This window comes from Papio anubis, chromosome 4 (genome assembly GCF_008728515.1).
Source record: "Papio anubis isolate 15944 chromosome 4, Panubis1.0, whole genome shotgun sequence".
NCBI lineage: Eukaryota > Metazoa > Chordata > Mammalia > Primates > Cercopithecidae > Papio > Papio anubis.
Genome location: NC_044979.1, coordinates 82,656,150 through 82,800,328, shown reverse-complemented (window position 1 = coordinate 82,800,328; position 144,179 = coordinate 82,656,150). Strand labels below are relative to the sequence as shown.

At 38.4% G+C, this 144,179-nt stretch overlaps 1 protein-coding gene and 1 long non-coding RNA gene across 2 annotated transcripts; one reads left to right on the top strand and one right to left on the bottom strand.

Annotated features, from left to right (window-relative positions):
- Positions 1–33,727: 33,727 nt before the first annotated feature.
- Positions 33,728–75,666, top strand: LOC103883038. Its single transcript, XR_002521055.1, has 5 exons — positions 33,728–34,309; positions 38,826–38,927; positions 60,355–60,470; positions 63,839–63,922; positions 75,590–75,666. It is a non-coding gene; the product is annotated as an uncharacterized LOC103883038 (long non-coding RNA).
- SCIN (scinderin) lies at positions 46,711–132,578 on the bottom strand. The gene is made up of 16 exons (XM_003896258.5): positions 130,954–132,578; positions 123,433–123,587; positions 120,389–120,550; positions 96,533–96,682; positions 77,805–77,897; positions 75,563–75,695; positions 74,758–74,846; positions 73,806–74,021; positions 71,458–71,579; positions 64,223–64,313; positions 59,979–60,149; positions 56,168–56,345; positions 55,778–55,899; positions 50,923–51,000; positions 48,573–48,633; positions 46,711–47,878 (listed from the first exon to the last, which is right to left on the bottom strand). Exons 1-16 carry the CDS (start codon positions 131,150–131,152, stop codon positions 47,751–47,753), a joined length of 2,148 nt encoding a protein of 715 aa, XP_003896307.1. The 5' UTR covers positions 131,153–132,578; the 3' UTR covers positions 46,711–47,750.
- Between the last annotated feature and the right edge of the window lie 11,601 nt (positions 132,579–144,179).

The window sequence follows — 144,179 nt, the reverse complement described above, 5'->3', positions numbered from 1 at the left end:
CATAGTCTTCCCTGGAGCAAAAAGGGAAAAAAGGAAAACAAAAACACTGAGGGCTTCCAATCGTGCAGAATCACCCTCAGTGAATTGCACTTTCATGTTATACTCTAGGTTTTAAAACTACAGTAGTCATTGGCAAACTGCAGCCTGTAGGTCAAATTCAGGAGATAAGAATGGTTTTTACATGTTTAAAGGCTGCAAGAGAATGAATAAGAAAATAATGTGCAATCAAGATAATCTATGCCCCCTCCCCCCCACAACACACACATACAAAATAAATGTGCTCTCTGCTTCTGTAGAAAAATGTTTGGTATGCCTGTTCTCTCTCTCTCTCTCTCTCTCTCTCTCTCTCTCTCTCTCTCTATATATATATATATATACATACACCATATGAAAACAACAAATGATACTAAAAGCAATGGAATTTGTGGAACACAAAGTTCACTTTGTTTCATGATCTTATAGAAGACCCATTCAGAGATTTTACTTATATTCTATGCCAGAAAAAAATCCCTTTAGGCTGTAGCTTGTAAACAGTGCTTCAGTGCCCTGGGGTGCCTCGGAATTCCTAGGGGTTCTGTGGGATAGTTTAACTTTTTGAGGGAAACACAGTGACATCTGTTGGACCATATTAATAACTACAAATATCAAGTTTGGATCTATCAATTTCATAAATAGAAAGGTTGGGTATTTATTTTGGCCTGAGGTACCATTAAAAAATTACTGAGGCACTAGGGCTTCTGGGAACCTCGCCTTTAATTATGGTTTTCCAAACTTGGCTAATGATGAGAAAGAATCACCTGTTAATGCTTGTAAATGTATAGATTCCTGGTTCCTCCTGTTCAGACCCCCCAAATCAGAATCATCAGGAGAGGAGTCAGTGATCTGTATTTTAAGTATTTCAGATAATTAATGATTAGACACTTAGAAGAAATACTAATCATAAGAAATGGGTAAGTTTTCTCCTTTTAAATAACTACAACTAAGTAATTTACTTTGATTCTCTTTTTGAATTAAATATCAGGACCCATATCAAATCTGATGCCTGTGTTCTCACTTTTAAGTAGAAGCTAAACAATGGATACACATAGACATATAGAGTGGAATCATAGACATTGGTGACTTCAAAAGGTGAAACGGTGGGAGACGGGTGAGGTGGGAGAAGGGTGAGGGATGGGTACACTAAATGCCCAGACTTCACCACTACACGATATATCCATGTAACACAACTGCACTTATACTCCCCGAATCTATGAAAATAATAATTAAAAATCAGATGCATGTGGCATTCTTCTTCTCTTCCATAGCCTGATTTTTTATGATACACATAAGTTAAGCATGCACATACTGAAATAGTGTCTTTCCTTACCTTTGTCACAGCATGTGTATGTGTGTGTATGTGTATAGATAATATAGATGTATATGTTTAGGGTACCTCACTTTAGTTGTTTCCATGCATATTTATTATGAGAATAATAGAGAATTTATTAGAGAATTATTGAGAGGGATATAAACATTGATTCCCTTGTATCACTTTATTATCATCCTTGCTAAACACATGGCCTTCCTCTTTTAGTTCCTGTTTTGGTTGATGGCAATTTATTCAGTAGTCCCAAGTGGAAATTTCAGGGCCATTTAAAAAATTCTCCTATATCCCACTTATGATTAGCTATCAAGCTCCCTTTAGTTCATGTTTTTCCGTTCCTATTTCCACTACTTGCATCTAGTTTTTGTGACCTCTCACCTATACTAATTTACCTCCTAACTGATTTTTCAGCTAAAAAGCAGTGGAGCAGGAGTTTGTTTCCTGTGTCTGGCTCCAAGTCTCTTAACAACTGTATTCTAGGGAGTTCACATTTAGGTTAATTCATTTTGATCCATGGCAGCATAGAGCCAGGGTACGATTTTTGATAAAACTTTAAAAAGAGGATGTCAGAAGGGAAGTACAACCCAAAATTCACTTGAAATGGGTCCTAGATAAGAGTTTTCAGAGTCCACAAGTCTAAACCCTCCTCCTGAACTTCTCTTATGGACAGCTTCAAGGCCTAGCTCCAGCCAGTTCCAAGTCACAGGACAGTTTGCCCCTTCCTCTGGAAAAGCCTTCACATGCCTCTCCATACCTGAGTGCAGGTCCAACTGCCAAGAAGCCCAGTGGTAAAAAGGCATCATGCCACACTACAAGAGGCAGATCCAAAGTTAAGAAATAGGGACCTAGAAAGTGAGTCTTGTGTAGTGTGGCATGATGCTTTTTTACCACTGGGCCTCATAAGTCAAAGCATAAGAAGTGAGATGTGAAAGGAAAGCAGCTTTTTTTCAAATGCTGACAGGTGGAAGAATAGCTGGGCTCAGGCCTCAAAGGAACCATCTCTAGCTTTAGGCTGGGGAAAGGAGTTTTAAAAGGGGAACTTGGAATGGAGGCATGTGGGAGTGGTGCTGGGTACAAGGTCTATGTGTCTTGTTCTGGTGGCTATCTTGAGTCATGGTCTGCCTGGAGTGCAGGTTGGCATCAGAGTCTCAACAATGGCCAGGTTGTAGATTAACCACCTTGAGGTGATCTCTGGAATTTCACAACTGGGTCTTTGTGTCTAGTTTGTTTTAAGATTAGGCCCTGGGGCTGGGGTTGGTGGCTCACACCTGTAATCCCAGCACTTTGGGAGGCCAAGGCGGACAGATCATTTGAGGTCAGGAGTTCGAGACTAGCCTGGCCAACATGGTGAAACCTCGTCTCTAATAAAAATACAAAAATTAGCCAGGTGAGGTGGTGGGCACCTACAATTCCAGCTACTCAAGAGGCTCAGGTGGCAGAATCCCTTGAACTCTGGAGGTGGAGGCTGCAGTGAGTTGAGACCATGCCACTGCACTCCAGCCTGGGCAACAGAGTGAGACTGTCTCAAAACAAACAACAACAAAAAACTTTAGCCTCTGCAACTTCTAAGTAAGCACATAATTAGATAAGTGTCTGGTGGGAAGGGCCCAGAGACAGAGTTTTAAAGTATGTTTTAAGGCTAAAAGCAAGAAAGGAAAAAAGTTTCAATATGCATTTTGAAGCTAAACAACTTGGTTACACTGGGATGATTGACAGAACATCCAGTCCAACAGGGCCTCAATAGGGGCCACATCAGAACAAATGAGTCCTAATTCTTTCCAGCTTTAACTAATATTGTGTGTTATATTTTATTTCTACAATCCAGATCTGTGCACACTTTTGTACATTTCTGTCTTCTTCCACTAACATTTTAATCCTCTCTGTCACAAGTTTCCATGGCCTCTTGTTGGAGTACTCCAAGGCTCCTTAGGTCTTTATACTTTTTTCTTATGTAATTTTATCCAATAACAGGGATTTAAACAATCTGTATTCTCCCAAATTTTTCTCAACATAGACATCTTTCTTGAACTCTACAAATGAATGGCAGATAAGCATCTCAGCCCCTAAACCTGTTCTTTTCACTCAATATTTATCTCATTCATTAGAACCCAATATATCTACATCCTCATACATCACACATGACCCCTCAGCAAGTCCTCTTGACACACATATTCAAACCTGACCACTTCTCACCACCACCACTGCTCTGTCTCTGCTGCCCATCAAATTCCAGAGCCTCTCATGTAGTCTCTGTGCTTCTGAGGGTAAGCTCTTTCTGAGGCTTCAATAGCACCTCCTCAGAGAGGCCTTCCCTGAACACCTTATTTAAGGTATCTGCCTTGAACCCATCTCTCCACCAGAACTCTCTATTCCTTACTCTGCTTTTGTTTTTCTTCTTTGCACTTGTTACTACCTGATATGATTCATATCTGTCTATTGTGTTGGTTCTCTAACTGTCCCCCCTCTTATTTCCTATTGTAAGTTCCAGGAAGCAAGGATGTCAATTTTGTGTGCTACCTTATCCCCCGTATTTACAGTAGTGTGTGTGGGGGGCACACAGTAAGAATTCAGTGGATTTATTGAATGAATGCTTATTATCCTAAGAATAACTACTCAAACAAGAATCCACAGACCTCCACAAAAAAAGGATAGTTTTTTTTTTTTCTTTTTTCTGAGATAGAGTTTCACTCTTATTGCCCAGGTTGGAGTGCAATGGCACAATCGTGGCTCACTGGAACCTCTACCTCCTGGGTTCAAGTGATTCTCCTGCCTCAGCCTCCTGAGTAGCCAGGATTATACATGTGCGCCACCATGCTCAGCTAATTTTTGTGTTTTTAGTAGAGATGGGGTTTCACCATGTTGGCCAGGCTGGTCTAAAACTCCTGACCTCAGGTGATCTGCCCACCTTGGCCTCCCAAAGTACTGGGATTACAGGCGTGAGCCACCATGTCCGGCCAAAAAAAGTGTTAGTTTTGAAGGCAAATGTTCATACAGAGAAAATACAAATGACATATACCTATTTATTCTTAAATAGGCATGAATCCTGGAGAAACCACTTTGAATGCAATAGTACACAATAGAATGCCTAGCTTTTCAATGTAAAATATCTGCATTAACAGTTACTTCACTATTAGTAAAATCAATAGTCGGGTACTTGTTATGTTTTTATACCTAATGGTCCCATTCAAGGGGTTTTCTAGGCTGGGTGTGGTTGCTCACACCTGTAATCCCAGCACTTTGGGAGGCCAAGGCAGGCGGATGACCTGAGGTCAAGAGTTCAAGACCAGCCTGGCCAATATGGTGTAACCTCGTCTCTACTAAAAATACAAAAACCAATCAGCTGGGCATGGTAGCACGAGCCTGTAGTCCCAGCTACTCAGGGAGGCTGAGGCAGGAGAATCGCTTCAACCCAGGAGGTGGTGTTTGAATGAACTGAGATCGTGCCACTGCATTCCAGCCTGGGTGACAAAGGGAGACTATCTCAAAAAAAAAAAAAAAAAAAAAAAAAAAAAAAAAAAAATTAATAAAGGGGGGGGTTTCTAAATCCTAAGAGCAGGAGGCCCCAAGGGAATATTCAGACTTGTACAACTTCTAAGGCAGAAACTAATTATAATTTTGAGAAAAATAATTTTTCTCTACCTTCAAACCATCAATGTTTAACTCACATTTCAGCCAGATTTTTTCTGTTTTAAGCATTTCTGGTTTAAACATTTTTTTTGTTTGTTTTTATCCAATATTTGTTTGTTTTATTACTGTTGGTTATCTTGTGGTAGGGGTGAAGGCACAAATATCAGAGTGCATATGATTAGCACTATCACACTATTCCCTTTGAACAAGAAGTGAAAAAATCATTTTATCACCATGAGTTGGGAATGGGCAGAAATTTCCTTTTAATTTCATAAAATGTATTCCTTATACATTATCTGTCTAGATAAAACAAAATGACTCTTACTACCAAGGGTTCATATGTGCCTGATATATAACAATCACTGTTCAAATGATTGTTTAGAACAACCATATATAATTGCAAGTGCTCCCTCCTTGTGAAAAACAGAATAAAACTGGGCATGGTGGCTCACGCCTGTAATCCCAGCTACTTGGGAGATTGAGGCAGGAGAATCGCTTGAACCTGGGAGGCAGAGGTTGCAGTGAGCCGAGATTGTGCCACTGCACTCCAGCCTGTGCAACAAGAGAGAAAATCCATCTCAAAAAAAAAAAAAAAAAGAAAAGAGAAAAAAAGAAATTAGACAACTAATTTCAAATTATCTAATATAAACCATCTGCATAGTTAATGAGGGAAATTTAGTTTTTGCTCAAAAGAGAATTTGTATCATAGCACTTTGGGATGTTTTAATTAAGACAAAATATTTTGATATCTAATGAGATGATACAGAGTAGAAATATTGCGTCAAATACCAACCACCCCCAATTTTTAAAGGATTCCTAACAATTTTAGATATCTTTAAATGAACTCTATGGATATATACAAAACAAATGAACAACATATTAGTTCTTTTTGCAAGGGACTACCCACTGAGTAATTTCATTAAGACAATTTAGAAAGACCATGGCCTAAGATTCTAGGGAAAATAATGGGAAGAGAAAGTTTTATTATATTTCTCTTAAACCTATTTTGTTTATTAATTCACTTATTTAAAGACAAATTCCACAAACATGTTATAAAGTAGTGGGCTAGTACTGGAACATACACTTAGAAAACTGTAACTTGGCCAGGCGTGATGGCTTATGCCTGTAATCCCAGCATTTTGGGAGGCTGAGGTGGGCGGATCATGAGGTCAAGAGATTGAGACCATCCTGGCCAACATGGTGAAACCCCATCTCTACTAAAAGTACAAAAATTAGCTGGGGATGGTGATGTGTGCCTGTAGTTCCAGCTACTCAGGAGGCTGAGGCAGGAGAATCGTTTGAACCCGGGAGGCTGAGGTCACAGTGAGCCAAAATTGCGCCACTGCACTCCAGCCTGGCAACAGAGTGAGACTCCATCTCAAAAAAAAAAAAAAAAAAAAAGAAAACTATAACTAGACCTTTGTCGTATTGAGTGTGTGTGTGTGTGCGTGCGTGCGTGATTGTTTGTACCTAATGGAAGTGGAGGAGTTGACCAGTGAGGCAGGTGATAATGTGGAAGACAAAGGATAAATCAAGTAATTTTAATATAATTTACTAATTCTAACTAAGAAATAACTGATTTATGATGGTCAATAATAAACTACTTTTTCATTACTTCATAATTAACATTTGAGGGGCATTTTAAAATTATAAAATGATTATATAATTGGGTCATTTTAAAGTTATAAGTCAAGTAGAATTTTTGTTTCCATTCTGAGTCCTCAGGTACTGATGAAAAACAGCACACTTGGCCGGGCGCGGTGGCTCAAGCCTGTAATCCCAGCACTTTGAGAGGCCGAGGCGGGTGGATCACGAGGTCAGGAGATCGAGACCATCCTGGCTAACATGGTGAAACCCTGTCTCTACTAAAAATACAAAAAACTAGCCGGGCGTGGTGGCGGGCGCCTGTAGTCCCAGCTACTCGGAGGCTGAGGCGGGAGAATGGCGTGAACCCGGGAGGTGGAGCTTGCAGTGAGCCGAGATCGCGCCACCGCACTCCAGCCTGGGCGACAGAGCGAGACTCCGTCTCAAAAAAAAAAAAAAAAAAGAAAAAGAAAAACAGCACACTTAACTAGAAACTTTTTTCTTGACGGATGATGAGGAAAGATTAAGAAAAAAATTAAAGTATGTCATATGTATTTGAATATCAACATATCTATCACTCTATAAATAATATATTTTGGTTGCCTATGGAGAACAAGACAAAACTTAAGTGAGCTTTCCATTGTGGTTCAAGTCTAATATACAAAGTCTAATCCAATATACCATTAATACAAAGAGTCTTCTATACCTTAATTTATTTTAAATTTCTACTTGCTATTGTATTTTATGTTTCAGTGTACATTAAGGAAATATTTTATCACAACTGGGATATATATTGAATACCTCAATGCTACCATTTGTACAATTGTTATTTTACTTTGATGTTCAAGTTGCTGGGCATAGGCAAATCCAAATTATTTTTTATGGCTAAAAATATAAGTGATGGTTATTGAAATGACTAGCGTGTCAAAATGTCACATGTACAAAATGTCACATGTACAAAATGTCATGGTGATATGGTTTGGCTCTGTGTCTCCACCCAAATCTCATGTCAAATTGTAATCTTCAATGTTCAGGGAGGGACCTGGTGGGAGGTGATTGGATCATGGAAGTAGTTTCTAATGGTTTAGCACCATCCCCTTAGTGGTGTTTCATGGTAGAGTTCTCAAGAGACCTGGTTGTTTGAAAGTGTATAGTATCTCCCCCTTCGTTCTGTCACCATGTGAAGATATGCTTGCTTCCTCTTCACCTTCTGCCATGATTGTAAGTTTCCTGAGGCCTCCCAGCCATGTTTCCTGTACAGCCTTGGGAACCATGAGCCAATTAAGCCTCTTTTCTTTATAAATTACCCAGTCTCAGGTAGTTCTTTATAGCGATGTGAAAATGGACTCATACACACAGTTAATTCTAAAATGAGATGTTAATAGTAAGTGGATAGAAAATGATTCATGAATAAACCTGTCTTCAACAAACTTAGTCAAATCAGGATAACAATAATCCAGTGTAGAAAAGGATAAGAGCTATAGCAAGGGTATACACTGAAGAAAATCAAACTAATTTCACTGCAAAGCATGGCTCCCTAGTATAATGAGATGGTTAAATTAAAAACTATTAGAGATCAACAAGTACTGGAAGAGATTTTCCCCTTATCCACATAAGGGCTCACCAAAGAGAATCATGTTCTTGTTCCTTCCTTGTTATATTATTCCTTATAGGAAAGCAGACTAAAAATGTAATCACACTTGAACAGACCCTTTTTTAAGATAATAACTGTCTCCAAGGATCATTAAATTCCTAAGAGAACTGTTGACAAGTGAATTTCTGTTCCCCAATCTAATCATTCTCTCTAGTAATTATATTGCCTCTCAATAGAATTCCTCTTCTCCTACCTCCCATAAGCTGTTTTGCCAGCATCCAAGCCCCCATTCTTTCCATAATCTCAAGATGGTATATAAGCTTCTGTACCTCATTGGGAAGTTGGGTCTTCATTCTGAAGGCCAAGAAGCTTGGTCTCCATAACCTAAAGTCCTGTGGAAATGTTTGAATATGTGAGTTTACTTTCAACCAGGAAGAATGGGCACATATCATGGAAAAGATAGTATTGAAGACGGATTCTTAAAAAAGGCTTTGTGCCTGTGCATGCTGGGGGAAAGTAAGGCAAAGTTAAGGGGCCTGGAGAGGGAGCTATGTTCTAGGAAGAAACAGACAGCATAAGCAAAGTTGTAGAAGGAGAGAATCAGGATGTGTTCCAAGGAAATAGCAAGTAATTTATATGTTAATTAGAACATAGGGTTGTATGACATGAGACAAATACAAGGAAAAAGGTGGACCCTGATAATAAGTGACTTGAATATATTGATTAGGAATTTTGACTTCTTTTGAAACCACCTTTGCAAAAATTATGACAGTGAAAGTAGTCTGTCTTAGAAAAATTACGACAGTGAAAAAAATCTGGCATATCTGACTTCATCTTGCTTCTAACCTCACAAGCTGTCTTTGTTCATTGCTGGGTGTGGGCCAAGCTAACTATGGGAGAAATTTTAGTTTATATTTAACTTTAAAACAAATATGATAATAGCCTCATCCTGAAATTAACTCACTCCTTGCCCAGGGACCAAAACTGCCTTTGTACAACCAATGAATTCACCACAAGGTTAGAATTGTGGTTCAGAAGACAAGTAGCCAGTGGTCATAAGATTTTTAACCTCTCCAGTTGCTCCTATAGATAATATGGCTATTGTAAAACCTAAGATCGATGTGTTAAAGCAAACCAAATATGGCCTGAGAAGGACTCCAAACTTCTATATTTTAGTCCTTGTGGATGAACTGCAACCTAACCCTAACTTGATAGGTAGACAAGATTGAAAACTTAACTGAGGAGTATGCACCAGTAACAACAGCTGAGTCTTGGCCACTCCCAGCAGCCATATTTCAACCAGTCACATACTGCTGAGTGTTTAAACTGTGTTCAAATAAGGCAAACGCTGAGCTGTAACCAATCCAGTTGTTTCTATACCTCACTTTTTAGTTCTGTATGTCACTTCCATCACTTTCTTTTTTTGTCTATAAACTTGTTCTGACCGTGAGGCATCCGTGGAGTCTCTCTGAATCTGCTATAATTCTGGGGACTGCCCAATTCACAAATCATTCATTGCTCAAACTCCTTTAAATTTAATTCGACTGAAGTTTTTCTTTTAACAGATGTTTGAGCTGTCTTTCAGACTTTGCATTCTGATGGACCAGCTGGCACCACTCCGATTGGTAGCCCATACAAAGAAACTGGTTCACCTATTCTTGTGACCCCCACCCAGGAACTGATTCAGCACAAGAAGACAACTTTGACCCCTGTGATTTCATCCGCAACCCAACCAGTCAACATTCTGCATTCCCTAGCCCTCTGCCTGCTAAACTATACTTGAAAAACCCTAGCCTCCAAATTTGGGGAGATGGATTTGAGAAACCTCTTCCATCCTTCTGCTTGGCTGGCCCTGCAATTATGAAGCTGTTTCTCTATTTCAACTCTTGCTGTTCTCAGTGTTGGGTTTTTCTGGGCAGTGGACAGGAACAACCTGTTGGGCAATTACACTTTCATTGATGACTCTTTAATGTTACTGCCCTATATTCAGTCAGTCACGAAATCTACATAAAACACTTAGCAGTTTGCCTGGAACAGAGCGAAAACTTCTTAAAACTAGTTGGTAATGTTTTATGTCTTGACCTGGTTAGTGGTTACATGGACATGCTTATTTTGTTCTAGTTCATCAAGCTGTACACTTACGGTATAAGCACTTTTCTGTATACATTTTATGCTTTAAAAATAGGATTTAAAAAAAGTTTAAGATACTGCTAAGAAATGATAGTGGATTAGGGCTGACCTAACCTTTGGATGCAGTAGTCTCTTGCCATAAATTATTATGCAAAAGGTCACTGATTACCTCCCAGAGAGTACCAAAACAAAAACAAAAACAAAAACAGAAAACCTATTCAATTAAGAGTTAATGAAACAATGAGTCTAACTATTACTAAAGTAATAATATTTAACTTTTGGTGTTAAAAAATAATCACTATAAATTCTTCTCTCCCCCAAGAAAGAGAAATTAACGTTTCAGCAAGATGTTTCAGCAAGATGCACAATGTTTATACTATAGACTTGTACACTCCTAAAGTATCTCCATATTTCCCTGAGGTTGTAATATCCCAATTTGTAAGCCTTTGATTGCTGTTTCTTGGCTTGTTTTCTAACCTAATCTGGATAACTCCCTTTTTCCCACTCCTCCATGCTCATTTCTGTTGTGCTTTATCCTCATGGGAAAACCGGTTTCTCCAAGTATTCCATACTAATTCATATCTTCACACCTTTTCACATGATGTTCATAATGTTCCATATCCACTCCCACTGCAGCCCTGCAGTGAACCTTATTCATCTGGAGATTTTTTCTTTTTTTCAATGTTGAAAATGAACTTTAAAGGGCTAAGAAACATGATCCTGTATATATCTCACTACTTCTTTTTTTTAAATTATACTTTAAGTTCTAGGGTACATGTGCACAACGTGCAGGTTTGTTTCAAAGGTATACATGTGCCACGTTGGTTTGCTGCACCCAGTAACTCGTCATTTACATTAGGTATATCTCCTTATGCAATCCCTCCCCCTGTCCCCCACCCCACAACAGGCTCTGGGTTGTGATGTTCCCTGTGCTGTGCCCAAGTGTTCTCATTGTTCAATTCCCACCTATGAGTGAGAACACGCAGTGTTTGGTTTTCTGTCCTTGTGACAGTTGCTGAGAATGATGGTTTCCAGCTGCATCCATGTCACTGCAAAGGACATGGACTCATCCTTTTTTATGACTGCATAGTCTCTCATGGTATTTATGTGCCACATTTTCTTAATCCAGTCTATCATTGATGGACATTTGGGTTGGTGTCAAGTCTTTGCTATTGTGAATAGTGCCGCAATAAACATACGTGTGTATGTGTCTTTATAGTAGCATCATTTATAATCCTTTGGGTATATACCCAGTAATGGGATCACTGGGTCAAATGGTATTTCTAGGTCTAGATCCTTGAGGAATCACCACACTGTCTTCCATGATGGTTGAACTAGTTTAATCTCCCACCAACAGTGTAAAAGTGTTCCTATTTCTCCACATCCTCTCCAGCATCTGTTGTTTCCTATTAATGATCATCATTCTAACTGGTGTGAGATGGTATCTCATTGTGGTTTTAATGTGCATTTCTCTGATGACCAGTGATGATGAGCATTTTTTCATGTCTGTTGGCTGCATAAATATCTTCTTTTGAGAAGTGTCTGTTCATATCCTTTGCACATTTTTTTGGTTGGGTTGTTTGTTTCTTGTAAATTTGTTTAAGTTCTTTGTAGATTCTGGATATTAGTCATTTGTCAGATGGGTAGATTGCACAAATTTTCTCCCATTCTGTAGGTTGCCCATTCAATTTTTCTTTGTTGTTTTACTGTGCAGCAGCTCTTTTTAGTTTAATTAGGATCCATTTGTCAATTTTGCTTTGTTGCCATTGCTTGGTGTTTTAGATATGAAGTCCTTGCCCATGCCCTCCATGTCCTGAATGGTTTTGTTTTAGGTTTTCTTCTAAGGTTTTTATGGTTTTAGGTCTAACATTTAAGTCTTTAATCAATCTTGAATTAATATGGTTTTGCCTAGGTTTTCTTCTAAGGTTTTTATGGTTTTAGGTCTGACATTTAAGTCTTTTTTTTTTTTTTCCTTTTTGTGGAGAACGGGGTCTCGCTATATTACCCAGGCAGGTCTCGAACTCCTGGGCTCAAGCTGTCCTCCCGCCTCTGCCTCCCTGAGAGCTGGGATTACAGGCGTGAGCCACCGCGCCCGGCCACATTTAAGTCTTTAATCAATCTTGAATTAATTTTTGTATAAAGTGTAAGGAAGGGATCCAGTTTCAGCTTTGTACTTATGGCTAGCCAGTTTTCCCAGCACTAATTATTAAATAGGGAACCTTTCCCCATTTCTTGTTTTTGTCAGGCTTGTCAAAGATCAGATGGTTGTAGATGTGTGGTGCTATTTCTGAGGTCTCTGTTCTGTTCCATTGGTCTATATATCTGTTTTGGTACCAGTACCATGCTGTTTTGGTTACTGTAGGCTTGTAGTATAGTTTGAAGTCAGGTAGCATGATGCCTCCAGCTTTGTTCTTTTGGCTTAGGATTGTCTTGGCAATGTGGGCTCCTTTTTGGTTCCATATGAACTTTAAAGTAGTTTTTTCCAATTCTGTGAAGAAAGTAATTGGTAGCTTAATGGAGATGGCATTGAATCTATAAATTACCTTGCACAGTGTGGCCATTTTCACAATGTTGATTCTTTCTATCCATGAGCATGGAATGTTTTTCCATTTGTTTGTGTCCTCTTCTTTTAGTTCATTGAGCAGTGGCTTGTAGTTTTCATTGAAGAGGTCCTTCACATTCCTTGTAAGTTGTATTCCTAGGCATTTTATTATCTTTGTAGGAATTGTGAATGGGAGTTCACTCATGATTTGGCTCTCTGTTTGTCTGTTATTGGTATATAAGAATGCTTGTGATTTTAGCACACTGATTTTGTATCCTGAGACTTTGTTGAAGTTGCTTATCAGCTTAAGGAGATTTTGGGCTGAGATGATGGGGTTTTCTAAATATACAAGCATGTCATCTGCAAACAGGAACAATTTTGACTTCCTCTTTTTCTTTCTTTCTCTTCCCTGATTTCCCTGGCCAGAACTTCCAACACTATGTTGAATAGGAGTGGTGAGAGAGGACATCCCTGTGTTGTGCCAGTTTTCAAAGGGAATGCTTCCAGTTATTCAGTATGACATTGGCTGTGGGTTTGTCATAAATAGCTCTTATTATGTTGAAATACGTTCCATCAGTACCTAGTTTATTGAGAGTTTTTAGTATGAAGGGCTGTTGAATTTTGTCGAAGGCCTTTTTCTGCATCTATTGAAATAATCATGTGGTTTTTATCATTGGTTCTGTTTATGTGATGGACTGCGTTTATTGATTTGCATATGTTGATCCAGCCTTGCATCCCAGGGATTAAGCCAACTTGATCGTGGTGGATAAACTTTTTGATGTGCTGCTGGATTCGGTTTGCCAGTATTTTATTGAGGATTTTTGCATCAATGTTCATCAGGGATAGTGGTCTAAAATTCTCTTTTTTTGTTGTTGTGTCTCTGCCAGGCTTTGGTATCAGGATGATGCTGGCCTCATAAAATGAGTTAGGGAGGATTCCCTCTTTTTCTGTTGATTGGAATAGTTTCAGAAGGAATGGTACCAGCTCCTCTTTGTACTTCTGGTAGAATTCAGCTGTGAATCCATCTGGTCCTGGATTTTTTTTAGTTGGCAGGCTATTAATTATTGCCTTAATTTCAGAGCCTGTCATTGGTCTACTCAGAAATTCAACTTCTTCCTGGTTTAGTCTTGGGAGGGTATATGTGTCCAGGAATTTATCCATTTCTTCTAGATATTTTAGTTTATTTCTGTAGAGGTGTTTATAGTATTCTCTGATGGTAGTTTGTATTTCTGTGGGATTGGTGGTGATATCCCCTTTATCATTTTTTTATTGCATCCATTTGATTTTTCCCTCTTCTCTTCTTTAGTCGTCCTGCTAACGGTCTATCAATTTTGTTGATCTGTTCAAACAATCAGCTCCTGGATTCATTGATTTTTTGAAGGGTTTTTGTGTCTCTATCTCCTTCAGTTCTGCTGTGATCTTAGTTATTTCTTGCCTTCTGCTAGCTTTGGAATGTGTTTGCTCTTGCTTCTCTAGTTCTTTTTTTTTTTTTTTTTTTTTTTTTGAGACAGAGTCTTGCTCTGTCTCCCAGGCTGGAGTGCAGTGGCACAATCCCGGCTCACTGCAAGCTCCGCCTCCCGGGTTCACGCCATTCTCCTGCCTCAGCCTCCCGAGTAGCTGGGACTACAGGCGCCCGCCACTGCGCCCGGCTAATTTTTTCTATTTTTAGTAGAGACGGGGTTTCACCATGGTCTCGATCTCCTGACCTTGTGATCCGCCCGCCTCGGCCTCCCAAAGTGCTGGGATTACAGGCGTGAGCCACCGCGCCCGGCTCTAGTTCTTTTAATTGTGATGTTAGGGTGTCAATTTCAGATCTTTCCTGCTTTCTCTTGTGGGCATTTAGTGCTATAAATGTCCCTCTACATACTGCTTTAAATGTGTCCCAGAGATTCTGGTACATTGTGTCTTTGTTCTCATTGGTTTCAAAGAACATCTTTATTTCTGCCTTCATTTCGTTACGTACCCAGTAGTCATTCAGGAGCAGGTTGTTCAGTTTCCACGTCGTTGAGCGGTTTTGAGTGCGTTTCCTAATCCTGAGTTCTAATTTGATTGCACTGTGGTCTGAGAAACAGTTTGTTGTGATTCTGTTCTTTTACATTTGCTGAGGATTGCTTTTCTTCCAACTATGTGTTCAATTTTGGAACAAGTGCGATGTGGTGCTGAGAAGAATGTATATTCTGTTGATTTGGGATGGAGAGTTCTGTAGATGTCTATTAGGTCCAGTTGGTGCAGAGCTGAGTTCAAGTCCTGGATATCCTTGTTAACTTTCTGTCTCATTGATCTGTCTAATGTTGACAGTGGGGTCTTAAAGTTTCCCATTATTATTGTGTGGGAGTCTAAGTCTCTTTGTAGGTCTCTAAGGACTTGCTTTATGAATCTGGGTGCTCATGTATCAGGTGCATATATATTTAGGATAGTTAACTTTTCTTGTTGAATTGATCCTTTTACCATTATGTAACGGCCTTCTTTGTCTCTTTTGATCTTTGTTGGTGTAAAGTCTGCTTTATCAGAGACTAGGATTGCAACCCCCGCTTTTTTTGCTTGTTTGTTTTCCATTTGCTTGGAAATAGAAAACATTTATTTTGAACCTATGTGTGTCTCTGCATGTGAGATGGGTCTCTGAATACAGCACACTGATGGGTCTTGACTCTTTATCCAATTTGCCAGTCTGTGTTTTTTGATTGTACATTTAGCCCATTTACATTTAAGATTAATATTGTTATGTGTGAATTTGATCCTGTCATTATGATGTTAGCTGGTTGTTTTTCCCATTAATTGATGCAGTTTCTTCCTAACATCGATGGTCTTTACAGTTTGCCTTTTTTTTTGCAGTGGTTGGTACAGGTTGCTCCTTTCCATGTTTAGTGCTTCCTTCAGGAGCTCTTGTAAGGCAGGCTGGTGTGACAAAATCTCTCAGCATTTGCTTGTCTATAAAGAATTTTATTTCTTCTTCACTTATGAAGCTTAGTTTGGCTGGATATGAAATTCTGAGTTGAAAAAAATTCCTTTTTTAAGAATGTTGAATATTGGCCCCCACTCTCTTCTGGCTTGTAGGGTTTCTGCCAAGAGATCTACTGATAGTCTGATGGACTTCCCTTTGTGGGTAACCCGACGTTTCTCTCTGGCTGCTCTTAACATTTTTTCCTTCATTTCAGCTTTGGTGAATCTGACAATTATGTGTCTTGGGGTTGCTCTTCTTGAGGAGTATCTTTGTGGTGTTCTCTGTATTTCCTGAATTTGAATGTTGGCCTGTCTTGCTAGGTTGGGGAAGTTTTCCTGGATAATATCCTGAAGAGTGTTTTCTAACTTGGTTCCATTCTCCCCGTCACTTTCAGGTATACCAATCAAATGTAGATTTGGTCTCTTCATATAGTCCCATATTTCTTGGAGGCTTTGTTCATTTCTTTTTACTCTTTTTTCTCTAAACTTCTCTTCTTGCTTTATTTCATTAATTTGATCTGCAATCACTGATACCCTTTCTTCCACTTGATTGAATCAGCTATTGAAGCTTGTGCATGCATCACATAGTTCTCATGCCATGGTTTTCAGCTCCATCAGGTCATTTAAGCTCTTCTCTACACTGTTTATTCTAGTTAGCCATTTGTCTAATCTTTTTTCAAGGTTTTTAGCTTCCCTGTCATGGGTTCGAACATCCTTCTTTAGCTCAGAGAAATTTGTTATTACTGGTCTTCTGAAGCCTACTTCTGTCAGCTTGTCAAAGTCATTCTCCATCCAGCTTTGTTCCATTGCTGGTGAGGAGCTGCAATCTTTTGGAGGAGCAGAGGATCTCTGGTTTTTAGAATTTTCAGCTTTGCTGCTCTGGTTTCTCCCCATCTTTGTGGTTTTATCTACCTTTCGTCTTTGATGTTGGTGACCTACAGATGGAGTTTTGGTGTGGATGTCCTTTTTGTTGATGTTGATGCTATTCCTTTCTGTTTGGTAGTTTTCCTTCTAATAGTCAGGTCCCTCAGCTGTAGGTCTGTTGGAGTTTGCTGGAGGTCCACTCCAGACCCTGTTTGCCTGGGTATCATCAGCGGTGGCTGCAGAACAGCAAATATTGCTGCCTGATCCTTCCTCTGGAATTTCATCCCAGAGGGACACCTGCCTGTATGAGGTGTCAGTTGGCCCCTACTAGGAGGTGTCTCCCAGTTAGGTTACTTGGGGGTCAGGGACCCACTTGAGGAGGCAGTGTGTCTCTTCTCTGAGCTGAATCACCATGCTGGGACAACCACTGTTTTCTTCAGAGCTGTCAGACAGGGATGTTTAAGTCTACAGAAGTTTCTGCTGCTTTTTATTCAGCTATGCCCTGCCACCAGAGGTGGAGACTACGAAGCAGTAGGCCTTGCTGAGCTGAGGTGGGCTCCGCCCAGTTCTAGCTTCCCTGACTGCTTTGTTTACCTACTCAAGCCTCAGCAATGGTGGACACCTCTCCCCCTGCCATACTGCTGCCTCGCAGGTCAATTTCAGACTGCTGCGCTAGCAGTGAACAAGGCTACATGGGTGTGGGACCTGCCGAGCCAGGCGTGGGATATAATCTCCTGGTGTGCCATTTGCTAAGATCATTGGAAAAGCACAGTATTTGGGTGGCAGTGTCCTGTTTTTCCAGGTACTCTCACAACTTCCCTTGACTAGGAAAGGGAAATCTCCCAATCCCTTGTGCTTCCTGGGTGAAGTGACGCCCTGCCCTGCTTCCGCTCACTCTCTGTGGGCTGCACCCACTGTCCAACCAGTCCCAGTGAGGTGAACCAGGTACCTCAGTTGGAAATGCAGAAATCACCCGTCTTCTGCATCAGTCACAATGGGAGCTGCAGACTGGAGCTATTCCTATTCGGCCATCTTGGAACGGAATCTGGAGATCTTTTTATCATTGAGCATAAAGTTCCAGAAGCTGCACTTGGTGAGGATTCCTTAACTTTCCCAACCAGAATAAATTACTCCTCTATTGTATCACTTCTATTTCATGTACATATATCATATTTATGTACCTATATATCATATATATGGTATATATTTACCATATATTTCTCATATATATCATATATTTCTCATATATATCATATATATTTCTCATATATAATATATATATACACATACACACACCCCTCTACTATAAGAAATCAGTACTCTGACATATTTTGTTGTCATGTCAAATTCCCCTGCTAGACTGTGATGTAGATTGTCTAGAAAGACTGTCTGGAGCCCAAGAAACATCTGGGTGAAAAAGGAATTTAAAAATCTACCTACTGGATCTTTTCTTCTAGACTGTGAAGGTCTTAAGCAAGTTCTCCAGCAGGAAAGAGCCCCAACTAGGAACTTGTATAAAAGAAGGGGGGGCCTGGGCTGGTGACCTGGACTTCTTTGCACAGTGATGAAAAGAAAGCCTACTTCTGGTATATTCTGTATGTGAATATAGAAAAGTCCCAAAAGTCCCTCCTCACTCTGTCTTTCTAACATGGTGGACTGACTCTGAATGTAGGCTCACTCTTCCTTTGTGTCAGAACTACTGCAGTCACTGCAGAATTTTTATCAAAAGTGCCTTATGACAGTAAGACCTGTTTAGAACAACAATGCTGTGACACAGACTGAAACAATAGTGGCCGAAAAACAGAGGCTGCTGGAAGACTGGTTCCATTACTGTGTACTTTTATCACCTCAAAGCATTTGGAAGTAGGATTGGCTTTTAAAATTAAGTTCTCATGGTTTTGGGATCATTCAGTGAAGGAGGAGAGGCCTCAAGGGAAAAACATTGGTCTTCTGAGAATGCAATATTTTACCCTGAGGCAGTTTATTTTGAAAAATTGAGTTGTGACTTTCCCAAACCCTTAGCTCATGAGGTGGATTACACCAGCCATAGAATGAATAGTCATCAAAGATATTTTTTCACTTGAAGACTGCCAAGCCCAGATCTATGCTGGGAAAATTGCTCTGGAAAAAAAAAAAAAAAACTGTGTGGGAGTGGGTAAGAATAAAGAGAATAGGACTAGTTAGAAGGCTTAGTATGATTTCTGGTTAGAGATAATGGAAGCACTAAATGATGATAATCCAGAGGAAATGAATTGAAGGGAAAATAGGAGTTTCATAATTTGGAGAGAAGATTGACAGGTTCTAGACATTTATGAGATATATGGGGTAAGGGAGGAGTCCTAAGGTTCTTAGGTGTTTAGTCAGAGTAATAACACAAAAGGAATCACAAAAGGGAAGAATCAGTGTGGTAGAGAATATGTGATTCTGGAGTAGTATATAGGTTTGAAGTAGTAGAGATATAGATGTATACATATAGACTAGTTCAACACAGTGGTTTTCATAACTGGCTTTCATTAGAATCGCCTCGTGAGGTTATCTTTCCTTAAATGCAGCCATTTCTGCTAAAGCTGGAATTTTTATATTACAAGATAGATATACGAATAGATATATCATGATTGATTATGTAGATAATAGATTTTGATTTACTCACATTCTACAAACTGCTATTGAACATAATGCTATCATGAGCAGAAAGCAGTAGGGAGACAATGATTGAAAGCTAGCAGCACATATTAAAATAAAAGCTGTTTCTTGGGCAACATAGCTGTTTTGTGCCTCCTATGTTAATGATTTATAAAACTGGTAAATTTTATATAATAACTTCAGCACTAATGAGCATTCTGGTTGGGTAGAGAAGGGACAATAATAAGGAAACCTAATGAAATCAAATCTGGATTTGCTTGATTTTGTATCTATTTTATAGCCATACTTAAACAAAAATAAGTACAGGAAAAATTATCTCTCTATGTGACTGATAATTTATATAATTTATAGCTCCTAACTCTCCTTTTTATTTTTCATCAGAATACTTGTTTTAACAACACACTGTGAAAATTAGAAGTTTCTGAAGGCTACAACTCTTATGTGATGGTCAAAAGATTTTACAATTTTCCTGCTCAGATCTACTTAATCAGATTATCTCAAGGTAAGGACTTTAGAAACTAATAGAACAAGAAGAATCTGGAAATCACTGAATGAAGCTGTCAGAAGTCAGTGCAGGATAAATTTCAAGTCACTGATAAGATGGAAGGTAGGTGATAATACTAAAGAAGACAGAAAACAAAAACTTGGAGAAAAGCCTATATTTTCAGGTTCATAGATTTTTTTTTTTTTTTTTTTTTTTTGAGACGGAGTCTCACTGTGTTGCCCAGGCTGGAGTGCAGTGGCCGGATCTCAGCTCACTGCAAGCTCCCCCTCCCGGGTTCACGCCATTCTCCTGCCTCAGCCTCCCGAGTAGCTGGGAGGGACTACAGGCGCCCGCCGCCTCGCCCGGCTTAGTTTTTTGTATTTTTTAGTAGAGACGGGGTTGTGGGGTTTCACCGGGTTAGCCAGGATGGTCTCGATCTCCTGACCTCATGATCCGCCCGTCTCGGCCTCCCAAAGTGCTGGGATTACAGGCTTGAGCCATCGCGCCTGGCCAGGTTCATAGACTTTTTAAAAACCAGATTGCTGTGTACAATTTTTTAATTGTTGGGAGGGAGTCAGAAGAGATGGTGCCAGGTACAGGTGTGTTTACTTTGGCAGGAGAGACTGCTTCTCTACTATGCTTACAGTACAGGCCAGTGTGAATTCATATTGTGATCTTTGTCTACAGAACTCAAAGAGGGCTTGGACAGAGGTGGAGGAAGAAGGAGTTGCGACTGCTCAGCTATATTGACAGCAGGACTGTGTGTAGGTCTTACTTTCACTGGTAGTGAATGTAGGTCATCCCTGGCACAGGTTGTGTTGCGAAAAGCAAAAACAAGCTTTCAGGGAAGATTCAAGATAGGAGTGGTAAGTGCGCCCTCTTTAGGTTGTGCAGGATCAAAGGAAGATCCTGGCAATTGATAAGTATTTAGAAAGGATTTATAGAATGAATAAATGAGCAAATTAAGTGTGCCTTAGAATCTTTGTGCCTCATTTTTCTCACTGGGTTGTTTTGGGGAGAAGGAATGAAGTTGCTCTAGCTATAATACGAATAATTGTTAGATAAAATAGTACTTTATTGATATATGATTACTTTTACTTTTTAGGTTTCTGAAGATCACAGAACTTAACTAAAACAACATTTTTGTCATAAGCAATTAAGATTTAAGCATTACTCTAGACTTAGAGAATTATTTTTGGTGTAAAGCAGGTAAATTGAGTAAAGATGCAGCATAATTTCTGATCTAGTGAAGAGAAAGATAAAATTGCTGGCTATCTGCAAGTAATTTAATGACCAAACTGAGATCTAAATTTGATATTTGAAAAAAAAATTTGAATTTCTCTAAAAACCAACATATGTTAAATGAATGCAAGGCAGTTAGTTTACAGGGTTATTTTAAAATAAGTAGTTTTTCACATTTATCAATTATCCTCAAAATTGTCCTCTAGGGAAAGCAAGATCTGTGTGATTTATCCTTATTTTATAAATGAGGAAACTGAGGCTTAAGTTCAGAGATTTACTTGCTGAAGATTACCAAACTAGTTATTTTGGATCAGCAACTTGGCTTACTTCAGGTAAAAGCTCTATCCTGATTACACACTGACTTGCTTTGGGATGTGGAATGCAGGTAACTCATCATGAGTCAAGGAAGGAAGAAGGTTCTTTCAGAAAGTTTCAACTATGACAGATGAAGGCAAAAAAAAAAATATAGAAGGTCAACATGTTCTTGTTTTGAAAGTGCATTTCCTGTTTTTAGCACAATTATCCCTTAGTATGCTTCATTTATCATAAAGATATAATGTTAAAGGATTAATAACTAACAGTCTGGAATCTCTTGAGAATTGGCAGCAAATTTATGACATACTCAATCCAGAAGAATTTTACGGTTTTAAGGGATCCAGATGTAGTTTCAGAATTAGGGAATGAAATAAAATCTAAAGTTTAACACTCACAAGAGAAATAACTGATGTTGGGGACTGTCATGCTATCTTCTATTTAAAGGTAACTGCCTCGTAGTAGAAAATATGATTATCTTTTTTTTTTTTTTTTTTTTGAGACAGAATTTGGTTCTGTGGCCCAGGCTGGAGTACAGTGGCACAATCTCAGCTCACTGCAACCTCCGCCTCCCGGGTTCAAGCAATTGTTTTGTCTCAGCCTCCTGAGTAGCTGTGACTACAGGCGTGCACTGCCACGCCCGGCTAATTTTTTTTTGTATTTTAGTAGAGACGGAGGTTCACCGTGTTGCCCAGGCTGGTCTCGAACTCCTGAGCTTAGACAATCTGCCCGCCTCAGCCTCCCGAAGTGTAGGATTACAGGCGTGAGCCAACATGGCTGGCCAAACATTGGATTATCTTAATGCCTCATGTGATCACCAAATATTAAACCTATATGAGTCTTTGTATTTTCTTTAGAACAGCAACTCTCTATGACATAAATTCAAAGTGTGCTTGGTGGCTCATTTAAATTCAGAGTCAATGTGATTCTTCAGAAACTTTAAAGATTAAATGAGCCTGAGAGACTGATAAATCACTTCTGTTATAAATCATATCTTAAGACATTAGATAGAAAGGTTGTAGAAAGCCAGATTCTCAAACATTTCAGTAATTCTGCAATTAAACTTTTTTCTAAGGTGTCCTGGTACTAAGTACAATAAGATGAGGGCATGTTTCAGGATATATCTGAAATATTAGAAAGTTATGTAATTTGTGTGTTGAATGATTACAAAGATAAGTAGTGTTTAATTTGAAATCCTGCTATATAGACAATAGTTTATGTTCTAGACTAAAAAACAGAAATCAGTCCTACTGTTTTTGTCTCATACTGGAAATAAACTTATTTTATTCTAAAGCAGAGGTATAGGGAAAGTACAAATGATCCACCAAAAGATCTTGGGATGACTACAGATCTGTGTGTTTGTGTGTGTATGTGAGTGTGTGTGTATCAAAATCTGACCATAATAATGGTTGCTAAACTATTAGTATCAGAAGACCAGTTTAAAATGTATTTTAAATCTAAGAGAAAAATTATAATTAATTCTTAGTTTTATTTATTTGCATATACAAGTGGTAAACATCTGGAAAAGATTAAGAATTTTGTATATTTTATTAAAAATGGAAATTATAAATGATGAGCATGGTTAATATTTTCTGCTTTCTGTTACTAAACAGACTTCCCATTTATTAAGAGGTTATAGGAGCGCATTGAATTAATTCATAACACAGGAATGAAAGACAGGCTACAATTGGATCTTTTGAATTTCATATACAACTTGTAATCTTACAAAATCGCATTATATGTAATAAAGCAAAATTCCTATTTAAATAAATGATTTTTTTTAAAGAGATGGGGTCTTTCCATATTCCCCAGGCTAGTCTTGAACTCCTAGCCTCAAGAAATCCTTCATTTTGGCCTCCCAAAGTGCTGAAATTACAAGCGTGAGCCACTGCGCCTGGCTGGAGAAATGGATATTAAAATTGGGCTTTAAAAAATCAATTATTGTGGTGTCTCACACCTCTAATCCTAGCATTTTGGGAGACCAGGTGGGTGGATCACTTGAGGTCAGAAGTTTGAAACCAGCCTGACCAACATGGTGAAACTCTGTCTCTACAAAAAATACAAAAAAGTTATCCAGGTGTGGTGAAGGGTGCCTGCAATCCCAGCTACTCGGGAGGCTGAAGCAGGAGAATTGCTTGAACCCAGCAGGAGGAGGTTGCAGTGAGCCAAGATTATGTCACTGTACTCCAGCCTGGATGACACAGCAAGACTCCATCTCAAAAAAAAAAAAAAAAAAAAATCAATGATCATTTAATATTTTGGATTCTAAACTATAATTTCTAAACAGTTAAAAATTTTTCTTTGTTTAGATTTTACTCAGATATTAGGGAGTATTATTAAATATATAAATTCAAACTTTTTATGAATTCCAAGAAAATAAAATTATTTTGATGGCTAAAAAATTATATGCAAAGCTAATGGGAAAATAAAATGGTACAGTCACTTTGGAAAATTTTCTAATGGTTCCTCAAAAGGTTAAACATAGATTTGCCATATAAACCAGTAATTCCATTCCTATGTACATACCCAAGAGAAATAAAAAACATATTGTGTTAGTCCGTTTTCACACTGCTATAAATAAATAGGTGAGACTGGACAATTTATAAGAAAAGAAGTTTAATTGGCTCACGGTTCTACAGGCTGTATGGGTTCAATAGCGGCTTTTGCTTCTGGGGAGGCCTCAGGAAACTTGCAATCCTGGCGGAAGGCAAAGGGAAAGCCAGCACTTTACATAGCTGAAGCAGGAGGAAGAGAGAGGGGGAAGGTGCTATACCCTTTTAGACAACCAGATCTTGTGAGAACTCACTCACCATCACAAGAAAGGCACTGAGGGGATGGTGCTAAACTATTCGTGAGAACTCCACCCCCATGAATCAACCACCCCACCTCCAACATTGAGGATTACAATTGCACATGTGATTTGAGTGGGGACATAGAGCCAAACCATATCACATATGTCCACACAAAAATTTGTATATGAATGTTCATAGTACCATTGTTCATAATAACCCAAAAGTGGAAACAATCCAAATGTTCATCAGCTGATGAATGAATAAACAAAATGCGGTGTATCTGTACAAAGTAATATTATTTGGCAATAAAAAGAACTGAAATACTGATGCATGCTATAACATGGGTGATGCTTGGAAACATTATGCTAAGTGAAAGAAAGTCACAAAGGATCAAATGTTGTATGATTCTAAATCGTATGTATGTACGACTCCATATAAATATTGTATGATTCCATATATACATATATATATATATATGGATGCCTGGTATAGGCAAATCCATAGAGACAGAAAATCTATGAATGGTTGCCTAGGGCTGGGAAGGAGGAGAGTTAAGAAAAAATGGGAAGTGACTGCTAATGGGTGTGAATTTTCTTTTTAGTGTACTAAAAATATTCTAAGACTGATTTTGATGATACTTCCACAATTCTGTGAATACACCAAAAATCACTGAACTGGGGGGAAGAAAAGCAAAAGCAGTCTCTCAAAACTAAATGGCTTCTACCAGTAAACCATGTTTCTTTAAAAAGACTTGCACACCTGCCCATGTACAAGGAATTTTAAATCTTGCACATGTCTACAGGTTAAAAAATTTTTTGCAATACTTTAGCTCTTCAAGATATATATGTAGGTTATTATTCATGTCATGTTTAGGAGAACTGAATTTTGATTGAATTTGTTACAGTTTTTTTACTTCAAAGGAAAAAGATCACCAGGCATCAATAGATCTCACTGAGTTTTTACATCAAAATATCCAGTTATCTGAAGGGTAAGATTTGCTGACTTGCAAACAATTAGCATATACTAACTGATTATCTCCTGTGTCATGTGCAAGACTTCACAAGGAACAACAGAATGCCTTTGAGGGGTTCAGTTTAGGTTAGGATTGTGTCCATTATGTTTTCACATCACAAATAATTCCATTCCAAATAAAGTAGAAAAATTGCACTGCTACAACATCAAAGAAGAGAACTAAACAAAGATTAAGCAAAGGTATTTGGCAACACATTGTGCTAGCGCATGGAAATGCAAGTCTCCACTTTGGCAGTGGTGTTTGCATACATTCCAGTCCAGGCTAAACATTAAGACTCCTTACCAAACTGAACACCATGTGACTGGTGAAGCTTCAGCATAAACACAGACAGTGTTATGTATATAGATTCACTTTACAACCTGATATTTATGTCGTGGAAATTAAATATGCATTTGTACAAAGATTGAATATATCAGTACATACGCATAATATTTGGAGACTGCCTTCTTGCCAGCACTGTACTGGACTCTGGAGAATTATAAACACATGACTATATCCTAGCTATTTTTAAAAACATGCAAAATAAATACAATATGTCTTTAATCATTGTCATCATGTATCTCACCACATATTATTTTTCTTCATAATTTTAACCCTAAGCACACTACAAATTATTTAATTGATACATAGGAACACTAAAATTTAAATTTGCTTTTTTTCTGTTGTGCTTTTTCTATACACATTATTCTAAGTGACTTAAAAGGGCCCAGATTTCTCTTTTTCCATCCTAAGGATCTCTGAGAACAAATCATTTCATATATAGAAGGGAGAAAATGTTGTTGGCCTTTTCTTAAATTTTTGATGTTTCCAAAATTATTTGTGAAAGCCACTTGGGGGACTCTTCTGAGATGGTGGAACTTTCTGCTTTATCCACTAATGTCCTAGAACCACAGCCTTCATTGAGATCAGAATTAGAAGTGACTATAAGGAAAGATCATTTTTTTTTTTCCATGAAACCCTCAAATCCAACACTCTGTTCTGTGTGTATATGTCAGGGATCCTAGCTGCCAACAAATGAAATCAATTCTGGTTAATAAGCAGAAAGGAATCTTAAAAAGATGTTAGGGAGCCCTCTGAATCTGCTCGGGGGCCAGAGAGCCAGGCTCAGAGCCTGCACAATCAAGAACAATATTCTAACTTAACCATTGATTAACTGCCAGCAAAGACATACCTGCAGCCATTGTTGGGCAATGCCACCATAGACTGGTACTTCTGAGGATGAGCCCTGGACAAGACTGCCAGAGCCTCGGCCATGGGCACCTCCATAAACTGGGCACATCCACCACCGTCCTCACCAAAGTAGATCCCATTGCGCCAGTGTCCCTGGCTCCAAATTTAAGCCTGATATGCTTGCATTTGACAGGTGGTATTTAGGCCCCATGCTTGTGCCCCCCACCCAACCCTTACCACTAACTGCAAGGACAGAGGGGAACACTGGCTTCTAAGTTCTTTGTAGGAGATGGGCTGTCAAAAAGTAGAGAAAATGTGGGCGAAAGAGCTGGATGACCTAACAGTCTAAAATATTCAATGAAATATGTAAAATCCCACATTGCTTTTTAGGTGACTTAGCTTTTTGTGAACAAAATCTTTCCTTGCACTGAGAACATAACTTCTAAGATAGATGGAGAGGATGTGAGAAGGGGGTTTGAATTAACGATTCTTTCCCAACCATGTTATTCCCTTACTCAAAATTCTTCTTTTTTCTTATGTGTAAATTTCAGCAACATAGAATTTCAATTCCTGGAGTATGAGATTTTATGATAAATTTTGTGGTAGAAAATTTGAAAAAGAGAAAATAAGGACAATTGAAAATCTGACCAAAGAGGCAATGTGTCTCTGCCTTCCTCATGGGCCTGGAATGCTGCTGGAAATAACTTAATTATCCACCCATAGTCATTGAAACTTTTACAAAGGTATGGTTATAAAACACATCTGGGCTCTCAGCATCACCTGCCACCCCACCTTGCCTCCACTTTTTTCTTTCTTTTGAAATATCCTTCTCTCCATAGTGGTTATTACTTAAACCTTTCTTATTTGCCTCACATGTTCAAATACAGCATGTCCTTTCTCATTCAGCAGATAATCATACCTCCTCAAACTTTGTGGCACCCTTCTTTTCTCCAGTGACACTGGAAGTGAAGAGCCATCTGCCTGAGGCTTATCTTGCTCCAGTGCCTAGATCTATCTACCCCTGCCCTCCTATTTAAAACTTTCAGCTGCGTTCTGAAACTTTACATTTGTGCTAGTTATTTCCCTGCAGCATGTAAATATTTTCAAGGCTTTTACATTCTTAAAAAAAAAAAAAAAATCTTTCTGCAACCCCAGATCCCGCTGTACTTACTGGGCTTTCCATTGCCATTACTGCCAAACATTTTAAAGAACGAGTGTTTCCTGTACTAGCTTTTTCTGTTACTTTGCTGAATCCACGAATATTTCTGGGATTTTTATCTTTCTTGATTACTCAGCAGCGTTGACAATACTGACACCTTCTTCTCTTTTTCCTGGATTTCTTTCTTTCTTTTTTTTTTTTTGAAAGGGAGTTTTACTCTTGTTGCCCAGGCTGGAGTGCAATGGTGCAATCTCTGCTCACCACAACCTCTGCCTTTCAGGTTCAAACGATTCTCCTGCCTCAGCCTCCTGAGTAACTGGGATTACAGGCATGCGCCATCACGCCCAGCTAATTTTGTATTTTTAGTAGAGATGGCGTTTCTCCGTGTTGGTCAGGCTGGCCTCAAACTCCTGACCTCAGGTGATCCACCCGCCTCGGCCTCCCAAAGTGCTGGGATTACAGGAGTGAGCCACCGTGCCCGGCTCTTTTTCCTGGATTTCTTTCTCCAGTCTTTTCTTTCTCCCCTCCTCCCTTGTCCTCTTCCTCTCAGGCTCCTTTGCGGGTTTTATTTTCCCAATTGTTTACCTGTCTGAGTTCATTTTGACTGCTACAACAGAATATTATAAACTGGTTGACTTATAAACAACAGAAATTGATTTCTTACAGTTCTGGAGGCTGGAACATCCAAGTCTAGGTGCTGGCAAATTCAGTATCTGCTGAGGGCCCACTTCCTGGTTTATAGACCCCTGTCTTCTCCCTGTAACTTCAGATGGTGGAAGAAATGACAGGTCTCTTTCAGACTCCTTTTATAAGGGCACTCTAAAGGGTTAAAGTCAAGGGTGTATAGCTCAATGATTTGTCACAAAGTGAGAACCCCCTAGATCTCTGCAGTGTTGTATTTTTGGGGTTTGTGTATATGTGTGTATTCTATTTTATGGTTTTTTTTGTTTTGTTTTGTTTTACAATACCATGTGTATGGGTTGAATTGTGCCCTCTAAAAAGATTTGTCCATGTCCTAATTATCAAAAACCAAATATGTCCTCATTTAGAAAAAAGATTTTTTCAGTGCGATTACATTAACAGTTTTGAGTTAAGATCATCCTGGATTAATCGGGTGGGGCCTAAATCCAATCACAAGTATCTTTATAAGAGAAGACACAGTGAAAAAGGACATAAAGGAGTCAGAGATTGGAGTTAAGATGCCGCAAACCAAGGAATGCCTGGAACCACCAGAATCTGAAAGAAACAAGGAAGAACTTTCCCCTAGAGCCTTTGTAGGAAATGTGTTCCTGAAGACACCAGGATTTTGAACTTCTGGCCTCCAGAACTGTGACAGAATAAATTTCTGTTGTTTTAGACTACCAAGTTTGTTAGCACATTCCTGGGAAACTAATACAGCATGTATAATCATTATGACAGCAATAAAGTAAATATTATTAAATTACAAGATTTGCAGTCCTCCTCCTCCCCCTACCTTCTAAGGAGGCAAGCAGCCTTTGCCAGCTGAGTGAACTTCTGATTGTTGTTGTGTCCTTGATCATGATGAAGGGTGGAATTGAACTGGAAGCTAAGGATTAAACTCTTGATTTTTTATTTTTTTTTAATCTTGCCCAAATTCCTATATAAGGGGTCTGGGGCGTCATGCCCTCAGATGGGTTTTATTTTACCCTATATACCATGATTTACTTTCCAACCTGACTCTGGTGTAACATTACAAGACAAAGAAGAAAATCAAAATATTTTACCCCAAAACTTGTTTCTTTGCCATATTTTGAAATGGCCCTGCAAAGCTGTTCTTTGTGGGGGAAAAATTGCATCTGTAAAGAATCTCTATTAACATAGCTAGATCTTTTTCTTCCAGACCCTCCCAATCCTAAAGAGATTAACTAAGATCTGAATAGGAAACATTTGTCATGTATTGTCTCTAAGGGCAGCCACTTCAGAAGAACTTTGGTCTCCATGATCTTTATCTTAACCTGAACATTCCCTTTGTATCAATCCCAGATCTTTAGACAAACTCAACCAATTGTCAACTAGAAAATGTTTAAATTCACCTATAGCCTGGAAGCCACCCCACTTTGAGTTGTTCTGCCTTTCTGGACCAAATCAACATATTCCTTAAATGTATTTGATTGATGTCTCATGTCTCTCTAAAAATGTACACAGTCAAGCTATGCCGGGACCACCTTGGGCACATGTTCTCAGGATTTCCTGAGGGCTGTGTCACAGGCCATGGTCACTCATATTTGACTCAGAATAAATCTGTTCAAATATTTTAAAGAGTTAGACTCTTTTCCTCAACAAAGTCTAGTATAATGAGGGTGGGATATGAATGAAGAAAAAGATAGAAAAAATGAGCAGCTTCAGTGAAGAACAGAACATCTGGGGGAAGGCTTGCTCTGGGTTCCAGCCCCAGCAGCCAATTTACCAGGGAGTAATACATGAGACCCAAACATTGTGTCTGGAATTGGTTCCTTCCAGTGGGTTCTTGGTCTCACCAACTTCAAGAGTGAAGCTGCGGACCCTCGTGGTGAGTTCTTAAAGATGTTGTATCTGTAGTTTGTTCCTTCAGATATGTCTGGAGTTTTTTCCTTCCAGTGGGTTCGTGGTCTTGCTGACTTCAGGAGTGAAGCCGCAGACCTTCGCAGTGAGGGTTACACCTCTAAAGGTGGCACGTCCGGAGTTGTTTGTTCCTCCCAGTGGGTTCATGGTCTCACTGCCTTCAGGAGTGAAGCTGCAGACCTTTGTGGTGAGTGTTACAGCTCATAAAGTTAGTGCGGACCCAAAGAGTGAGCAGCAGCAAGATTTATTGCAAAAGAAGGAAGCTTTCACAACATGAAAGGGGACCCAAGCGGGTTGCTGCTGGTGGCTCAGGTGGCCAGCTTTTATTCCCTTATTTGGCCCCACCCACATCCTGCTGATTGGTCCATTTTACAGAGTGCTGATTGGTCCATCTTAACAGAGTGCTAATTGGTGCGTTTACAAACCTTTAGCTAGACAGAGCAATGATTGGTGCGTTTACAATCCTTTAGCTAGACAGAAAAGTTCCCAAGTCCCTACCTGACCTGGAAGCCCAGCTGGCTTCACCTCTCAACATGACAATATCTCTTCTCTGACATTTTAATTGTGTTAATTTTCATTTGATATCAGTGAGTGAGGCCAGCATGAGCATCAAATACCCATATGCAACAATCTGTACACATCTGAAAACTCCAAGGCCGCATGTGGTGTACTCTGTGTAAAGTGGGGAACTAGATATTTTGCATAGGGCAGTCCATGGTCAGGATTTGCCACTGTGCCATTTTAGCCAGCCACTGTGGCTATTTCAAGACACTAAATATGACTCAGACTAGGGACAGTGATTTGTACTCTGTTTACCTGTGATATTTGTCTCTAGGTTAAATATGCTATATGAGTTATGTAAGCCATTTTCTTCCTCTGAATGACTATGGATATACTTATCCTGTGACTTATTTCCTTCATTAATATAAAGCCATCATGGTGGCTTTAGATATCCAGGCCAAAATGGCACCTGATGTTTGGAAGACTCTTTATCCTAACTTCAGGCATCACTAGTTAAGGGAATCTCCTGCTTTGATGGACAAATCTAGCTACATGATTTCTGGCTTCTGGTTTTTGAAGGTGCTGTTCAAATAAAGCCAAGTCTGTATTTACCTGTCTATTGTTTACCAGCTCATAGAGACATAGGTTAGGTCCATGGACAAATGCGTGGTCAATGGTGCTTTTAAAAAACATAAATAGGGCCAGGCTCACGCCTGTAATCCTAGCACTTTGGAAGGCAGAGGAGGGCGGATCATGAGGTCAGGAGTTCAAGACCAGCCTGGCCAACATGGCAAAACCCCATCTCTACTTAAAATACAAAAAATCAGTGAGGCGTGGTGGTGGGCGCCTGTAATCCCAGCTACTCAGGAGGCTGAGGCAGGAGAATCGCTTGAACCCAGAAGGCGAAGGTTGCAGTGAGCGGAGATCATGCCACTGCACTCCAACCTGGGAGACACTGTGCGAGACTCCGTCTCAAAACAAAAAACAAAAACCATAAATAGTTATGTCACTGCCTTTCACCCATCTGAATTTGTATGCTGAAAAATACAACAGCCATTCATAACACTATACATTCTACAGCAATTACAATTTCTACTTGTAATATTCCATGAGTTCCCCAACTTTACTGATAACTCTAATGCTATCTGTATCTAAAATAAATGATAGGATGGATATCAATACCTTGAGGACTCCTTCCCACAGCAGAGGGTGCAGCCCCAAGCTAGAGAGGAAGATTATACAAGAGAGTCTTGGCATCACCTTTTAGTACAACCACGTTCCCCAAGCACCTGGCCCCTTCAAAATAATGGAGATAATCAAACAAGTTCAGTTGCCTCCCTTTCTTGTTTCATTGTATCCTCTGAACTCTGCCATAAACTCCATTACGGATGCCAAAACTCTAAAATGTGGAACAACATTGTTTCTCTGAAGGTATTGTGTTATTGAAGAATCCAGGCTGAGGTTCATTGGAAAGGGAATGCATCAGGAGAGATTTTTACCTACATAGCATCTTTGGTATGTCAATACTCCAGTGAAACCCTGCCCACATTCACCTCTTCCTTTGACCTTTCTAAGGAGTTAAGGGTCCTGCTCTATCATTCTCACTACTATTCCAGTTAAAGCTCATCAGTTCCCTGGGAGGTGAGATCTGACAAAATATATTCCATCTAAGGATCACAAGCTAATGACAATGTCAGATAATTAGGAAAACTCAAATTTGTGCATTCTTGTTTACTGTTTACCTAGAAGTTGGCATTAGCCAGAATGATTTGGATAACATCAACATTAGTTTTACTTCATGAATTATTAAAAGCTTAGATTGAGTCTTAGTAGACTTGCAGGGATATTTTAATTCAGTATTGTTTGCAATCAGCACAGAAATAATGGAAAACAATTTATGATGAGACATTTTTAGTAAAGGTGTCATTTTTATTGTAATAACACTAAAAATCTCTCTAAATAATATGGAGTTTGTCATGTTAACTAAATTAAAGCATCAATTTTTTACAGGCAACAGAAAATATGACTACTGAATTATTTTTCCTATATTAAGAGAAAAGTATGTTAGAAATTATCATCTGAATAAAAGGAGACATGATGAAATGCATGCAAATGCCATAGTCAATTATAAACTAGAAATAACATCTTAATAAGGGATTGATGTTGTCAAATAATACTTGGCTGCTTTCACGTCAATATGAAAAAGAAAAAAACACAGGCTGCAAAGATCCAAGGGAAAATGATACCTCTGATTTGTCTTCCATGATTTCATTATACAAGGAAATTGCTAAACAGTATCTTCGTTTTTTTACCAATGCAAAAAACATATATATATATATATACACATTAAAAATTCATGTCCAGGTGCGGTGGCTCATGCCTGTAAATCCCAGCACTTTGGCAGACCAAGGCAGGTGGATTTCCTGAGTCCAGGAGTTCAAGACCAGCCTGGACAACATGGCAAAACCCCATCTCTACACAAAAAATTAGCTGGGCGTGGTGGCACGCACCTATAGTCCCAGCTCCTCAGGAGACTGAGGTGGAAGGATTGCTTAAGCCCAGGAGGCAGAGGTTGCAGTGAGCAGAGATCCTGCTACTGTACTCTAGCCTGGGCAACAGAGTGAGACCCTGTCTCAAAAAAAAAAAAAAAAAAAAAATCCTTTAGTACACACATGTATGCATTTTTGTTGATTATCTACCATGGAGTGGGATTTCTGGATTGTAGGATATGTGTATGTTCATTTTAGTAGAAAGTACAAAAACTGTTCAAAGCCATTGTATCAATTTATACTTCCCCGGTAGTAGATGTAAGCTCCAGTTTCACTACATCCTCTCCTGTATTTTTACTTGGCATTACCAAGTAAAATATTTGATTTTAGTCATTTCCTAATGAATATTAAAGTTGAGCCACTTTTTACAGGTTTTTTTCTTTTTTCTTTTTCCCCTGAGATGGAGTCTCGCACCGTCACCCGGGCTGGAGGGCAGTGGCACAATCTCGGTTCGCTCCAACCTCCACCTCCCGGGTTAAAGCGATTCTCCTGCCTCAGCCTCCCGAGTAGCTAGGATTAAAGGCGCTCGCCACCACGCCCGGCTAAGTTTTTGCATTTTTAGTGGAGACGGAGGTTCACTATTTGGTCAGCCTGGTCTCGGACTCCTGACCTCGTGATCCACCCGCCTCGGCCTCTCAAAGTGCTGGGATTACAGGCATCAGTCACTGCACCCGGCCTTTTTATAGGTTTAATGGCTACTTTTCTGTAAGTTTTTGTGAAGTGCATTTATAAGCCAGTTTTTTTCTCTGAGATGTCTGTTTTATCCAAGAGCAAGAACACAGTGGAATGAATGATTATTCTACATTCAAGGCCAGTTCAAATGAATTAGGTTTAAAATAAATGTTCAGTGTTTTCCTTTCAGTCCAAAGTAATTATTTACTTATTTTTTCAGCAGAAGGGCTTGTGTCACTATACAATAGTATAAATTCACAGTATGCAGCTTTGGAGAATGACTGGGACAAGAATTGCTTCATGACTGAATAAGGAGTTAAGTGGACAGATGTTTTATGTTTATAGTGTGTTCCTAACCATTACTGGACGCCAAAACATTATTCAAAATACAATGTGAAGGCCATTCTCTTTACCAGAACTGCTAGAAATAAGTGGTGGGAAACATTATTTGATAAGCTACCTAAGATGAGATGAGAACACTGAGGACTGTGCTTGAGAAAATACGGAGGATCTAAATGGCTCACCAAGGCTCTCCAGCACCAAGAGGTAAACGCAGGACTTCTGTTTGACTGAGTTGAGTATGAATTTCTTGAATCAGAGAGAAAAGATGAGGCTGACCTCTGCTAACAGTAGTCTCCCTGGGTTTTTCTGCTTTCTTTCTTCTGATTAAATATTAGATAAATATGCCAATGTATCAGTTTGAAGAGACACCAGCATATTAGCTTGCTAGGGAGCACCTGTATCTCTTTCTCCACATGTACCCAGTCTAATGTGTTTGGTTTTAGATTAGTACATATGTTTGGCAAATATATAATATTTTATGTGTATGTTTACAAAAATAATACTGTGCTATAGATCAAAAAGTTTTGACCAGTTTATACATCTATTAACAGCGTATGGGTGAACCTGTAACCCTACACGTTGATGACCACTAACATTTTAATATTTTAACATTTGCTAATCTGGTAGATAGATAAAAGTATGATTCTTTTATTATGGATTTATTTAATTAAGAGTGTCTTAGAACATCTTTTCATTATTTATCAATCATTTTCATTCTTTTCTGTGAACTTCTATTCATGTCTTTTGGCCATTTTTCCATTGAGTTGTTGACTCATTGATTTGTAAGACTTTCTTTTCAATGAAAGGAATTCCTTACGTAGCTATAATGTTAGCTGTATGTATTACACATTAATTTCTAAGTTACTCATCTGTTTTGAGTACAAGATACAGTTGATTCTTCCTATCTGTGGGTTCTACATCTGCGGATCAAAACTATTTGGGGAAAAAACAATAAAATAACGATACAACGATACAAAAATAATGCAAATAAAAAACCAATATACTATAACACTGTTTACACAGCATTTACACTGTATTAGGTATTATAAGTAACGCAGACATGATTTAGAGTATACAGGAGAATGGGATAGGTTGTATGCAAATACTATGCCATTTTATCTAAGGGACTTGAGCATTCAAGGATGTTGGTATCCACAGGGGTCCTCGAGCCAATATCCTGTGGATACTGAAGAACAACTGTATATCATATTTCCATGTAGTGAATGTATCATATTTTTAATTTTATGCTTTATGAGTACATGCATCTTTGCTGTGATGCATTCAGAAATTATGCTTATGTTCTTCTCTTTCCATCTTTTGGGCAGGTTAAAACTCTGCAACAGAACTGAATAATCATTTTAGGCTCTTGGCAACTTTTATTCTGCCTTATCATCTTGCTGCTGATCTCATTTTTGATATTGCGATTCAATAAATATTAACTGAGACCCTACTATATGCCTAGGCCTGTGCTATAAATTGGAGATGAGAAAAACCACTGGCTAAACTAGAGAAACATCGTCAAATACAATGTACCCTGAGCCACTCACCTTGCCCTTTACTAATTTTGTGAAAAAGTACTACTTATTACATCATTTTATTATCATTATCTTTTAAAAAATATTGACTCAGAGGATATTTATAAATATTTTTAAAAATTATTTTTCACTCAGTTACATTCCTAGAAATGTTAAATGTCTACTTCTGTCATTTTTGTTGCATGCAGGACTAGTGCTATATTTATTAGTACAGGTTACACTGCCATAGCAAGAAAATGCCTTTTTAGGTAAATGTTCCTTTAGGCAAATGTCAGAATTGGGTCACATGGTCATAATCAAGTTGAAGTAAGGCTGAGAAATATCAAGTCTGCTTGGACAGCCACATTATCTGCTAGAAAACAGTGAATTCTATGATTAAAAGAAAATGGAGATATTCAATACTAAGGGACAGCAGTTTCTACCATAGTCCATTTATGTGGTATGTCAGTTGTCTCTTTAGTTTTTTCATCCCACATGAAGGATGAAAAAAATTCATGTGGGATGAACTGTTGGACTCTACATTGTTCATCCTTTAGGACCCAACAATTCTGAGCTTTTGGCTAAGAATCTAGAATCTCTACATGAGGCAAAGTTCTTTCCATGAGTCCTAATGTAGCTTCTTCTTTTTCAATGACCTATATAGACTAGTAGATAATGTAACTGCCACTCAGTGTATTAGTATATACTGATATACAATGATATATTGGCAATAAAATAGAATGAAAGAATATAATAGAATGGAATGGAATAGAATCAGGGTAACTGCGATAAAAACTATTACTTGGAAAAGGGAAGAATGGGAAACATAAAAACCCACTTGTCTGTAGCTTTACTGAAATCTTGCAGGACAAAAATTGCTAGGATTCTCTAGTGGCTACTTGCCAGTATGTAGCTTGAAGTCATTAACTTACTTGAACTTGGCTCTGCTCCCTGGGATACTCCCCTGTCCATTGTCTTTTTGATCTCCTGGCTTTACCCTTAGGGAAATTGCTCCCTGTCCACAATCCTTTGGGGCACATCTACAGTGAATGCTAAGGCATAGCTTCTTTTCCACTTTAGATATGATAATGGCGAAGCAATTCTAGGTTTTGAGCTGAAGACAGCATAAGTTTCTTAACTCTCTGCTGATTCAGGTTAAAGTTTTAGGCGATGCTATATGATTACACATTCACATGTCATTGTAAACTAGGTTTGCAAGTTTTTTGGAATACGGTATGCTCAAAACCACAGTTGACTCCTGATCTATTTGGTTCCAGGCAGTTGTATATGAAAGAAACCACAAAGGCTTTATCTGAATATAACAATGCTATTGTCACTCTCTCCCTCAGATTAATAGCAGCTACATTGGTGGGGAAACAACATCCTTAATCTGATTTTGTGTCTGCATTGGTCTCTATTTTTGTTTGTAAACACTTAAGGGAAGGCTCTTGAGCAAGGTCCTGAGTAAAAACATAACTACTGTTATTTTCTTCATAGAAACAGTTGAGTTCTCCCAGTTACTAATCCTTCAGTCAATTTAGATTGCTTGCCATCTGCTGATAATGGAGTAGGATTATATTCCCTTTCATCTCTGCATTAAATTGATTAATTTTTGCTTGCCTTACTCTCTGTCTTATAGCACATTGCTAAGAGCAGCAAGGAACAACCAATATACATTAATATCCTGAATTTTCCAAACCTGTCTTCCAGGAAATAGAGGCTTTATAACTACTGTTAAAATTTTTACTTAATGTTTTATCATAGAAGGGATGACTGGCCTCCCAGCTCACAAAATTTACTTATTCACTCTCAGCAAGTCTACAAGTAAGGCAGAACTAGGACATTTTTAAAGAACATCCCACTTCTGATACTAGTTTTTATATTAATTAGGGTACAGACTAAACTGCTTAACAATGAGATTCTGAAATGCACTGGCTGAAACAAGGTAGAATATTTTTTTTATCAGTCTTTACAAATTTCTTTTTCTTTGCCATGCAACACTTTATTCAATAAAATGGAATAAGTGTGCCCTTGCCTCTCAGTCGTAAAATGAGCACATCGAGTTATAACAGGGAAGCTCTGCCATCTGCTATGTGTGGTTTCCATCGCTGGCCTCAAAGTGGCTATTCCAGCTCTCATCATTTCTCAGCCAGTGGGAAAGGAATAGAGAAGTGGAGGACAAAGAGCTTCCTTTTTAAGAAGGTGACAAGAAATCTGCCCTCATAACGCATAGAACTTCTGCTTGTGTGTCATTGGCCTGAATTTAGTCAGATGACCACATTTTAACTGCCAGGGAATGTGACCTATTAGGATATGCAGGCAGGGTTTCTGTTACTAAAAGAGAAAAGAGAAGAATGGATAATGGAGATCATTTAGCAGATTTTTCACATCTGTTGGGAAGAATGGCATGCATATTTAGAAACAATAGTTTTAGCTCCTAGGTTACATAAAAATTATGCATTTTTTATCTACATTTCATACTTTTAAATATTCAGACTGTTTGTCAGCACCAATTCGCCAATCAATTAAAATAATTTTTATTTGCAATACATTCAGCTTTTTAATTTTTTTGTCATTCAAGACACACTTTTTTTTTTAAGGGAAAGTATCTCTGTAAACTTTTACCTTTTACTTACTGGAATGTTCGATAAAGTCTACATTTCTTATTGATGTGTTTGATGGCAGAAGTCTTCTTTACTATAAATAGTCTATTTATAGTAAATGCAAAAGGTGGGAATAGTAAATATGTAAAACAGCTTATAATATTATTATAAGAGATAAATTTGTCTTTATGTTTTGAAGGAGTTTCCCCTAACTTCTACACAGGTGTTTTTCATCCTATTTTTCACTTCTCACCTCTGCATATATAATAAACCTCATCAAGCACAAAGTACTACAAACTAGCAATAGTTTCTGGCATTCAATTTTTTCCATCATCACCCTACCCTCATCAGCATTCTTGTTTTATTTATTATTTATTTTGGGCAATCATTGAGTTTTTTCCCACTACCTCCTCACCCCCTTTTGTTTTCCAGAACGTTTCCATGAGTAATTGAACATTTATGCTTATAACTCCTTTCCTCATCATATCCACTTTTTGACATGTTGGTTTAATTTGGCTTTGTTCAGAAAGTTTCTCTGTCTTCATATTATGTATATTCTGACACTGTGCCATGCTCTTGTTCATGTCTTCCTTCTCTTTTCAGCTGGCTTAGCCGGGGGTAGCAGCTCAACTACTTCCTCCTGACTTCCAGCAGCTGTTCTGGTTTCTTTCCCAGCATTCATACTCCTCCGTGAAAGACTGTGAGGTGAGTAGTCAGGAAAATACATGCTTAACCATTAGAGAAACTAAGATCAAAAAGCAATGAAGTGGTTCACCTAGTATATCTGGCCCTGTATCTGGTCTTTTAATTAAAGGACCTATCAAGACACCATGCAGTGTTCTATAGTATTGCATCGCTATTGGAATCAACCACACTGCTTTCAGACAAAGCAATGGAACTCCGACAGTATCAGTTATCTGTCAGTTATATTTGGCTATTAGGTGTCATCTTGGGAATACCCAGGAAAGAATCTGGTTCCACCAAGATTTACTTGAAAGTTTACTTTCCTGCGGGCAGAAAAGCCATGCCTGGATGATTGAATGAAATTATGCCCTTTATTTTTGGTCTCACTTGTTACCTTAAAATCCAATGAGTATAAAATACATTTTTTAAAAACACATAAAGCTCAAAATTTTAGGAGCGTAACATATTTTTGCAAGCTATAGAATACCTGCAATCCTTGTTAGGAAATAGGACATAATTTTCAGGTTTTTTTCTTATTAACTTTTTTTCATTAAAATTTGGGGAATCACTATTCGGTGACCATTTCTGCCTACACATTCTTCTGGGCTTGTGGCAGTTTTGGTGTTGAAGTATGAGGTGATTTGCTCTCATATAATTTATGAAATTCCTTGATAAATATTTATAGCTATGTTTGATGGTGACCTATTCTCTTTAGCAGTGTCATCATAGAAATCATCGATGTATGGATTTTAGAGAGGCCAGTTAGGCATTATATAAGCTTTTTGTTCTGAGTTACTGATGACTTCATGGGGCCTGAGACATTACAAAGGAAAGAATAGAATGCAGACAGAAATAAGCAGCTGATTCAAGGACTGTAAAATAAATGTTCGCTCTGGTGCCCTCCATAAAAGTTCACGTAAAATAATACTTGACCTTATAAAACATGACCTTTTTTGAAGCACATTTGTATTCAGAAGTAGAAATCTCAAAATAATGATTTCTCTTTATCAAACCTGAGTGAAATAGTATGTACCATTAGAAGCCTGTTGGCTAACCCTGACTGATGACCTGCTGAGAATGTTATCTTTCCAGTGATGTCCTTCCTGGATTGTAAAATACATAACATCTACAGATATCCTGTAACTGAGAATAGAAAAATATTACTCTCAAAATCCAAAGCTCAAAGTAATCTTATGAAATTGGATCCTTAGTTTAAAATATTTCGTTTTTGGTTTGACCTAACTGAAATATCCTATGTACTCTCTTGTTTCCATAATTGTCCCACATATACTTTTGTATTTCAGGTAGTGTTACTGTAATTGTGTAGATAGCAATAGCCTTATATGAACCCAGTATATGAGGTTTTTATTTCTGCCCAAGTATGAAAGATTGTCAGATTGAAACAAGAACAGAAATTTTTCAAGGATTATGAAAGAGATGAAATATTGACTATATTTTTCCCAAAGTTGCTATTTTTTATTTTATTTATTTATTTGTTTTTTTGAGACAGGCTCTGACTATTGCCCAGGCTGGAGTACAGCAGCATGATCATGGCTCACTTCAACTTTCACCTCCAGACTGAAGGGATCCTCTCCCCTCAGCCTCCCAAGTAGCTGGGACCACAGGTATGCACCACCATACCTGGCTAAATTTTGTATTTTTTGTAGAGTTGGGGCTTCACCATGTTGCCCAGGCTAGTCTCAAACTCCTGAGCTCAAGTGATCCTCCTGCCTCGGCCTCCCAAAATGCTAGGACTATAGGCATGAGCCACTATGCCTGGCCCAATTGTTTTCTATTTTAGAAATGAGGAGGCCAGCGCAATGGTTCATGCCTGTAATCTCAGCACTTTGGGAGGCCAAGGCAGGAGGATCACTTGAGGCCAGTAGTTTAAGACCAGCCTGGGCAACATGATGAAACCCTGTCTCTACAAAAAAAAAAAAAAAAAAAAAATTAACCAGTAGTGGTTGTGCACACCTGTGGTCCCAGCTACTTAGGAGCCTGAGGTGGGAGAATCACCTGAGCCTGGGGGAGGTCGAGGCTGCAGTGAGCCATGAGCACACCATTGCACTTTGGCCTGGGCAACCGAGTGAGATCCTGTCTCAATAGATAGATAGATAGATAGATAGAGGTCTAGCCTGATGGTAGAGTTAATGGAAGAGAGTGGGAATATTGACCAGCTTTTCAGGATATTGGCTTTTACCCAATATACCAACTGACTAGAATGCTAGCTTCACTGTACACCTTTTTACCCAGGCAGAATAGCATCCCACCAAATATGTCTACATACTGTGACAAAGATGTCTAGGACCTGTGAATGTTAGTTTACATGCCAAAAAAAGGACTTTGCAGATGTGATTAAATTAAGGATCTTGAGATGGAGGAGATTATCCTGCATTATCTGATGGCTCAATAATCCACTGGACCATTGGACAACGTAAGCAAAAGGTTCTTATAAGTGAAGGAGGGAGGCAGGAGAATCAGAGACAGAGAAGGGGATGTAACCAACAGAAACAGAGGCCAGACAGGAAGACACAGATTTTGAAGATGCTATTTTGCTGGCTTTGAAGATGTAGAAAGTGGACACAAACCAAGAGGGAAGGTCTTGGGAGAGGAGGATGCCACTGGTATCTGGCAAGCAGAGGCCAGTAATGTTACTAAACATTCTGTAATAAACAGGCAACCCCCTCAAAATAAAGAATTATTTATGTGTCTATAGTGCCAAGGTTGAGAAACTGCCTTGTTAGATACGTTAGGACCTCCTGCAAAGTACAGAATAGGTGAGAACAAACATCCATCTCTTGTTCCAGATCTTAGTGCAAAATATTTAATTTTCCATTCTGAAGTATGCTGTCAGCTGTACATTTTTTGTGGATACTCTTTTTAAGATGGAAGACCTTCCATTCTATTCCTACTTTGCTGAGAATTTTTACTATGAATGGTTGCAGAATTTTATCAACTGCTTTTCTGTATCTATTCAGGTGTTCAAATGGTTTTTAGTCTGTTAATATGGAAAGTTATTGATTAATTTTTAAATGTAAAAATGAATTCCTGGGATAAAACCAAGTTATATATTGCTGGATTCAATTTGATAAAGTTTTAATATTTTTACATCCATGTTATGAGGAATACTGGTTTTATTACTTTCTTATTACTTTCCTCCCAATCTGTGGTAAACTTTCTTAAAAGTTTAACAGAAATCACCAGTGAAGCGCAAACAGGCCTGGCTTTTTCTCTGTGAGATGTTTAGACTGGGCACTGTGGTTCACACTTTTAATCTCAGCACTTGGGGAGGCTGAAGAGGGAGGATCACTTGAGCCCAGGAGTTCCAGAACAGGATGGGCAACATAGCAAGGCTCCATCTCTGCAAAACCTAAAAACAAGTTAGCCAGGTGTGGTGGCATGTCCCTGTGAGTCCCAGCTACTTGGGAAACTGAGGTGGGAGGATTACTTGAGTCCATGGGGTCCAGGCTGCAGTGCATGTGATTGCGACACTGTACTCCAGTCTGGGCAACAGAGGAAAATCCTGGAGTCTCAAAAAAAAAAAAAGTTTGACTATTATTTCTTTTTTATTTCCTTTCTTTCTTTTGCCCAGGCTGGAGTGCAGTGGTGCAATCTTGGCTCACTACAACCTCCACCTTCTGGGCTCAAGTGATCCTCCCACCTCAGCCTCCCATGTAGCTGGAACCACAGGCACTCACCACCATGTCCAGCTAATTTTTGTATTTTTTGTTGAGATGAGGTTTTGCATGTTGCTAGGCTGATTTCAAATTCCTGGGCTCAAGTGATCCACCTGGCTTGCCCTCACAAACTGCTAGGATTAATTTAATTTCTTTAATGTGTGTGTGTGTATGTGTGTGCGCATGCACATGCACGTGCATATTCCTACTTAGATTATCTGTCCATGTCTTCTTGAGTTAGCTTTAGTAGTTTCTGCCTCCCAATGAATCCATTTTATCAATGTCAAGTTTATTGGCATAAATTATTTCTCTTACATATTTTAACGTCCATAGGATCAGTGGTGGTATCCTTCTTAATCTTTATATTAGTAAGTTATGTTTCCCCCCTTTTATCTTATTAGTCTGGCTAGAATTTTATCATTTTATGATTCAGAATAACGAAATTTTGACTTTATTTTTTCTAGTTTTCAAAAAATCTCTTCTTTATCATTCCCTTTTCTCTGTTTATTTTGGGTATAATTTGTCATCTTTCAATTTCATAAGATAAGAACTTAGATTATTGATTTGAGGGCTTTTTATTTATTTAATGTAAGCATTTAATGCTATAAATTTCCTTTTAAAAATTTTCTAATTTCTCTTGTGATTTCTTCTTTTACCCAAATTTGGGGACTTGCCAGATATCTGTTTTTGATTTCTCAATTAGTTCCATTGTAATTAGAGGCACAGTTTGTATGATTTCATCTTTTTAATTTGTTGGCATTTGTTTTATGGCCTAGAATATTTTCTATCTTGGTAAATATTTCAAGTTCCCTTAAAAAACAAATATACATGCTGGTATTATTGGTGGTGTTCAGTAATATCAAATCAGTTAAGTTGGTTGAAAGTATTGTTCAAGTCTTTTCGATTCTTGCTGATTTTCTTCTTATTCTGTAAGCTACTATGAGATGATTTCTCTCTTCCAATGTAATTCCGTGTATTCTTCCATTATTTTCATGTTTCATTTTCACATTAAAATTTGTGAACTACATGGAATTTATCCAGGCACATATAGTAAGATGTGGATCCAACTTTTGTTTTTCCTTTAAGACCAAAGCATTGCATCATGAATATTTTAGGTAGCACAATAAGCTCAGTTGGTATTTATTTATTTATTTATTTATTTATTTTCAGTTGGTATTTAATAAAAAAAAATTTTTTAGAGAATATGCATAATACATATCATACTTTAAAAAATCTAACATAAGTCTTTAAAATTAAAAGGGGAGTCAACATAGTGAAGAGAAAATAAGATGACAGAGCAAGGCAAACAATTTTTGAAAATACATTAAAAAATTACAACACACCCATCCTGTATATATAGTGAATATTATTATTCTTTTCTTCATTTTGATTAGAATTATAGCCCTCTGAATAACCTATATAATCCAGAAATTGTTTTGAAGTCAGTTTACTGATTGTCTTGCAAAACAAAGCAAACAAATGATAGCTAAGGCCATAAAACAATTGTTGATTTTACCTGGGAACTATGTTTCCTGGTTTTTTGCTCAAAGTAATGCCATAATTTGATTCTTTAATTCTTGAGATGTGCTACTCTTTTAAAAATTATTTTTATTTTTGTTTTTGCAGAGATGGAATCTCACTGTGTTGCCCAGGCTACAGTACTGTGGCTATTCACAGTTGCTATCATAGCTCACTACAGCCTTAAACTTCCTCTCGCCTCAGTCTCCCAAGTAACTGGGACTACAGGCACATACCACTGTGCCCAGTTTATTATTTCTTACCAGATTAATTATTTCTGATTAGTACTTGATTTTTCTGGATTCATTTATATATATATATCCATATATATATAGTGTTTATTAGTCACAAATTTCACACAACTAGGAGTGTGCTATATTGTTTGGGGCAAGAAAGGGTCTGTAAAGCACTGGTAGCTGAGGATAAATACATTTATTTTGGTTTCTGATCCCCAAAATCCATGAGTAAAAGCAGAGAAGAAAGAAATCTAATATTTCATATTAAAAATTAATATTAGCTTCACCAAAGAAAAATAAGAAAGTAATTATAAAACTTTTCCATTTATTAATTAGGCTATATGAAACTGCATTTCAATTCCAAAGGACTAATTTCTGTAAGGAATTACATGTAATTTGAGTTTTAAGACTACACAGTATCATTGAACAATGGAACACTCTCTAGAATAATTTTCTTTAATCCCGCAAATGTTCACCTTTTTAGAAGTAGGTTTTGTTTTTGTTTTATCTGGATTTTACTTGTGTTGCAGATGTTTCTTCAAGCCACATCAGCTTTAGTTGTGAAATTAAAATGCCAACTCCATAGGGCTCATAAGTATTCTTGCAATAGCAGCTATAGTTGCTGACAATTTGTGTTCACCTCTACTGGTCAGGCTGGGCAATGGGCATAGGTACTTCCTTCCCACAGTGCTTGTGCTATTGATGCTGCTGTCTTTTTATTTTTTATTTTTTTGAGACAGAGTTTTGCTCTGTTGCCCAGGCTGGAGTGCAGTGGCGTGATCTCAGCTCACTGCAAGCTCTGCCTCTTGGGTTCATGCCATTCTTTTGCCTCAGCCTCCTGAGTAGCTGGGACTACAGGCACCCGCCACCATGCCCGGCTAATTTTTTGTATTTTTAGTAGAGACAGGGTTTCACCGTGTTAGCCAGGGTGATCTCAATCTCCTGACCTCGTGATCCACCCACCTCGGCCTCCCAAACTGCTGGGATTACAGGCGTGAGCCACCGCCCAGCCAGATGCTGCTGTCTTGTTACCATCACTGTCTCTGATTCCCTGGGTTTGAGATTTGGAAAGGCAGTATTCTCGCAGCTCAGGCTGCAATGATTTTTTTTCTGGTCCAGTGGTGACAGTAGAAGAGAACCCTGTGGAATCTCCCTGTTTCTTTAGACTTCAGCCCATTCTACTAGGCATGCTTTCCTTTTAAGGCCTTTGCTGTTGGTACTCCTTCGGCCTGGTTGTAACCCTGAGGTTCACTCCCCACTCGCTATCGATTATTTATTTATTTATTTTTTTAAATTTATTTTCACACAGAGTTTCACTCTTATTGCCCAAGCTAGAGTACAATGGCGTGATCTCAGCTCACTGCAACCTCTGCCTCCCAGGTTAAAGCGATTCTCCTGCTTCAGGTTCCTGAGTAGCTGGGATTACAGGAGCATGCCATCACGCCTGGCTAATTTTTATATTTTTAGTAGAGACGGGGTTCACCATGTTGTCCATGGCTGGTCTCGAACTCCTGACCTCAAGTGATCCACCTGCCTCAGGCTCCCAAAGTGCTGGGATTAGAGGCATGAGCCACCGTGCCTGGCCTCGATTTTCTGTTTAGATATCGCCTACTTAACCACGCTTCCCTTGACCATACTATTAGTATTGCCTAGCTCCTTTCCTAAATTTTCTTCTCCACAGGGCATATCTTCTAATGTATTTTATAATATATCTATGTGTTGATTTGTTTTTGCTTTTTGTTTTTTTTCTCTTCCCTAGAATATAAACTCCATAAAAGTTTAGATTTTGTCTGTTTCATTCATGTTGAGTCCAAAGTGCCTGAAATAGTGCCTGATACTGAATAGACATTTTGAATGAATAGTGCCTTGAAGTACAGCTTCTCTCTGCTTCCTTACTTCCTATGCAAGCTCCAGGATTTCACGGGAGCATTCACCATTAGGCCATAATAAAACTGGGCCCACTTCTCCATACCAGGACTCAATTTGAAACACATATGCCCTTCATTTCCCCAGAGAAAAGGTAAAAACTCCTCAGATCACTTCCCTGCTTCGTTTCTTCTTCCCATGGAAATGCAGCTTCCCCTCCTCAACTACCCAGTCCTCTATCCAATGACCAAATTCAGTTCCTACTTTACTGGGGCTCCAGATTCTGTCCCAACTCCTGTTTGCTGGGGACCTGTGTTTCACATGCAATCTCATATTTCAAAATTTTCATAATGATCTGACCATGAACAGCTGTTTAATTTTGACCACTTAATGAGGATGAATTAAGAAATATTAAACTCAAATCTACTTATGCATAGATGTATTTGACCTTAAAATTAATAGTGTAATTAACTCATCAAATTTGAATAAAATGTCATAACACAAAACTTTCAAAGAAATGTATTTTAATAATTAAAGACAGCATTAGTGAAGTTTTTCTGTATGTATCTTTTGTGATATTAAACATGTACTGTCAAATATCTATCTATCTAAGTGGATAACAATGCAATTCATTTTGTCATGAAAGAGCTGTGCTTTCAAAGACTTTTAATAAGGTTTTAAAAAAAGATAAAATTTCTCTTAGAAAATAACACGTAGGAGTTAATGGCATCAAAGTCACATTGACTAAAGAAGGAAAATAGCAACAAATTGTTAAAGCCACTTTAACATAAACCTTATTGCAAGTATACAAATCATTTGAACACAATCTATAGAAAAGAGAAAAACTTCCAAGGCATTACAACTTTTTCTCTGGCATGTTAAAAAACAAGTTTGACTAATGGCTAATGCATTATAAAATTTCCTATCTGACAAATCTCTCTAGATTATGCATAGTATTTTACTTTTGAAAGGTCATAAAAAAGATATAAATCAGTTTCCAGAAGAGCTAATATTGGCTTATAATGAAAGTTTCCTTCAGGTTATTTGAATGTATTAACGTAAGAAAGTTCCAGTTTAAGAAGAATTTCAAACCAAAATTAAGCATTAAAAAATAGGCATTTGGTTAAGGTTATTTTTTATTTATTCATTTATTTTTTGAGACAGAGTCTCTGTTGCCCAGGCTGCAGTGTGGTGGCACGATCCCGGCTCACCGCAACCTCAGCCTCCTGGGTTCAAGCAATTTTCTGGTCTCAGTCTTCTAAGTAGCTGGGATTACAGGTATGCGCCACCACGCCCAGCTATTTTTTTTTTTTGTATTTTTAGTAGACACGGAGTTTCGCCATGGTGGCCAGGCTGGTCTCGAAATCCTGACCCCAAATGATCCGACTGCCTCAGCCTCCAAAAGTGCTGGGATTACAGGTGTGAGTCACTGCACCCGGCCTTAATTTTCTAAAGACAAATAAACAAAAAGCTTTTCCTGTTCCTCTCCCAAAAGAGCAATGAGATAACTGCCTTGTAATGTTTGTTTGCTTTTTACAAACACCAGTTTACCACTTGCTGGAATCCCAGCCCAGGAACCAGCCTGTGAATGTGGGTGGCTCATGGCCTTGTTTTATGATGACAATTGGTGTCCTCTTGTCTCTTCCAGAAGGGTCTGTCTCAAGGTACATTTTGGCTAAAAACAGTTGTAAAGACACATAAATTTGGTTAGTTTGGGTTAAACTAAAGTAACTGCAGATTGAAAATTCTTCAAATAAAAGTAATAAATTAAATTTCCAGAAGAACAAATAAATATTGGCCACATTGAAAATGAAAATTCTTCGAATACAGTTCTTCAAATGAAAGTAATAAATTAAATTGCCATTGACCAGGTAGACAAATACAATTTCTTTTTGATTTCTCTCATCTGCCATGAAAAGCAACATGCGAGTCTCATCAATGCCCAAAAAAATTCCAAGTTTTATAGAATTGTTCTGGTGGCATAATTATTGTTACACTTTTCAGTAAACGGAAAATTGTGCCAGAAAGAACAGCTTTAGTCAAAAGGAAGTTTAAAAAATCTGGCTTATCGCAGTCATGGAGGTTTTACTCTTATCATAATAAAACAAGGGTTGAAATGAATTTAAGTTTTTCAGGTTAAATTGATATAATTCTATTCTAAATTAGATAACAAAACATATTTTTTCTTGTGCCCATCTGGAAATTCTCCAGTTCAAAAAATCCCATTACTCTTTAGTTTTGAGGAGGAATGCTAAGCTACTTCTTGATTTTGAAATGTAGTTTTGTAAGACATGGTGGCAAAGAGCAGTCAGACACTCGGTCATAATGGTGCCCAGTTACTGCTATAATTGTCCATCAATTGAGCTTACCAGACTTCAGAGATTCTTTTTTCTCAACTTCATTCGCATCTTTGCCAATCCAAATAAATATCTGAAAAATGAAACAATAACAATACGTATGGTTTCTGGGATGTTGACTCAGGCTAGGCCCTGTGTAAAGTGCTTCACACACACACTGCTCATTGAATCTTCACAACATCCGCAGAAGTTAGGGACGTGGAGGCAGTGGCCCAGAAAGGTACCATCACTTTCCCAGTGTTCACACTCATCAGAAGACACCTAAACTTACATTTAGCCAGTTTCACTTCAGATTTCACACTTGGATATTTTATGTTTACATGGTATTTTCTAGTTTGTAAAGTGATCTTTCACAAAAACAACAGATTGGGTGGATTTTTTTTTTTCATCCACCCCCTAGGGTGTGACAGCAGTCAGTAGAAGGAAACCAAAATATTTCACCTCCGAATACACTTCTTTGACATATTTTGAGATGGCTGTTCAGAGGGCTTGCAAAGAGAAATAGTCCTGCAAAGCTGCCTTTTGTGGGGGAAGAGCTGCATCTGTAGAGAATCTGCATTGGTGCAGCCGGGCTTTCTCTGAGGCCCTCCCTTTTCGGGATCTAGGGAAGATTAACTGAGAGTCTCACACCCTTAAAGGTCTGAAAGAAACATTTACCATCTATACTTTATGTGAGGTTTTATTCATAACAAGACCACCTTTCCTAGCCAGGCCTCTACTCCCATAACCAGTTTTGCCATCCTCCAATCCCCCATTCTTTCTGTAACTTCCAAATGGTACAAAAACATCAACCATCCAGCCATTTCTTCAATTCTTGCATTCTGTATGACTCCTGTGCACATTAATACATTTGTATGCCTGTTCTCCTATTAATCCGCCTTTTATCAACTGATTTTTGTATGAACCTTTGGAGAGTGAAGGGGAAATTTTCCCTGGGCCCTTACACAGTCATTATCCCCATTTCCTAGATGTGGATCTTAGCTGGAAGGGACTACATGTAGACACAGAGCTTGTCTGTGGGTGATCCCAGACTCCCTCCAGGAACCTCTGACTTAAGGTTAGTGTTTTTCTCTTCTAGTAGCGTACCCTCCCTATAAGATGTTGGTAAAAATGCTATAACGTTTAGTATTTAAATAGCAATTTTTTTAAAAAATTGATAATATTATATAGTTATACAATCTGTATATATCCTTCTCCTTGTCAAATGTGTGGGTGGGGGTACTTTAATGCTGAAAAAATTTCCTGAATTACCTTATATTGAAATCACTTTAAAATCAATTGTGGCAGAGCAATTTTGGTCAGTTATGTTTAGACTGTATTCTAATTCATACTGAAAGTGCTGAACTATTCGTGTGCAGGGCACAGAACAAACCATGACAGCATGGTAATGTAAATAAAAAGTATGACTTTAAAAAATGAAATGTGGCTTGGTAAATATTCTAAAAAGTTTCCGTGATTACAGAAACAAGAGTTGACTACAAATGAGAAAAATTAAATATATATGTGAATAAGGAAGTGTAATTCTTCTTTAATTCTTAAATACACAAGAGTGTTTTATTGACCTGGAGATTTAAATCTCATCTAGAAATAAGTACTCCATTCACTTGGCAAGAATCTGAGGCTGGGCCCTCAAGTGAAACATGGTCGATCAGAAGCGAGGGTGTGATATGTGATATAACTGAATGGTTTATCAGTTGGGAACAAACTTAAAAGGAACAATCTCTGTGCTTGCCTCTAAGACTAGGCCTAATTCAGATAAGCATTTCACACTTGTTCTATATAATTTAGTTCATAATATATTTACTTTTCTCTTTCACTGTTAATTTACATAGAGGTTAAAAACCTATCAGATGTGCTATGTCAAATCACTGTTAATTTCCTTGAAAATTAAGATAAATAAAACAGTAACATATTTTACTGTGTAGATTCGAAACTATTCTACCTGTTTCTTCCCCAGGGGAGGGGCACCCATGACTTCTTGTCAAATTTCAAGAGAAATTTTGAATATGTTGGTTTCCTCAATGGCATTGTACCCCCATCACACGGTACACACGAACACACTTATTAAATGAATTATAAACAAATTAGGAATGAGTAATTTTTACAAATAAATGAAAAATAAAAATTTTTTTGCCTATAACTGTAAAGCCAAAGATGGTAGCTCTGGAATTATTTTCATAGGAAGAGATCAACTTGCCATATGTATTAGTTTCATTTTTTTACCAAATGTGTGTGTGTGTATTTTTAATATAGCCTAAATCTCTAGGCTCATTTATATCTAGATTTACCATTTCTCAAAGCAAGTTCTGTCATCTTCCAACCAAGAATGCATTCTCTTGTTATGAACAAGATGTAGTTGTACCTGTTCCCAAGCATCTAGTAACATGACATCATCTTCTGCTAAATCATCCTGGGTGAACTCCCCTGGAACCTCTTCAATCTGAAAGGTATAAAAAGCTATATGAGCAAACAGTAAAGCAGTGATTTTTCTAATACATAGGATACAAATGCCCTGTTTTTTTTTTTTTTTTTTTTGAGTATAATGAAAATAAAATTTGGTAGTAATTTTTTTCTTCTTTTTCGGGTAATAAAATTTTAAATAATTGATCATTAATTTGGCATCACAAACTGGTGGTATTTTATCTGGCCAGCACAGTATTTAATATAAACATTGCATTTGTGAAATTAAATAATTCAAATATAAAGCTGGTGGAACCTTAAATTATTCTGAGCTTTGAGAGGAATGTGGCTATGTGGCCTGAGTCTTGAGGCATGCACTCAAGCTTTTGCCTTTTTTTCTGCAAATAATTCGGAAGACCAAAGGGTGCAGAGCTAAGACCCCCCTCAGATCACCACTCCTCACAAAGAAAGAACGTATTCTTCCTTGGAAAGTATTAATAGCAATCTGTAACCAATCAAATCACTGTCAGTATGCACTGGTCTTATATAAAAAATTACATAAGCCTGCTATAATTTCTCTGTTTCTGCCTATTGTCAGTGAAACTTTAACTCCTCCACTTTAAAACACTGACCCCATTCATTTGGAGTTAGTGTTTCCCGGGTAGCTATCCTCAAGCCTGGCATTTCAATAAACTATATATTGAATCATATTTTCTAAATCTCATCCCTAAGGTTGGCACATTTGAATGCCCACATATATAGTCAATTTGCTCACAATCCTCTATACTTCCAGTCCCTTATGACTAATTGTTTCACAGATTTATGTTGCCTATCTAGTTCCTAAAAACATTGAGTTTATGGTCCGAGTATTAAATTATCTTTCATTTTGTAGGTCAAGATTACTTTTAAAAAATCAATAGGGCCGAGCATCATGGCTCATGCCTATAATCCCAGCACTTTGGGAGGCCAAGGCAGGCGGATCATGAGGTCAGGAGTTCAAGACCAGCCTAGCCAACAGTTGGCTGACCAGAGACAGCCAACCTTGTCTCTACTAAAAATACAAAAATTAGCCGGGTGTGGTGGTAGGCGCCTGTAGTTCCAGCCACTCAGGAGGCTGAGGTAGGAGACTTGCTTGAACCTGGGAGGTGGAGGTTGCAGTGAGTCAAGACTCTGCCATTGCACTCCAGCCTGAGCAATAGAAGGAGACTCTGTCTCAAAAAAAAAAAAAAAAAAAAAAAAGAGAAAGTCAATAGGCCTGGTCATTTTAATAAATCAAAAATTTTCAATAAGATGACATTATAACATAATATTGCATGTACAAATTTTTTTTATTTTTATTTTTAATTGTGTTAAATTATAGTTATAGCATTAAAGGGTAATGGGAGGGTTAGCTTCATCCACCCAATACCAATGGGCATGTATTAATCTAAAGTTCGGTATTTTTAGAGAATTGTGGGTGAAACCCCCCCTGGATCCTTAAGGCAGGAGTTTGGATTATGGTTCCCAGTTCTTTATTCACTCCCTCTGGCATGTGACTCTGCAGTGCTGTGGAGCTCACTGGGGCCTTGGCCATGTCATATTAGCAAAGGTGACTCAGCAAGGGCCTTTTTGTGTCTTTGGCTTTGTCACTGGAAAAATATGTATAAACCCAAAACATGCGCCCAGCATAGATGAACCTAGTTCCAGGCAGCCTGCAGACATCTGAGCATGACAATTCATGTTTGTTGTAATCTGATGAGATTTTGAGATTGTTATACAAAATAAAACAAAAAACCTTGACCATTTAGAGGGCAAAGGATTTATTTATATTATTTTTATAGGACATATACCAATCACATAATGATTTTAAAAAGAAAAACTTTAAATAGGACTTACTTGATGTCAGGCACTGTTCTAATCTTTTATATGCAACAGCTAATTTAATATTCACAGCCACCCTATGAAGTAGGCACTATGATTACCACCATTTTAGAGTTGAGACAACTACAGCCCAGATAGGCTCAGTAACCAGCCTAAAGTCACACAGCCAGCAAGTACTACCACCAGGTAAGTGACAGCACATGGGCAGATTGGTTCCAAAAGCTGTACTTTTAGCTAATAAGCTCTGCTGCCTTGTAGCTGCCTTGTAGGAATCTACATGCGTAAAACCTACTTTCTGATAGTAATTATAAGATCAAATACTTGTTAGCAACAATCCGTTGCCTTAAACTATAAAGGGAGTGGAAGGGGTTCCAAACATCAAACAAGAAAATGAGTTGGTGCAGAGGAAATTTATATTTATCTTAAAGGCTAATATACGTGCATAACAAAAAGCCAAAGACTAACAATTCTTTTTTTTAAACACACTGAGAACAAAGCCTAGGTACTTATTTTTGTAAAATACATCTTTCTTGGAAACAAATATCTAATTTATAGCAATGTTAATAAATAATTATAATAAGAAATTATAAAAGCATATGTTGAAAAATAAGTTGCTTGGATGCAATATCAAGTTACCAGTCAAAACAATAAAACAGCAGATTTTTCTGATGACAAATCCATAAAATATAGCAAGTTCAGGGATTTCCTGTAAAGTAGGTGAGCAAATTGTGGTATATAGCAACCAAATATTTATCTCAATGCACTGTTTAAATCTTTAACTTGTAGGTCAAAGTATTTATAAGCTTCAAGGGGGACTTGAACCACTTCATCTCAAGTAATTTTATTTCTAGTAATCAAAATATCTGGCAAAATACATAGGAAATTTTCTTTCCTGTGTTGAAAAATAAAGTTTGCATTTATTCACTAGGACATGTTGACCAAAATCTGTAGATCAAATTTTATATAAAAGAGGAATTCATTCTTTAAGTGAAAAATTTAGCAAAAACTTAGCATGTGAAACAGAGAAAGTATAACTTTTTTTTGAAATTTAGGTGATAGGCTGTGGTTCAGGATGATATTTCAGAGCCCAGTGTAAAATCACTCTTGTATTCTTTTATATTGGATGTTTGTTTCCCCCCAGAATTCCTATGTTAAACCTCTAACCCCCAATGGCATGGTAGTAGGAGATGGGGTCCTTAGGAGGTAATTAGGTTCAGATGAGGCCATTAGGGTGCAGTGCCCCTGCTTAGCATCCTTATAAGGAAAGACCGAGGCTAGAGCTTGCTCTCTTGGCCATGTGAGGACACAAGAAGGCTAGAAAGTGGTTCCCTCACCAGACATCAGATCTGCTAGTGCCTTAATCTTGGACTTCTCAGCCTTCAGAATTGTGAAAAATAAATGTTTGTGGTTTAAACCACACAGTCAATGGTATTTTTGTTATAGGAGTTTGAACTAAGACATGCATACACATACTTCTAATTTTACTTCTGACTGACTGGAAGTCAAAGCTTGTAATTGACTATGAAATAAAACATTCCTGTTGATGTCAGTTAATTTGTAACTGCATATATAGCTTTCTGTGATTTTTGCTCAATGATCATAATATTTCCATAATATTTTTAATTCAGTCAATATGGTGAAAATTTTTACTCCGCTGGGAAATTGACATGTAAAATTTACATAGTTCGATCAGAAATAATGATTGCTGCCCATAGAAAATGCCAAATTATTAAATTAACAAATCTAACCACATATCTATTCATACAGCAACTGCATGCTCACACAGGTGTAAAGTAGCTGGTACTTTTAAGAGCAGCTTAATCTATATAGGACATCACAACATTAATGCTTTCACATTAATTACATCATTAGCCCTTAAAAACACCCTGTGTAAGAAACAGAAAGCCAAATACTGCAGGTTCTCACTTATAAGTGGGAGCTAAATGATGAGAACACATGGGCACATAGAAGGGAACAACACACACTGGGGCCTATCAAAGGGTGGAGTGTGGGAGGAGTGAGAGAATCAGGAAAAATAACTAATGGGTACTAGGCTTAATAACTGGGTGATGAAATAGTCTGTACAACAAATCCCCACGACACAAGTTTACCTATGTAACGAACCTGCACATGTACCCCTGAACTTAAAATAAAAGTTAAAAAAAAACCCTGTGTAGAGCAAAGGTTGTTACCATGGTTTGCAGGCAGGCAGAAACTGAGATTCAGAACAGTAGCACCTCTGAAAGTGTCAGAGCCACGTGGGACTGCCCCTCCCGGTGTTGTTAGGTTCTATCCCACTCTTTTTTTTTTTTTTTTTTTTTTGAGATGGAGTCTCAATCTGTTGTCCAGGCTGCAGCACAGTGACGCCAGTGGCATGATCTTGGCTCACTGCAACCTCTGTCTCCCGGGTTCAAGAGATTCTCCTGTTTCAGCCTCCCAAGTAGCTGGGACTATAGGCACGCACCACCATGCCTGGCTAATTTTTGTATTTGTAGTAGAGATGGGATTTCACCATATTTGCCAGGTTGGTCTCAAACTCCTTGACCTCATGATCCACTCATCTCGGCTTCCCAAAGTGTTGGGATTACAGGCGTGAGCCACTGCACCCGCCCCCACCCCCCCGCCTTTTTTTTTTTTTTTAAGAAGGAGTTTCGCTCTTGTTGCCCAGGCTGGAGTGGAGTGGAGTGGCGCGATCTTGGCTCACTGCAACCTCCGCCTCCTGGGTTCAAGTGATTCTTCTGCCTCAAGCCTCCCAAGTAGCTTGAATTACAAGCATGCACCACCACACCCAGCCAATTTTTGTATTTTTAGTAGAAACAGGGTTTCTCCATGTTGGTCAGGCTGGTCTCAAACTCCTGACCTCGGGGGATCCGCCTGCCTCGGCCTCCCAAAGTACTGGGATTACAGGCACAAGCCACTGCACCCGGCCCTATCCCACTGTTTTTAAAGACACTTACAATGAATCTTCCAGTTTTGTTAGAGCAGCCATACAGCCGAGGTGGATGGTCTTCAGCCTGGGTCTCCAGTAGTGGGGAGGTCTGGTAGTCTTCTTTCCCTCCAAGGGAACTCCAAAACTCCTCTGTGGAAAACACACTCAGTTATCCAGTGCATTTTCAGGAACACATGCTTGCTGTTGCTTTATATGAACAAATATCATCTCACCTTGGTTTCAATGTTGAGAAGTTACTTAAAGAAATCAGGTACCATCACCCACCCACCTTTGCAACTAATGGAGAGATTGTTAACCCTTATAAGCCGTTAGAAAGTGGCTTTTTGGTGAAAAAAAGATGATTGGCAATCATATCAATATAAAATCTAGTTAGTGCCCTTGGCCCCACAGCGCACACCTGGCTCCTCGCCTTCTTGGATCCGTAAAGTTTTGCACTTGAGGACACTTGCTACATACTCTGCTCCTTTCTCCTCCTCCTGGCTAGCACCTTTTCCTATCCAGATGTAGCCACTATTTTGTGGCAGTTTCAGGACAAAAACATCGTTAGAATTCAGTGAATGTGCATCAACATCAACCTGGAATATGAAGAAAAATAAAACAGTGATTCAAATTCATTGCTGCTCCCTCAATAAACACGTCCTAGAAGCTGTGACTGTGGCAAACCATACATAGTCTTCTGCCCTATCCCAGGAAATTAATTCAGGGCAGCTCTGGGACACCACTATGGTGTTTTAAACCCTAGAGTAGGAGCACTTTGGTCTGTGTCACTTGTGAATTTGTGACTCTGTGTCCTTCTCTGTGAGAACCTTTCTGACCATATGACTGTGCTACTATGTCACTGGCATGACTTTCTGCATAATTGTCGAACAAGTGTGATATGTGATTCCAGAAAGAGGAAGAAGAACCAATAAGCAAGACTGAGGGGGAGTAGCTGAGACGGAGGAGGAAAACAAAAGTGTAGTGATCTTGAGGCCAAGTGAGGAAAATGCTTCAAGAAGGCAGGGGTGATTTGCTGTGCCAGATGATGCTGCTTGGCCATCCACACTGAACTGCCAGGATGAAGGCATCCACGATGTGGAGAGTTGAATTTCACCAGGTTTCTCAGGAGCCTGTCCAAGGAGAGAACACTAGAGGAGGAAGGAACGACTGTTGAAAGTTTTAAAGGCATGTCCAGGAATTGGGAACATTCAGGAAAATGATAAAAATTCTCTCCCAGCAGGAATGAGGCCTCACAGACCAAGCTCAAAGGAATCTATCAGATGTGATGATGGAGATTACAGGAACCAAGTCTGGCTTCCAGGGCTTCCAATTTCTAATATATACATCTCATTATGGGTCCAGAGGAAAGAGCCAGGATGAAGGATAAAAGGTGACAAGAGATCTATGCCCAGACTGGTGTGAGATCAGGAAATGAGATCTAAAACAGAACCTTATAAAGACTTAGACTGCCAGCAGATGAAGACAGGAAGACTTGTGAAATGATCTTGACTGGTGCATTTCAGAGAGGCTGGGAATGTGAAAGCTGGTTTGAGAGGCCGCAAGGAAATAAAGAGATGCACTGCAAGCAGCTGATGAGGTCTCACAAAGGAATGTCCACTGGGGAAGAAATCAGAATGTAGGAATGGTGCATTTTGGTTGACTTTCCCATCTGAAATCAACTGAGAATGCCCATAGATAATGAATGCTTAAATGTCATTTTGATAGTTTTTAAATGTCAAAAAATAATAGTCATAATTAAACATGGAAGAATCCATGCACAGAAGGTTCTGGATGAGATCAATACATACACTGGCATTTATACTATATGACTAAATGAGACCATGGTGAAGGGGCCAAGGCCAAGGCTTGGAGCGCTGAAGAACTGAGAGGTCAAACAGAAGAGGAAAACACAGCAAACTGGCCCGAGAGGAGTGGCCGATAGGTTAGGAAGAAACCATGGTAAGTGTGGGGATACATTCACCTAGTGAAAAAAAGAAGTGCTCAATAAAACTGGAAAGGCTGACTGGCAAATGCTAGTGGGAAGTTGAGAAAAACGAGATCAGAAAAGTGACCTTTGATTGTGGCATGCGACAGGTCACCGGCAAACTAGATAAAAACCAATTCAGTGGACTAGTGGGATGGACACCTGATTGAGGTGGTTTTAGAGAGAACTGGCTTTAAAAAGTAGAGATGATGAGTGAGTGAAAACACTCAAGACAAACCTTTCAATGATATGTGCTCTTAAGAAGGGCAGAGAAATGATGCAGTAGCTAGAGAAGGTAATGGTCAAGGTCAAGACACAGTTTTTAAAGAAATGACAGGAGGTTTTTGTTACAGTCATCTTTGTAGTTCAAAGTGAATGATTCCACATAGAAAAATAAATTGATGATACAGAATGAAAGGAGATTACTGCTTGCAATCATGATGAACTAGAAGTGGAATAAATGCACGGGAAAGACAGAAATCCAGGAGATTTCTTAGGAAAGCAAGAAAGGGAAGGATCCAGACAGAAGTTGGTGGCCAGGTGGGCGGAGGAGGAATTGGGCCTTAGATAGGAGGGATAGTCTATGTAATAAACATTTAATAAACTATTTATTGATATATAACTGTATACAAATACATTATTCATGGCTAATTTATGGATAATAGTATATATGTAATATGTATAGTATATAATCACTTATAAGACACTTCATATATGGAAATTCCTAATATAAAATATTTATTAACTTAAAAATATAAATACAAATTTGATATTTATTTCATAAAACAGGAGGGAAAGAGAATATATACATAGATGCAGACAAATTGATAAAGTTGCAGGGGAGTAGATAAGATGATTTATGCCTGATTTATCTTCTCTGTGAACTCTAAATTAAAGTTATCAGTAGAGAGAAGGGGATCCTGGGGATGTGGGGAGAAAGGAGGACATGAAGGGTGGGGTGTGAAGGAGGCAGCGGGTTCATGGATTCAGCTATAGGCCTGGAGAATTGCCAGAATGTGCATTCTAGAGTAAAGGAGCCAAAGGACAGGAGAGAGTTGTCAGAGATTAGATGACTGGAACAGATTTCTGAGGAGCTATAGTTATTGCAAATGGCAAAATTTAGTATAGGACCATGTGAGTGTGAGATGAAATGCGGTCAAGCAAAAGACTGCTGGAAGAGAGAAGCCAAAGAGATGGAAATAGTGAGATAATGGCTGAAGTCATCAAAGAAGAGGAGAAGGACTGGCAGTTCAGTCTATGAAAGCACAAGAGGTCTGGAGGAGGGAAAGTCTGATACAAAGGAGAGAGGCAAGATAAAATCAAAGAGGTAAGGGTGAGCGGGGAGGGGGAACTTGTCCAGCCCCATCCCTGAGGCCGTGGTGAGTGGGCCTTGGGAAAACACAAGTTCCACTTGAGAAGGTCTGCAGGGGAATCTGTCCTCAGAGGACAGTCGTAGAGAAATCAGGTGCAGGGAGAGGGAGGCTTAGAGAAGAGGTCACAGGTGGAGGGATGAGATGACCAACCCGGGTTTCAAGGGTCTGCTGATTGACTTGTATGGAGGGGGAGTTTGAGGGACAGCTCCAGGCTTGATATGCAGAGTATGCCAGGCAGTGTAAGGGTGATGTGGAAGACTTAGATTTCAATGGTGACTGGGGTGACAGGATTGTCCTAAGGTCAAAGCACTTAGCTATTTAAAAACCTGGGCAGACTGGTCTTGTCTATACCTGGAGATCTCCTTATCTTATGGCACCATGGCATGGGGTCTGATTTCTCTCCCAGCTGCTGTCAGAAACAGCTCATGGGGCCAGTTCAGTTACGGTTCTGGTCCAGTGTGGTGGGACATGCCTCCCATATTTGTTACACTTGTGCAAACGAGGGCCTTCCCTCTCAAATGTCTCCACTGTGGTCAATCACCTGACCATCACCTGTGATCCATCCACCTCAGGCCTTTCAAGATGGAGCTTAAGCAGCCTCATGCTTTTGATAGCTAATTTGTGATAGTATTCTTAAAAATTTATTTGTTTGGGTTCAATGCAATTGAAAAATAGGAGAGGCCTGGTATCTAGAGTTTTACTTTTTACTCAACTCTCCTGCTATTAGTGTTTTTAAAATTTTGAACAGTGGATTAATTATAGAAATGAAGGGAGTTTATTTGCCAAGTTTTTAAAGTCTAATACTTGCTGATGGCTCAGGTCCATTGGGAAGTCCACAACTAGGACATGTTTTATGGAATGCATGACATTACCTCCACAATTCTGGTGATAGATGCCAGGTTTCTCCGGACTTGAAAGAGGCGTGTAGGGGGAGCAGGTGCCTGACCTCCTTTCTTTGATGTTCCATTCTTGTAAATAATGAGCGGTTTGTCTTTGAACAAACTCAGCAGGTGAATAGGCTCTTTGCCTTGGGAGACTCGGATCTGATGGGGGAGAAGGGGAATAAAAGAAATATAATTAAGAGTACTGTGAAAGAAGGTTTTAGTTCCAAATGTGTTCTTATGTTTTCTTTTTGAAAATAAAACAAAAAATAAAAGGTCAAGAGCAGGAGAAATGATGATTAACAGAAAATATAGGTTAATGAACATCAGTTTTCCTTGGTCACTTAAGAATCTTTTGTTTTTGCAGGCACGGTGTCCCTGAGTAGTTTCTTGTCAGGGGAAACATCACCATGCTCCAATACTTTCTGTTTTTGACAAATATGAAGATTTAAGTTTGTTTGTTACATCTCCGAAAGAGACAAGGTAACACCAAAGTGCTGGAGTCTGCGACCTTATGTGAGAATCTTAAGTGAAAATCGCTCTTCTTTCAAGGGCGCCAGTAACACTTACAGAAACTTACAGAGGTACTAGAATCTCATGTTTTTGGATCTGGTTCAGAAGGTTAAGAGATGTGCATTCAAATGCTTTACAACATAAGATGACCCCAAATCATACTCATTATTTCTATACCTCTGTATTTGTAAAATAAAAAAAAATTACACACACAGAAAGATTTCCATACAAGCATTAAAAACGGGCAAAAATAAACAGAATATGTTTTCTACTTTTTAACTTACCTATAGAAATGTAATAGTAGATATGCTCAATATAAGAAACTTTAAAAAATAAGACTTTTAAAAAAATAAGAGGATGAGGAAATTGAAAAAAAAAAAGGGAAATTATTTGCTTGATTTTATTTATTAGCCCCAAATATTGGATTAGAATTTCCTATTTCTCACACAAACTATTGATGCATTTACATGAAGAGTTCAAATTTCATGTCAGTCTCCCGTTGTTTTCATTTGTTCTGCCCTATGCAAAAATTGAACTGTCTCACTTCCCCTGGTTTGTCTTTTTCTAGAAGCCAGGTGAATGGGAATGCTGATGCATGTACCATTAGAGGGAGGCCTAAAGGCATTGAAAATAATTGACTTCATAAATATATTTCAATTAGTAGGCATTCAAATAAGTGAGCAGCAAATTATGGAAATGTTTTGTCAGTTATGGTCTCACAAATACCTAAAACTGTTGGCTTAGCATTTCATATAACACGGAGAAAACTTTAATTGCTAACATGAGAGAAAGTGAAACACTGATTAAGGCCCATCTCTTACTGTCAAAGGAGAATAAGAAAGAAAAAAGGTTGATTAAAAGTAATTTTAATGGTTAATATATTCTACAAAGGAGCATTGAAAAGCGCAATACTTTAGTTTTTTCATGCATTATTGTAAGCTACTGCCATCTAGTGATTAAACTGAAAATTACCATTTTGTTGTCAATTTAGGATTCAACTGGCTAACAATTCATGGAAATTCATAATCGAGTGTATCAAATATAGCACTATGAAATACGAAATATGTAAAGTTTTTTACAATAGTTTGGCAAGTAATAACTTAAAGATCAACTAAATTTCATAGAATTGAGTGCATTTAAATAATGCAGTCATCTCATTAATTTGTTAATTAAAAATTAGCAAGTTATTTTTAAAAAGTTAATATGCACCTTTAAATTTAGATGTAACTTGTTTTATGTATCTACTAACTTGTATCAAGATGGGAAGGAAACCAGCTGGAAGACCAACTTCAACCTCCACATCTTACACTTTATGTTCTAAAGTGTCTTAACTTGCCTCTTTATTTAATTATTATATTAAAATAAGCAATTACACACTTACAAAGATTTGAAAACAAGACAGAAAAACCCTTTTGTACCATATAGAATCTTAGCTCCCTTGACACCAGGAATGAGGAAGTTAAACAGGCACAACCATGCAAAGGGAGTGTTTAATGCTGCTGTATCAGAAACATCACTGCACTGGCCAAGTAAGCACCTGCTTTCTGTTTGAACTCTAATCTGTAAGATGCTTTTCCCACCAGATAGGAGCAGATGGCTTCTCAAAAACTGGCCAAAGACAACAGGCAGGCAGAAAACAGGCAGCAGTGTGCGCAGCTCCAGCTAGGAAGACACAGGGAATGAGAGAGAGGGAGAGAGAAAGCTCCAGCCAGCTGTAGGGAAAAGGAACAAGCAAGTGCCCTCTCCCAGAATGAACAAGAAAGCAGACAGACACACTGGGGCACACTAGAGGAAAACAGGGACTCCTTGAAGTCTGTATGTCAGTTATACAGTAAGGGAATTTAAAAAACAAAGACCCAAACTTTTTCATGGTAACTAATAAGGGTCCTGAAACAAGTAGCAGATACACCACCATAACTATAAAAGGAGGAGCAGTTGAACTTAGGAGAGGACAGAAGGTTGAACCAGGCTAGAAACAGCAGTCTCTTAGACACAGTGAGATCTAGAACTAGACATTGATATTGTCTGACACTGTATAACATTTAAAGTTTTATATTAAATAAAGCAGCATATTATCTTTTCCTGCCCATTTTTCTCTATTTTAATCTCTCTCTCTGTCTCCAGATAGAGATAGATAAGATAGATAAGTTAGATAGATATACTAAAAAGTTGACTCATTTTTAATTACATGAAATTTTCGTTTTGAATTTGGATTTAGTCATTCTCGACAAGTAATTTTTTTTTCAGAAATACCCAAATAAAAAAATATATCTCTCCTCCCTCTCACACTATCCTCTCCCTTGCCCTTCCTCTTCTCTCCTCCTTCCTACTTGTCTCATTTCTTCCTCCATGATTTCCCTTTCTTCTCTTCCCTCTCCTCCCCTCCTTCCCCTTTTCTTTCCCCTTTCTCCCTATCTTTTCTCTTTGTCCCTCCCATTTCTGTTCATGCTTTCTCCCTCTCCACCACTTCCTCCCTCACTTTTGGGTGATGGACTTTGTTTCAGTAAAGATTTTGGTACCTAAAAGGGAAATATAAGGACTCATGCTATTTTATCAAGATTTATTTCTGTTTACTTGTGCAAAACATAACTTACGCATGTTTATGATTTGAGAGTGTAAGAAAATGAGTCTTTTTTCTACCTATTAATTAGAATTGCTAATCTGTGCTTGTTCTGTACTGTTGTATTTATTTCTCAAATTATAATTTGTTACAGAATTGCTGTAACAAATTACTATGATTTAGTGGCTTAAAACAACACAAATTTATCATCTTACAGTTTTGGAGGTCAGAAGTCTGAAATGAGTTATGGGGTTAATTTAGATAGATCACTGGGCTAAAATGTGGAATAACAATTTAGTCATGGGGCTAAAATCAAGCTATTGCAGGGCTATAGTCCTTTCTAGAGGCTCTAGGAATGAATCTATTCCTTGCTTTTTCTGGTTTCTAGAGGTTGCCCATATTCCTTTGCTAGGGGCTCTCTTCCATCTTCTTATTTTTAATTTTATTTTTTAATTGATTAATAATTATAGATATTCATGGGGTACATACAATGTATAGTGATCAGATTAGGGTAACTAGCATAACATCATCTCAAATATTTATCATTTCTTTGTGTTGGGAATGTTCAATATTCTCCTTCTAGCAATTTGCAAACTATATAATATGTAATTGTTCCCTCCATCCTCAAAGCTTTTACTTATAAGGACCCTGGTGATTACAATAGGTCCACCCAGTAATCCCAGATAATCTCCCTAGCTTAAGATCTGCTGATGAGCAACCATAACTCCATCTCCGACCTTAACTCTCCTTTGCTTTGTAACATATATCACACTTGCAGGTTCTGAGGATTAGGACATGAACACCTTGGGGAATTATTCTGCCTACCGTATCTGTTGAACAACAGCTGGAAACAATAATACAGGTAAAACCGTTTTAATGTCAAGCGACTATCACTGACACAGGGTGTGATTCTAATGGGAAGATTCTTTTGGGGTCTTAAATCTGTTGATAGTTTTTTGTTGCTTGTGTTTGTTACCTCCTTTCCAGAATCTGAGAGAACTAATTTGAAATGAGAGTAGGAATATTTGAATTTCAAAATGAAAACAGAGTTCATATCAAGAAAATGTCAAATTTCTATTCCAACTTGGGAGGCAGCTATAGCTATCTATTGAGCTAGCAAGCCTTTAACTTGTGTGAGTTTTGGGGGTAAAAATATCCCAACCTGCACAGCCTGTCCTCCGAGGGACCGATCCAACTGAACAGTCAGGAACGCAGATGTTGTCAGCTCATCTTGTGTGGCATTTGCTCCTTGCCTAGAGGAATGAAAGTGAAATAAATTAGCTTGCCTTTAAGTTTTAAGATCGTCGCATGTAGGCATTGCAAGCAGAGACAAGTTATTATGAAAGATCAAGAAGAAGCGAACTGTTTCAACGTGATATGAGCTGTTAAGCTATTGTTTTTGTCAAGGTATCTAACATTGAATTGTCCTATGTGTCATCTAGAACTGTATACGGTAGGCATTTTTATCTCCATTTTAAAGAAATTGAGCTTTTGTTCCTTACATAACTTAGCTAAGTCATCAGGTTCACCTGATTTTAAGTTGGAGCTGCCTATTTTTTAGAAAACACCTCTACAGTGAAAAATAATCCATCTGAAATGAAAATACGAGCCAAACTTATTACGTTGACTGTTAGTGGCATTTTGTCTTTCTTTCTTTTTTTTTTTTTTGAGATGGAGTCTCACACTGTCACCTGGGCTGGAGTACAATGGTGCAGTCTTGGCCCACTGCAACCTCCGCTTCCCGGGTTCAAGCGATTCTCCTGCCTCAGGCTCCAGAGTAGCTGGGATTACAGGCATCTGCCACCATACCCGGCTAATTTTTTGTATTTTTAGTAGAGATGGGGTTTCACTGTGTTGGCCAGGCTGGTCTTGAACTCTTGACCTCATGATCTGCCCGCCTCAGCCTCCCAAAGTGCTGGAATTACAGGCATGAGCCACTACGCCCAGCCAGCATTTTGTCTTTCCATGAATATTTGGTGAGCATGAACCAAATGTCTATAACCCAGAAAAATCAAGAAAATAATAATGAGAAGTTGACAATGGAGAGGCCCCATTTTGTCATCTTAGCAATTCCATAAGGAATTATTTATTATTATTATTATTATTATTATTATTATTTGAGACAAGAGTCTCACTCCATCACCCAGGCTGGAGTATAATGGCAGGAACTCGACTCACTGCAACCTCCGCCTCCCAGGTTCAAGCGATTCTCCTGCCTCAGCCTCCTAAGTAGCTGGGATTGCAGGTGCTTTTTTGTATTTTTAATAGAGACAGGGTTTCACCACGTTGGTGAGGATGGTCAGGCTGGTCTCAAACTCCTGACCTCAGGTGATCCACCTGCCTCCGCCTCCCAAAGTGCTAGAATTAAAGGGGTGAGGCACCATGACCTGCCCACCATAAGGAATTAGTAATAAGGCTGTACAAGATGCTAAGCTTCCAGCACTCAGATACAGGTCAATCCATCAATATGGCCAGTTCATTTGTAGCCTCTCTTTCTAGGGTAGCTTGTGGCTGTTAACTCTGTGTCACCTTAACCTGTAAAGCATCTTGTGGGAGATCTGCTGTTTGATGAGCTTGTAGAGAAGACAATAAAAGAAAACAAAACAAAGCTCCAAACATGGTAAAAGCACTCATTGAGCATTATTTATTTTTAGCCAGCTTTCGCATTTCTATCTGACTAGTGGTTAGCTTAGCAGTAGGAATGCTAAACTTGGATTTAGACTTTGAAAGTTAACTATTAGATTGGTGCAAAAGTAATTGCTGTGTTTGCTATTAAAAGTAATGGCAAAAGCCACAATTACTTTTTTTTTTTTTTTTGGAGACAGAGTTTCGTTCTTGTTGCCCAGGCTGGAGTGCAATGGTGCGATCTCGGCTCACTACAACCTCCGCCTCCCAGGTTCAAGTGATTCTCCCGCCTCAGCCTCCCGAGTATCTGGGATTACAGGCATATACCACTATGCCCGGCTAATTTTGTATTTTTAGTAGAGACAGGGTTTCCTCCATGTTTGTCAGGCTGGTCTCAAACTCCTGACCTCAGGTGATGCGCCTGCCTCGGCCTCCCAAGGTTCTGGGATTACAGGCGTGAGCCACGGCGCCTGGCCTACCCGCAATTACTTTTGCAGCAATGCTAATATATCTTTTCTTCCAAAACTTTGACAGTAAACTGTTCCATACTTGGAACAGATTAACAGAACCTGCCACGTTGGGCGACACACACGTGCACACACACACACACCCCCAAAACACTGGGAAGAGGGTGCATATCTTATCACACAATTTTCCATTTGACCAGCATAGGCAAATGGTTGATGTAAAAATTTTCTACAGAGAGGTGCAAAAAAAAACCATGCACACACATATTGATAAGAAAATAAAAAATGTTTTCCTTAATAAAGGAACTACTAAAAACACAGTGTTTTAATGTCAATAGCCTACATTTCCCAAAAGCCTATAATGCTAGCCAACACCTGTGTGTGTACTGGAAGCACAAGGTGAGGAGTTACACAGAGCTGCATGAGGACGGGCCACCGCAGGGTCTGTATCATGCGTTGTTTTTTTGTCACATCTGCGGTTTCCTGAATTCTCGCTTCCAGCTGTTGTTAAAAATGGCTGCTTTCCATTTTGCTTTTATTCTGAAGGGAAGAAATCCAACCACTGAAGAGACAATATTACCCAACTTTTGTCTTCATTTTGCTCCTTTTTTTTTGGAATATTTCAACTAGCAAACCTGAAAAACATCACTAAGTTTCTGCCTCATGACACGCTGAACAAATACTTCTCTACTCATCTTAAACCTCTCTTCTGGATCCCAAGTACCATACTGCCATCCACACAGATTCAAGTATTCCACTACAATCAAGAAATAACACAGTCGCTCTTTGTTTCTAATTTTAAAATCTTATGCTGAACAAAAAAAGCAATCTACTTTGACGTATTTTTTCTTTATAAACCTGTGGTGGTTGTTGCTCATTAAAGATGAGTGCTCTGTAAAAATGGGATTTACTACTTCAAGAGATTCATCATTGTCGTCTGTTCAATTTTAATTACCTGATATTTCAGAGAAAAGATCATTGCTGAAATTATTTCTGTCCTGTCATTTCAGAATACAAGTGGTTTCATAACTGATTTAATTCTAGTTTCTCACCTTTAACTCTGCCTCTTGGACTTAAACCTATTTATATCCCTGCATTGAAATTATCACATAAACTGGAAAGTTGTTTAATTTGAAAGCCAGTCTTCGATGGAACTGCTTATTTTTTGAAATCCTCTTCACTATCTTTATGGAAGCTTTGGAAGTTCCACAAACCATACAACACTAACAGACTTATATACTTCACATCCATGATTTCAAATGGTGAAGACTCACAAAAGGACTCTGAAGTATCTAATTTGCATTCTTGATATCCCCCAAATATATACATTCTTATGATGGAAATATTGAACATTTCCAATTGGAAAGAAGAAAACTAAATGACCATCCTTCCAGCCCCATTCCAAAGATAGTAACTATTACCAATGTGGTGCCTTCTCTTTCTCTTCTTTTTCCTTTTGCATTTTTGTACCGTGTGGGCCAAACTTGTCTTCCTCGTAAGATTTTTAATCTCAGGAAATAAAACGCTACCCATTTATGCTCAGACCAGAAACTCAGGGGTCATTCCTGTCTTTGTCTTCTCCATTCCCCATTAACAGTTTTTCTGGTGCCAATACCTTAACACCTTGCAAATTTGTCTCATTCTTTCCTTCCCTGTTGTCACTACACTAAATTCAGGCCACATCATTCAGCTGGATTATTGCAACACATTCCCAGTTGTCTTCCTGCTGCTAGCCTTCCTCTACCAATCCATTCTGCAGATGTCGATCAGAATAATTTATCTAAAATGAAAACCAGGCCAGGCGTGGTGGCTCACACCTGTAATCCCAGCACTTTGGGAGGCCAAGGCAGGTGGACCTCTTGAGGTCAGGAGTTCAAGACCAGCCTGGCCAACATGGTGAAATGCTATCTCTTCTAAAAATACAAAAAATTAGCCGGGCGTCGTGGTGTGCACCTCTAATCCCAGTTACTCAGAAGGCGAGGCAGGAGAATAGCTTGAACCTGGGAGGCAGAGGTTGCAGTGAGCCAATACTGGAGCCACTGCACTCCAGCCTGGGTAACAGAGTGAGACTGTCTAAAATAAAATAAAATGAAATAAAATGAAAATCAATCACGTAACACCCCATACAAACTCTTTCAGTGACTCCCAATGTCTTAAAAATAAAGTTTGTCCTCTTCAGCATGGTTTATGAGGCCATTTACAATTTGGCTCCTTCTAATTTCCTTCGTTTTATCTTTTGCACCCTAAATGTTCTCCAGCCATACTCTATGACAAGTAGATTAGAGCACACTATTTTCCTGCATTGCTTGGAACAACTTCCCTATTTGCCTGCCTATCTAGCTTCCACTTCAATGCCACTTTTTCTAGGAGCCTGTCTTAGTTCATTTTCTGTTGCTTATAACAGAATACCTGAAACAGGGTAATTTATAAGGAAAAGGAACTTATTTTTACAGTTATGGAGAGTGAGAAGTCCAAAGTCAAGAGATCACATCTGGTGAGGGTTTTCTTGCTGGCAAAGACTCTGCAGACTCCTGAGGCAGTGCAGGTCATCACACAGTGAGGGTTTGAGTATGCCAGCTCAGGCTTCTTTCCCTTCTTATAAAGCCACTGGTCCCATTCTCATGATAACCCATTTATCCACTAATGGACTCATCCTTTCATGAGAGCTATCATCTCTTAAAGGCCCCATCTCCCAATATTTCCACACTGAAGATTAAGTTTCAACATGAGTTCTAGAGGGTACAAATATTTAACCAATAGCCTAGGAGTATGGTGGAGGGTCTGTATATAATTATCAAAAGATCACTCAGCTTGATCTTACATAAAATCGTCTATATTGCACTAAAAATACCTGTTAATCATCTGTTTCTCATTACATATAAGCTCCTGAAGGCACAGGTTGTATTTTTCTTTCCACCACTGTATCTCCAGAAATTAGCACAATGCTTAGCACATAAAGTGCTTTCAAATGATACAAGAAATAGCTACAATTTAAAACTTAAATTTAGCATTTAAAATTTGTAACCTGACTTGTTCTATTTTAGTATGTCCATATAGACATTTATATGGGTTGCAAATTGTTAATTCCTCAAAACACTCTTTTGCATTACTTGCTTAGTCTTTTTTCTTTTAATCTAAATTCACAGTCAATTATGTTTTTCATATTCAAAAGAGAATTAACAGGAAGACCATGAAATAAAATGCAAAAGAAAAGTTAACTAGGAGTAATTAATTTATCCCAATAAATGCTATGATTTTGTTGCACAAACACTTTTCTGAATTAAACTTTTAGAAAACGAAATTGCAAAATAAGGACATAACTACCTGATATAGATATACTCAAGCCTTAAAGAGACCAATCAATTAAGATTTAAAATGTTGCCTTATAACAGTTGTAACTTTGAGTTAAATTACTTTGTCTGTCTAATCTCCCCTGCTCCATTCTTTTTGGAAAGACGTAAAAAAAAAAAACAAAAAACAAACAAACAAACAAAAAAACCAAGGAAACATCTGGCACTTTGCCAGTGAAAACATGCTGCTCACAGAATGGTTGCTATTAAGACGACATGTTAACCACAGAGCTAAATAGCTAAACGCATTCATCTAGGACAGCATATGGAGTGACTGTGGCATCAGAGATGGTCCTGGGTGCGGTGGTTCACACCGATGTGGTGGTGTAGATTAGAATCTCAGGAATCCCCTCAGCTGAGATTTTGATTTGTTTGGTGTGGGTGAGAGCATTTGGATTTATGAGAAATTGTTCAGGTTATTCCAATATGCAGTCAGTGTTCTAAACCACTGCCTGAGGCAATGTCTGTTAATCATTGAAGTGCATATGAATTACTTGAGGTCCTTGCTAAAATGCAGGTTCTGCCTTAGTGGGTCAAAGGTGGGGCCTGAGAGTCTACAAATCTAAGAAGTTCCCAGGTGATATTGATGCCTCCGAGTTCCCAGACCACTCTTTTGGTGTCATCCCATCTCTTGAACTTGAATGGGCTCAAGGCACTGGGCAGTGTAGATGACCAGACTATGGGGATGAGTGTGACTCTGTCTTTGTGTGTGAGGTTCACCAAAAAGAAATGTGACCATATCAGCAGAGTACTGAATGCATGTATATTCTATACACCTATTACAGGTTGTTATAACTATGTAGGCAAAGGTAGGATCCTGCCCTGCCTTTGCACCTTACACCCACATTTCTCTGCTTGAAGATCTTTTTTAAGAATTATTTTCTTTTTTCCAGCCTTCTTAGCAATATTCTATTTTTACCTGATTTCACTTAATAAAAAGTTAGAGAATTTCACATTATATAATTTCTTGCTGAATCCCCATCCCTTGACGTATCCTGACATGATGTATGCACATAAATTACTTGGTTGGACATTTGGTCATTTTCTCCTTGAGCAGGGCATTGGTATTTACTGAAAGTATATTTAGACTTCAATTAACCCAAATCATCATGCAAAACCATGTAAGATGAAAACACAGGGGCTGGGAGCAGTGGCTCACACCTGTAATCCCAGCACTTTGGGAGGCTGAGGCGGGCGGATCACAAGATCAGGAGATCAAGACCATCCTGGCTAACATGGTGAAACCCCGTCTCCACTAAAAATACAAAAAGTGTATCCGGGCGTGGTGGTGGGCACCTGTAGTCCCAGCTACTCGGGAGGCTGAGGCAAGAGACTGGCGTGAACCCAGGAGGTGGAGCTTGCAGTGAGCCAAGATTGGGCCATTGCACTCCAGCCTGGGTGACGGAGTGAGATTTTGCCTCAAAATAAAAATAAAAACAAAAACAAAAAAACCGCAATTGCATATTTTTTCCATTATTGTAAATTTAATGGAAACAAAGAATAAGAATTGCATCAAGTTGAGGTATCAATGGAATCACAAATTGTATCTCCTACAGGTTTTGCCATATTGCAACTTTGCAGTTCCAATTAGGATGGACCTCTCTGAATTTTAACAATAAGAAGCCATGGTACCTGACACTTGCTGTTGCAGTGTTAACCTGCGTACAAGATGAGATATTCAACTACATATCCACTAGCAGAACATCACTGGTTTGGGATATCAAAACTTTTTCCCTAGACTAGATAGCATGATTTTTATGTAACTCCTGCTGCCTGTGGATGGCAGCTGCAAAACAAAGTCAAAATCATATAAAAAGAGACTACTACATGCATGCTACACAAATCTCACTGGGGTGATTATAGGATTATTCTACGCCATAATGCATGGAATTTAATACTTTGGAGCAAAATCTGGCTCCTGTGGAACCCGAGATCTTTGCCCGATATAAACTCACCACGTGTAGATAATTTGTCCTCTGGGATAGGTGTAGAGTATGATGTAGCAGTCACCACCATAGAATTCACCATATGAGTTTTGGTCAACTTGGATCCTACCATTGTTTTCTACACGCCAAATCTGGAAGGAATGGAATAGATACACCAAATTACAATTCTCTTGATATAATAGTACTTCTCATAAGCTTTAAACAATTTTTGGTTCAAATCTATTATTAAACAACTTTTAAATTATCTTTTAACTAGTTTACAAATCAAGCAAAGGAAAGAAATTGTTATCAATTTGCCAATTTATTGACATTTTAAGTACTTTTATGTTTCTTTTGCTTCCTCTACAGTATTAAGCTCAGTTCCGAGCCTGGTGATTAATAAATACCTATTGTTTCATCTACTAGTGGAAATAACATGACACTCCAGTGGAATAAAAGACTGCAAGATTCAGCTCAGAAATATGTATTTTAATTTTTTCTTCAATTATGAAATAACATGCATATCTTTTTCCCTGTGCTTTAAGATAGGAGACTATTATTTTCCCAGGCAAGACTTGGTAGACTGTGACCAAACACTGAAGATGCTACAACACACTGAATGTTTGAGTCCCTCCACGATTTATGTTGAAATCCTAACCTCCAGTGTGACGGTATTAGGAGGTGGGACCTTTGGGAGGTACTTAGGTCATGAGGCCAGAACCCTCATGAGTGAAATTAGTGCCTTTATAATCAGAAAGCTCTCTAGCTCCTTTTTCACCACGTGAGGATGCAGCAAAAAGTCTATCGGGAAGTGGATCTTCCACCAAACACTGAGCCCATCAAAACCTTCAGCGTAGACTCCCCAGCCTCCAGAATGGTGAGAAATAAATGTTTCTGCTTAAACTCTCAATCTATGATATTTTTGTTATAGTAGCCTGAACAGACTAAGACCATGCCGATAACATGACTTCTGTTTTTAAAAGGTGCCATCCAGGTATAAGACTGAAATGTGATGATGGGATAAAAACAGGCAGAACCACTTTCATTCTACCTCCTCATCTTCAGCACAGATTAAAGACCCTCCAAGTTGGAGAGATGAGAACTGTAGATGAAACAGGAGAGTCACAAATGAAGGAGAGGCTGCCAGGCACTGTGTGTGTACATGTAAGCACACATACACACACACACACACACACACACACACACACATGCACACTTGCCTAAGTTCTCTGGTGGGAAGGGCAGACTCTTTGCTTTGAAATCTGAAGATGAGCAAGTGGACAGGAGCAGTGCAATGCTTCTAGAGAGAGGCCACCCCACCCTATCCTAGAGAGCAGAAGCCTTATATCCTAGAGACAGCACAAGATCCTAGAGAGAGCTCCCCAGATTTCAGCAGCCCTAGGATGGCACAGGAGAAGGCTGCAGCCAGGACACAGCTGGTGCTGGAGACCAAGTTTGCCAGGAGGACTGAGCTCCAGCAGGAATGTCTAAGTAGGAGACAGATGCAGACCCAGAAGTCGATACTCCTTCGACAACAGCCATGAGGGACATTTGTGAACTTCTCCCTTGGCGCTCCCCACTCCCCAACACCCATGCCACTTAGATTCATGCTTCATGTCTTTGAAAAGAGTTAAAATTATTTCACTAATTTCTTGACCGTATACTTTGGTCCAAGCATTGTGGTAAGCCCTAGGAATATAGAGATGAAATATTTAATTCCTGTCCTCAAGGAATTGATGAGAGGTCTAGGAGAAATCTGGCAGTAAATGAACAATTCTGTGGTAGGTATATGATAAATTCTGTGAAAAATATCCCTAGAGGTTGAACACAGAGAAATGCCACTTCAGCACTGAGGGAAGCCTTCTCAGAAAAGGTATGGCTTGTGATTTAACTGAGTTGCCAATGAGGTGTAGGAACGTTAGCTAGATGGCAGAGGGGAAGTCAGTACTCAAGGCAGTGGATAGGTGAAGCCAAGAGGAGGGAAAGGGTCAAGGGTCCAGCTGAAGACATATACATTTATAAATATATATGTATATATAAACACAGATATGTGTATGTATACACATTTATATGTGTGTGTGTGTGTGTGTGCACATTTCTCCCTCTGTCACCCAGGCTGGAGTGCAATGGTGTGATCTTGGCTCACTGCAACCTCCACCTCCCAGGCTCAAGCGATTCTCATGCCTCCGTCTTCCAAGTAGCTGGGACTACGGGTGAGCTCCACCACAGCTGGCTAATTTTTGTATTTTTAGTAGAGGTGGGGTTTCACCATGTTGGCCAGGCTGATCTCGAACTCTTGACCTCAAGGGATCTCCCCTGCCCTCTCCCAACATACACTAGCATTCATGGGCTTGACGAAAACAAAAACAGGTAAATACCTCCACTTTGCCAGAACCATCATCCACCATATTGTGCTGGGCTGCCATCTGTGGAGAACTATGTAATTTTGAGGCATCAAAGGGAATTTGTTTTATTTGAGCCACTTTCTCTGTGACATATACTTTCCCGAAGCCATCACTCTGATCTTTATCTCTCCAGTCCTTAAAAAACTGTTTGAAGATTGGTGTTTCACCTCCTTCTGGAAGAACTTGAATCTGAAATGTAAAATAATAATAATAATAAACAGGAAAATAAGCAATTGAGGGAAAATATGAATCTGGCAGTGGAGACAGAACTAAGGAAATGAAAAATTATCCTGGTTTGGCTATCAAGCTCATATAATCCAAAACTGCATTTTCTCATGACTAAAGTAATTACCACTGAATTTTAATATTTGAGAGACGAATCAAGTTCTTTAATATGTTATCCCTGCAGTAAAATAAGTTTGTCTTTCTCCATAAGGTTCACAAGAGATCTGTGAGCTGGAAGAAATTATCTCATTGTGTTCCTTGTGTAAGGACATAAAAACGAGGAGAATAGATGAGGCTGAGAGATTTGGAAAGGAAAGGAGTAATTAGACAGTGTCTAAATTGATTTTGATTAAGACAAGTATCATCTGGGTTTCAGGCCAAGTCTGCACAACTTGCTCTAAGGAATAATAACTCATAAGTGCTCTTAGCTAAATCTACTGTGGTTTACTATCTTGAATTAAAGGCAGTGGAGGAAGTGAATGGGCGCTCTATAGAAAGTCTGATGAGCAGTTTCTAAAAAATTCTAACCCCCACACAGATAAAGAGGGACATGTGACACCAGATTGTAGCAGGCAGGCAAGTGGAGAATCACTTCACATGCAGACGTTACTTTGACCCAAACTTTTTCATGAGTTTCATGGAGATGTCATGAGTTCCCATGTTTTCTATTTTTTTCTAGCCAGTTCATTTTCACACATACTTGGGTATTCTTGGAATAATTCATTTGCTGTAGAAATTCTTCAGCTGTCTTCATTGCAGCCTTCCTCTCCTGGGGATTAGCATCTTTACCTAAAATACAAGGTAAATTAAAGAGAAAGAACTTCAGAGAAGGAAGAATTCTATGATTAAGAAATACTTGTGTACCATAATAAACATAATTATAATTGAAGTTAAATGCAACAGTGAAAGAATAACAAAATTCGCCGGGTGTGGTGGTTCATGCCTGTAATCCCGGCACTTTGGGAGGCTGAGGCGGGTGGATCACGAGGTCAGGAGTTTGAGACCAGCCTGGCTAACACGGAGAAATCCCGTCTCTACAAAAACATTAGCCAGGCATGGTGGCGGGCGCCTGTAGTCCCAGCCACTCGGGAGACTGAGGCAGGAGAATGGCGTGAGCCTGGGAAGCCGAGCTTGCAGTGAGCCAATATTGCGCTACTGCACTCCAGCCTGGGTGACAGAGCAAGACTCTGTCTTAAGAAAAAAAAAAAAAAAAGAATAGCAAAAATTTCCTGGTATATGAAGTATATTTAACAATACGCGAAAAACGTTATTTGTAAAACAATTCTTTTTATATTGCCCAAATGCTTTTTTTTTTTAAACTTCATATCCCTGGTACATGATGTTGGTAGGAGGAAAATGGCTGCATTTTATGTGAGACATTTATAGATCAAGTCTTAATTAAAAGGTGGGATTTTTTAAAAAAATCAAAAAAATATATTTTATGTAGCCTTTTAGAGGAAATATATATACATCAGAAATACAGCATCGCCAATGGAATTTTTCACCTTTCCATACGAAAATTTGTTTTGCAGCCCCGTGGTCCAAAATAAAGCATTCTTCAGAAAGCAGCATTGCCATCGAGAAGGGGTTTTCTTCTGCCACCACAGTCACCCTCATGGAGCCACTTGCATCTGAAACCTAATATAAAAACCACGACCTCCATGTTTTCATTTGGGGATGATAAGGATGTTCTATAATTAGATTATGGTAACGGTTGTACGACTCGGTAAATGTAATAAAATAAAAAGCATTGAACTGTACACTTTAAATGCATGAATTTTATGGTGTATAAATTATATCTCAATAAAACTGTTTCAAAGAAAATGAAAAGAATCCACAAGACTTCATTACACTCCAATTTTTTTAAAAAAGTCCTTTGGGGTAAACTTAGCAAATAAAAAGTTAAGTTTTGACACTGTGCCTAAAACATCAGAAAAGAATAGTGATGATAATAATAATGGCTAGACAGATGCTCTTATGTACTAAGAACCATGTAATTAACTTTACATGATTATTTCTTGTACGTTTTAGAGCAATCTTTTCAAATAGGTAATAATCTTAAAATCATTACATACACACAAGAAGATGAAGTTTAAACATTAATTTAGTCAACATTTACTATCTACTATATACCAGCCACTTTGCTAATTAAGCTATTGATACAGTTTATGCATAAAGATTTTTTTCAACATAGGTCCTGCAAGGTAAATACACTTTGTATAAATTATCAAAGTAAATTTCTTCTGTCACATTTGGAAATGACTACAGACTATTAAAACAAATTTTTAAGTGGTCTTATAAAATCGAAAGTGATATTCATGTGCAAGTTAGGATTTACTGGTTTTCAATGGCCAGCTTGTATGCTACAGTTTAGACACCAATTATGCAGATTCCAGAGCCCTCCCTTGATCAGTGGTGGAGTTTTGCAGGACCAGGGTGGAGTTTGAATTCCGTAGTTTTAGAAAATGCCCCAGGTGATTTTGCTTGCCAGCCTTGTTAAGAAACCGGAATTATTTTCAAAGGAACTTTATACTTTATATCCATGTAATACAGCATAGCTCCACTAGAGGAAGCTATGACTCAGGATGAATATCTTCCCCTTTAAAAACACTTCTTTACTTCATAATGCTGTCCAAGAGGGAGAACCGTTTTGGTTGATGATGTGAAATAAAAGATATCTGTCAGGCTGTTGAAAATGAATTTTAGAAATAGTAATTTTTAAAAGCAGTCACAAAATATTTAGGTAACACTTTCTGTATGGCTCATATTAAAATGACCAGTATTTAGCAGAAATGGTAACCATATTTCCTTTTGCATCTAGGAAGAAAAAAATCCACTTATTATGAAAAGGAAGTTACGCTGAACAAGTTATTAATTTTTGTCTTCACATAAAATCACAGAGTTTCGGAGCCAAAAACCCCTTAAAGAGCAGCAAATATAGTTTCTTTCTGATACAGATGAGAAAACTACTAAATTCTGCTGGAGATTTACGATTTGCTCCAAAGAAAGTTGCAAGGGGAGGGAACACTTGAAGAATACCACTGTAGCAATCCCCTTAACTGGAGTGCCTTGCAGTTTTTGTTACCCTCAACAGAAAAAACAAACAAACAAAAAAATAAAAAAAACTACAGAGTTGGAAGGAACCTACTTTCTTTTTTGTGTGTGGATAAGAATGCTAAGACCCAGAGTGGTTATGTCCTGTGCGAAGTCATGCTGCTAATCATGTGCCATACAGCTGATGTGGAAGTAGGTATGTTAATGCCCAGAACAGAAGTGTTTTTACCCTGGTTCCCTCCAGCTATTTCATTTGGTAGCTCAGCCCTCCTGTAACAAAGAACTCCTTCATTATGGCTAAAGACAATGTTTTAAATAGGGTGAAGGCTTTACATTCTTATCAAGAATTTATAAGAAAAAACTGATAAAATATTTTTACTCCATAAAGGAAATATTGTATTGAGTACTACATATCAAACGATTGTTGCAAACTAGTACAGCAACAGTATATAATTTTATGTGGTTCACAGCAATAAGTTCACATATTTGTTGTTTTACATAAAAATAACAAAAAGTATTAAAACTTAATTTAAAAAAATATACAAGAGCAAAGAACTGATTCTATCTACACATTGCTCTTGGAGAGCGATGAGGAGATTTCTCAATTGCAACAAAGGGAATCCCTCCCAATACAGGCCTCTCTAGCTACATAGAGTCCTGTAGAAACAATAAATTTGGTTACAGTGAACTCACCATGTATAGTTTAGCCATTTTCCTGTTACTTATGTCTGCTATAATGTCATCATCATCACCTCCATCTGGAAGCTCCGGCTTTCCTCCTAAGACCTGGAAAAAAGTCAACAGTGGATGCAAAGATAAAGACCTCTCATTAAAGGATGCAGAGTTAGAAACATACATTTATAAAGACATGGATTATAAAATATTTGCAATTAAAATGACCAGGCTCAAACACTTCTCATCAATTCATACACAGTAGTCCTTTTCACATGGGTCAAATCAATCAATTACATTAAGTAAACTGAGTTTGCTCGTGATATGAATTTCCAAGAAAGGAAAATTCCTAATTTGAAAGCCTAGGTGTCCATATTACTGAAAGCTAGAAGGAATTAATTAAAACTTGAGCTCTATGTTCAGCTCTGCAGCAGAATTTATTCTATGACCTCTGCTTCTAGAAATAATCTCTAAGGTTTATGAGTTTATTATAATAAAGATTTGAATCAAAATTACTATCTGGAGGTAAAATACTATTATAATTATTGACATATAGGATGAAGTGCAAGCTCTTGATCACCCAAATCACGCTTTGTTTTCTGCTGTATCCTTGGCACTTGGAACAGTTCTTGGGACATAGTATATGCTCAGTAAGTATTTGTCAAATTAATGAATAAATGTATTTATCCTGTGCATATGCGATGCAATCCAAAAGTCTAAAAAAGTGTTTGGTAGAAAATACATTTGAATCTGCTTTGAATTTCTTTATATTAAAATAAAAAATATGTCTATGAGTAATTAATTTATTAAATTAATTAACACAAACAGCATAGAATGTCAAGGACAGGAATCAAATATAAACTTATTCTAAATAATTTAATTTTTATAATATAGATATAAATTCAAGTTTAGAAAATGCAAAAGTGTTCATTTAGATACAATAAATACTTAATACACAATGAGTTCCTTACATAATGTGTTTTATATTCACTATTCCTTACAATATATTGTATCAAAATGTGTACTGCAAAATACCAGAAAACAATAAAAATATACATTTATCCTTGCATGAGTATAAGTACATTCTCAAATTTAGAGATGCATCAGAGAACTTACGTTCTCTGAGAACATACCTATCTTTTTATTTGTACTATGACCAATAAGATGTTTTAGATACTGTATATGCTAAATGATTGTAATAGTTTTTCTTTTTTTGCCAAAAATAGAACCAAGCAAAAAAAAAAAAAAAAAAAAAACACTTGTGACCAAAAGCCTTTTTTAAAAAACACTTTTGCTATAAGTATGTATAGGTTGTAAGAGCCATCAAAGATCTCCTCACATATACTTTTCTAATTCTACTCCAACTAAGACCGTAGTTTGGAATAAACAGTTTGCGTTAAGGGCATATCTAATACTAGGAAACCTCCCAGCGGGAGGACCCAGTCTGGGATTTGAGGCACACTCTAACTTTTAATTTTCAGACCACAATTCCCATATTAGCCAGGCATCTTAATTAGCTTCTCAAAGGACTGCAGCATAGTTGGGAATTGAACCCAAGGGATTTAACAAAAACAGGCTTAACTCCGGGGTAGAAAGATGCCGTATATTTGTCAGGAATCATCTCTAAGGATCACTTTAAAATTGAGTTCAACTAAGCATTTATCAAATATTTGAGGTCACTGAGGTATATAGATGAGTTTCTAACCACATTGTCCAACACTTAAGGACTTTACATCTGGTGTAGAAAGAGCAAAATAACTAAATATGTTCACTTTATCAACTAGGCCATACATTTTGATCTTTGACATAAACTGTGAATACAGCTTGGAGTATCATGCCTGAATGTAAAACATTTTCATTTTGGGTTGCCCACGCGATTGGCATTTAGCTCATGTAATCCTTTGCATGTGAAATAACATATATTTTGACAATTTAATGGGGTACAAACACAGAGAACCCTCATTTGAGGGTGTTACATAAAAATTTCATCAATTATTCTAGCCAAGATTTCTCTTGCAAGTTTGGAGCTCCTCTTTCTTTCAATTATTTTCTGTAAGTTTCTGTTTAAAAGTATTGCCATCATCTAAATACTCCAAGCTAAACTTATTTTCTACAAAATTAGCCACTCTCAATTCTCCATTTGTGTAATGTATCTCTATTCTCTCCTCTTTATATGGACTTACAATTATGTGATCAGTTTTAAATACTTCCTCTCCTGCACTTTGGATCTCCTATCCACTCCTACCCACTTATTATTTTTAATAATGGTTAGTCACCGATTCCCGTCTATTCCTTGATTCAGACCCTAGTGAAGGCCCTCATCCCTCTTGTTGTGGGTAACAGCTCTGCCAGTTCCACTTCCTTCAGTGTCACCTCATTTTTTCATCCTAAGAGTTATCCTGGACACTGGCTGCAAGGCCCCTTACTTCACATTACTCCTAGTTGTAGGAATATGACTCTAGATCAAGGAAATCCTGTCATTTGCAACAACATGGACGAACTTATTGTATATTACGCTAAGTGAAATAAGCCAGATACAGAAAGATAAACAATGCATGATCTCATTAATAAGTGGAATCCAAAATAGTCCAATTCATAGAAATAGAGCGGTAGAATGGTGATTGCCAGGGGCTGAAAAATAGAAGAAATGGAGAAATGTTAGTGAAAGAATTCAAACTTCCAGGTATAAGATAAATAAGTTCTGGAGAAAAAATATAGTATGATGGTTATACTTATTAATAATGTAGTTTATATTTGAAATTTGCTAAAAGAGAAGATATTAAAATATTTTCACCACACACACAATGTGAGGTGACAGATGTTAATTATCTTCATTGTGGCAATCATTTCACAACTTATACATATATCAAAATACCATTTTGATAGATGTATGCACATCATATATATATATAGGCATCTATCAAAATATCACATTTTGATAGATGTATATGTACAAACTTTGTCAATTATCCCTTTATAAAGCTGGAAAACATTTAAAATTTCTTTTTAAATTTTTAAAAACTAAAAACTAAAAAATATTTATATTTTACGTCTGCTGCAGTGGTTCCTGAACTTCAATGTACTGAAGCAACACCTGTGTGACTTTGTAACTACAGATTCTCAGCTGCCATCCATTGAGTCAATAAACAGGTCTATGGTGAGGCCCAGGAATCTGTAATCTAGATTATTCTGAATTGGGTGCTCCCACTGACCCAAAACTTCTGTCTGAATCCCAAGTCCCCTTCAGATGCTGAATGTCATCTGTCCTGCATTATTTCTCAGCATTCTCTACCTTGTACCCACCTCTAATTAGGCTGACATACTCGGCGTTCCCTGTGGAAGCCATGCCCATTCTTTCCCCCTTGCTAGCTAGGAAATTAATAATCACCCAGCCTTAGAGTTTCTAGGTTCTCACAACCTGTCTCAAGACCACCCTTGGTGTTTCTTTCTTTCTTTCTTTCCCTACTATGATCCAAGGTGAACTTTTCTTTTTAAAACTTAAGCAGGCCTATGTGGAAATTTGTATTTTTAGATAAAAGGATCAGGCAGCTAAGAAACAATTGCTATACTCTTTTACTCTCTTAATCCTTAGTTTTTCACAGTATGTACATCTGTTTTTACTTATTCATTTATTTTTTACCTTTTAGTCAACTCTACCTACTTTGGAAAAAAAATTCCAACATTTACACTGGCTCGTTCTCAAGATGTGGTTTCCCTTCTTTATATAAAAAAGTCAAGATGTTTGGCCACTTTAGAATAAATATTTGTAATGCATCATAAGAAAACAATACTGATGTATAATCTGGAAGAAGGACAATATGTAACTCAAAGCTACATATCACTGTGGATGAAAATGCACCAAGTTGGTGCCAAGTCCTAAAGGCATTTAACATTGAGGGCCTTATGTGCTCCCAGCAGAACTCTGGGAGACAGGCAGGACCTGTATCATGATTACTTTAACTTCATAGATTGAGAAAATGAGACCGAAGGAAGTTAGGAGTTTTGCCTTAGGTCCGTGTCTCATAAATATTAAAGCAAATATGTAAACCCCAGGCATTCTAACCTCTACTTCAAAGTTCTTTACATAGAAAATGAGACATTTCATTCTTCTCACTTTAATCATTTTAGGGTAGATGGCTCTGGTTTTATTTTCACTAAAAATAGAATCAGCTCACAGGTTCCAAGAATGGACATTTTAATTACTCAGTAAATTCTGTATCTTACTTCCTTTCCTTAACTGAGAAACAATCAGTAGCGTGCAACATATGGAGCACAGAAATAAATTGTAAGAGTGAAGCTAACCCTGGTTGTTATGGTGTATTTACTTGCTGCAAGGCATTTTATGCCTTAGATAAGACAAATATTTGATAACAGGGAAGATCCACAGAGATATAAAATGACTGGTGATTCTGAGGAAAGCTGCAGTCTTATTTAGCCAGCTCCACCCACTCTAGATATAAGACTCTCATATTTACTCTGCTGCTGTCTCTCAGTGATGGCCTCAAAAATACCTTTATCCCTTTATTCATAAATGAAATAGAGGGTAATTTCATATATTAAAGAATAGATAAAGGTATTTTAGAGGAGGGAAAGCATGTGAGGTATTTTAGAGGTAGGAAAGCATATTTGGATAAAAAGACAAAGTGAATTGGGCATCTGCAAGAGGTTTAGCTATAGTGCAGTGCTGTCCTGTAGAAATTTCTGCAATACTAAATATTCCATATCTGTGCTGTCCAACACAGTTATCACTAGCCTTTTGTAGCTAATGAGTACCTGAAATGTGGCTAGTGTGACCAAGTAACTGAATTTTACATTTTATTTAATCTTAAGGAATTCAAATGTAAACTTAAATAGTCACTCATGTCTAGAGGATGCCAGATGGAGAGTGCAGCCCTAGAGGCCTCAGGGAAACGCTGTGGCAATGGGGAACTTATCATGAGGCAGGACTGAGCTTCAGCGTTCCTGTAATATCAGCGTATTAGAGGATAGATGTTGAAGGGTGAAACTCATATGAAAGTTACCCCAAAATTTACTATAATATGGAAAGTTACCTTACAAGTTACTACAACATAGAAAGCAAAATCACAAGTCATTAAAAGCCATAAGCCAGAATGCCATCTTATTAAACAAGAGCAGTTGTTTTCACTGGCTGCATATTAGAACCATCTGGGCTGATATAAAAAAGAATGCCAACGTCTGAATCCAATCTCTAGAAATTCGGATTTATTTATTCTGATTGGAGCCCATGCATTGTATATTTGAAAAGCCTTCTGGGCCTGGTTTGGTGATGTGATTCAAGTGCTCAGTGGCATCAGCTTTGCTAGCCTGGTTTATCCACCTCAACCATTGGGATAGGTCTGCCAAGCATTTCTGAGGTTCACATAAGCTTGCTAGAACACATCTACCTTGGACACATTATTAGGGCCTGGTGGTCTGGGAGCTGCTGTGAGCCAAATCTCAGGTATTAAGATTTTAAGTCATTTGACTTTTCTGGACATCACCAACCCTTTTTCCCTAAGGCTTCAAACCCACTTTGGACATTTCTGTCTGATCAGTGCTTGGATGAACGCTTCCAAAACTTGCCTTTGGGGTTCCTAATTTCTCTGCATTCCACCACTGTCTTTTTGACACCTCCCTTCATTTGGCAGGATCAGGCAGACTGAGCTGGGTGGAGCCGCTACTAAGAGTCTCTGTAATCTTGTTTCCACATTTAAAGTGGCATAATAAATAATACGGTTCAATTATTATGTGATTACTACTATGACTAGCATATGGTGAAAATTCAACAAACGGTAGATCCTGTACAACAAATGGTAGATCCTTTCCTCACTTTTATATATGCAGAGTCAAATCTTTCCCTGGTCAAAGCATTACTCTTTCTGTATTATAAAACCCTGCATATTACTGGACTAATCCTTTGCATAATGATTTTACCACTGGACTTCTTTCTACACACCTCCTCATGGACTTACACTTTATTATTTGTTCATGTACTGATCTAATGATTTTATAAAGCAATCTAAAGTCTTGGTAATGTACCTTTGTTAAAATCTTATATCTTAGAATTAAACTACACATTGAATATAGATCTGTATGTCCCTCTCCAGGCAAAACCTAGAGAAAAGTATTTTATGCAATCAGCAAAAGAGTAGGTGACAATGCTGAGAAGAAGGAATACGATATAGTAATCTCTTCCTTTCATTGAAGTTTCTCCATAATTGTGGTGTCTATGATATCATAAGTCCTTGATTATAAAACAAATTCTCTGATCCTCCTCTGTGTTTCCATCGTATTTTCCCATATAGTCTTGTACCTATGACCTTATTTTGGTGAGGCAAGATATATCTGTTACGTAAGGTTTATTTCTTGAGTGTCTATAATATTCTGGCTTTGTGGGAAACAGTTGAGTCTACAATGGTTAACAGGTTAGCTTTGATCCCTGCTTCAGGTGAACTGACTTTCAGTGCAGTGTTTTAGCTGTTTGGAGTTGCTGTAACAGAATACCACAGACTAGGTAATCTATAAAGAAAATAAATTTATTTCTCACATTATGAAGTCCAATATCAAGGTACCAGAATCCGGTGAGGCCTTCTTGCTACCTCCATCTCATGGTGTAAGGAAGAAAGGTAAGAGAATGTGGGGAGCAAGAGAGCAAGAAGGGGCCAAGCTCGCTTTTACATAATGATAAACCCATTCTGGAGAAATAACCCACTTCTGCAATAATAATGTCAAACTATTCACGAGGGCTCTAGTCATCTCCTATCAGGTCCCATTTCCCAAAACTGCTGGATCCACAAAGACCATTCTCCCCCTCTCATGGCTGGGGCTTCACTACAGTGTCTCTGGTAACATTATTAGTCTCAGTAACTTCTTGCTTATTTTCACTGACTTTGGAAAAGATTACGCTCTGGTAATCTAAGTTGGATAAAAAACTAAGTTGGATAAGAGGAGAAATGGAGAAGAAAATAGGGCACCCCTATAGTGAGAACATGAGCTAAACCTCCAGGAGTATTTTTTCACTGCCCTGTATCGCCATATACATATACATATACACACATTTATATGAACTTGTTTAATTTTATCTCATCCTTTGAGGAGAAGGTACATAAACCTGATTTATATATTATTTTTAATTCAGTTTGGCTAAGTTTTGTTTCAATGGCAAGGGAGTTGAGAAAACTTTTTTATCTACATAATCCAGAAAATTTCCAACCATGAAATTTTAACTGAGCAAACTCAAAAATGGCTTTTCAGGTACTCTGAGGCACTTAAAAATATTTGCATTCCTTCTATGCTGTACATTAAGAAAACATATATTCTTTCCAAAAAATGTGTATCCCAATTACCCTGAACCTAATGCCTCTGTAGTTTGGATGAAGGGGTGAATACTAATGGTAAGAGATATAAAACAAAGGGGTAAGCCAGTTGAATTAGTCAGTTTTCGCACTGCTATAAAGAAATACCTGATACTGGGTAATTAATGAAGAAAAAAGGTTTAATTGATTCACCATTCCACATGACTGGGGATGCCTCAGGAAACTTACAATCATGGTAGAAGGTGAAGGGGAAGCAAGGCACATCTTACATGGCAGCAGGAGAGAGAGAGGGAGCACACAGGAAAAAACTACCACCTTTAAAACCATCAGATCTCATGAGAACTCCCTCACCATCAAGAGAACAACATGGGGGAAACTGCCACCATGATCTAATCACCTCCCACCAGGTCCCTCCCTTGATGTGTGGAGATTACAATTACAGAGGAGATTTGGGTGGGGACACAGAGCTAAACCATATCACCAGTCCACTGAGTACAAACATTGTGCTATTAAAACTAGTAATTATTATATGGAATATATAAAATGAGGCATAATTATCAAACATTTCTGGCAAAGTTTTTGAAGTTGTAAAATAACTTCACAGCAGTTGGGATTTCCCTTGCTCTGTATGTTTAAGATCATGGTGTCTGTAAGAAAGACTGCTTGGGTGTGATCCACAGATTCCTTTTTTTTTTTTTTTTTTGAGACAGAGTCTTGCTCTGTCGCCCAGGCTGGAGTGCAGTGGTGCGATCTCCACTCACTGCAAGCTCTGCCTCCTGGGTTCACGCCATTCTCCTGCCTCAGCCTCCCAAGTAGCCCAGACTACAGGTGCCCGCCACCACGCCTGGCTAATTTTTGTATTTTTAGCAGAGACAGGATTTCACCGTGTTAGCCAGGGTGGTCTCGATCTCCCGACCCCGTGATCCGCCCATCTTGGCCTCCCAAAGTGCTGGGATTACAGGCGTGAACCACCACGCCCAGCCGATCCACAGATTTCTTATTCTTATTTCCACTTGAGCAAGTTACATAGCCTATCTATGACTCAGTTTCCTCATCTGTAAAATAAGGATGTAGTAGATGCTATTGGTGCTCTGCCCATATCACCTTGATCTAACTTAGAGGTCATTTGTAGATAGCGTCTTAAAGCTCTAAGTCTTCTGTTCTCTACATGGTGGCATTTTCTGGCCATGGAGCTGTCTATAGATAGTGTCTTAAAGCTCAGAGTCGTTTGCTTTCTATCTGGTGGCATTATCTAGCCATGGAGCTGTACTGTGTCCAAATACAAGGCGGACTGGAGGTTTTGGGGCATTAAGAACCAAGGAGCAACACTCAAGCAATGAGGGATGGGAGTTACTGGCTAGACCCAGCAACCACTCAGCCTTCTGAGGGCTAATGCCTGAGGGTCTCTTTGAGACTCAGTCCCAGTTGCTCACTGCAGTAAGACATCTGTTAACAAAATGTTGTCTCACTTTACTCCTACTTGGTGCTTTCAGGATCATCTTTCAAATAACAACCTGCCCCCAAGTCCTTATCTCAGAGTCATCTGTTGGAGGAAAATAACAACATAGACAGGAAATAAAAAATGTCTCTATTTCATAGTAAGTGTTGTAAGAATTAAATCCTGTAAAGCCTATAGAAGACTGCCTCTTCTGTGGTTAGCACTGAATGTTTGTCAGGGTAGTAGTTGTTAGCTCTTTTGCAGCACTTAAAATCCATTTCCTAGATGATTTAATTCCTGTGTTAATAATAAGAAACACTTGTATGCTATCAAGAAAATGTAGCAAAAAGATTAAGGAAGGAGTTCAGCCTACCAGTGAGCCATCTACATTTACCCTTATAGAACATAAGATGAGAGAAATCGTGCCCTCCCGTAACAATAGTGTTCCATAACAGTGAATATCACAACACAATTGTAGAGCATTTGCTCCTTGATTCAAAACTGTTTTTAATCAGCATATTTGTCTTCTCTACATGCACTCTATCAGACGTTGTTGAGATGTATTTTCGATAGCGGATTGCTTTTTAGTTTATTCATTGCAATAGAGCATTAATATTTAATTTCTCTGTGATACATGGTATATGACTTCACTTACCAACATATTTCTATGAAGTTTTTTTGTTTACATACATATACTAACACATTTTAGCAGCAAGTTAGTACCTTTTTCATTATTAGTACATTATGGGATATCTGACACTGAGAATTTCCTTTTGGTTTCCACTGAGCAGAATACTGTATTTACATGAACAAACCATCCTTTCCTTACAAAGTCACTTTAAAGTCTTTTAAATAAATATATTATTACATATACTTTTTTCAAAATAATGTAATTCTAAAAATTGTGATGCACTAGATACCCTTGCAAACATAATAGCAATTCTAATACAATAACACTAGTTTATACAAGTGCTGTCAATATAACCCAGTTCCAACACTCTGTGATTCTAAGCTCTGGAAAAACAGTACTAGGAAGCACAATCCAAGTGGTCACCATTTTAGGAACCTCTTTCCAATACGTGAGCATATTCCCTCATAATATTAAACAAATGTTTATTATCAAATACATACTAAGGAGATGTGAATTGCTGAATCTTGCAGATTTGACATTTTCACATCCTGGCTTGGCTAACTCTAAGCACAATACGTAAGAGGAAACCGATATAAAGTAAATATTATTGTTTATTATTATATACCTAAAGACTAATTTACTAAATGAATGCAAGAAATCATGAATCACTGAATCAGAGACCTGGCCCTTTTATATGTGTGTTTGGCTGATTCTTAACACAAAGGATAAGATGAACTTGACCTGAAATTACTGAAAAAATACAGTCTGTTAGGTTTTTTTTTTTTTTTTTTTTTTTTATCACTATTGTGGCAAGTGGAACACTAAAAGGATAGAATAGAAACTGCCATTATAGTTCAATATTTATATTAGCTTATCAATTGAGATACACGCCTTGTGGGGCAAAGATCCATCCCTCTCCCCTGTCCTACCCATTAAATCCATCTGTCTTGGAACTGCATTATCCTGTTTACAGAGTCTATTGATATTCCCTCACTTCAGCTGCAAGCTAAAGGGAAAATTACCTCATTCAGAGATGATTGCCAAATGGTGTTAATTTGGACTGATTACATAACAGTGGTACCTTATCTATAAGGTTACAAGTCTTCATGATGAACTTTGGTGTGACAAAGGGGGAGATTACATGAAATGTTATCACTTTATTGCAGCATATGATAAGCTGTTACTATATGAATTTCTTATCTTTGTTCAGAACATTTCAACTTCCCCCACTGGATGAACTGGTGAGGAAAAAAATGGGTATCCATATTCAATACTAGAAATCCAAGCAACAAATTAGTTAAATTAAATAACAACAAATAAATAGGGTCTTAAACAGTGCCTGGCAAACAGTAAGCCATCAATACATGGTAGATCTAAATAGCTAGAGCAACTATAGTGTTCTAGAGAGCATCACAAACTTGGGGCAGGTGCTCCTTATCACTGTAATACTTTGGATTTCAGGACTGTACTAAGTATTACTGCAGTAAAGCAAAATGGAGAAAATGCATTAATTACAATGCAACAAAGAGGAGAAAGGGAAAGATTCCTGCTTGCTTGTATTTCTGATAGTTCATCTCTTCTCTATATGCAGTGTAGCTTCAGGACTAATTTAGAGAGGGTTGCAAATATATTTGCTTCCTTTAACTTAAGAATCTTTGAATGGTAAGTTGGTAAATGGATCTCCTCTTTCCCAATGACTCATAATAATGTTATTTCAGTCAAATGACAAATACTTGATGAGCAGTGCCTATGTGTCAGGCACCATGCTCCATGAAAGAGAGATTCCAAAATATTTAAGACATTGTTCAATTTCCCAAGGACTTGCAAAAATTCCTAGCAAAATAAAAGTGGTATAAACAAGGAAGTTAAAACTACTTGGAAAATACACAAGTATTTAGACCCAACCGATATCTCAGACAACTCAAATTTCCATTCTTACAAAGTACAGAGTTTCGACTAGAACTGAAAAAAAAATAGCAGGGCAACAGAAAAATAGTTTAATGAGTTATTTTTTTGTGTGGGTATTACAAACCCATAGAGCAACCTTAACCTTTTTTGTTTGTTTGTTTTAAGAGACAGGGTCACTTTCTGTTGCCCAGGCTGGAGTGCAGTGGCTATTCACAGGCATGATCATAGTTCACAGCATCCTTGAACTCTTGGACTCAAGCAATCCTCCCACCAGAGCTTCCGAAATAGCTGGGACTACAGGTGTGCACCATCAGCCTAGCTGTATATTTATTTATACCATTTTCCTATAAAGCTTTAGACGCTTTCAAAAATGCTATATATACTGTTCCAAAGTGGTTGTGAGAGGGATTTTCACAAAGCTCCCCATTTCAATTACTAGTACTTCTTTGGTTCATTCGATACAACCCTACAAAGATAAATGGAGAATGATTGATTTATCTAATCAAAGATCACACCCCAGAAATAAAGTTCTTTCCTTTCTCTGTAGTATCATTTTCAAAACAATCATTCTTTATTTAAATGTACAACGATATTTTCATTAAAATATTAAAATATAAACCCATGTAAGTCCAGTAAACTTAGGACAAACATTTCCCACAGAGAAACTTTAAGGAATGCTGACAAAATTCTAAGCTTCCAAGTTCCGATTTGATTTGGTAATCTTTTACATTGTATGCTGAAATGTATGAATGTTCCAATGATCAAATTATTAAAATTTAAAAATCACTCCTATTTCTGTAAATTTAAATTATGTAAGACCTTTGGAAGCACTAGCCATGTGCACAGCCTTTTGACATTAAGTTTGGGGGAAGAATAAGACCAATGTACTAGAAGACTCAATAACAAAGCACTACATGTGTGTAGTTCCTTGGAGTTCATGGAGCAAATTCACCTTTAGTTCAGAGCAGTGAGCTGTCGTGGCCCCAACAGTTCTGAAAGAGGCAGCACTGAAATTGCAGGCAACAGCCAATCAGGGTCGCCAGGCCAGCGGGCAGCAGTGTTACATGCTGTCCCGGCAAGAAAAGAATTGGAGTTTTGTGGCTGCTGGATTCTAAAAGGGGTGATGACCTGACCTGAGAGGGACGTAAGGTAACATGCATTTTAATTCACAGATGAAGAGTTTTAGATACTAGCTACACGTTTCTTACTGTGTGAAGCACTTTCACTTGGAGTATATGCCATCTGCCTAATATGTGGGACAGTATTGCACTAAGTATAAATAAGCTCGAGACTTGTTCGTTGTTTTCGAGAGGCTGTAACTATCACCTGAAAAAAGAAGAGGAGCAGAATATTTGAATTATCTTTTCTAAATACTAACTGCCCTTCTATATAAATCTAGTCGGTCTTAAAACTTACTTTAATCAGCATACGACTTTGTTCATGTCTATATCAACAATATCTCCTAAAACAAGGGTATTTTTAAAGTAATATCATCCTCTAAAAAACAGAAAAACAAGCATACTTAGTTTCTGGAACTACATATTTCACAGTTAATTGTCTTAATTATTCAAATACGAGTGAGCAATGTGTTAGAGCTGTGAGGGCTACACAAATACAAAGGCAGTGCCTGCCCTCAAGGAACTTAGTATTGATAACATATACATTTTATTTTGCAAAGTACTTTGAAGAAATATGGCTAAAAATTTACTCTTTGCCTCAGTAGGCTTTGTAGAGTACATCTCTAAAAGATAACTTAAGAACTATGTTCACTATTCAACTCTAGTTTTTACTAACAAGACAGCCAGATCAGCATAGAGTAAATATTCCATCAATTTTCCAAGAGAATGGCTGAATACATTCTTTTGTTTTCATACTTTGAATTATGACTTATTAAAACAAAAGCAACACATTTTCCAATTTGGGAGAAGCTTTGGAGGTTAATCTAGACTATATGCTAATATCGTAAAGTCTAAAATAGGATTTTCATCATGAGAAGTCTTCCAACAAATTGTGGTGTCATTCAGACCATGTGCTCTGGCCTCTGAGGACCCTCACGACTTATTCTCACACTTTCTGACTATTTTCTAGTGCATGCTTATCTCCTCAAGCAGACAATAAAGTAAGCAGAGTCTTCAGATTTCACTGGGAACCAACCCTGCACTTGATAAACAGTTATTAATGAAGATATAATATGTTATTCTGATTCTCTTTTTTTTTTTAGGTCAAAAATCTGAAACAATCATTGCATGTATGACTTTCCAGAGAGCCTTACAGTTGCTTTTATAAAAGCAAGAGTTCAACAACAGTTCAGCAACACAGCATCTGCCCACCATCTCCCTGTAGTATTTTTACTGCCAGTATTTCACCACCAGCATTTACAATGATTATAGGCTTAACGAATTCATTAAACTATATTTAAAAAGTCTTTCCAGAATAAAAAAAAATTGTTGTTTCAAACAACTTGCCCCTTCTTCATCTTCATTCTTTTTATATCTACGGGATGCTGGTTTTGTTTCTTAATGAAAGTCTATAAAACATATATATTTTTTTTTCCTTGGGTTATTTTTCGTTTATTTTCTTTTTTCTTTTTTGCTTTCCTCCTAATGTTTACAAAATGATTAATCAAGGAATAAAGTTTGGGACCTTAAGGCTAGTGAAATATTTAAATTTTCTTCACATTCACTGATTATTTTAAATATGAAAAGAAGAAAGATGGTGAAATAAACTTTACATAATTTATGTGCAGTCATTTATGGTAAATACATTTGCAGCAAAAACAAGCTCAGAGTAAAATCTGACTTTAGTTACAGAGTTTAGATTTTTCCACATATAGGATTGTCTTCCTATGTAGGCACATAGGCTTTTAAAAGTACTAAAGATGCAGAAAGGAGAGTGAGCACACATTCTGTTTCCCCAGACAGTCTTGTTAATGATGGTTGTGTTCTGTCTCCTCAGTGCCCCCTTTTACTCTACAACGTGCTTTGCTTTGGAGGATAAATTTGTGGTCACCCTGGGGATAAGCCATATAAAAACTGTGTGAAAATAGTGTGATCAATAGCTGAAATACTTCAAACTAAAAACAAATTTTTCAAAAGACTCTCAGAAAAGTTTGAGTTTCAGTGTTGAGCACTTTAATGTGTTAGACAAGTTCAAAAAATTCAGCACTGAATACAGACTAATGAAAACAGGCTCATTTAATTGATTAAAATATGCTTGCTTTCAAGGCATTACTTTCACATAGAGAGGCTTTCAAAGTTTTTAAAGTTAATAATTTTAAAAGAACCCCATTAGAAATGAATCATTTAAAAGGTCAAATTTAGGCTGGGTGCAGTGGCTCACGCCTGTAATTTCAGCACTTTGGGAGGTCGAGGCTGGCAGATCACGAGGTCAGGAGTTTGAGACCAGCCTGGCCAACATAGTGAAACTCTGTCTCTACTAAAAATGCAAAAAATTAGCTGGGTGTGGTGGTGGTCACCTGTAATCCCAGCTCCTTGGGAGGCTGAAGCAGGAGAATCGCTTGAAGCCGGGAGGTGGAGGCTGCAGTGAGCTGAGACCGTACCACTGCACTCTAGACCGGGTGGCAGTGCAAGACTCTGGCTCAAAAAATAAATAAATAAATAAATAAAAGGTCAAATTTAAAAGATATTTGAAAAATTTTTAGATTTTCAGACTCCATCTCTAGTAAAATCAACAGTTGTACTAGAGTCTCAGAAAAAGGAATGACATTTTTTAATCTTAAATGAGGATACTCTATGTGTGTGTGTGTATGTGTATGTGTGTGTGTGTGCATGTGTGTGTGCCTGCTATAGACTGATTTGGAACACTTCTGAAACCTATTAGTTCCCTTCTAAGAAAAACATTTGCTAAATGCATAAAACAAGATACAAAGTATTATAATGGAAATAAATTACATTGAAATGCAACTCTTAAAATATCAAAATATATATATTTTAAAGTTTGGTAAAGTAATATATGAGCGTTTCAGTAACTCATTAAATACTAGTGAGCAGAAGATCTAATAACAATAATAATTACCAAGTAGCAATGAGCAAAAATGATATTTTCAGCTTGTGTACAATAGCTATAATGTGATCTGAAAAGTCACAGTACTGTTCCTGCTACTCACATTTGCTTATTACTTTCACAATTGGAGGAAAGGCCATATTTCAGTTAAGAGGTTAGTGAAAATAAAGTTGTAATTCTTCCCAACCAAGTTCATGAGCTTTTTGTATTCTATCCTTATCATTACAACACTAAGAAAGCCTAGAAGTCAAACAAGTTTGTTATAGGTGCTCACTTAATAATTCAAATAATTACTCTTTCTTGTAATCAGACTACGAAACTACATTTCCAAAAACAAAAAGCCCACTGAATGCTTTTTTTCCCCTATCTAATAAAGGTTTTCACTGTAAATTCATCTCAGTTCATTGTGTGGGTGAAAGCAGTCAGATAAAATGTAGTATAGACACTGAATGTATTGAAAGAAAACAAAGTGGGTGCTTTGTAGGATTTTTCTAAAAACCAAACGGAAAAGTCTTGGAAACACAGACGCGACATTTTATCTTAAGCATTATATCTCTTTATCCTATCACTAATATTTAAAAGCTAAATTATATTTTTGCACAGTTTTTCTTCATTTGCATTTTCTTATTTTAATTTTACAGTGTAATGTATTAATTGACTGTTTACACTTTCTTTTCCAAAACGTTGAATGAAATCCAATAAGCAAGGACACCAAATATGTACATGCACAGCAAGGCCCCTCAGCCACAGCAGCATCACTTCCTGCAACAGACTACAAGTGAAAAATGAGTGGTAATTAAACACAGCTGCTGCCCAAGAGGTAAGGTAGAATCATAGATCATTAGAACCTAAAGGGACCGGAGAAGCCATTTTGTCTAACCCTTCACTTTGCAAATGAGGAATCAGAGACAATGAGTAGTTAGGAGAGTTGGTTTGGGCCAAGGGTGACCCTGGAGAAGCATCAGTGATGTCTGATAGTTAAAGTAACACTCTTCTTACCACTTCTCAGGGCGAGTCCTGTTCCTGAGTCTGCTTCTATCCAAGCATAGCTATCGAGATAAGGGGTTACAGTCAACTAGAAATACATCTTATTTATAGATTTTTGCTTCCAAATATGCCAAGTTAGAAGACTTACATGGTTGATCCCATCTCTAGAACAGAGGACTTAAAAGATCAAGAATTTGTTTTGAATACTTTTCAAAGTCTGATTTATTAGCTATGTTATTCTAACCAGTGAAAATCCAGTAAAACCATCCCTAATTTTATCTTAATTTTTTTAGTGGCTTTTCTTTCTGATTATAAAATGAATCATATAGGTTAATTATAACAAAGACAAATGAAGAAGAAAATAAGCAGCCACATCCCAAGATGTAATACTGGTAATATTTTAGCATATTTTTCTAGTTATATACGTATGAATGAATACAGAGCTATATACACATATTATACATTAGTATAATATTGCATATAAAATTTTATATTCTGCCTTTTCTCCTAGCATTATACCATGAGAATTTTCCCCACTGAATTAAAATTATTTCCAAAACATCGTTAATATGAAAGTCTGTGTCTGGATGTTATTAAAGCAATAACATTTAAAGACATTACAATATATAAAGTTATTTCATATAATTTCTGATCACTGGATTTTTAGGTTATCACTGGACCATGTAACTCTACTGCAGTAAATTTCTGTAAATCAAAAATATTAAAAATATGTTTATGAGATAGCCTTTAGATAGATTTAAATGCAAATCTAAAATTACTGGAGGAAAATGTATATAATATTCCAGGAAATCAGAGAAATGAAAACTCAGAGATACCACTTACTGCTATTAAATGCAGAAGTTTCTAAAAGGTATTGTATCAATAGATTTTGACAGGGCTCTGTAAAGTCACGATGGAACACAGTGCTCATACAAGGAAGTAGCAACTGGTGCAAACATTTAGTGCCTGGCACATCGCAGGAGTACAATAAATATATTTGTTGTGTGAACAAATGGAAATTAATTTGTGAATACGTATCAAGACATCTCAGTATAGTTATGCTCCTTAACTGATAATATTATTTAAGGGAATATATACAATATATACACTTAGGTAGTCACTGCAATATTCTTAAAAGACAAAGATTGGTCACAACCAAATGCCTAAGATTCATATAATGGTTAAGTAAATGATGTAGGTCTATAGAGCCAAAAATCCTTAATTTTCACATTAATTTAAGAACTACACTAAAATCATACATGTGTTGCCTGTAATTCTTAGCTTAAAATGATTGAAATATTTTAAATACTAGCATATTTAATCTCTTGGTGTAATATTTTATTTAATTCTTTTAATGAAATACAGGTTTAGCATCCCTAATCTAAACATCTGAAATTAGAAATACTCCGAAGTCTGAAACTTTTTGAGTCCTGATGTTATGCTACGAGTGGAAATTCCACCCACAAGTACTTAACACACATTTTGTTTCATGAGCAAAATTATTTAAAATATTGTATAAATTTATCTTTAGGCTGTGCATGTAAGGTGTATATGAAACATAAATGAATTTCATGTGTAGATTTGACTCCCCTCCCCAAGATGTAACATTTTGTATATACAAATATTTCCAAACTGCTGGAAATTCAAACCCTGAAACACTTCTGGTCCCATACACTTTGGAAAAGGGATACTCAACATGCAACTATTAATTTTAAAATTGAAGAAAACCGCCATGTTTGAAAAAGCCCTGAGAAGGCTAGGCGCAGTGGCTCATGGCTGTAATCCCAGCACTTTGGGAGGCTGAGGTAAGCAGATCATGAGGTCAGGAGTTCGAGACCATCCTGACTAACACTGTGAAGCCCTGTCTGCCAAAAATACAAATAATTAGCGGGGTGTGGTGGTGGGCACCTGTAGTCCCAGCTACTTGGGAAACTGAGGCAGGAGAATGGTGTGAACCCAGGAGGCGGAGCTTGCAGTGAGAAGAGATTGCATCACTGCACTCCAGCCTGGGCAACAGAGCGAGACTCCGTCTCAAAATCAAACAAACGAACGAACAAACAAACAGTAAAACCCTGAGAAGCCCAGATGAATAGATGAAAGAACTATTAATATTGTCTTCCTTCCTTCCAAAATACATTCTTATAGTCAATTTCAGAAGTGCCACTCATTTGTTTCTCCTCATATACTATAGAAGATAGGGCCAGAGTTTCCTTTGATAGTGACACCAACAGTGAGAGAAAGTCATGACTTTCTGTTTTCCCAGCTCCATCACTTAGATAACCCTGTTGTTTCCTCTTGCTAATTGTAGCTAGGCTCACTATTGAAAACTATGTTGAATCTCTTTCCCCTTCTTCATCACCCTGCCACCTTATACACACACACACACACACACACACACACAGAGTTGGAGAGATAACCCTTTAACAAACAACAGGAATCACAATACCTTTATAAGTTCTGAGGGTTCACTTCCTTCTTCCACGACAATTAGCTCAGACCTTCCTTTCCTTTCATTGTAACGAATGCCAGTAGCTACCTGGTTTGCCTTCAGACGTTCATATTTGTTGCATGAGGAACCACACCACTGATAAATTTTCTAAAAGAAAGAGAGAGATCTGTTGACCCTAAGAATATGAGGAAGACATTTAGCCTCAGTGTAATACTTTGATTAATTAGGAAAGAAAAAGGAAAATTAAATGACCTGTTGTTAAGGTGTATACATAATTGTTATACTTCACTCTGCATTCTGCTGCTTTCAGTTAGCATTACAAAGTAAGCAGTTTTTAAGCATGGAAAATATAATATATATATCACCTTTCTCTGTGTATATAATCTATAAATTACAATTTATAAAAGTAAACATATGGATAAAATTTGAAATAATAAATATATCACACTTCAGAAAAGAAGTCAAGAATCTGTTAAGATACTCTTGATGATCATAAAATTAATATAACACTTTTGTAAAACTATTCATGTTTTTAAATTGACAAATACGTATTGTATATATTTATTGTGTATAACATGATGTTTTGATATATGTATACATTGTGGAATGGCTAAATCAAGATAATTAATATATGTAAAGCAATTTAACAATTCTTATCAAGAGCAATAAAAAGATTGATACTCTCCCAGTAATATCACTATCTGGCACTTACTTTAATAAATAATTCATAAAGGGAGAAAAAAAACACACATATAAGGGTGCTCATTGCTATGTGACTATATTGGTGAGGCCGTGGAAAGGCATTAATTGTTCAAGAATAGGATAATAGTCATGTAAATTGTGATACATAGGGAAAATTTGATACTTAACTGTTAAAATTAAACTTTAACATCAAAACATGAAAAAGTAGAAACAGAATAACCGGGTGATATATTGTAGCAATTATATTAGCTACCATTTAGATTAAACTACTATATATTTTAGATTGTAGATTTTAGTATAGTGTCCAGAAGGTATACAGATACAAATGGAAAATAATAATAAAAAATTATCTCCTCCATTAACATTGTTTACCAAAAGAAAGAAAGAGAAGTTGAATAACAACCAGAACTGGAAGGGCTGTGGGAATGGGCATTATCATCCACTATTTGGGTGGTATAAACTGACACAGGTTTTTTAAGGGTAGTTTGGCATCATTATAAAAAAAATTAAGGCCGGGTGCAGTGGCTCATGCCTGTAATCCCAGCACTTTGGGAGGCCAAGGTGGGCAGATCACGAGGTCAGGAGATCGAGACCATCCTGGCTAACATGGTGAAACCCTGTCTCTACTAAAAATACAAAAAATTAGCCAGGTGCGGTGGCAGGTTCCTGTAGTCCCAGGTACTCGGGAGGCTGAGGCAGAAGAATGGCTTGAACCATTCATGAGATCACGCCACTGCACTCTAACCTGGGGGACAGAGCGAGACTCTGTCTCAGATAAATAAGTAAATAAATAAATGTGCTTTTAATGTCAAGAAATTCAATTTATAGGAATCTATAATACAGAAATATTCAAACATGAGATATAAAAACAAAAGAAACTGTTGCAGGAAGTCAGGGACCCCGAACGGAGGGACCGACTGGAGCCACAGCAGAGAAACATAAATGTGAAGATTTCATGGACATTTATCACTTCCCAAATAATACTCTTATAATTTCTTATGCCTGTCTTACTTTAATCTCTTAATCCTGTTATCTTCATAAGCTGAAGATGTACGTCACCTCTGGACCACTATAATTGTGTTAACTGTACAAATTGATTGTAAAACATGTGTGTTTGAACAATATGAAATCAGTGCAGCTTGAAAAAGAACAGAATAACAGCAATTTTTAGCGAACAATGGAAGACAACCATAAGGTCTGACTGCCTGCAGGGTCAGACAAAAAGAGCAATATTTTCCTTCTTGCAGAGAGCCTATAAACGGACCTGCAAGTAGGAGAGATATCGTTAAATTCTTTTCCTAGCAAGGAATATAAATATTAAGACCCTAGGAAAGGGTTCCTCCTGGGGGGAGGTCTATAAATGGCCACTCTGGGAGTATCTATCTTATGTGGTTGAGATAAGGACTGAAGTATGCCCTGGTCTCCTGAACTATTCTCAGGCTTACTAGGATTGGGAAATTCCAGCCTGGCAAATTTTTGGTCAGACTGGTTCTCTGCTCTCGAACACTGTTTTCTGTTGTTTAAGATGTTTATCAAGACAAAACGTGCACAGCTGAACACAGACCCTTATCAGTAGTTCTGTTTTGCCTTTTGTCCTGTTTCCTCAGAAGCATGTGATCTTTGTTTCCTTTCTGTCCTTTGAAGCATGTGAGCTTTGTGACCTACTGTCTGTTCTTGCACACCCTCCCCTTTTGAAATCCTTAATAAAACTTGCTGGCTTTAAGGCTCAGGTGGGCATCATGGTCCTACTGATATGTGATGTCACCCTCGGAGGCCCAGCTGTAAAATTCCTCTCTTTGTACTCTTTCTCTTTATTTCTCAGCAGGCCGACACTTATGAAAAATAGAAATAACCTACTTTGAAATATTGGTGGTGGGTTCCCATGATATCCAGCGCCCAACGTGGGGCTCAAACCCAGCACCCTGAGATTAAGAGTCTCATGCTCTACCGACTTCCCCCGATAAGAAACAAAACAAATGGCCATCAATAAGAGGATGGCTAAATAAATGTCATTGCATGAATGCTCTCTACTCCTCTTCAGTAGTTAAAAATTAAGGAAAATTGTTTAAATACTGATGTAGAAAATTAGTGAAGGTATATCATCAAGAATACAATAAAGACATAGAATAATATAATTACGTTAAAGTAGAAACAAAAACACAAGCTCTGTCTCTGTGTTTGCACAAAAAAAAGATAAACAGTTTTAAGAGATTCAGAGGGCATGCATATGCAGAAAGAAAGCCTTCAATGTTTACTGTATCTAAGTCAGTGATTTTTTTGTTTGTTTTTATGTCACATACATTTCTAGGTGCTTATTGTGCTGGGGACACACAGATAAATAAGAAAAAACTAGCAAGGAGAGGTGGACAGGTAGAAAAATTGGCTAATACATTTGCACTGTGCTTAGTTTTCACAACATTCCCACACACATTTCATCTAGTCAGCCATGTAGAGTTGTGGTTAAGTGTGAGGGAAATGGAGCTAGGCTGCCACTCTCTGGGTATTTGATAGTGTCTTTGCAATTTTTCAAAAGAGTAAATAAATTAGAAATAGCACAAGAAAACATTCAGAGAAATGGACTCTTTTCTCTGATTACATTTCCAGCCCAGAGTCATTTCTTCACTCAAAAAATGGTTTACTGAGTGACTAAAATGGGGCAGCCTCTCTTGTAGATACTGGAAGCACCATTCTGAACAAAGTAGGCTTGCAACAGTCTCTATGACCGCTGCTTAACATTCCTGATTACCTAGTCCACAGTCTTCCTTAAGAATAAAACACGCATTTTAGGAATGCAAAACTTTATAAGAAATAAAATCAAAAGGACTATGTCTAGCAATCTTTTTCTCTCAAGAATTGAATGCAGTTATTTTGTATGGTCAAAGGGCATGGTCAAAGGTCAAAGTATAGTAAAACCATATCTAGGAAATACTCACAAAAATAGTAAAACTTTAAATTATTTCTAAAAGAATAGTACTTCTACTGTTTCTTTTTAAACTCTTTTCTACATTTGGGCATTGGAATATGAGGCTCACATGTGGAGGTCATTTGAATACCATGACAAAGTTAGCAGTTAGAAAGAGTGAAAATAAAGGACTCCCACTGATCAGTCAGCTCCTAGTCACTGACCATTAAAATCAGATAATGGAGTAGCAAGGTAATTTTTAAAAATATAAAGATGTGAGTTATATCTTTAGGAAATCTCAGGTGTGTTCTGGGCAGCTGTGTTTATTAAAAGCTCCCCAGGTGATTCTAGTATTCAACCAGTGCACACCAGGTATGATGTACTCTGAGCACACCACACTTGTTGTGCATGATAGGGAATCTGTAACATCTAATTATCCAATGCAACTCAGCAGACTTTTCTGCTGAGCATAAACTAGTGTTTTTGTTTTGAAAACATTTTACTTATACTTGACTCATGACAGAGAAACATTGACCCCATAAATCAGAATATTTTTTCCTACATGTATCTTTGTTTTTGTTTTAAATTTTTAATTTCAATAGATTTTTTGTGAACAAGTGGTATTTATTTAGATGAATAAGTTCTTTAGTGGTGATTTCTGAGATTTTGGTGCTCCCATCACCCAAGCAGTGTACAGTGTACCCAATGTGCAGTCTTTTATCCCTTACCATCCCTCATCCTTTCCCCTGAGTCCCCAGTGTCCAATGTATTATTCTTATGCCTTTGCATCCTTATATCTTAGCTCCCACGTATCAGTGAGAACATATGTTTGGTTTTCCATTCCTGAGTTACTTCACTTAGAATAATAGTCTCCAATTCTATCCAGGGTGCTGTGAATGCCATTATTTCATTCCTCTTTATGGATGAGTAGACCTAAATCTAAGACCTGAAACCATAAGATTCTAGAAAATAACATTGGAAAAACCTTTCTAGACATTGGCTTAGGCAAAGACTTCATGAACCCAAAGCAAATGCAACAAAAACAAAGGTAAATAGATGGTACTTAATTACACTAAAAAGCTTCTTCACAGCAAAAGAAAGAATCAAGAGTCAACATACAACCCACAGAATGGGAGAAAATATTAGCAAACTATGCATTTGACAAAGGACTAATATCAAGAACTACAAAGAACTCAAACACATCAGCAAGAAACAATCCCATCAAAAAGTGGGCTAAGGACATGAATAGACAGTTCTTAAAAGAAGATACACAAATGGCAACAAACATGAAAAAATGCTCAACTTCACTAATTATCAGAGAAATGCAAATCAAAACCACAATACAATACCACCTCACTCCTGCAAGAATGGTCATAATGAAAAAATAAAAAATAATAGGTGTTGGTGTGGGTGTGGTGAAAAGGGAACGCTTTTATACTGTTGGTGGGAATGTAAAGTAGTAACGACCACTATGGAAAACAGCGTGCAGATTCCTTAACAAACTAAAAGTAGATCTACTGTTTGACCCAGCAATTCCACTAATAGGTATCTACCCAGAATAAAAAAAGTCATTATATTAAAAAGATACTTGCACACACATGTTTATAGCAGCACAATTTACAATTGCGAGAATATGGGACCAGCTCAAATGCCCATCAATCAATGAGTGGATAAAGAAAATATGAGATATATATATACACACACACACACACACACACACACGTATACACACACACACACACACCATGAAATACAAACTAGTGTTTTGTTCAGATTCGTCTTCCAATCTTATTCCATGATATTTTGCGAGCAATTATTTTCTCTGCAAGTCTGAGAATACAGACTTCTAATAATTATATTTTACATTAAAGTGAAAGATAAGAAGTAGATCAGAATTTAGCTCTCTAGAATTTTTCAGATTTATTAGCAAGGTTTCACAACTAACTTACTTTGTATTTGTATAATCATTTAACAGATGTTTATATTTTTGTTACCTTAGTTGTATAAGTGACCTCTCATCTACTTCAATGAGATTATATAAAATCATAGTAAATTTTGTTAGCATCTGTAAAACATTATGGGAGCTCGGTAAAATGTGTTTTAAAGTGAATGCAAACTTAATAATTTTACAAACATAATTATTATTTAACATTTAACATAGGATTCTACAATATTTTATGGATCCCAGAATATTTTCTATGATATTACTGTGAGTTGGGAGTTTTATGTGCGTATCAATTCAGAGGTAAATTTAGTTATAGAAATATTTCTTACCATTGCTTAGAGACCACAGTTTCTCTAAGTTACTTTACTTTAAAATAGTAAAACCATATCTACGAAATACTCACAAAAATAGTAAAACTTTAAAAGTGAAGTTTTCTTTTTACCTCAAAGGTGACTAAATTACTAAGCAAAGTGGTTACAGAAAACTTCTTATTCAGCATGAAAATGAATGACTTGAGTTCTCTTTTTTATTTTCACCTTATTTTATGCCACCATTTACATACAAGTGACATATTTTCCTACTTAGTAGACTTATTTTCAATGGTTGAGGTAAAAAATTTAATAAAATAATAACTTTAATTGTAAATGGTTAAAAGTCAGATTGCCTAACAAGTCATTATTAATTAAAACACTGTTTTTTTTCTTTCTATCTCTCTCTCTTGCTTTTTATTTGAGACAGAGTCTGGCTCTGTCACCTAGGCTGGAGTGCAGTGGTGCAGTCTCAGCTCACTGCAGTTTCTGCCTCCAGGTTCAAGCAATCCTCCTGCCTCAGCCTTCTGAGTAGTTGGGACAACAGCTGTGAACTTTTTTTTTTTTTTTTTTTGTAGAGATGGGGTTTTACCATGTTGCCCAGGCTGGTCTCGATGTCCTGGGCTCAAGTGATCCACCTGCCTTGGCCTCCCAAAGTGCTGGGATTACAGGCGTGAGCCACTGTGCCAGCCTGATAACACCGTTTTTATTTAATCTAATTAAATGTTCATTCAGTGGTGGCAGCAGCACATTAAAACTTGCTTTAAAAACACAATTTTAGTATTTCATCAAATATGAAAATTTATATTCTACCATGTGTGGATAATGTGTTTAGGATATCTCATTTTAACAGAGCTCTACTGTGCTGAAAGAAGTGTGTGTAGTTTTATTAATAAATCGTACTGCCCAACACTTACTCTATTCAGAGGTAGTTAGTTATGACTACTTCACCACTCTGGCACAACGAAACTTTGTATTCAGTTGGCACCATGCTTGAAAAAAACTCTCTTCTATAATTCAACTTACTCTGTTTCCTCCAGGGAGTAGGCTTAAAAAATAAATTCCTTCATAAACTTTAAAAAAGTCTGAATAAATGTGATAGGTAAATACCTATTACTACAACAAAAAGTTTTCACTATAATCTAAGTTATTTTATGTATAATGCTTTAACAGAATTTAATTTAAAAACCATTCATTGACTTGATTTAAGTATGTTAGACACTGAAAATTGTAAAGCAAACAGTTTCAGGGGCAGCTATTTCACCATTTAAGATCCCAAGGCATTTAACAACTCAACACTAAATATTATATTTCTTTAGGGAAGTAATGTTAAAAAAAGCCCTGTATATATGAAATTATCCATTTGTAAATAATTTGGAATGAAATCCACTTAAATTCTGGCAGAAAGCTGATGGACATGTTGTATACGAACATCCTCTAGCAGAAGTTTGTGAAACTATAATTAACTCTTAATATACAAACTATTAAAGAAAAATAAAATTATTCTGCACAATTGGAAAAGGAAGAAATAAGACTATAAGTACAATCTGTTACTGGCAGTTAGTCTGGTCCACTAGTTACAAGAAATAAGAGCAAGTAGGTGATATTTATAGAAACAACCACACTTGGGGAGGGGAGTCCAATTATTGGTCTCGAAAACCAGAGGTTTCTAAAATTTCTTTAAACTATGTGGTGAGTTAATAAGTGCAGCCAGACATCATTTGAGGACAGAAAATAAGGGCAAAAATAAAACAATGCTCAATGGTGCCCTTGAGAAAAAGCAAGATTTCAGAGGCTGTGTTTAAAGGAGCACCCCAAACAGCCTATGTGATGTTGACTCAACCTGAGCAAAGAATTCAGCATAATAAGCTTGCTACTCTTTCGTCCTTTTCTAAGTTATTATTCTAAATACATCTAAAATTTCATTAAAGGAGAACATGAGGCCAGACTTCCTCTTCCTGGCATCTATTGGCTTAGTCTTTCCTGTGTTTAGCTTTCCCTTAGATCTAGTTACCCAAATATAGAAATTCATTAAGATGTATCTTTAGCCCAGAGGTTCTCTAAGTGTAGTTTAAAAATGATGATTTGTGAGATAACTCCAGGAACCTTTTTTATTTTAAAAGTTTAAAATATGACTTAACTTGTTTGAATAAACAAATGTTTCTTTATGTCTATTTTGCTGTTTCCTCAAAGCCCACACAACTCAATATCCTTCAGTGACATATGTATTGAAAGATATTCTGTGTGTTTTTCAAACTACCTCTGAATGAAGGACGCAAGATGAATGGAGTGGTGTGCAGGGCCACTGAAGGCTTGGTGACCAGAAAGGAAGCAACTACATTTGAATTAGGGCAGATCAGTGGTGACAGAGGGAGGAGAAATAAATATTTAGAACGTCTAAGCCTATAGGATTGATCAATAATGCCATTTGGCTGTGCAGTAGAGGGACAGGGAAAAGGAAAATGACTTGGACAATTCTAGCTTGATTGCTGTTAGTGATGCCACTCACCAGGACCAGATGAACAGTTTTGGGAGGGATCTTTGCATAGCACCAGTGAGCACAGGTGAAATTATATTCTCTTACTAGTCAAAGTGTTTGCCAAACCAAAAAAAAAAAAAAAAAATGCTTATAGTCATACTTTAACAAAAAGCATTTCTGCCAGCCACCTAAGTTGGTGACTCAACTGCTCAATCATCAAGAATTACTACTTCTTCATGCGTATTGTTACAGGTAGTTACGCAGGCATGAGTGGAGCAGGAGAGGGCCCTCCCCGAACCACTAGGAATGTCAGTTGATGGTTCAGCAATGATCACATTGCCTCTCTAAAAGTGATAAATTGGCAGCTGGCACCAGAAAGAGGGCATTTCCTGATGGTTCACACCTGTTGCACTAAAGTGAACACAGACGTCAGGGAGGCCATTTCCTGATGGTCCACACCTATTGCACTTAATTGAACACAGACGTCAGGAAGAAGCAACTTCTTGGGGATATGCATGAAGAGACAACATGGTGGAGTATGACCTTCTGGGGACACACCACTGGAAAAAGGAAAAAAGCCTCAGGTGGGCATGTGTATGACTTCCTAGACACACTGCATGTGCCCACCTCCCAAGGGTAAGGAGGGCACTGTACATGCGGGCAGCTCACCCTAAGGGAAGAATCATGGGAAAGGAATCTATAAAGTCCTAGGATCAAAGGAAACACCACACTTGACCTTGGTGCCTGCTTGGGTCTCTTCCAAGCATATGTTCCTTTCCTTTCCTTCCTGTTCTAAGGCCTTTAAAAATAAACTTCCACTCCTGCTCTGAAACTTGTCTTGGTCTCTTTCTCTGCCTTATGTCCCTCAGTCGAATTCTTTCTTCTGAGGATGTAAAAATTGAGGTTGCTACAGACCCATATGGGTTTGCCACTGGTAATTCGGATACCTTCCACTGGTAACAATACAACCCTGAATTGTCCAGCACCTTTAGACATTTTCTTGAAGTGATTTTCAACATTCAATGTACATTATATTATGGTATCCCGGAGGGAAGGAATCTTAAGAAGTCCCAACACCAAATTCCAAAACTTTAAACTCAGAATCTTCAGGAGTCAAGTCAGTTACCAGCATTTTAAAAAACTTTTCCAAATGATTCTAATGTGAAACCATGGCTGAGTATTAAAGCACAAATTGTAATATCTTAAGAGTTGTCTTTCATAGTGCCTGCTCCTCTTCCCTCAACCATCATCCCTATCCAGCAAGAAGCAGCCAGATGACAATGATGCCCCTCTTCTATTACCTATTAAAAGCCTGGAATGTTAGGGACAAGCTGCCCCAGACCCCCACCTCCACCCCAATGCAGTTGACCCTTACCGGGAATACTCTGCAGCTGCATTCCTGGACCCTTATCTAGGCGCTGTAGCAAGGTCACCAGACTTGCTTACAGCCCTCCAGGCGGCATGGGGGAGGTCACGAGAAACATGGAGAAACCTAAGTTACATCCTCTTGTACATTCCTATATTGTAACCTGGTCACGAGATATGTGGTAATGTTAACTGACAAACAACCCCAGGGTCTCTCTCCCCCATATAAATCCCTCATTCTGTAAGCTCAGTGCTGCTTCCTCTGACTGGTGGAGCAGCTCGGCAGGATAATAAGCTTACTTGCCTGACCCTGGGTCTCTCTCTCATCCTTTCTCTTGGCTAATCTTACGTTTTGGTGCCAAAACCCAGGGAGGGAATAGGCTCTGGCCGGGCAGCCTTAGAGGACTCCCTCTCTCTCTCGACCTCTCTCTCTCCTATCATCCCTTACCCAGCCAATCTCCCCTTCCTGAACCCGCTGAAGACCCGAAGGATCTCTCAGACTCCCCCACTGTTGGTGACCTCATCCACCATCAGATCCTCTGCTTGAGGTGAGTAAGAGAGACTTTTGCCTATTACCCGGAAGCCTTGACCGCCTCTTCACTCCCAAAAGACCCAGCGCTGGGCCAAGGGCTTCCTGTGGCCTCCAGGCCTCTGGTTCCTCCATTTCAGGGACACCTGACTCGGTGGCTACCTCTTCTATTCCGGACAAGGCCCATGAGACAGGGGCCACCCTCTCTCCTCCTTGTCATCGGTGGTCTCTTCTTCCTCTACCCCCACCTCCTTCATTCACTATGGGAGTCTCTCTGTCTACCCCTCCCAAGACCACCCCCCTTGGGTGTCTCCTCTGCAATCGCAAGGCTCGCGGCCTCCATTCAGAGATCCGTTCTAAGAGGCTTATCTTTTACTGCACTACCGCATGGCCTCAATACCAATTGGACAATGGATCCCAATGGCCCCAAAACGGCGCTTTCGATTTCAATATACTTAAAGACTTAGACAACTTTTGCCATCACAATGATAAATGGTCTGAGATTCCTTATGTTCAGGCTTTCTTCATTCTCCGTAACCACCCTTCTCTCTGCCAGTCCTGCTCTACTTTCCAAATCCTACTCGCCAGCTCAAATCCTGATTGATCTCCTGCCACCCCACCCACAGCCCCAGCCAATGACTCTTCTTCCTTTAACCCCATGGATTTTCTCCCTCCCCGACAGCATCATGATCCTCCACTGCATGTCCCCGCTCCGGCTCTACCCCTCTCCCCTGCTCTCTCCAACCAGCTCGCTTCTGACTCTGAGTCCTCTCTGCCTCCGCCCCTCACCCGCTCTCAGGCCCAACGTGCTCAGCAACCAGCTCCCTTGCTTCCTCTCCGGGAAGTAGCAGGAGCCGAGGGGATCGTCCATGTCCACGTCCCTTTCTCCTTCTACGATCTCATACAGATTGAAGAACGTCTTGGGTCCTTCTCCGATCCCGATACTTATATCAAAGAGTTTAAATATCTTACTCAATCTTATGAACTCACTTGGCATGCTCTCTACTTTATCCTTTCTTCTACCCTCCTTCCAGAAGAGAAGGAAAGAGTGTGGTTCGCAGCACAGGCATATGCCGATGATCTTCATCGGCAGGATCCTACTAAGCCCGTAGGAGCTGCTGCTGTTCCCCGGGAAGAGCCTTCCTGGGAATACCAACCCACAGACTCTGGCGGAGCGTACTGTAACCATATGATTACTTGCCTCATTGCAGGCCTTAACAAAGCTGCCCATGGGCTGTAAATTTTGAAAAACTTAAAGTAATTTCCCAAAAGGCAGATGAAACTCCTGCCCAATCCTTTTCCCGCCTTACAGAGGCTCTCCAAAAATATGCCCACATGGAACCCGCCTCCTGAGAAGGAACTGTTGTTCTTAAAGCTCATTTTATTTTCCAATCTGCCTCCGACATCTGCCACAAACTTAAAAAGGCTGAAGATGGTCCTCAAACCCCACAACAAGACCTCCTTAACCTGGCTTTCAAAGTCTTTAATAACAAGATGAGCAAAATAAATTAGATAAAGCCCAAAGAGATCGTGCTAAATACCAGCTTCTAGCAGTGGCTATCCGTCAGCCTAGCCATAGTACCCAAGGGCACAAAAGACCCAATAGCAGCAACCCTCCTGGGCCTTGTTTTAAGTGCGGCAAAGAAGGCCACTGGATGCGGGGATGTCCCAACCAATGAGTGCTGAAGAGCCCTTGCCCAGTCTGCCAGCAGACAGGCCACTGGAAGTCTGACTGTCCTCTCAACAGATGGATAGACAAGCCTGCTTCTCAGAGCCACCAATCCTTCAACAAGACAAAAAGTGAAGAATTGCTTGCACTCCCACAGCTCCTTGGCCTAGCCGCTGAAGACTGATGAGGCCCAGGGCCCCTGGCCCCTGGCCCCCAGCTCCCACTGCCATCACTGCATCGGAGCCCAGGGTAACTCTACTAGTAGCAGGTAAGCCGATCTCTTTTTTCATTGATAGTGGGACCACCTACTCAGCTTTGCCTGAGTTCTCAGGACCCACTCATCCCTCTCAAGTCTCAGTTGTGGGTGTTGACAGACTCATCTCACATCCACTTGCCACCATACCTCTTACTTGTTTCCTGTTTGATGCTGTTTTCTCATACTCTTTCCTTGTCATGCTTCATTGCCCCACCCCCATTCTAGACTGAGACCTTTCAGCCAAAGTCAAAGCTACTATCACCTTTTCTTGCCCCCCTCAACCAGAGGCCCCTCCTGCTCCTCTCCGCTAGTCCAGCCCCTGACCCCTCTCCCCAGTACCCACTTCCTGCCTCTCTCATTAACCCTTCCATAGCGGCTCACCATGACCCTATCAAAATCCAGTTAAAAGACCCCTCCAAATTTCCCAACGTTCCTCAGTATCCCATCTCTCTAACCCACCAAAAGGGCCTACAGCCCATCATAAACAAGCTCTGCTCACGCAGTCTTCTTAGACCAACAACACTCTCCATGTAACACGCCTTCCTCCCTGTTAAAAAGTCTGATGGCTCATACCGACTTGTTCACAACCTCTGAGCCATCATTCGGCTGCCCTTCCCGGACATCCCATAGTCCTTAACCTCTTCGCCCCTGCGAACACTCACCTACTTTGCACTAAAACTGACCTGAAGGATGCCTTCTTTATCATTTCCCTACACCCTGATTCCCAAAACCTATTTGCTTTCACCTGGACTGACCCTAACACCCTCCAGTCACTACAACTCACATGGACTGTCCTCCCTCAGGGCTTCAGGGATAGCCCTTACTTCTTCGGACAAGCTCTAGCCAGAGACCTCACTTCCTTAAACCTGTCTCCCAGTCGTCGTCTTTAATACATGGATGACCTTCTTCTTTGCAGCCCCTCTCTAAAAGACTCTCAAACTCACACGGCCGCTACTCTCTTAAACTTTCCTGCTATCAAAGGGTATAGGGTCTCCCCCTCCAAGGCCCAAGTCTCCACCTCCATGGTGACCTACTTAGGAATTCAACTTTCCCCTGGGGCCCAGGCTATGACTACAGCAGGGGCAGCATTAAAAGAATATCTACCCCCACCCTCCTACAAAAGTGAAATCCCTTCCTTCCTAGGGCTAGCAGGCTTCTTTAGAATATGGATTTCCAACTTTGCCCTCCTAGCTCATCCCCTCTATGAAGCTGCCAAAGGCTCTCTCAGTGAACCCCTAAACCCCTCACATAACATACTCCCCAGCTTCCACAAACTCCAAACTGCTCTTGTCACTGCGTCAGCTCCATCCTTACTTGATATCTCCCAACCTTTCACTCTCCATAATTGCTGAAAGCTGAGGAATAGCCCTCGGTGTCTTAGGACAACAGAAAGGAAATCCTCCTTCCTTTGCCCCTGTAGCTTACCTCTCTAAACAACTAGATAACACAGTGAAAGGGTGGCCAACCTGCCTTAAAACACTAGAAGCAGTGGCCAGCTTAGCTCTAGAAAGCAGGAAACTAACTTTCAGCCAGAATACCACCGTCCACAGTTCTCATAATCTACAAGATCTCCTCTCCTCCCGAGCATTAAGCTCCCTTCCTCCTTCCAGGATTCAATTACTCCATGCCCTCTTTATTAAAAATCCCAAATTCAGTCTTGCCAGAAGTGCTTCCCTCAGCCCAGCATCCTTAGTCCCCATATCCTCTTCCCCTCCTACTCATTCCTGCACCGATATCCTGGACCACGTATAGCCACATTTCCCAAGCATTTCCTCTGAGTCTCTCACTAACCCTGATGACTAACTGTTCATAGATGGCTCCTCTTCCAGGCCCACTGGCTCCGCCCAAATTGCTGGATATGCAGTTGCTTCCCTTGACCAAGTAATTGAAGCCAAGCCCCTACCCTCAGGATCCTCCTCGCAAAAAGCAGAACTCATAGCTCTCACCAGGGTCCTAACCCTTTCCAGAGGCAAACGAGTCAACATTTATACAGACTCCAAATATACCTATCACATTCCTCGTTCCCATGCTGTTATCTGGCAAGAGAGAGGATTCCTTACTGCCAAAGGAACCGCTATCACTAATGGCCCCCTTATTTACCAACTCTTTAGGCCGCACACCTCCCAGCTAAAGCAGGAGTTATACACTGTTGAGGATATCAAACAGGATTGGATGAAATCTCAAGAGGGACCAGAAAGGCTGATGAGGCAGCTAAAGAAGGCTCCCTATCTTCTGCCTTTGCCCCTCTCCTCCTCGTTACCCCAGCAACCCAACCCAACAACTCTCCCACCAAGAAAGCTTCGCTGCTACAGCAAGGAGCCTCCTTTCAAGGGGACTGGGTAGTCAAAAATCAAAAGCTCGTCTTCCTCCAAGAGCAAACCAAAGAAATTCTGACATCTCCTCACCAATTCTTCCATATCAATGTGCACCCCCATACCTACTCCTTCGCCCTATTTCTCCTTCCCCCATCGATTCACCTCACTAAGAAACATAACCTCAAGCTGTTGTATATGCTCTGCTACTTCCTCCCAAGGCCCTCCACTCTTCCTCCATCCCTACACATCAGCTCAGAGGAACACTCCCAGGGGAGGACTGGCAAATAGACTTCACCCACATGCATCCCGTCAAGAGAACAAAATTTAGTCTTACTCTTATAGACACCTTCTCTTGGTGGGTAGAAGCATTTCCTACCTCTTCAGAAAAGGTCACAGAAGTCTCCCAAATTCTTGTAATAGAAATCATCCCTAGATTTGGTCTCCCTTGCTCCATACAATCACACAGTGTCCCCTAGCTTAATCTCCCAAATCACTCAACAGTTTTCTCGGTCCCTTGGCGTCCAGTGGTGTCTCCATATCCCATACTGGCCCCAGTCATCCGGAAAAGTCAAAAGGGCAAATGGGATCCTTACAGCTCAGTTACTCAAACTCACTCTTGAAGTCCAAAAACCATGGACCTCCCTTTTGCTCATAGCACTGGCCAGCATTAGAGCCAGTCAAAAAGCACCCTGCTTCCCCAGTCCATTTGAGTTAATGTACGGACTCCCTTTCCTCTTACAAAACAGGCCCCCTTCTAACTCTCAGCTAGGTGAATACCTCCCAACACTCTCCCTCATCCGCCATCTCCTCCACTAACAAGCCAACCAGGCCCTCGCAAAACCCCACAAAAGGGTTTCCAATCCCAAATAGACTTGCTCTCCAATTCCAATTAGACTCTTTAAGCAGCAGTGACACTTCAAAACCGTTGAGGTTTAGATCTCCTCACTGCCAAGAAAGGCAGACTGTGCATCTTTTTAGGAGAAGAGTGCTGTTTCTATACTAACCAGTCAGGACTAGTACAAGATGCTGCTTGACGAATAAGTGAGAAAGCTTCTGGCCAGGCACAGTGGCTCACGCCTGTAATCCCAGATCTTTGGGAGGCCGAGGTGGGCGGATCATGAGGTCAGGAGATCGAGACCATCTTGGCTAACACGGTGAAACCCCATGGTGAAACTCTCTACTAAAAATACAAAAAATTAGCCAGGCGTGGTGATGGGCGCCTGTAGTCCCAGCTATTCAGGAAGCTGAGGCAGAAGAATGGCGTGTAGCATGAACCCAGGAGGTGGAGCTTGCAGTGAGCAGAGATCGCGCACTGCACTCCAGCCTGGGCGACAGAGCAAGACTCCATCTAAAAAAAAAAAAAATCTTCTGAAATCAGGCAGCGCCTTTCAAATTCCTAGCCCTAGTGATTTCGTAACTCCTAAGCACCCCGGCCACTGCCCTTCCTAGGCCCTGCCATTACCCTCTTCTTCCATTTAGCACTTGGCCCATGTCTCTTACATCTCCTTATCCAGTTTTTACAGGACCGTGTTAGAACCTTCACCAATGGAACAGTACAAGATATGATGCTACTCCAAAAATACCAACAGCTCCAGGAACGGCAGTCCCTACTACCCAACCTCTCCCCACAACCATCGCCCCTATCCAGCAAGAAGCAGCCAGATGACAACGGCACCCCTCTTCTATTACCTATTAAAAGGCTGGAATGTTAGGGACAAGCTGCCCCAGACCTCCCCCACCCCAACCCAATGCAGTTGACCCTTACACTGAATACTCTGCAGCTGCATTCCTGGACCCCTATCCAGGCGCTACAGCAAGGTCACCAGACTTGCTTACAGCCCTATGGGCGGCATGGGGGAGGTCACCAGAAACATGGAGAAACCTAAGTTACATCCTCTTGTAAATTCCTATATTGTAAGCTTGTCATGAGATGATATGTGGTAAGGTTAACCGACAAACAACCCCAGGGTCTCTCTCCCCCATATAAAACCCTCACTTTGTAAGCTCAGGGCTACCTCTTCTGACTGTGGTGAAGCAGTCTGGCAGGTTAATAAATTTACCCGCCTGACCTTGGGTCTCTCTCTCTCTTGTCCTTTCTCTCGGCTAACTTTATAGTGCCCTCATCCATTCTCCAATTATAATGTGTTTACACCTTTCCTCCAGCATGTCTCACATTTTACCTTGTCATCCTCTTACCTGTAGTATGTGTCTATGCCTCCCAGCATTTGACAGTACCTGAAGGTCAAAGTGTATCTGCTGTTTATCCTTATAATTCTATTCACTCAGCACATACTAGGCACAGAATAAATGCCATTCATCCCTACTTTTACTTCAGGGTACATTTTAGAGATTTAAGATTTGGTGTATCTTTCCCATTATCCATTCTTGTTGCCTCGAGGCTTTCCTCTTATACATCTAGTGGTATGCATTACTTTGGGGGTAAGGAAAAATTTATCTAGAACAGAGAAGATGTGGTTCAGTCTTTAGTTTTAAAATAAGCATTTCTAAGTAATAGCAGAGACAAAAGTCTGAAAGCCAACATAGTTTTAATTTAAAAGAAACTTGATTTTGCTACAGTTTTTTGGCCAGGAGTAAGTGAGGATGCTGTTTCGAAAGCTGGTCTTGCATCTTAAGCAGCACAGTGTTGGTCTTAGGGGCTGGAGTGTATTTTGCAGCAACCATAGAGTAGGCAAGAATGTGAGGTGGTGTAAGACTACCTTGTCTGGTTCAAAAAGTAAAAAAGACTGAAAAAAGTAGGACATCTAACCCAAAGCAATGAATCTTTGAGAAGAGCCCAGCACACTTCCTTTCCAATTGATTTGTCCTACACCCATCCACGAGCCTAAGCATTAGAGCAGAAATGACTGAGGGTAGCATCCAAGCCATTGGGCCAAGGGGCACTGGTACGATGAGGATACAGTGTCCCACAACTCCAGGGTAGTCTGAGAAAAACAAAGCAGAGTTCCTGAGAAGAGTGCAGTGGTGGCTGACAGAACCAGAAAGGGTGTTGTAGTAATATGTGGCCATGACATCAGAAGCCTAAAATGAGCCTATGGATATTCCCTAGCAAATCTTGGGAACAGAGGCCAAAGCCCAAAGCTCAAGAATTAATGGAATTAATGGAATGACTACAGCTCAATGGAGGTTATTGAGTACAGCTCAATGAAGGTTATAGATTAGTGCGGACTGATGACTACAAACCAGACTCACACTTTCATCCTCATCCTCACTCCTGACTCCCAGGCCATAATATTACATATATGTCCCCTACTCCTGAGGGATGGAAAAAAGGATGGGTAGGATAAGTTCAAACTGCTTTAATGGCTAACAAAATTCACCTTTATTCCCTTTTATTTTTAGCTGACATGTAAAAATTGTACATATTTATTGGTTACGGAGTGATATTTTGATACAAATATAAAGTGTGTAATGATCAAATCTGAGTAATTAGCATATCAATCACCTCAAACATTTATCACTTATTTGTATTGGGAACACTCAAAATCCTTTTCTAGCTTTGAAAAAATATACAATAAATGATTGTTAACTGTATTCACCACATAGCACTATAGAACAGTGGAACAGAACTCATTCCTCCTATCTTGCTATAATTTTGTATCTGTTAATTAACCTCTCCCTATCCTCCCATCCCCCTACCCTTCCCAGTCTCTCATAACCACAATTCTACTCTCTAGACCTATGAACTTATTTTTAAGTCCCTGCATCTGAGTGAGAACATGACATATTTATCTTTCTGTGCCTGATTTACTTTGCTTAACATAGTATCTTACAGGTTCATCCATGTTGATGCAAATGGAAGGATTTCATTCTTTATTTTATGGCTGATTATTGTTGCATTGTGTGTATACCACATTTTCCTTATCTCTTCATCTATTTATGGATATTTATGTTGATTCCATATGTTTGCTATTGTGAATGGTGATGCAATCAGCATAGGGGCATGCGTATCCCTTTGATATACTAATGTCCCTTCCTTTAGATAAATACCCAGTAGTGGGATTGCTGGATCATATGGTAGTTCTATTTTTATTTTTTTGAGAAACTTCCATAATATTTTTCATAATGGCTGTAGGAATTTATATTACTACAAACAGTGTATAAGACTTCCCTTTTCTCTGCATCCTCATGAGCATTTGTTTTTTCTGTGTGTGTTTTTGATGACAGCCATTCTAACTGGGATGAGATGGTATCTCATAGTGGTTTTGCTTTCCATTTTCCTGATAATTAGTGATCTTGAGCATTTTTTCATTTACTTATTGGCCATTCAAAATTCATTTCAATAAACTGAAATTATTTTTAAACCTTCTGGGGAGATAGGAGCTTAAGAATAGGGTACAGTTGAGCTATAAATGAATAAAAAACACTCTAGACACGTGACTGCATGAGCCATATACTTTATGCTGGATGGATATACATTTGTTGAAACATTTGTTGAGTGGTTGTAAGTTCTAGGCTTTATATTTCAGAAACACAGTGAGTGAGGAAGGCTGATAAGTAAACAAACAAGCAATATAGAAAAGGCTGAGAAGCAAGTCTCTGCATAATGACAGGAAAGTTAAGTCTAGACCTGACCCTAAAGGACTGGGACTCTGGACAGGAGAAGCAGAAGAAAAGGTCAGGAAACAAACTATGAAGAAGGCAATATCTGAAGTGAATATCAAAGGATGAGAAAATATTGGATGCCTGCTAGAGAAAGGTGCCAAAGAAGAGGTGAGTATTCTAGGCAAAGGAATCAATCTGCAAAAGCAAAAGTCTGGTGACTTGAAGGAATGTGTCAGGCATGGGGTACTAAGACATTATCAACAGCAATGAAGAGAACTGGAAAGATTCAAGAGATAATTAGAAGGTAGAATAGGCTAGGATAGCAATTAAATGAATGTGGAGCCCTTAGGAGAAGTTGTCAGGATCACTCCTGGATTTTGGTTTTGAAAACCTGAGTGAGTGATGGCTCCATTAATAAGATAAAGACAATTAGAGAAGAAACCATTTTCTAGATGTGTTGAGTTTGAGGTTCTTATGACACACATGGCATGAAATATCTGAAATTTTATTGACTTGGAGCTCAGACAAGAGGTCTGAGTTAGATTGAAAGTTTAGATTGACTCATGGGTAGTAGCTGAAGCTCTGGGTGGGGATGAGTTTGCTTAGGAAAAATGTATAAAAGAAGATACAATAATTAAAATCCTTTAAAAAAGCACTTGAAGGGGTGGGCAGGCCATACAAAGAAGAATAAGAGTGGCCTGAAAGGGAGAAAAACAAGGAAGCCAGGGGAGGAGGGAGGCTGGAGAAGCTGGGAAAAGTCAACAGTGTGGGTTGTAACACAAGAATCAAGTGCATAATGTCATGGTGTCCACTGGATTTAGCAGGGGTCATCGATGCCCATAACAAGAACAGCTTCAGAGGAACTGTGGGAGTGAAAGTCGGACTGTGGATTAAAGACTGACTGGTAAATGAGGAAGTGGAGACCGTTTTTTCAAAGCAGCATGACTGAACAATGGGAGAGGGCGTGATCGATTCTAAATCATGAGGAGAACAGGGTAAAGCTGCATCACTGACCAAACAACAAGGAAACAGAACATGGGAACATCAGGATCAGTAACTCACCACAGGAATTCCTACTCCTGGGAAATCGAATTCTTCACTAGTGGCTGACTGTGACATACCTTTTCAAGAGTTAACCTCAGACCCCAAATCTTAAGAATATGGGCTTTTTTCCTACTATCATTCACATTCTGCAGTTACCCGAAGTATTTTACAGTATTTTCAGATGTAATTTTACTATTTTCTAAAAATACTTCATATCTTTAAAAATAGTGGGAAAATCATGACTAATAAATTCACCACCCTTAAAATATATTGTTCAAAAGTATTTTTCCAATGACTCCATATATTGGTAAGATCTAGCCACGTTTCATATTATTTTCTAAAAATATGCTAAATATGAGACAATGGATCTAAATCATTCAACAAAATATTGATGATTTTCTTCCCTTTCAAACTGGCTAAACTGATAATTACACTATCTTATGCCTCAGGCTGAGGAGGTTATATTGTAATGTCTGGGAATATTTACTATAATTTAGAATTCAATAAAAGGACAAATGTTTCTAAGAGATAATGGAATAACATATTAATAATAGTGACTGTTGATCAAAAAAGCTGATTTCTCTGATATGTGATCAAGGTATGGGATTTAGGTTATATCCATAAACTTAGTTTTGGCCAGGTGGCCTTAGCTGGGTGATAACTGGATGTTTAAATTAAGTTTTTCATACCTGGGTCATAATACAAACTTGAAGAAACTGCACTGGCATCCTTTTAGGCTCTCTGACACAGAAGGTTGTCTTTAAATAACTAGCGTAACGACTACTATTAAAATATTATGGTACAGAAAAGTTTAGTTACGTGTATTTCTTTGTTTACTGACACACCCCAAAATAAAGCTGCCAAGGTAGTTCAAGATCTTATCACCATTCAGAAACTTTTGGCAACACACCAACTGGCTAAAGGTTAATAACACAAACACAGATCTTGGAAGTATTTATTGTAGATTATGTAGGAATCTGGTGCTTGATTCTCACCAGGGTATCCCTTTTGTGTATAGGAAAATTCCAGAATATAACAGATAACCAAGCACCAGTACCTCTGCAACAAATATCTTTCATTGCATATATCTCTTTTACAAGGCATGGGAGAAGAGAACTTGAAAGTTATTAAAGATAATTAACTATATAAAATAACTTACTATTAAATAGACGAATGCCCTGGAACCTTATAATAGAGACTCTGTCCCTATTACATGAACCTGGATTTGTGGGTCATACTCCCACAGGTTGACTATGAGAAAAGGGTATACGACCTAAGAACTACAACCTGTCTACCACCACACCCAACTACTTGGCCCATAGTGGAAACTCTGTATTTGTTCCGCAAAATAATAAATGATTTAGTGAATACTACTGCTTTCAGTGGAATCTCAGTAGATTAGGCATCATCAGGTTTGAATTCAGCAGATTCTGAAACTATCGCAAGACATTCTATTACCAGGCCATACTATCTAATATACTACCAAGTTAGCTTAGTGCCATGAAAAGAATGTAAAGTAGGAATAGAAAAACCAGGCCCCATTCTGGGTCACCACGCAACTGGCATGAATGTGGAGTGACTTGCACATACCTTCTAAGGCCTAAGGCTTTTGTTTCCCCTTTTGAAACTGGGATGATAACTGCCATTTCCCAGATGTGACTGTGCGTCAGATGAGACTGAATCATAGTCAGCTAAGGATAAAAGTGGCATCAGAAATCAGACTCAAGATGTAAAAACAAATGAGGAAGTTAAGGCTCAGAGACAGTGAGTTGCCCAAGATCATAGCAGATAGTTAGAAAGCTCAACTGGAAGCTATTTATGATAATTGAATAGATTACTATACTTACATAGCAATTACATTATACACAACAATTTTTTTTTTAAGAAAAGAAATACTTACAAGTAATGCCAGTAATTAATTACATTATCATTGGGAAGCGTCCTTCTTGTTTAGGGACCCTCACGATCACCTAATCGAATATCTACTTTTACAGATGAGAACCTCAGAGTACTGCAACTGGAATGAGAACTGAGGTCTCCTTTTTCTAATAAAAATGCCATTTTATTTTCAAAAGCACTTATATATTATAAGGGGCTTTAGAGTGTAAATGGTGGAGATGAAAGTTGAGATAGAAAATTATTGTGCATAGGGTTTGAGAGACTGAATGGTGCAACTGCTTTTGGAACTGTGTGGCTGTAGACATTTATTTGCACGAGTTATTTATTTCTTTATTTATAGTGTAGGGGGTGGCGGCGGGAGGGGAGAATGAAAGGGTGGAATAGTATATGTATTCTGCCTAGATCTGAGAGTCAGGACTTAAATCTGTTAGGAGAATGAATTAGCTATTGAAGTTGAAAAGGACTTTCCCATGAAATTTATTGGGAGATTCAGGGCAAAAGTACTGCCATTTAGGGTGTAGATGTCTACGTGTAATATTAAGAATTGTACTTTGGGCATTTATATTATTGTGATCTCAACTTTGCACACAAGCTGGTATGATCCAAGACAGTTGGATTATGTATAAGTAGTAATAAAACTATAGATGCACCCTCACTTCAAGAAACTGATGCAGTTTGTATCTTGGGGTCATTTTCCAAACAATGTATAACCTTAGTACATTTAATCTCTGTACTGTTGTTAAATTAATATTGCTTAAACAGAACTTTGTAACTCTATTTTCAGAATCCTTTGTGTCCCTCCTCTATGCCAATGGAATAAGCTCTTTTGGCTTCTGTCTACTGCTTTATCCCAAAATACTGCCCAAGTAGATGCAATAAAACAAAAAGCTTAGTGGGGCATCAGATATGCTGAGAGTCTAATCCTGGCTTCATCATTTACTGACTTTGCAACCTTGAGCAAATTCCACATACAAGCCTCATGCTAACTGAAGCAATGCAGGTCAGCTCATGACTCTGTTATAACGTTTGGCCCAGAAATGTTAGGAATGATAATTAGAATGTTGAGATGTATGGTGTGACGAAAATTATGATAATGAAAAGCAGGAAGAGGAGATCCTTGTAAGTTCTGTGCTTTCTTGCTTTCATTGCTTTTGCACATGGTTTTTCAGTGGAGGGAAATGCTCTTTATTTCTATTATAAAACTTAACAAAGTTTTAAAGATACAACTTATATCCTACCTTCTAGAGTCTAGCAAAGGGTCTTGCAATAATGCTTCTTTGTCATGACAATAATGATTAATAAATATACCTGATATTAGAGGAGCGTCTTCCAGGAAGAAAACATAAGTCAGATATAATATACCATTGCCCATGCTGTTAAGATGATACTTGATATTTGTACTTCTGCTAATTGAAAAGTGTGAAACGGTATGATGTGTGTGTATATGTATGTCAAAATACATCTTTACAATTCTTTAGGTGGCTGTTTAGATTCATCTTATGTCCATATTATATTCTAGAACCTTTTGTTGCTGGGGGAACCAGTTTCACCCTCAAGCTATGTTTTCCCATGCACAATTAGAGACAAAAATAATTAGAGGAAGCTCTGTTCAGAGAGAAGGGGAAACGTATTAAAAATTAGTCAATATCTGTTCTATGGTAGGAAGAACTAAATCACTATTCTAAACCTATCAAAGAAAAACCTTTGAAGTCTCACTTCATGCGTCATTTAAATACTTGGCAATTACTCATCTCACATAAACGTGGCCCCTTTCCAGTGTGTAGAAAAAGTGATTCTTTTCAATGACATGTATATATGATTTGATCTGAAAGCAATTCACTTTTCTTTAGACATTGATGTGTGTATATGAAACTTACGGTGCCAAGGTCAATGATGAAGCAGTCACCCTTGTTGAAACTGTCCCAGCTAAGGGGAACTTCTGTGGCTCTCACCACTCTACGACCCTTCACATGTAGGAGCCTCTTGGCTGTCAGGTCGTTTGTAAGAACGTGGTTTAATCCAGATGCCACGCCTCCAGCCTGATGAATGGAGGGAAGACACACAAAAAACAAAGAGAAAACTGATGAGGTGTCTACCTAGACAAAGCAAAGTACAATAATACGGCTGGTGTTTGTGTCAAAACTGTACCGTCAGGCCAAGTTAAAATAGCCACCTATTCCATAAGACAAGAGAGAACCCCTTGGTAATCAACAGATTGTTTGTTTGGTCTCTTTATTCTTTCTGTTTCAACCATTCAATTGACAACTGCAAGTATTTACTGAGAACCTTCAGTGTATAAAACGCTGCTGCAGAAACAAAAAGAAGAAGCCATAGCTCTTGCCCTTTGGACACTAATGATCCCCAAATCATTAATGAGCAAGAAGGCAAACATTTCAGGGAACAAGGTGACAGGTGGCTAGAGGAGGATCAGAGATAACACGTACAGATGACAGCAGCCAGAGAAGAAGGCACCCAAAAGTTCACACTGGTACAGGGTTGGGACAGAGATGGTTATTGAGTGCTGGCCAGGAATGGGCTGATCTTATGTATGGTCCTTGTTTTTACATTTAAAGTAATCAAATGTCTTCTATATTTTCTGGTAAACAGGTCTTACTATTAATAAATATGCTAGGCCTGAGTGTTTTTACTGTAAGCTAGGAGAGATGCAATATCTTGACTGTACATCCCCAGCCAAAACAAAACAAAATAAAATGAAATACAATCACACTGAATTAAAGAAACGCTTAAGAAAAAATATTAACTGTATCAACTACATCTTCTTATATTATTTGCAATCATCTTTTACCTTTTCATTTTTTCTAATTAAATGATATGAACCATATCCTTATTTCCACAATTAATTATAATTAATTATATGTGCATAACTGAGCTGCAGAATAAACAAAACTGTCACTGATAGATTAAAGGCCTCTATAATAATGGTAAGGAAAATTAGAGCTAATTTGTCATTAGCACATTCTTTTCCATTGACTTTAAATTTCCACCATTCTCCAAGAAAAGTTGGTATAGATTAAATGTTAATTTCAGGACAATTAAAACCTCAAATTAAAAAATATATATATATATAATGATTTCCTAGTCCATAATTTTACAACGACTGCCACATTTCTTGGTTGAATAAACTAAGCATTATATAATTAAATAAATACAAGTTGTCATCTATGTACTACTGCTTTGAGACGGAGTTTCACTCATGTCTCCCAGGCGGGAGTGCAATGGCATGATGTCGGCTCACTGCAACCTCTGCCTCCTGGGTTCAAGCAATTCTCCTGCCTCAGCTTCCCTAGTAGCTAGGATTACAGGTGCATGTCATCACGCCCAGTTAATTATTGTATTTTTAGTAGAGGGGATTTCACCATATTAGTCAGGCTGGTCTCAAACTTCTGACCTCAGGTGATTCATCTGCTTTGGCCTCTCAAAGTGTTGGGATTACAGGCGTGAACCACCACGCCCGGCCACAGTTACTTTATTATTTAATTTATTCCTTAATACAACAGCTGTATGAGGAAGTTGTTATAATATTTATTGCTTGGGGAAACTGAGCACAGAAAGCTCTGTATTTTCCCTAAAGGAAAAATGTCATATGTGGCAGAAATGGGTCCATAACTAGGATGGTGTCACAGCACCTGCTTTTAGTAACTACAAGACTCAACTTATTTAAAATGTTGAGTTCACTGACATAAAGGAAGTTTCAGCATAATTTGTCATAAACTGTAGGAGCTCATGTGAATCAAATAAAATGAGAGGTAATAGTTTTGTATTTAGGGTAGTTCATAGCCTAGAAAAAAAAAATGATTTCAAGAGACATAAGAGAACCTACAATGTATAAGTGTTTTGTTCTGATCTCAATAGTATCACAAAATATTCAACCAAGACTCTGAACAGGTAAAGGTGTGAATAAGCCTTGCCATCTTAGTAAGTGGAGTTAGTATTACAGTCAGAATTGTAGTGACGCTCTAAGGTTTCAGGTCTTCACTAGGGTAGCATGCTGACAAGGCGGGGCAGCGGGATGTGCAGAACACTTGCTGGAGCGTGTTTGATTTCGGAAATCTGTGACTTTTGTCTGGGGAGGGTATTCCTCACACTTGAACTGAACACACGTGGAGGGGTGGGTGGCAGGAATGGTGAAGGGAGGGCCAGTCTGGAAAGATAACTGGGAGAATGACAAAAAAAGAACAAAACAAACAAACAAACAAAAGGCAAAAAAAAACCCTGTCCTATACTGAAGGCTGCCTTAAAGGGATAGAACCATTTAACTATTTGTTCTTGTTTTTCAGAAGTAAAGCCAATTGATCAGTGTTTCAGACCAGTGTGGGTAAATTGTGTATGTGCGTGTGTGTAGTTTACCTGCAGAATTTTCAGCTCAAAAGTTTCATCTGCATCCCTTCTAAGATCAAACCACACTATTTTGGAAATACATGTATAGTTCTTTACAGTAACTAAAATTATAATTATTATAAATACTCTATTAATATATTCCAGAACAACTGAGATTTTGAAGGCTTCGGTTACTTGCAGAAACTTCAGAGATTCTCTAGAATAGCAAAAATGAAAACTTTTAAGACCCAAATTACCAAAATTTAAATGTTGAAATAGCTACAAAATATTAAAAAGTTGTCTTGTGAAGACATAACTGAAAGCTCTTTTAAAAAATTAAGCTATCAAATTAAATTGTCACAATATTTCACGTATTGTACCACACATTTCACAAACATTTACTGAGCACCTACTGTGTATTCATCAGGTACTGGGGATATATCCATGAACAAAACAGATTAAAACAACAACAACAAAAAACAAAAAACCGTGCCCTCAATGAACTGTCATTCTATGAAGACAGGAGGTATGGATGGACGAGAGGAGAAAGGGATTCATAATGGAAAGTGAGGGAGCTGCTTACCTTGTATTTCAGACCGTCTTTGAAATAGCTAACAAAGTCAGTAGACTCATATCCTTGAAGTTCTCTATTCTGCACTGGCTTGCCACCCAAATAGTCATCCATCTGAACAGTGAAGATGGCAGCAGCTGTGCTTTCATCCTGGGAACACTCCTTTCCTAAAACAGTGAACAACAGCACCTCAAATACCAAGCAATAAGAAGGATTAAGGCAGAATTTCTGATATGAAAGGAGTCAGAAATTTTCATTTCAATTATGTGTCAATACAACAGTCTTCTACAGAAAGATCTTTTAGCTAAAATAGTGTAACATATTATTTTGCTAATAATTAACAATTTTTTGTCTATTTTTTTTTTTTTTTTGAGAGAGGGCGTTGCTCTGTTGCCAAGCCTGGAGTGCAATGGCATAGTCATAACTCACTGTAACCCCAAACTCTGGGGCTTAAGCGATGCTTCCGCCTCAGTCTCACAGGCAGCTTGGACTACAGGTGCATGCCACCATGCTTTGCTAATTCTCAAAAAAGTATTTTGTGCAGCCGGGTGCGGTGGCTCAAGCCTGTAATCCCAGGACTTTGGGAGGCTGAGACGGGCGGATCACGAGGTCAGGAGATCGAGACCATCCTGGCTAACCCGGTGAAACCCCGTCTCTACTAAAACATACAAAAAACTAACCGGGCGAGGTGGCGGGCGCCTGTAGTCCCAGGTACTCGGGAGGCTGAGGCAGGAGAAAGGCGTTAATCCGGGAGGTGGAGCCTGCAGTGAGCCGAGATCCGGCCACTGCACTCCAGCCTGGGCGACAGAGCAAGACTCTGTCTCAAAAAAAAAAAGGGTTTTGTAGGGAAAAGGTCTCTATATGTTGCCCAGGCTGGTCTCAAACTCCTGGCCTCAAGCAGTCCTCTGGCTTTGGCCTCCTAAATTTTGGGGGATTACAGATGTGAGCCACCGTGCCCGGCCTGTTTTTGTTTCTGCTTTTTCCAATTCCTTCAAAAATTTTAAAAAGAAACACTGCTGTGTGAAGTTGCTCGGGAAGATAAAACAACCTATTCCAATGAGATTTAAGTAAACATTAATTTGGTAAGGTCAATAAGATCAGGCTATGAAAACATTTGACAACTGGTTTAGCCTTTATTAGGATAAATCTTTGGTTTTATGATATGTCAATATGTGAATTAATGTTTGTGAGAAATATGAACATCATGAGCCATAATTAAATAAGTGGTTTTTACAATGGGAAAATGAATATAATTTAATTTTACTCCTATTTTTTTGGTCTTTTTCCCTACTTCACTATCTGATTGGTTTTGTTTCAATGAAATAATGATCTCTGAAGAAAAGGAAGAGCAAAGGAAGCAGCATGCTAACATTTATTAAGTGTTAATGTACTTGGTATTGTTCCGGGTATTTTACATACAACATACATTTAATGTTCACAATTGTAATACAGATCACATCCAGGTAACTTCACTAAGGTCAAAACAATTAGTAAGAACGCGTGTCTGTAGTGTACATAAAGGTCACAGTACGGACAGTCAGGAGGGGTACTCACATTTTATGGAAAACACTTCAAACTCTTTACTACATCCAAGCTGTAATAAAAATCTCAAATGACTCTAGAAATAATAATGGCCAACATTATACATTTATACTACCCCTATGGGCCAGACACTGTGCCAGTGTTTTACATGGATGATCTCATTTAATCTTCAAACAACCTAATAAAGCAGAACCTATTTTCTACTAGATTGGAACAGAGAAAATGGAGGCTTAGAGAGGCTGGGTAACTTTTCTGAGGTCAGAAAGCAACTTTTGGGAGAAAAGGACCAGATGTAGGTTTGTGTGACTCTGAAGCACAGGTTCTTAAAAGCTACAGTACACTTGTGGGTAATTTTTTGTACTCAGGCTCTCATTAACGGTACAATTTTATAGTGACAAGGTATGTTAATTTCTTCCATGGACAACTGATGCGTAAAAGCTTAGAAGCTGTAATAATTTAATAGTTCACATGAACAACCCTAATTGAGAGTATTCACCAAAGTTGAAGAAGGGAAATCAGTCAGCTGTATTAAAGAAAGAATCAGATTTCTTACAATTCCCCCTCTTACTCTCAAAGGAGACCCATATACCAAGTATCTTCTGAGGGGGGAAAACAACAACAACAACAAAAAACAACTCAGTAGCTAGAAGACTACTTGACATGACAACAATTTTGTGAACTTGCTGTGGTCAAAGTTAATTATTTAACACACCAGCAATTATGCGATCTGAAAGGACTCTGGTGTCATTCTTCTGCCAATTTGGGATCCAAACCCTAACTGAGAATACCGTGAAGACGTAGATGTAGATTTTTATGATGCTTTAAGAGATAACTTGGAATCAAGATTAACATCAAAGGTGCTAAAGATGATGTATTTGACATAAACACCCTTACCTGACTACAGGTTGAAACCTGAATCTCTTTAGGTAGATGTAAATGGACAGGCATGAAGTTAATGAATGAACTGAAAGTAAGTTAATTAAATTACGCTATCATTTGCTGATGCTTATGTAATGTGGTTGGCCAGGGGATATCTGTATGAATAAAACAGGCTGCCTGAAAGAGGTTGAGGGTCTTGATGAAGCCAATGTCAGCCTTGGGATGCAAAAATTAGAATCAAATTCAGTTGTAGCATGATGGAATTCCAGAAAGTGTTTAGAAACTTATGAACTTTGTGTATAAAGTCTGGTTAAGAATCAATTTAGTTTTCCCTTATGAATCTGCTTATGATTTCCATTTGTTGTTTCCCTACACTGATTTTACCAGTGTCTTTTACGTTCTGTTATACTATGTTGTGCCATGCTATTTTATATTATGTTAGACTTGTGTACATCCTGCAAATTACTGTATTTTGTGGTTGTAACGATTTTATAGATAAAAAGAGGGGTTTAAAACTAGGTTAATCCAACAGCCATCCATGATAAAATAAAATAAGCCAAATTAGGAATAGAGAGGAACACCTTCAAATGATAATTAGAGTCAACAAAAAATGTAGCGCTAACAATGCGGAACAGTAAAAGACTGAATGTTTTCCCCATAAAATCTGGAAAATGGGTGTGGACTCTCACCACTCTTATTCAACATAGTACAGGAAGTTCTAACCACTGCAATAAAATAAGAAAAGGAAAAAAAGGCATACAAATTGAATATGAAGAAATAAAATGGTCTCTATTTAGAGACAACAATATTGTTTACATAGTGAACTCTAAGAGAGCTACCAAAAAAAAAAAAAAAAACTCTCCTAGAAATAAAAAGTACATTGAGCAAATTAGCAGGATACAAGATTCATCAGTAACACAAAAAATCAGTCACATTTCTATATAGAAACAATGAACATGCGGAAACTGAAATTAAAGGCGCAATGCTATTTACAATCACCCCAAAGAAACTGCAATACTCAGGCATATAGTTTAAAAAATTGTATAGGAACTGTACACTGAAAATTACAAAATGGCATGCAAAATATCAATGAAGACCTAAGTAAATGTAAACATTTAGTGTTCATGGATTTTAAGACTCCACATAATAACGATGTCAATCCTTCATAAATTGATCTATAGGCCTAATGTTATTCTTATCAAAATCACAGTAAGGTTTATTATAGACATATACAAGCTTATTCCAAAATTTATATAGTGTGGCACAGGCCCTAGAATAGCTAAAATCATCTTGACAAACAAGCATAAAGTGGGAGGAATCGCTCTACTTGATACTAAGGTTTACTATATAGCTAATGTGATTAAAACAGATTGGTACTGTTGAAGGATAGACACAGATCAATAGACCCAATATCCCCCAGTAGTGACACTTTGTAAAATTACAGTATGGCTTAGTATATTAATGTATAGTACAGTACAGCACTGAATACCACAACCAGGATATTGGCATTGATATAATCCACCTATTTTTTTCATATTTTTTTCAGTTTTACTTGTATTCATGTGTGTATATGTGCATTTAGTTCTATAAAGTTTTATCACATGAACAAATTCATACATCTGCTATCGCAATCAAGATGCTGTATAGTCCCACCAAAAACATCCTTCATGTTGCCCTTTTATAATACACTCTTCTCCTGCCCACATCATCCCCTCTTCACCCTATCAATACATAACTAATGGCAATGCCAAATCTAAAATTTTGTCATTTCAAAAATGTTATATAAATGGGATCATACAATATAAAGCCTCTTAAGATTTTTCGCTCAGCATGATTCACTGGAACTTCATCCAAGTTGTTGTATGTATCAACAGTTTGTTCCTTTTTATTGCTGAGTAGTATTAGTTGGTACAGATGTACAATTTGTTCAACCAGTCACCTGTTGAAAAGCATCTGGGCTGATTCTAGTGTTCGCTTATTCAAATAAAACTGCTGTGGAAATTCAGGTACAGGTTTTTATGTGAACACAAAATTTCATTTTTCTGGGATAAATACCTATGAATGCAATTGCTGGGTCATATGGTAGTAGTATATTTGGTTTTGTAAGAAACTACTAAACTCTTTTCCAGAGTGCTGTACCATTGCACGTACCCACCCCCATGCTCCAGCAATGTAAATGATCCAGTTTCTCAGCATCCTAGCCAGTCCTTCATATAAGTTCTTTGTATCGTATATTGTAATCCAATCCTTTGGATTCTCAGGGCACAAGGCCTGATACAGCCCACTTATAACATAAATGCATACTGCTTTAAAATATATTTGGGTAAAGTTTAAAACTGGCAAACAGAAAGAATGAGGATAAGTGTTTGTAGCTTAGGTTAGGGATGTGACAGGGAGCAGTTTTACTATCTAGACCTACCTATTCATTTGGTGCTATAAGGAACTAGAAACAGAAGGTGGATGGATGCATTTAAACTGTTAGGTGCAAAGCTGAAATGTTTTTAAAGAAGGGCTAATGCAATAACATTTAAGTTCTTTGCAATAAATTTTTACTTTCATTACATTTAAGCATATGATGTTAATACATTTAAGCACGTAATATTAATACAATAAAATAATCTGAGATATGCCGAGTGTTATGGAAACATGGAAGGAGAGACCAGGAAAGACGACTCTCCCTCTCTTCTCTCTCGTTTTAGGTCCAACTTCTTTCTGTTTCCCCTTTCTGCCTCCCATTTGGCCTGTTTCTTCATTTCTATGCTACGCACCTTTTTTCATCTCAGTTTAACTTTAGTTTCTCTTCCTTCCAGCTGATTCCCTTTAACCAAATGTTCTTTTCCCCTGGATGTTCAGCTCTCTCTCCTGGGACTTTCTCTCAATCTGTCTCTCTGATGAATCCTCATGGATTCATCCTAATTTAGGTCTTAGACTACACTATTCTGGATGAAATTCTGTTTTCTTAGGGAACTGAAGTAGGAAGAACTGTTGGGCAATCCCATCTGAAGGTCCTGTTGACTATTTTACTTGAAGCTTTTTTCCTCTCCGTGATTCTCTCTTGACACAAAAACCCTTCCAAGTACTCTCACTCTTTTTTTTTTTTTTTTTTTTTTTCTGTACAGGCTTCTGTTTCCCTATAACCACAGACACTTTGTGCTTTCACAGTAACTATCACATTCTACCTGTGTTATATCACTTTTTGTCTTTTTGCACCTTTGAGGTGATGAACTTTCAGAGAAGGTTCATTAATTATTCATATCTACAAGTGCCTTGTACAGTACTGGCCGTATTGAATAATTACTGAATGAATTCGCTTGTTATTAACATGTTATTGACTTCAGTTTTAGCACGTCTTTAAGAATATAAATGTTTCTGCCCAAAGCATTTTTTATTATATTTTTGAAATTTATGAGCACCAAGTGGATAATTAAGCAGATAATTAACTGAATAAGGTGAATCTATAAACCCTACAAAACTTAGTAGTTAAGTCAACTTGGATAAAAATGTATAGAATTAAAGAACTGTGTTCAAATCTCCCTTGCGGTCGTCTGACAAAGTCAAACATAACTGCTGTCAACAGTAAGATATGGAATGATTTCACATTTTAATTTATTCAAATGGCAAATGTGGCATTTTAAACACTTTCATTCATATTAGATTTAAGTTCTGCATGGAAAGTCCTCTGTAAGGACATCATTATTCTATCTGGCATCATTCATTCTTGAACATGGGTTATATATTAAAGTTTCAGTGTTTTCTGGCACAAAATACAAATAGATGACAGTGTATTACAGCATTATAATAGGAATAACAGCAATGCAGCAAGAAACCAAAATGTGTTTAGAACTCAGGCTGAGCCTTCTCCGCCTCCTCAAACTAACACAAATTTTTGACTCCAAATGTTATAATTAGAAGTCTTGTCTTCATCTACATATTTTTCATTTCTCATTTCTCAAATGCCTGTTCCAGGTGTTTGCCAGCGGTTAGACAGTCACTATTCCATGTTTTCTACTATTTCATTTCTTAAAATCTTCAAGTGTTAGAAATTACAATGTTGGCTTTCAGGGACTTAAAAATGTGTATGCGTGTGTGTGGTTTTGTGTGTTTTCCTCCTAAGCTCAGGGATAAAACTAAACAAACACGAGTACTGGGCAGGCTAGCTAGTTTTAAAAGAAGGCAAAAAGGCTCAGAGAATAGGCATGTTGTTAGACAGGGTGTGCCCACTGGCACAAGACCTCCTGGGGAGAGGGTGGACATTCAGGATGTTTATGAGTAAAAGTAGAAGGTGGAAAAAGAACACACAAAGCCCAGTGTCCTGACAGCCTGGCACGAATGCAGCTCAAAATAATTACTACTGCTGAAGGAACCGTTTCTGTTCCATCTTGTGTCCTTGCTAAAATAAATAATAAATAATAACAATAAAGCAGTCTATCTACATAAATATGTGAAATACCCATAAAGAGCTATTTATTTATATATAAAATATCAGTATATTTTTCTCGCTTCCATCTGAGGGCGTCAGCTTCCTAATGAAGCGGAGTTTTTGTCTACCAGACCCGCAAGCAGCGTGGTGCGGGTAGAATCCTATTTTAAAGAGGCCCAGAACAATAATCCCCGCAATCATAGAGAAAATAAGCCAGTGCCCGAAAGCAACAAACAGAAATAATGTGTGAAGGAAAAGAAAAAGACTTCTCCCTAGCGGCGGCAGATGCACCCAAACTTTATGACTTCCTCTCCATCCCGACGGGGAAAGCAGGACTGAGCTTGTCCGAAGGTGAGCAGGGCTTGGCCAGAAGACGGCGTGCGGGGAGGCAGAGCCCCTGGACAAGAGTGGCGTTTGGAGACTTGAAGGTGAAAGGGGAAGAAGCCAGAGTCACCAGCTCCAAAGTCCCGGAACTACACCTGGCAAAGGTCAAAGCCTGTGGGGTAAGTCGATTGCGGACAACGCCAGAGCCTCGCGTTTGCAGCAGGCAAGTTGACTTCGGCGGGGAGAAAGTCGCCGGCCGCAAAGGGCCGCCGGACAGGTCTCCAGTCTAGCTCAGTTTGCGGTCCCCTTTGCTCCCACGTCTGCAAATCTCGGACCCCTACGTCCTCCCCTCGCCCGCCGTCCCTTACCGAGCCAGAAGTGCAGGCGGTAGGTGAAGCCTCGGCTAGTCTTGGCCGTATGCAGCACCAGGTAGGCATCCCCGACGTAGAAGTCTCCGTGAGCGCTCTGGGGCACGGGCACCAGCTCCAGCTTCTCAATCCTCCAGACCTGCAGTCCCGCCTGCTTGCCCGCCCGGGCGAACTCCTCGTGGTATAGCTCCTGTGCCATGGCTCCTGCACGCGATGCTCCGGGGGGCGCGGGATCTCGCTGACCTTGTAGCTGGACTAAACCCAGAGCAGCAGGAGGAACCTTATTCGCCGCCACTTTATAGGGTTTGCCATCCGGGGAGGCGGCGCCCTGAAACGGGAGGGGCTAAGTGCCCGGGCGCGAGTTGATGGAGGAGGCGATCGCTTCCCACGGGGAGCGCAGCGCTGGCTTCCAAGCTCCCACGCCCTGCCCCAGGCCAGGAGCAGAATCGGCGTCCCAGAAGTGTTGAGATTCAGAGGGAGTTTATAGTAACTCGTGCCAATGCCTCCTCCAAGGAAAGACATTTTCTCTAGCAATAGACGGAGAACATTAACGATTAAAACTGCCTGGCACTCCCTCGTGCATACTCATCATCACCGTCCTGCATATTTCCTCTTCTCTCGCTAATTCTGTTATTTCTGGATCTCAGTTGTTCTTGGCAGGAGGGGTGAGGTGAGGAAAGAGCGTGCCAGCCCTACAGAGTTGAGTCAGCGTTTACCCGGGTGGAGCAATACCTGTTCTTTCTGGCCCTCTAGAATACTTCTTTCCTAGAACAAATCTTCCTCTGCTAATAGCAACACCTGCCGTTAGGCAGCAGAGGAGTGTGCCACATTAGCACGTTGGAATAATTTTAATGCATCCTTCTTTAAAAAATTGGCTTTTTGAGTAACAAACATCCTAATGATCAATTCTGTCATTTCATTGGGCAATCTCTCCATTCCTGATGACCAAAGTTTCTGTCTTGATCTTCCAGTTTGAAAATACCATGAAAAACAGCGTGTCCGTTTTCTTGGACAGGAAGAAAACCTGGAAGAATGACAGTCTTACCCCAGGTGACAGAGCTCTGTAAATCTCAAGGAGTTCAGGAGCTGTGGTTGAGTTCTCTTACCACCTGCTTCCTTTGGCCAAGAAAGATGAAAACAACAACAACAACAACAAAAACCCAGCAGCCGCCCTCCTGAGATGTTCTCTGCAGGGCTGTTTGTGGCTGTAATTTTATGCTTGGCCAGGCTTCTGGGTTACCTGTTACCTAGTTTCAAGGTGAAAATTTTCTCATTGTTTTACCTACAGGTTTTGCTTTTGCAGAATGGCTAAAACACTATGGAATTTTTAGTGTTCCATATGGAAAATTTACTCTTGATTTGGCATTCATTTAACAAGCTGGTATAGTAAAGGATTTTATTACTGAAAAAGGCAAATCACTCAGTATGTATAGAGTAAGAAAGCTGAATTTCATGGACGTAAAATTGTTTTCATTCAATTTCTAAAATTACATGAATCCCTGGAACGTCAATAATAATGCAAAATTAGATTTTTTCCTTAATTAAATTATGTTTTTCATAGGTTATTACATGACCATGGTAAAAAAATTAAAAGTACAAAATGTGTGCAATAAAAAATTATCTCCATTTCACCCTGCCACCCAGTTGCTTTCCCCAAAGGCAATTACGTTACCAGTTTCTTATGTATTTTTCCAGACACTCAAATTTTGTCAACAAGAATATAGATAATGTAGTTATTTTAAATTTTTAACAGAAAATGTAACATATATGTGTGTGTTTGTGTGTGTGTCTGTGTCTGTGTATCAACACACAGTACTCATAGAGCTACCAGTTTTTACTGACCACATGGTATTCTACCTTATAAACATACTAATTTATTTTGTCTATCTTAGTTCATAGTGTAGGGGCCAAGGGAAAACTTCCTGTCTGCCCTCTGAAGCTTCACTGAAAAACCAAGTCACAAAAGGCAGATTAACAGGACAAATGGCATACAAATTTATCAACAGACATGGGGGAGAATCACAGAGTGATTGCCCAATATCCCAATGAGGTACAGATGGTTGTACATCCTTACTAGAGGAAAGGCAGATGGGTGATGTATGGGTGATTTGGGGAGTTAGAAAATGATTTTTAGGGGAATTCAATGGGTTTGAAGAACATACAATGGCCTGAGACAAAGTCTGTTAAGCCTGCAGAGCAGACAGTGGTTTGTGACAAAAGTCTGTCCATGTGTGTTGACAGACTTCAGTTTTTCTTTCTGCAATATGAGTTCAGTTTGTGGAAAGTCGGGGAAGCGACCAGAGGTAACTGTTTTCTTCTTTGGCAAGTCGAGACTTTAGGCAGATAAGGGAACTTCAGAGAACACCTTCATCCTGTGCTTTGGGAAAGAGAGGATTGGTGAAGGAAGGTCAAAGAAAATTTGAGGCTTCTTCATTTCAGCATGTCAAAGTGTCACATTTTGTGGTATTGGTTTCTGAGCCCCAACATTAGGCATTTAAATTTTGTGTGTATTTTGCCAATACAGTGTTACAAACAGCATATTGAACATACTTTATTATACATTTGCAGTATTATAATTGAGTTAAACCCCTGGAAATATAATTAGTTGGGATTAAATAGTTTTTATGATAGTGATGATAATTACGAAACCAATTACTACCACTAACTGATGTTTGACAATAATTGGCTATAGTACACATTATCTTGATTCAATTCCTGCTTCTATCCTTAGTTCTGAGGCTTTCAGGAAGTTACTTAACTACACACAGCCAGTCTCACATTCCTCATCTCTAAAATGGGGAAGTAATATTTGCCTTATAAGATTATTTGGTTTAAATGAGTTGACACAAATAAGGTATTTGTGTCTGTTACACAGAAAACGCTCAATAATTAGGAACTATTATTATGTGGTGGTAAGTTTTCTTTTGCTCCTTTAGATCTATTCTCTGTCCTGCACCCTTCCATCTTCCCTTGAGGCTGATCTGCAAGAGCTAAATCAAGTGGGCTCTGATGTCCTCTAGCTGAGGCTTGGTTGGAGATCAGAGGGAGAAGAGAGTGAGGTCGGAGTATTCATTTGCTTGGCTTCTTCTGCAAAAAGTCACTGTTCTTTTAAAGGCAAATAACTCTGCCTTTTTCTCTCCGGTTGGGTTATAGCAACTCTCCCTTCACATGTTTTATTCCTTTTGTTTTTCTCTGCCTCTGTACTTTTGTATATAGCTTACTAAAAATCTCCTGGAATTTTCCTATTTTGCATGCATCCTCTGTTGTAAGTTGAGATTCTAATGGATAAATTTTATTACCTATATTCTTTTTTTTTCTCCTGACCAAAACAGTGAGAGGTGGATATGAAGCCTCATTTTACTGATGAGGAAACTGAAACTTCGGAGTTTGCCGTAAGTCAGTCACCCAGCTGATGAGTAGCCAAAGGGAATTCAAGCTCTCTCTCTCTCTCATTCAAAGCACTTGCTCTTTCCAAAAACGTATTCTTTCAATATGAATTATTTGGCCAGGTGTTTTTCCCTGAAGCATACTTTATGGTTTTATTTTCCTCAAGGTTGTACCTAGAGAAGCTTCTGATCTAGTGTGTCCTATGCAGCACTAAGAAACTTAGTTTTAACTTTGAGCTGTTAGATCTCGGTTTCCTTATCTGTAGACTGAAATCATGTATTCTCTTCCTCCTGAGGAAAAAAAAAATATAAGAACTGGTGCTCTAGACTTAAGATAATTAAAAAACCAGAAGTATCTCAAGTTCAGTTTCAATTTCAGTGATCATTCCTTTCTTGGAGAAATAAAAAGAAGCTTTGGCATAGATGAAAGTGAAATTCCCTCTAGGTTAGGCCAGAGCCAGTGTGAGGCAAGTAAGACACATGCCTAGGATGCAGAAGTTAAAAAGGCACAAAAAACAACAAAACAAAGTAGCATTCAAGATAAATACTATTTTATGGTGATATTTTAAAGCTCAAAATTAATGCAAAATATCATGATATAACATTTCAAATAGAGACAGGATTGTATATAGTGCTGTACAGGCTGAGACAAAGGAAAAGTACTGATCCTTCCATAACTTAAAACTTTGGGCTGGGCACAGTGGCTCGCGCCTATAATCCCAGCACTTTGGGAGGCCAAGGCGGGCGAATCACAAGGTCAGGAGATCCAGATCATCCTGGCTAACACGGTGAAACCCCATCTGTACTAAAAATAAAAAAAAAATTAGCCAGGCATGGTGGCGGGCGTCTGTAGTCCCAGCTACTCCGGAAGCTGAGGCAGGAGAATGGCGTGAACCCGGGAGGTGGAGCTTGCAGTGAGCCGAGATGGCGCCACTGCACTCCAGCCTGGGCCACAGAGCGAGACTCCGTCTCAAAAAAAAAAAAAAAACCCCGAAAACCAAAAAACACTTTGATAGTTAGTTAATAGTTTAGACATTAATTTTTGTATTTTAAAAAGTGTTGCATTGAAATACTATTTTATATACTAAAATACTTGATTTCTTTTTTCTTTATTTTTCGTCCTATTAATTTTGTGCATGAGGCAAGTGCCTCACTCCCCTGACCCTAGTCCTCTTCTGGCTAAGTGAGCTCCAGATCTAAACTTCCAACTCCCTGATAGATAGAGATACCTGATAGGTCCTGCTGAGGTCAAGTTCAACATATGCACAACAATCTTATAGTTTTATCCAAACATACTTCTATTTTTTTCTAATTTCACTAACAGCATCATTTAATTTTGACCTAACATTCTCTCTTTATCTCCATATTCAATCATCAATCCAATCCATCCCTGGTAGCCCACTCTCTTGCTCCTCCTCTGATCTTCAGTAGAGACACGCAGTGAAAGTTAAGCAGCCTAACTTACAATATGGCTTTGACCTAGGTTGAATCCTTGTTCTCCCCCATTTCAGCTCACTGAGCTGGGGCAAGTTACTAAACATTAGGTGTCTCAGCTTTCTCATCTGTGGAATGGGGATACTGATAGAAATTTCCTTGTAGAATTATCATGAGGATTAAATGGATAAATAGATATAAACCTGGAAAAGTACCTGGTACATAGTAAGTGGCAGTAAACTCCACTGTGACTAACAAGTGATTTATTCATTTATCCAAATTCAGTCTTCAACGAATAATGTTTCCAGAGCCCAGATAAGGACTGCCGGTTTTCTACACAAAAAATGGTCTCCAAAACCAAGTGCCAATTTCCTTTCCAGGCCTTTATTTTCTCTTCCTCTCTCATACCCTAGTTTCCTAAAAGTAAATAATTTCCTTCCATTTGTGTTATTGCCCTTCTTCCATATCTGTCTGTTAAAGTTTCTAATTCTTTCAAGTCCACTTCCTTAGGGTCATGATTCCCCCGGATCCACTAAATTCCAGCATTCTCTGTGCTCCCAGCACTCCAGATCTGCTTTCATCATAGCAGTTCCCACACTCTGAAGTGTGTTTTCTCTCTCAAGTTTGAAGATTCACTTAGAGATTCATGTCTCATTATTTGATTCCCTGGCTTTATAGCAATACATGCTGACTAGGTATGATTGAATTGTTTGTTTTAGATTAAATTACATTTATATTTTCATCAATTTACAAATGTCAGTCCAAGAAGAAACACCCGATGTGAATAAGTCTTTACCAAGAGTCAGGAGATTTGAGGTTTGGGGCTATGTGATTGGATTCGAGATAAGTGCTCTAGAGTATTAATACCTCGAGGGGAATGTTGCATATGTTATTCCTCTGAATAAAAAACAATGTCAAATAATATAATTGATTTATTGTGCAATTCCCTAAAATGGGTTGGGAAAAATGAATCAGTTTCAAGCGACCTTCATTCCTCAGGGGTAGAATCTCTGAGTTGAGAGACATTTTATTTATATCATTGCATCGTGATCCCAAAATTGTTGAAACTAAACATATGAAAGACTGGGACTGCAATTTTTTTTCCCCCAGGAAAGGTAAATGCTTTGAATGTGCTATTTATTTGCTTTCTTTTTTTTTTTTTTTTAAATAAGTAATGAAATAATGTAGTTAAAAATACATTTCTTTTACTGGTAGTCCTGCTAAATTGTAATAATTTAACGTTTGTTTTACCAAATGATTTAAGGGTATAAGCATGGAACCTGGAATCAGGGGACCTGAGCATTATGATGATTAAAAGAGATTATGCGGCTCAAGCCTGTAATCCCAGCACTTTGGGAGGCTGAGACGGGTGGATAACTAGGTCAGGAGATCGAGACCATCCTGGCTAACACGGTGAAACCCCGTCTCTACTAAAAAATACAAAAAACTAGCCGGGCGAGGTGTCGGGCGCCTGTGGTCCCAGCTACTTGGGAGGCTGAGGCAGGAGAACCACTCTCTGTCAACTGGAAGAGCGCCAGCCAGGATATCTTCCTCTTCTCTAAACACTCGAGGACTGCAGCACAAACATCTAAAGCCTTCGATGGGTCCGTGGCACTCTGTAAACCGCAGGAGAGCAGCCCTGAGAATGGCCGACCTGCTGTGCTCCCGCGAGTAGGAGGGCACAGTCCTCAGCACACAAGGCATTTCTTCTTTGCTTACTGAAATAAGGCATTGAAAGAAAGGCCCTGCCGGGCGCGGTGGCTCAGCCTGTAATCCCAGCACTCTGGGAGGCCGAGACGGGCGGATCACGAGGTCAGGAGATCGAGACCATCCTGGCGAACACGGTGAAACCCTGTCTCTGCTAAAAAATACAAAAAACTAGCCGGGCGAGGTGTCGGGCGCCTGTGGTCCCAGCTACTTGGGAGGCTGAGGCAGGAGAATGGCGTGAACCCGGGAGGTGGAGCTTGCAGTGAGCTGAGATCCGGCCACTGCACTCCAGCCTGGGCGACAGAGCCAGACTCAGTCTCAAAAAATAAATAAATAAATAAATAAATAAATAAATAAATAAATAAAATAAAAGAAATTATGTATGTCAAAGCCCTGAGCACACAATCAACAAAATCAGTCAATAATCAGCAAGCACCCTTTCTTCCAGCACCTATCAAAGCCTCACTTAGAAGTGAAAATACATTCCAGGGAAGTGTATTTCCATCCTTCCTGCTCATTCTGAACAAACTAGAGCTTAAAAAAAGTACTCATTTTAGAAAAAGCTTCAATCAGGATTTTGGACCTTCCCTTTCATAAGTCAATTATTTTTAAACCACATATAACACTATAACTATAAAGTAATACTGAGTCATGAACTGTCATAGTCCAAGGTTCAGTACTAAGGTGAAGGTTTTATTGCTGTTGAATGTCTGCTGTGATATATGGTTCATTTTTGTAAACCTGCTAACTACAGCAGGTCATAGTTGGTTGATTTGACATTTCTTCTTTAAGTTTTCGTATGTTTTAGTAGAGACGGGGTTTCACCGTGTCAGCCAGGATGGTCTCGATCTCCTGACCTCGTGATCCGCCCGTCTCGGCCTCCCAAAGTGTTGGGATTACAGGCTTGAGCCACCGCGCCCGGCGACATTTCTTCTTAATACTATCATGCAATATTTTATTATTATGTAAGCAATTTCTAACCCATGTTTGATTATTTACAGAAGACATTATCATTACTTTAGAAGTTTATGCACTGAAGAATGCTTATGACCAAAAGAAAGGTTGAGGATGAAAGTCTCATGAAAATTTATGATTTAAATGGTATTTTTTTCCTTTAAAATTATATTCTTATAAGTGGAGATCATATAGTCTAAAATATAATAATATTGAGGCTAATGGTGTTTGAGCCTATGTCAACTTTTTTGCCTGATTTTTCTAAATGTCTCGATTTTTACCAACAATCACAATTAACAATGTGTTCTGTTTTGCTTGCTTATTTGTAGCCCTGGCTTTACCACTTTGTGAGAAATAACTTCAGATTTTCAAGGACTAAGTCAACAATACTTGAATGTTAGAACTGTGTAACCATAGAAAATGATGGAAGTCAGATATGATCAGATTATCATTTTGTTGTAAAGATACTTACAAAAATAAGGTTAATTAATTCATTTAAACCAAATAGAAGGTTGTTTTTAAAAGTTAAAGCTTGAAGATTTTTTTTGCTAGCCAGAAATAACTTCCTTTAGCCAATTCTCTTTTTGACGCAACCTCCCTTTATATGAGTTGAAATTGTGCAATTTGACTGTAACTCCTTTTACTCTTGGTATTTTGAGGCTTCCTTGAAATCATAGGCCTCTATGGAGTAAGCAAATTGACTGAAACGATTTCTGAAGATATTTTATTTTACATACTTCAGAGAACAGTGTCTTTTGAAGCTGACAAAGGGAACCTCATCAACTCCGTATCTACCCAGTTCCTCTCCTGAAATGACAGAAATTTTAAAAAGCAACAAGTATTCCCTGGACAGCTGGTACTCATGCTTCTAGCTGAGGCCTACTGAAGAAAGATGGAGAGCAATTTGCTTCACCCAAGAAGTCTTAGGGCCTTGGGTACTTGGGGCAGTAGAGATGAGGGAGAATTCTTTTTGTTTTCTCACTATTTCTTTATTTCAGTATCTACATGGCATTTTTTTCTGATTGCCATGGTTACACATGTTTACTGAAGACAATTTTGAAAATACCAATTACAAATGAGATTAAAATTATCCCTAATCATACAACCTAGGGATATGCTCTGATAACATTTTACACAAAGTTAAGATCATGATATAATACTGTACATTTCCATTTATAATTTGTTTAGGACTCATACTACTTTTCTTTGAGTGGTTGGGGTTGAAAGCAATGTAGAATTCCCAAAAGTTCAATCCTTCCATTTGAGAAACCCTGACTTGTTAGGCACAGAAATATTCCATGTCATTTTAGCATCACTCAATTGTATAATTTTGACATTTATTTTTATGTGAAAATTATAGAGGAATTACACTCATCCATAATCATGTCTTTCTTGCTCCCTCTCTATTTTAACAAATACTATGTTATGTAAGAAGTCAGTGTCCTTAGCCGGGCGTGGTGGCTCACGTCTGTAATCCCAGCACTTTGGGAGGCCGAGGAGGGCAGATCACAAGGTCAGGAGATCCAGACCATTCTAGCCAACACGGTGAAACCCCTTTTCTACTAAGAAAAATTAGCCAGGCGTGGTGGGCAGTGCCTGTAGTCCCAGCTACTCGGGAGGCTGAGGCAGGAGAATGGCGTTAACCCGGGAGGTGGAGCTTGCAGTGAACCGAGATTTCGCCACTGCACTCCAGCCTGGATGACAGAGCAAGGCTCCGTCTCAAAAAAAAAAAAAAAAAAAAAAAAAGTCAGTGCCCATCATTCCCATCATTGACTCATAAAATGCCATCTTTTAGAGGTTACAGCATTTTAACAATTTGATATCCCTTTCAAATTGTTGAGTTGATAGACATACTTATGCATTATCTTTCTGTCTGCCTGCCTATCTCTGTTCCTTTATTCATCCATTTCTCTCTGTGTTAGTGGTTAAGAGCACAGGCTCTGGAACTAGCTGTCCTGAGTTTAGTTTCCTGTTCTATGAGTTCTAGCAATGCTGTGGCAAGTTACTTTGCACCTCAATTTTATCATCTCTAAAATGGGAGTACTGTGTGATAGGATTGCTATGAAGGTTAAATGAGTTAATACAAATAAAGTTCTTGAAATAGTTCTTGCCAGCTAGTAAAATCCTCAGTAAAGGTACATTACAGTTATTCACACATAAACACACTTACACATCTACCCACAGGTACTTCAGCCAAAATGGAATGCATGTCAACATCCAGCTTCCTTTCATTTAAACAAAATCATATTAATAGATTATGAACATTCTTTCAGGTAAGTATGTATGGATTTACCTCATTAAAAATAATGGCTTTGCATTCCATTGTATTAAGTAATATGCAATTTCCTTATTTTGGTACTTTTAGTTGCTTTACATGCATAGATTCAAATAATATATTAATAACTTTCCACACATATCTTTCTTTGTATACACATGTTACTATTTCTGTAAGATAGGTTTCTAAAAGTGGAATTTCTAGGCCAAATGATTTACACATTTTTTTGTGTGTTTTTTTGTTTTGTTTTTTGATACGGAGTCTTGCTCTGTCACCCAGATAGGAGTGCAGTGGCACGATCTCGGCTTACTTCAAGCTCCGCCTCCCAGGTTCATGCCATTCTCCTGCCTCAGTTTCCTGAGTAGCTGGGACTACAGGCACCCGTCACCATGCCCGGCTAATTTTTTGTATTTTTAGTAGAAACGGGTTTTCCCCATGTTAGCCAGGATGGTCTGGATCTCCTGACCTCGTGATCTGCCCGCCTTGGCCTCCCAAAGTATTGGGATTACAGGTGTGAGCCACCTCGCCTGGCCTTGCCTGGCTGATCTTTTGTATTTTTAGTAGAGACGAGGTTTCACCAGTTTTACACTTTTTTTTTAATGGTTTAAGGATATCACCAAATTATATTTTCTAAGTCAGTGGACAAAAATGACCATTTCCCTTATCTTAGTACTAAATTCTAACAATTTTTCATTAAAAAATTCATTTCCAATCTAATGCATGAAAATTATATCTCATTTTCTTAAAGTTGTATTTCTGTGATTATTAGTGAAATTTAACATTTTTCTATACATTTGTTATTATTTTTATTCTGGAAATTTCTTATTATATTATTTGAATATATATCTGCTGAATTCATATTTTGTGTTACTTTGTGTGTTAAGTATACTAATTTTTCCTCTTAGATGGGTTGCAAATATACCATTTATTTTCATTCTTTATTTTCTCCTTAGGAAAGCTTTCTTAAGGTGATGTTAAATAACATTCTCATATACTCTGTTGCAATAATTTCAAAACTTTGTATTTTTTCCTTAGATCTTTACTTCATCTGAAATACATATTTGTGTTATAACATAATTTAAAGATACAATTTTAATCTAAATTCATAACCACATTTCTTAACAAGATCTCTTAAATCATGTATATGTACTGATTTGAAAGATATTTATCAATGTGAAATTTTTGTTTCTTAATCTAACTTATGTATTCATTTGTCTGTAGAATGCATTTTTATATCACACTAATTATTTGTTTCCCTTTAATCTCTACTATGGCAGATCTTCACTATTGTTTTCCAAAATTGTCTTATCAATGCTTACATATTTTTACACATAAAATTAAAAATCAATTGAACATTGTGTTTTAGCACTAATTTAATCTACGCTTCTGGGAACATTGTATAATCTTAGCATTTGATCATATCTTGGCTTATAGTGGTCAATAATATTTCAGAATCTTTTAAAGTTCTTATTTCTAGACTTTCCATAAGTAAAGATAAGACATTTTTGTTATAATATTCTAAGCAAATAAATGTCAGCAAATTTGAAATTCAAGGTAAAATGAATATAGTTCTAGAAAATGTAAAATGCCAAAATCAATGCAGTAAGAAATATAAAATCTTAAATACATGTTAAATTAACAACATTGTTTTAAAAGCAAAAACTTCCCTCCTATAAAATACAAGGCCCAAAAAGTTTTACATGTGAATCACCTTTATTTACTATTGTACACTAGTTGATGAAGAAAACAGAATTAAAGAAAAGCTGCTAAAATCATTTTGATAGACTATTATAACGACACAACCCAATATAGGTATTCAAGAAAATATAATTATGGTTCAATTTCATTTATGAATATCAAGGCCAATATCATAAATAAAGTTCTCTCCAACCAAGTAAAAAATGTGTTTTGTTTAAAGCAAAAACAGTAAGATTATCCTACTGGAGTAAAAAGTAATAAAGTTCCTCTTTTTCAATATTCTTAGAAGGTTACATAGAAGGGAACTTTATAAATCCAATGGTATAATAATAAATTGCATTAATAACATTAAATAGAAAAACTTTAGAAGGATTTCATCTATGGTTGGCAAAAATGATAGGAAAAAACATTAAGAAATTCACTATCTCACTACTGTTCAAGAGGGTACAGAAGTCTTTGACATGCAAAGACCAGAAAAAGACATACAAGATATTAAGAATTGCTAGGAAAAATAAAAAGCCAATATTTATAGATGATAATCATGTAAATAAAAGGTCTAAGAAAATGTACTGACAAATGAAGAGACCTCACAAGAAACTATAGTGATTATCAAATGATTAGAATAATGTAAAATGAAATGTAATAATGTAAAATGTAAAAAATGCAATAGAAATTCAAAAGAATCAAAATCTGTAAAACTGAATATCTTTATGAGCTCAGAGTAGAAAGGACTTTCTTAAACAAAATCCCAAAACAGCATGAAGTACAAAGGGAAGAATGGATAACTTTGACTACATCAAACTAAAGATTTAACTTCAAAATAAGACAACAAAGATGAAGTTAAATGTTGGCTGATAGACTGTGTAAAAATAAAAATATTTTCTATTATATAATTATATCAGAATATACATATAAAAAAAAAGAAATCAGCAAGAAGAAATTCAATAAATCTTTTAGAACAGTAATTTTGAATATTGATACAGGAGCTAGAAAGAAATTATTTAGGCACATAGTGAGGGTAAGAGAGTCCTCGGTAAGGTTTCTTTTTAATAAAAAGCAGCTTCAGGCCGGCTGTGATGGCTCACGCTTGTAATTCCACCACTTTGGGAGGTCAAGGCAGGCGGATCACCTGAGGACAGGAGTTCAAGCCCAACCTGACCAACATGTTGGAACCCCGTCTCTATTGAAAATACAAAAATTAGCCAGGCATGTGGTGCACGCCTGTAATCCCAGCTACTCGGGAGACTGAGGCATGAGAATCGCTTGGGAGTCAGAGGTTGCAGTGAGCTGAGATCGTGCCTCTGCCCTCCAGCTTGGGCGACAGAGCAAGACTCCATCTCAAACAAACCACAACATAAAAACAGCCCCCAAATCATTTCTTTTCTAACAAAAAGCAACCTGAAAAATCACGCTGCAAGCATATATAAACAAGCTAAAACTTGCATAGGTAAATGCCAGCAGCTGTGCCAACAGGAAAGGAATACCTGGAAGCCACCTATATTCAACATGGAAGTTCCCTCTTCCCTTTACTTTGCCACCACGTGTGCAGTAAAAAAGCAGGCAACATGGCACCAGCCAGGTAGAGACCCTACCTGCATAATAAAAGGTTAGGGTGGGTTGACCAGCTTCTTCCTGTACTATGCAAACCGCACACCTGGTCCAACCAATCTCTCGGGCCCTATGTAAATCAGACATCACTTCCTCAAACTCTTCTGTAAAACCCCCGTGCATTTCACCTCTGTACTGGAAGACCCACTCGGGCGCCCCTCGCT

What these genes read in the sequence shown, in the direction of transcription:
- SCIN (XM_003896258.5), bottom strand. Translation starts at nt 131,152, where the DNA reads ATGGCACAGGAGCTATACCACGAGGAGTTCGCCCGGGCGGGCAAGCAG. An exon ending in TCATCATTGACCTTGGCACC is followed by an intron (nt 96,683 to 120,388) that starts GTAAGTTTCATA and finishes TCTTTCTTTTAG; the next exon opens with AAAATTTATCAGTGGTGTGG. An exon ending in AACCCTCAGAACTTATAAAG is followed by an intron (nt 77,898 to 96,532) that starts GTATTGTGATTC and finishes ACTTTTTTCCAG; the next exon opens with GTCTTAGGAGGAAAGCCGGA.